This window comes from Vombatus ursinus, unplaced genomic scaffold (assembly GCF_900497805.2).
Source record: "Vombatus ursinus unplaced genomic scaffold, bare-nosed wombat genome assembly UNPS02014820.1, whole genome shotgun sequence".
NCBI lineage: Eukaryota > Metazoa > Chordata > Mammalia > Diprotodontia > Vombatidae > Vombatus > Vombatus ursinus.
The window spans coordinates 23,121,830-23,265,095 of record NW_020954598.1 but is presented as its reverse complement, the minus strand read 5'-3'; the positions used below and the strand labels follow the sequence as shown (position 1 = coordinate 23,265,095).

The 143,266-nt window shown below is 47.0% G+C and overlaps 1 protein-coding gene across 2 annotated transcripts; it reads left to right on the top strand.

Annotated features, from left to right (window-relative positions):
* The first annotated feature begins 39,138 nt into the window (after window positions 1–39,138).
* GNAI2 (G protein subunit alpha i2) lies at window positions 39,139–138,995 on the top strand. 2 transcript variants are annotated; one of them, XM_027836854.1, is made up of 9 exons: window positions 39,139–39,271; window positions 109,405–109,447; window positions 111,461–111,602; window positions 113,118–113,278; window positions 126,575–126,703; window positions 131,198–131,327; window positions 132,263–132,416; window positions 136,791–136,985; window positions 137,669–138,995. In XM_027836854.1, exons 1-8 carry the CDS (start codon window positions 39,154–39,156, stop codon window positions 136,979–136,981), a joined length of 1,068 nt encoding a protein of 355 aa, XP_027692655.1. In that variant the 5' UTR covers window positions 39,139–39,153; the 3' UTR covers window positions 136,982–136,985; window positions 137,669–138,995. The 2 variants fall into 2 exon arrangements, with proteins under 2 accessions (XP_027692655.1, XP_027692656.1); XM_027836855.1 differs by having other exon boundaries at window positions 137,666–138,995.
* Window positions 138,996–143,266: the final 4,271 nt, after the last annotated feature.

Below are 143,266 nucleotides of genomic sequence, written 5' to 3'. Positions count from 1 at the left end.
AGAGTACCGGTCCTGGATTCAGGAGGACCTGTGTTCAAATGCGGCCTCAGACACATAACACTTACTAGCTATGTGACCCTGGGCAAGTCACTTAACCTCATTGCCTAGCCAAAAAAAAAAAATTAAAAAAAAAAGAATTCATCATTTGGATATTTTAAGCTATACCAGACAAATCTCAATCCCTTTCTCACCTCATCTGTTTCCACCCTGATCTGGTTCTTCCATCCTCAGACAGACTGGTACTCCTCCCCAACTATTAGCAGATCACCATATTGCTGCTGGAGTTAGTGTGCATATCAAGTTGACTTTAGCTCTACTGCACGTAGCTCAGAATTCCCAAACTCATGTGATCTACCAGCCTCAGCCTTCCCAGGAGCAGAGTGTCCAGGCATTTGTCACCAGATCTGGCTGATACTATCTTCTTAGCCAGTTTTTCACTTTTCAAGTTTACCTTCTTCTAAAGCTTGTATCTTCAATGAGTTTCTTCTCCAGGATTTTGTTAGCCCTGGCAATCCTTTCTAGGCCTAGCTCAAGGGCCACATCCTACATGAAGTCTTTCTTGATTTGTTTAGTTGTTAGCATCTCCCCCCCAAATTACTTTGTATCTATCTTATATTTACTTATTATTATATTATTTTATTTACTTATCCATGAGCACATTGTATTCTTCCATGAGAATATGTTTCTCGAAGATAGGCACTGTATTACTCTTGTCTTTATATCTTATTTTTGTTTTGTTTTGTTTTGTTTTTGCAAGGTAATAGGGGTTAAGTGACTTGCCCAGAGTCACACAGCTAGTAAGTGTCAAGTGTTTGATCTGAGGCTAAATTTGAGCTCAGGTCCCCAACTTCAGGGCCAGTACTCTATCCACTGCGCCACCTAGCTGCCTCCTTCTTCTATTATTGAATGACAGGTGTTCACATCTGCAGAGCTACATTATTCATTCTCATAGGTTCAGGCTCCTTGCTCTTTGGGAAAGGCCTCATACCTATGGCATAACTTCAGGTGTTCACCGGGTCATTTTTCCTTTATTAATATCCTCATCTTCTACCTTCCCACCTTCTGACATAGGTTAGGATTCCCCTCTGCTTTGAGATCTGTTTCTTCTTTATCTCTGAAGCATTTCTCTCCTTTCAAGGGACACTTCAGTCTCCCTGATAATCTGGAAAGTGAAGAGGCATCCCTCCAGCCCCACCTTCTTCTCTAGTAGAGAGATCACCTTATATTTTAAACATATACTGGTGTTTCTTGGCACTGTCAGAAACACACACTTAAAAATAGAATCTGTAGCAAGTTTCTAGCCTCTATCCTAAAATAGGGATAACTATATCTTTCCCTCAAGGTTCTTGAAGAGTACTTTTGAGGGACTGGGGCTGTCTTTCTCCAATGCTATCAAGTCCATTTCAACGTGTTCATTTCCCCACCTCCTTGTTAGCTCTCAGTGACTCGAGTCCTAGTTCCACTTAAGTAATTAACAATCAATAGTTACCTTCTACAGTGAGATTTTTACTTCAAATACTTTGCAAGAACATTTTGTACTTTCCTGCCCGACTTCTCTTTATTTTCCAACTAATGAAAGAGGAATTTAAGTTTCCTATAACAGATCTACCCAAGGTCCAACAGACAGACAGACACACACACACACACACACACACACACCGGAAGTTGTTATCCATAGTACATTCTCAGGCTAAAGAAATGCCTTATGGGACATCAGTTCCTTGATGCCTTGGTTGACAGGTCAAGAGGAAGCTTTGGAATAAGGCTGAAGTTTAGGAGTGCCCTAGATCTCCTATTTGGAAAAGCCTTGGATGGGATTCCTTTCTGAGATTATTCATTCCTGTGGGGCCCCTGAGAAAACTATCGAGGTAAAGTAATGAGTTGACTTCTCTGTCTTGTGAGGGGAAACAAGAATAAAAACAATAACAATAATAACACATTTCTAGAACACCGTAAGGTTTACCAAGCTCATATCTGTCCTCTTTATTTCTCACCAATTCCCATATCTTTAACCGTCAATTCTATGCAGGGAACTCCAAAACCTCTGCCTCCATCCCCAACCTGTCCCCAGGGCCCCAATTCTCTATTTCTAATTGTCTACTGGGCTCATCTATCTAGATGTCCTCCTGACACCTCAAAACATCTTTCCTCTAAATTTGTTACTACTTCAAATCCCTCTGTTTCTATTCAAGTTACTACCATACTACTGGTCGAGCAGGCTTGAAATCTCAGTATCACCTTTGACTGTCCTCTCTTTCACTTCAGTCATCAAATCAGGCACCAAGTCTTTTTGTTTGTACTTCTGAAATATTTCTTACATACTTCCCCACTCATATTGCCACTACCTTTATCACTTCTTAACTAGATAGCTTCTCAAGGGGTCTCCCTGCCTCTAGTCCAGGGGTTCTTAATCTCTGTGTGATGGATCCCTTTTTCAGTCTAGTGATACCTATGGACCCCTTCCCAGAATAATGTTTTTAAATTAAAAAAAAAAATACACAGGAAGATAAAAGAAACCAATTATACTGAAATAAAGATGTAATTATTTCTCACCTGACTTCATGGATCACTTGAAATATTTGGACCCCAACAAAGAACCTCTGCTGTAGTCTCTCCCCTTTCCAGTCTATACTCCCGGACACTGTCTGAGTAATATTAGAAATCATTCCCACCCTCAACTCCATGACCTGGCATGAAATTCTTGCAGTGGCCATTGGGCGGCAGCCAAGAGACATCTATGAGGCTGTATCCAGGTTTCTGAGGGTTGAGACTGGTGAATTGAACAAGAACCCTGGGGCTTCTGAAAGGGAAGAAAAGGAAGGGAAGGGGGAACCTGGATGGGCCTTGAAGGCCTTGGTTCACGTCTCGCCTCACCCACTCTCTGTGTAACCTTGGACAAGATCCTTCCCTTCTCTGGTCCTCAGTGTCCATATATGTCAAAGGAGGAGGTTGGGTAATCTCCAAGCAATGTCTGGCTCTGACGGTCTGTGGTCCCTCCTAGACCACTCATCCCAACCTTATCCCTCCTACCTTTCTTCCTAAGGGGGCTGGCACAATGAAGAGGGAAGGTTCAAGGCTCTCTCCATTCCCCCATGTCCACCTCTAGACCGAAAAGACCTTGGAAATAAGGAGCCTGGATTTACCCAGGTCAATGGACCCATCTGGTTCCTCCTCCAGCAGAGGACAGAAGGCAGAGCTGGGCTTAGAGAGGGAGATAGTGTTGGCCATGGACTGGACTGCGTTAAAGCAGGCCATCTTCACCTTGGCCTTCCTCTTCAGGCCCAGGGAGGGATGAAGCTCTGTGAGAGAAGCCCAGGGCTGCCTGGATTCTAGGAGGATCTAGAAATCACAGGCTTTAGAACTGGAAGGGTTTTAGAGATCATGTAGCCTAGATGTGTCACTATAGATGTGGGGTGGGGGGGAGGGGAGAATTCTTTTTTTTTTGGCAAGGCACTGGGGTGAAGTGACTTGCCCAGGGTCACACATCTGGTAAGTCTGAGGCCACATTTGAACTCATGTTCTCCTGAATTCAGGGCCAGTGCTCTATGCACTGCACCATCTAGATGCCCCCAAGAAAGAATTCTTGAGAGGGGAAGGGACTTCCTCCAAATCATAGCACCTTTGAGAACTGGCAGCAGAGCCTACCTAGGCTCTCTCCATCCCAGCCAGTGATCATTCCAACTTAATCCCTAGGTCCTGGGGCTACCAAGCAAAAATTGAAATCTATTCCTTGCCCCCCAAAACTTATATTTTACTGGAATTCTACATTTCTCACTTTAATTCATTAACACATCAAGCTAGGTTAGGCCTGGGCCCAAACTACTGCTCAGGTTTTTTGGGAGGACCCAACTCCAGCCCCAGAGCCTCTACGATGTCAGAAACTTGGAGTTGTTATGGTGTTATGAAGGGGGAGGGTTGAGATCAAGACCCATTGGCCAGGACAAGGGTAAAAGTTTTTTATATCAGGTTACATTTTGAACCATCCTCTAGATCAGGAATTCTTAATCTGGGTCAGTGAACTTGTTTTTGATTTGTTTTTGTTTTTGTTTTTTAATGTTGGCAATTGTATTTCAGCATAATAGGTTTTCTTTGTAATCCTGTGTATTACATTTTATGAATTTAAAAATATGCTCTGAGAAGGGATCATAGGCTTCACCAGACACTGCCAAAGGGGTCCCTAACACACAAAAAGGTTAAGAACCCCTGTTCTGGATTCCGGCTTAGAGACATTTTAGTCTAGCCTCTTCCTTTCATAAATGAGACACTTGAGGTCTAAGGAGGGGGAAAGGATTTTCCAATTCAATTCAACAGCAATTTAGTGTTTGTTTTGTTATATGCAAAATATGGTGCTAGGAACCAATGATCCTAAGATAAGACAGACACAATACAAGTCTTTAAGGAGGCTGCAATCAGCCAGGGGAGATGAGCTGCTGCACACAAATATGCACAATGGGAAGCAGAATGCGAGGGGGACAAAGAGATCTGGACAAAAGCTATGGGGACCCATCAGTCATTAAGTGGTTCTTTTGTGTAAAGCACTTGGCTGAGCCCTGGGGATACAAAGACACACAAAGAAAATTCCTTTTCTCAAGGACCCTCTATTCTGATGGGAGAGGCAACACACATCCTACAAGTATATATGGAAATATAGGGGGAAAATGAATATAAAGCAATTTGGGTAGGGAGTGGCCTAGCTGCCTGGCGAATCACTTTTGGCTTCATGAAGAAGGTGGCTCTGCTGTGGATTCTTGAAGAAAACATGAAGCAGTATTTGTGTAACAGGAGCGGCACATAGACCAGTAGAGCTGTGAAGGAAGAAAGGAAGGAAGGGAGGGAGGGAAGGAGGGAGGAAGGAAGGAAGGAAAGGAGGGAGGGAGGAAGGAGGGAAGGAAGGAAGGGAGGGAGGAAGGAGGGAAGGAAGGAAGGGAGGGAGGAAGGAAGGGAGGGAGGAAGGAAGGGAGGGAGGAAAGGAGGGAGGGAGGAAGGGAGGGAGGGAGGGAGGAAGGAAACCAGCATTTATTAAGTACCTACTATGTGGCCAGGTCCTATGCTAAGCATTTTACAAATATTCCATTTGATCCTTACAACAATCCTGCAGTTATCATCTCCATTTTGCTGTTGAGAAAACTGAGGCAAGAAGAGGTTAAGTGACTTGCCCAGCGTCACACAGTTAGATGGATTTGAACTCAGGTCTTCCTGACTCCAAGGCAGTGCTGTATTCTATCCACTGTACCATTTAATTGCCCCCTAGGGGCAGGTAGAGGAGAGCAATGTGTATTAAGGCTGCAGAGGTTGTATGGGGCCATTCTGGGAAGATCTCTAAATGCTTAACAGAATTTTTCTTTAATCCTAGAGGTGATAGAGAGCCCCTGGAATTTGTTGAGTAGGGGCATGACATGGACAGGTCTATATTTTAGGAAAATCATGGCAGCTGGATAGAGGATGGACTGGAGAGGGGAAGAGATGAGGCAGGAAGACAACTAGAAGGCTGTTGGAGTTATCCAGGTGAGAATTGATGAGAATCAATTAGATAGAAGAGTTGGGGGGGTGGCCACATATAGGAAGGGGTCTGATATTAGAGATTTTGTGGAGATTAAATCACCAGGACTCAGTAACTGATGAGCTGTGGGGATGAGAAAGAAGGAAGAACAAGAGATGACTTGGAGGTTTCAAGCCTTGGTGGCGGGGAGGGTGGTGGTGGCATCCAACAGAAATCAGGAAGTGAAGTGGAGAAGCTGGTTTCAGGAGGAAGAGAAGTTCATTTTAGAGCACGTTGAATTTCAGTTACTTGGGGACATCCAGGTAGAGGTGTCCAGGAAGCATTTAGAAATGAAAGGCTATGTAGCTCGGTGTCTGGAGATAATAGATTTTGGAATTAATTTCATAGTGATGATATTTCAAGTTCTGAGAGTGAATGAAAGAGAAGAGTGCCAAGGATAGATCCTTGGGAAAGACCCACTCTTAGCAGACAGGAGGATAATGAATCAGGAAAGGCTACTTAGAGATCCCAAAATAAAAACTCCTAGGAACATTATAGCTAAATTCCAGAGCTCCCAGGTCAAGGAGAAAATATTGCAAGCAGTCAGAAAGAAAAAAAATGCAAATACTGTGGAGCCACAATCAAGATCACACAAGATTCGGCAGCTTCCACTGTAAAGAACCAGAGGGTTTGGAATGTGATGTTCTGGAAGGCATAGAGGCCCAGGAAAGAGTATCCAGTTGGAGGTGCTGGCAAACAGTGTCAAATGCTACAGAAAGGTCAAGGGGAATGAGGTCTTTGAAAAGAGTATGTGTTTAGGTCATTGGTGACCTCAGAGAGAGAGTTTCAATAGAGATCTAAAGCCAGATTACAGGTGGACTTGGGAAGAGAATAGTGGTACAGAAGTGGAGACAATGAGAATATTTAGCAGTGAAGGAGAGGAAGTCCCATGTTCATTCTTAAATCACTATAGGTGGTAAAAACAGGGCTGCCCACACCACTCAAGTTGAAACCATTTTGTTTTGAAGTATTAGTCTTCCCAAAATCTTCTTGCTGCCATCCATTTCTACACTGAGCACTATGCCTAGCCTCTCCTGATGATACAAGCATTGCCTATGGTCTTGCATTTGGATGCTTGTTTTTGATGAACATTCCCTCATTCATCGCAGAACACAGAATGTCAATCAGTCAATCAATAAGCATTTTAAAACCATCTACTGTGTGCTAGGAACTGTGCTAAGTATTGGGGATACAAAGAAAGATAAAAGATGATCCCTGATCTTAAGAAGCTTACAATCTAACGGAGAGACAACATGCAAATAACTATGTGCAAACAAGCTACAGACAAGATAAATTGGAGATAATCAACAGAGGTAAGTTACTAATGTGAAAGGGGTCAGGAAGGTCTTCTCACAGAAGGTTAAATGTTAGCTTGAGACAATGTCAGAGCCAGAAGGAATGACAGAAATGAATTTGAGTGTTGAGAGTCTGAGCAGCCATCCGATCCACACCATTTACCCCAAAGGATTTCCCACTATATATACCCGTAAGTATTCATCCAGCCTCTACCTGACAACCTCCAGTGAGAGAGAGTCCAATATCTCCTGAGGCAGCCCATTCCACTTTGGGATAGCTTTGGTTGTTGGCATCAAACCTAATTTTGCCTCTTTGTAACCTTCACCCATTATTGCTCCTGGTCCTGTCCTCTAAAGCCAAACAGAAGAGGTCTCATCCTTCTTTCCCATGGCAGATCTTCAGATATTTGAAAATAATTATATTTTCCCCATGTCTTCTCTTTCCCAAGCTAAACACCCCCTGTTCCTTCAGCTGATTCTCAAGGTCCTTCACTGTCTTGAGTATCTCAACACTCTCCAGCTTAGCAGAGCTCTTCATAATCTCTGGTGGCCAGCATTAAACATAATGCTATAGATGGGGCCTGACCAAGGCAAAACACAGCCAGATTGTCACTTCTTTATCCCTAGAAACTCAGCAGCCTCTCTTAATGGAGCCCAAGACTGCCTTCTCTTTTCTTGGTTGCCATATCATACTGTTGACTCATACTGAGTTTGCAGGCCACTAGACATTAGAGATGATGTAATCCAGCCCCTCTCATTTGTGTGTTAGAAACTTTTATTTTTATTTTATTTTTATTTTCATTTCCAAATTCTTTTCCTCTCCCCCTTCCCACCCATTCAGAAGGCAAGAAATACAATACTCATTATACATATGAAGTCATGCAAAACATATTTATGCATTGGCCATATCCCTCCCCCACCCGACTTGACCCTTCCTCCTCCAACTCACCAAGGTACCAAAGGTACCAAAGACATGAAGTAATATCAAAAAAATTTACAGCAATGTTCTCTTTACAGCCTCATGTCTCAAATATATAGGGAACTGAGTCAAATTTATATAAATAAGAGCCATTCCCCAATTAATAAATGTTCTAAAGATAAGAACAGGCAGTTTTCAGAAGAAATCAAAGCTATCTATAGTCATATGAAAAAAATGCTCTAAACCATTAGCAGGATACTCATAAGTCTAGCCCCACTGATTGGCACAGAAACTTTGACCTGCCCCATTTCTAACCTGCACAGGTTTTCCTTTTCTTTTTCCCCCCCAGATACTCTGCTTTTATTTTTTTTATTTTTATTATTTATTTGTTTTTAAAATTCTTTTCTTTTTAACTTGAGTTCCAAATTCTCTCCCTTCCTCCCATCTCTCCCCCACCCACTGAGAAGGCAAACAATATATCAATTACACATGTGAAGTCATGCAAAGCATATTTCTATATCACAAAAAAAAGAGAAAGAGAGAAAACTACACTTTAAATTGTACTCAGAGTTCACCAGTTCTCTCTCTGGAGGTGGATAGCATTTTTTCATCATACGTCGTCTGGAATTGTCTTGGACCATTGTATTGTTCAGACTAGTCAAGTTATTCATCACAGTTGATCATTGTGTAACACTGCTGTTACTGCGCACAGTGATCTCCCAGTTCTCACTTCACTTTGCATCAGTTCATATAGGTCTTGCCATGTGTTGTTTTTTTTGTGACCACCCCCCTCATCATTTCTTATAGCACAATAGTACTCCATCACAATCATATACAATAGTACTCCATTACAATCATATGCTACAACTTGTTCAGCCATTCCCCAATGGATAGGTTTCCCCTTAATTTCCAGTTCTTTGCCATCAAATAACACAAGAAAAATAAAGGGAAAAAAAATGCTTTCATCTGTACTCTCAGACCATCAGTTCTCTCTCTGGAGGTGAATACTAAGTCCTTTAGAATTGTGAATGATCATTGTATTCATCAGAATTACCAAGTCTTTCGCAATTGATTATCTTTACAATATTACTATTGCTGTGTATTGCTTATGTTCCTGGTCCTGTTCACTTCACTTTGCATCAATTCATATGAGTCTTCCTAGGTTTGTCTCAAACACAACCTTGATCATTTCTTATAGCATGATACTATTCCATACCATTCAAATACCACAGCTTGTTCAGTCATTCCCTAATTGAGGGGCATCCCCTCAGTTTCCAATTATTTGCCATCACACACACAAAAAAAATTGCTATAAATATTTTTGTACTAGGTCCTTTTCCTTTTTATTTACTCTCCTTGGAGTATAGCCCTAGTAATAGTATTATTCAGTCTTTGGGTATAGTTCCAATTGTTTTCCAGAGTAGTTGGACCAGTTCACAGCTCCACCAATTCCACCATTAGTGTAACTATTTTTTCACATCCCATCCAGCACTTGTCATTTTCCTTTTCTGTCATCTTAAGCAGTCTGATGTAACCTCCTCATTTTACAGAAGGGAAACTTGAGGCTTAGAGAAAATAAGTGACCACAAGGTAACATGGTTAGCACTGTTATATAGCATATAGTTTTTCTACTTCTCTACATTCATTTATGTCATTGTAGAAAGGGAACTGAATTTGGAACTAGAGGTTATGAGCTGGAGTGTGACTTCAACACTTAACTGCTAGGAAAGCCTGGGAAAGTCATTTCTCTTTGAACCTCAGTTTCCTCATCCATAAAATAGGAATAACATTATTTGTGATACCTAACTCTAGCTTGTTGTGGAGAATTTTGTAAAATATAAAGCTTTAGTAGGAATGGGTCCTATTATCACTATAAATCATCTATTTTTCTAATTAAATCCTTTCTTGGTGAGTTGAATTAATTTCACTTATTAGTAGTGATAATAATTCAGCATTTCACCTTTTTATACCATGTTAAGTTTACAAGAGTTTTCCTGCACCCCTAAGAGGTTGGCATAACACAGACCCTGGGGTCAATCTCTCAACACCCATTCACACTAACAGTTCAGGTCCCCAGAGTCTGGCTACTATTTTTCCCTTCTGGGCTCTAGGTGTAACCATGAGGGGTTGAAGTGTTTTATTTTCTTCTTTTTTAAAGACTGGGTCTCTCTATCTTGCCCAGGTTGGAAGTGCAAAGGATACTCGTAGGTCCAGTCACAATGATTGGCACAGAAACTTTGACCTGTTCCATTTCTGACCTGCACCGGTTTGCCCTTTCTTTTTCTTTTCTCCTACTCTGCTTTTATTTTTATTTTTTGGTGCGTTTTAAAATGTTATTACTTATTTATTTTTAACATTCTTTTCTTTTTAACTTGAATTCCCAATTCTCTCCCTTCCTCCCATCTTCCCCCACCCACTGAGAAGGCAAACAATATATCAATTACACATGTGAAGTCATGCAAAGCATATTTCCATATCACAAAAAAAAAGAGAAAGAGAGAAAACTACACTTTAATTTGTACTCAGAGTTCACCAGTCCTCTCTCTGGAGGTGGGTAGCATTTTTTCATCATAAGTCATCTGGAATTGTCTTGGACCATTGTATTGTTCAGAGTAGTCAAGTCATTCATCACAGTTGATCATTGTGTAACACTGCTGTTACTGCGCACAGTGATCTCCCAGTTCTCACTTCACTTTGCATCAGTTCATATAGGTCTTGCCATGTGTTGTCTTTTTTTTGTGACCACCCCCCTCATCATTTCTTATAGCACAATAGTACTCCATCACAATCATACACAATAGTACTCCATTACAATCATATGCTACAACTTGTTCAGCCATTCCGCAGTGGACAGGCATCCCTTCAATTTCCAATTCTTTGCCACCACGTAAAGCTACTATAAATATTTTTATATGTATAGATCCTTTTCCTTCTATCTCTTTGAGGCACAGACCTAGTAGTGATATTGCTGGGTCAAAGGGTATGCACGGTTTTATAGCCCTTTGGGCATCGTTCCAGATTGTTCTATAGAATGGTTGGACCGATTCACTATTCCACCAGCAGTTTGTTAATGTACCTATTTTCCTTCATCCCCTGTACCATTTATCATTTCTGATAAGTGCGAGGTGGTACCTTAAAGTTGTTTTAATTTGCCTTCTTCTAATCAATGATTTGGAGCATTTTTTTTTCATATGACTATATATAGCTTTGATTTCTTCTGAAAATTGCCTGTTCTTATCCTTTGACCATTTATTAATTGGGAAATGTCTCTTATTTTTATAAATTTGACTCAGTTTTCTATATATTTAAGAGATGAAGCTGTAAAGAGAAACTTGCTATAAAAATTTTTTTATATTACTTCATTGTCTATGGTAACTTTTAGCAAAATATAGTTTCCCTGATTATCTCTTTTAACTGGGTCTATTTTTGCTTTTGCATTGTCTAAGACTGTGATTGCTATTCCTGCTTTAGTTACTTCAGCTGAAGCATAAGAGATTTTTCTGCAGCCCTTCATTTTATCTCTGTGTGTGTCTTTCTGTTTCATGTCTTTTTTACACAATATATTGCTGGATTCTGGTTTCTAATCCATTCTGCTATCCACTTCCATTTCATGGGTTAGCAGAGCTCATGCCATTCACATTCACAGTTATGATTACTATGGTCGTTTTTCCAGCCTATTTGTTGACTTTGAATTTTATGTTAATGTTGGGCTCTGCTCACCTGGCGGTGGGGAGGCACCGTGCCAAACTTCAGGCTTTTTCGTGCTGTTGTTTTCAGAGCTACTTCTGGGGATCTGCAAGTTTTCGGTGCTTCCAAGGCAGCGTTAACCTGAGAGAGGTGTGGTCACTGTTCTCCTGGGTTGCAAGCTGGTCTTTACCCAAGAAAGGTCCTTGTTCCCTTGCAGCCACAAGTACTAGTGCTCCTCTTGACCCTGGAACGGTGACCAGGGCCCTTGCTCCCTTGTGACCAATCACAAGCTCTCTTCTCCACCCTGGAACTAAATACAAATTAATTCAAGAGGGGGAACTGGCAACTGGGTGAACTAACGGATAGAGGGCTAGACTTGGAGTCAGGAAGACCCAAATGTCAATCCTACCTCAGACACTTATTAGCTGTGTATTGTTGTTCTTTAGTCATTTTCAGCTGTGTCTTACTCTATGTGACCCTATTTGAGGTTTTCTTGGCAAGGATACTGGAGTGGTTTGCTGTTTCCTTCTCCATCTCATTTTACAGATGAGGAAACTGAGACAAACAGGATTAAGTGATTTGCCTGGGGTCACAGAGCTAGTAAGTGTCTGAGGCTGGATTTGAACTGAAGAAAATGCCCTCCTGACTCCAGGCACAGCACTCTATCCCACTGTACCACCTAGCTGTTCTTACTAGTACTACTAGTACTAGTACTATTACTACTACTACTACTAGTAGTACTAGTACTATTACTACTACTACTGATAATAATAATAATAATAACAACATCCCATTCCTATGATGCTTTAAGGCTTGAAAAGCACTTTTCCTCACAACAACCCTAGGAAATGTACAATACATGTATTATTGGTCCAGTTTTATAGGGGAAGGAATGGAGGTACAAAGAGGTTAAGTAACCAACCCAAGGTCACATTGCTATTCAGTGTTAGAGCAGGAGTTAAACCCCAGGCCTTCTGACTCTGAGGCCAAGGCTCTTCCCACTTCACACAGAGGCCTCCTCATCTGAAGCCTGTCTGGATTAGCCCTTAATCCCCTCTTGGATAATGGAGTCCAACCTGCCTTCCCTTCAGCATACCTTTGTTGGCATGTTATCAGTACAGACTATTCTGCAGGTTGCATCAGCTTAATTACCCCCTGTTTTTGATACTTCTTTAATTCCTGGAACCAGGGCATTAATAAAGGAGATTTAATGAGGCCAGTGGGGAGAACCTGACAAGCCCCCAAAACTTCACTCTTGTTTTGTTCTATATAAGGCTGGCACTCTAGAACAACACAAGCCCTTCTCCTGGCTTTTAGAGGACCCTGGGGGTCAATTATAACTGTTTGGGATGCCCCTGTGGGCTTTAGCCTGTGCTTAGTCACCACAACGTGCCCATGCTGGTACCATGGCCTGGTCATCAAGGAGTTGGTGTTCCCAGGTGCCCAAGCACATGGGCCATTTCCCTTTAAAGGTTCGAGTGAGTTTGCTAATGAAAGATGGAGTGCCATGCTGGGATTTTAGGGAGGTTAAGGCATCTCTCACACTCAAAATATTAATATAATAACATAGGAATATATGCTTTCTGACTTCTGACCTCATCACTCAACTGAAATGGCTCCCTCCAAAGTTACCAATGATCTCCTAAATGCCAAATCTGATGGGTTTTTTTTCTCCACCCTCATCCTTCCTGACCTTTCCATAGTCTTCAACATTGTTGACCAGCCTCTCTTCCCAGAAACTCTCTCCTCTCTGGGTTATGTTGACACTTGCTCTCCTTTGGTTCTTCTACCTGACTGTTCCTATTCAGTCCCTTTTACTTAATGTACCTCTTAACTCTGAGTGTATAACAAGACTCTATGCTGACTCTTTTTGTGGTGGTAAATCATTGGAAATTGAGGGGATGCCCATCAACTGGGGAATGGCTAAACAAGTTGTGGTATTTGAATGTAATGGAATACTATTGTGCTATAAGAAATGATGAGCAGGAGGATTTCAGAAAAACCTGGAATGCAAAGTGATGTGAACCAGGAGAACATTGTACACAGTATCAACAACGTTGTGCAATGATCAACTATGGTTGACTTAGCTCTTCTCAGCAATACAATGATCCGAGACAATTCCAAAAGACTCATGATGGAAAATGCTATCCACATCCAGAGAAAGAACTATGGAGTCTGAATGCAGATCAAACTATACTATTTTCACTTTATTTTTTTCATGGTTTTTTCCTTTTGTTCTGTTTCTTCTTTTACGACATGACTATTATGGAAATATGTCTTACATGATTGCACATACATAACCTTTATCACATTGCTTACCATCTCAGCGAGGGGGGAAGGTAGGGAAGGAGGGAGAAAATTTGGAACTCAAAATGTTATATACAAAATGACTGTTAAAATTGCATTTATATGTAATTGGGAAAAATATTATTTAAAAGAAAGAATGAAAAATGACTCTATGATGAACCACCTTTTCTTCTCTTGCTCTACTCTCAGAGTTTCCATCATCTGTCATCTTTATGCTGATGACTCCCAGATCTATATTTCCAGCCTTTGTGTATCTCTTGAGCTCCAATCCTGCACCATCAGCTACCTAATGGGTATTTAGAACTGGATATCCTTATAAATAAAGCTATGTATAAATAAGTATATGCCTATGGATATTCAAATACTGATCCATTTATATTCTTCAGCATGAGAAAGGCTAGCATTTTCAGTTTCAAAATACTAAGTAGCAAAACCATACTCAAACACATAATAAGAATGGGTACAGAACTATAAAGACCGGACATCTTGGAAAGTATTGCAGTCATTAAAGTTCTGTGGCCCTGCCACAGTTGGGGCATCCATCATTGCCAGTCAAGTGATGATGCCTTGACCTCTAGCCTGGCACTAAGGGAGGACTGTGGCTCTGTGGTCTTGGCCCAAGATTTTCATATTCCACTTTAATGCCTGGAGAATCATTTCTTCCTGAGGTTCACAGAACACATGCTTTTAGAATTTGCTCCCAAGCCTGTGCTAACAAATCCTTCAGCATCTCTGCCTCCTAAGCCTGACCCTATGCTGACAGATCTCCTAGGCATTCTCTAGCAAGCCTAAATCTCTGCTAACAGATCCTCCCCAATTCTCCTCTGAGTCTGACTTTGTGTGGACAGATTCTTCCAAACTCTCTCTTAAGCTTGAATCTTTGTTAACAGCTGCTTCAGCATTCTTCCCCAGGTCTTATATTATCCAGCAATTCTCAAAGCATGGTCCAGGGCTTCCCTAGGGGTCCCTGCAACCCTTTCAGGGGTCATGTGATCGTGAGATCAAAATAGTTTTCATAATAATTCTAAGATGTTTTCATTTCTATTATGGTAAACATTGATAGCTATAACTCACAGAAACAAAAGCTCTTTGTGGGAGGGGGGTTCCTTGATAATTTGTAAGAGTGTAAAGGGGTCCTACATCTAAAAAACTCAAGAACCACTGTGGCAACAGGTCCTCCAGAATTCTCTCCCAAACCTGACCCTGTGCTTACATTTGCTTCACAATTTTCCCCTAAGCCTGACTGTGCTGAAAGGTCCTCCACCCTTCTCCTCAAGCCCACACATATGTTCACAGATCTTCTTGCCCCCTCCAAGTCTGAACCTAAGCTAAAAGATTCTATAGCTTTCTCCCCCTCCAACAATGGAGTCTACATGGAACTGATAGCAGTACATGGTGCTGGTACCTTGGATGCAAGAAATATAGGTGCCTGACAGATAGCTTCTGTTGCTGGGCAACCTTGAACTGTAACAGCGGTTGCTAGGAGCATGGATGGAGAAGGCTCATTGACTGGGGAGTGCTTAGGAAACTGAGAAATAGTACCAATGAAGACTACTACTGTCCCTGTGTAGGCCCTGAGGACAGTGGGGTTGATTTAGTGAGTATCTGGCTCAAAACCATACTTCTTTCTCAAAACAATTCAGCCCAGTGGGACCTACAGGGTTCATATGAACTCAAAAAAAAATGGATCACCTTTGGCTTCTGGAAGGTACAAGGCATTCTCTGGAGTGTCCCTCACTGGTCTTCCATCTTGTCTCCCAGCAATACTTTTCTCCCCAAATTCCTCAGGGAGAGGAGGTAGGAAGATGTTTGTTTGCCATAGCCTAGGGGAATTGGGAGCAAGGAAGGTCAAAGAAGGTTGGGGTTAGATTATAGTGGGGGATGGGGAGTTTGCTACTAGGATTAAGGTAAAATTTTAGTTAGAGCTAGAGTTGGGATTGGGATTTTGGAACTAGGGTTAGAAGTCGGGTTAGGGTTGGGGTTAAGATTCAAGTTGGAATTAGGGTTCTGATTTCATAGTTGGTTTGGGGATAAGACTGGGTTTGGAGTTATGGTTTAAGTTGGAGTTAGTATTGCAGATGGATCCCAGATCATCACCCCTGCATACTGGCTACACTCTCTTCTCTTCCCTATCCTGATCCCTTAATGAATCATCTCAACTCTACACTATCCTCTACTCTCTAACCCCTTGCTTCTTGTCCTATCAATGATGACACCTAACCAAACCCCAGCCCTGGATTGCTTCCACCATTTGCCTCCTTCAGTCCTAGCTATATGATGCCCAGTGGAGTTAGATTAAAATCACAAAACCATACTGATTGAATCCACTACCAAGTTAAGTTATCTCTTCTCAACTAGGCCCTTGCTGCAGCAATCAAATCACTCTACTCCTCCCTAATCAACTTGCTATCCCACTCTCCACCACAGCTGTTCTAGACCTTCCTCCCCCTACTCAAGTCTCCCAGGGCGCCTGTTGCCCCATCCCCATCCACTCTTTGCTGAGGGCCTTGCATTATGCTTCCCTGAAAAAAAAAATGGAATCTATTGATTGAGAGCTCCCTTTTCTCCCCTCTTCCTCATCTCACATCCACTCAGACTTCTCCCAGTTACCCCTTCCTTCACATTTTTATCAAATGAAGAGATGACCCTTCTGCTCACTAAGACCAAACCATCTGTAGACAGTATACCCTTAATCTCATCCCCTCTCATCTTCAGCAGATTGTCTTTACTATCACTACTACCCTATCTCTAATCTTCAGTAACTCCCTATATACCGGATCCTCTATTATTGCCTACAAACACACTTCTCTCCAGCCATTCCTGCTAGCTCTTGTCTTGTCTCTATTCCCTTTCTTGGCTAAACAGCTGGAGAAAGCTGTCTACATTAAGTGTTTCTACTTCTCACTGTCTTTTTACCTTCCATAATATGGCTTCTCATTATTCAATTGAATTCGCCCTCTCCAGAGTTACCCATTAAATCGCTTGCCAGCTCTAATGCCTTTTTCTCAATGCTCATCCTTCTTTACCCCTCTGTGTCATTTAATACTGTTGATTACTTTTTCCTCCTGCATACTATCACCTTTACATTTTTGTAGCACTTACCTCTCCTAGTTCTCTTCCTATGTGACCACTTCTCAGTCTCCTTTGCTGGATCTTGCTCTATGTCATACCCACTAACCATTGACATCCCCTAAGGTTATATTATGGGACTGATTCTCTTCTCTCTATATACTTCTGTATACTATATATCTTCATTTGTTGATCTCATCAGTGCCATAGGTTCAATTATCATCTCCATATAAATGATTCTCATATTTATATATCCAACCATACTCTCTCTTGAGCTATAGTCCTTCATCACCAATTGTCTTTTGGACATTTCCAACTGGATTTCTTATAGGCATCTCAAAATCAACATATCTAAAACATATGGGATTAGTCTTTTTATTTTGCTATCATTTAGAAATATCTCCATCACCCCCATGCCCTGTGTTGCTTGGTTTAAGATTGATGGAAATTGTAATGATGAGATTGAAGATGCATAGGCATCCACTTCCACTTCTTGCATCAATGAATCAATTTTTCCTAAGCCTCTCCTATGTGCCCAGACAGTGAGAGTTTTAGCTCTGGGGTCTCAAGAAGCTCACAACCTAGTTGGGGAATTTAGCTTTGTTGCCTAGTCGATTCCTCTCCCCGTGACTGAGAACCTATGATTTTCTGATCCTGCTCCCCTTCATTAGAGGCTGGAGGAGAAAGAAAGGGACAATACCTCCTAAGTTGTGAAAGAGGTAACTATATTCCATTTAAGTAAAGGGAAGCATAGAGAGGACCGTAAAGCAAACTGGAGCAAGAGGAGGACATGTTGGAGCTGACTCTTGAAAGGAGAATTGGATTTCTGAACTGTTTTCAGGCAGCCATAAAAAAATCACCAATATTTTGCCCTGTCCCTCCCTCTCTCCCTCCTTTCCTTGTCTCCTTAGTCTCTTCTTCCTTCTTCTCAGCCTCCTTCCTTCCTTGCATTTTTCCTTCCTTTCTTCACATCATCTCTCTCCTTCCTTTCTTCTTTCCTTCCCTCCATTCTTCCATCCTTTCTCCCTCCCCCTTGCTTCCTTCCTTCCTTTCATCCTTCTCTCCTTCCCTTTCTTCCTTTCTTCCCTCCTTTCTTCCTTCCTTCTCTCTCTCCCTCATTCTTCAATCCTTTTCCCTCCTCTCTTCTATCCTTTCTTCCTTCCCATCCAAGATAGGGTCTGCAACCCCAAGCAGAAGACTGTGTCCTTAAAGTGAGGGTGACCTTTCTGCCTTCCACTACCAATACTCAGCTGTGTGTCTGGGGCTCCAGTCCAGGAGGAGGACTTCCCAGGACCTTCCTGGACCTTCCTGAGTGAGATCAGAGTTAGAAGAAGAGTCACAATATGATGGAATAAGGCCTAGACTGGATGTCAGGAGACCTAGGTTCAAATCCCAAAGCTGCTCCTTAACAACAAGTCAAAAATATGTAGAACTTTAGGGATTACATCAGAGTGGTACGGCCTTGGGCAAATCAATCCACCTCAGTTTCCTACTTTGTAAAATGAGGGGTTTGGACTTAAACGAACTCCAAGGTCCCGTCCTGCTCTAATTCCTCCGATGTTAAGGTATGTCCCTTGGAGTGGCTGAGTTGATTCCTCGTATGCAGATGCCCCCAGCTTTGGGCAGCCAGGCTTACCTCTAGCCCCACCCCCTCCCCTTCCTATAGCCTGTAGGATGCACATAGTCTGGGGCCCTGGAGCCTGGCTGGGAAAGGCTAAAAGGATTGCCTCTGTTTGCTCAGGATGATGTGAAGTTGAACAATGCTCTCTGAGGTCCCTTCCAGCTCTGATGTTCTGTGAATCTTATTATTCTAAGGACTCAGGTAATTTGTGTTTGCCAGTTAATCATCAGGCCCCAGGAGACCCCAAAGGCCTCTAGTCCCAGTCCTAAAGCCACAGGGAATAAAGTGTCTCCAGGCAGGGGAAGGCTCTGTCTGAAAGTCTGATTCTACAAATGGAAGCCATAGCTTTTCCCCAAACCCGTAAAGATCTGTTCACCAGCCCTTAGAGAAAGAGTATGGTTCATATTTAAAGAAAAAAATTTAAAAAGATGATCTCAAAGCATCTACTAAATTTTACCAACAAGAGAGGAGGATCAATGGTGAGGGTGAGGAAGGTCACACAAGAGCAGTTACTAGCATGACTGGGCAGACCGAGAACCCAAGTCTTCAGGCAATAAAGGAGTCTGCCCAAGTCATGCCCCTCTCAGCTTTGCCTCATTTGAAGCCCTCCCTGTTGTGATGAATGGTTTCTCTCCCTTTAGGGCAGGGGAAGGGTATAAAATGTAAACTCTTCTAGCCCATTCCCAACCTGTCTTTCCAGACTTATTGGGCAGTCTTCTCCCTCCTGCACTCTACGATCCAGTCTCTCTGCTCCCCGCACACTTCTTTTGGCGTAAGCTTGTCTCCCTTTTAGAATGGAGGTGGCAAATGGGCACAGTTTTATTCTTGGTCCTTGTACCCCTCAGGGCATGGCATGGGGCACATACTTAACAAAGATTTATTGCTGGTGTGAGTGAATGAGTGGGGGACAGGTCTGAGGTGGAGCTTAATCTGGCTGGAGAGCTACAGGTTTCTGAAGGTTCAGGTGCAGAAGACCCTCTGGTCCTCAAGGCAGGAGATGGGCTCAGACTGGAAAGGTAGGAAGAGGCAGGTTGTGAAGGGCCTTAAAAGCCAAGTATGTTTAATCCTGCGGGCAATAATATTCATAAGGACTGCCAGCCAAGAAGGAGGCCAGTAATAAACTCTCTGATCTCAGATGTCTACTTGTAAATACACAAAGGATGGGCAATAATCAAGGTGAACCAGTGCTCCTTGGGCAAGGTGGCAAATTTGGCCTTCTAGGTATGTTACTAAGACTAGGTGGGATGAGACTTAATGTCTGGAATGCAGCTCTGGATGAACATTTTATTCAAAAAGAACAGACTAGCTAAAAGGAGAAGTAGAATAATATTGCAAAATGTTAAAATGTGCCCGTGTGAGGAAATTCAGGAACCAGCGGCAGGAAGCATGGTGGATAGCACTTAGGTTAAGACCGACCAATGCACAAACCCAAGCAATGTTGTCTTTTTTTTTTTTTTAACTCTGCAGACCCTTACTTTTTTGCAGCCCATCACAGTGCTAGGCATTGGGGGCAGATAAAAAGTTTAGATAATAAGACAGTCTTTTCCCTCATGGAGCTCACACTCTAGTAAAATAAATAATACAGTTTAAAATTTTTATTTTTATTTTAAATTTAACACCAAATAAAATGGGCATTTCCATACACAGAACAGAAAAAAGAGGATTGCACATGAAACTGCAGATCCCTGAACAATATTATCATAAGAGATTACTATAGACCTCTTTGACAAGAAGATGAAAACAGAAAGCTAGACAGGCAGATACATAGAGATAGACAGATAGATAGATAGATAAAAAAATTTACTAATAGCTATTATTGCTAATCTCTGGATATATAAATATAAATGAAAAGTGTGCTATTACAGTTATGAAGAACTTCAATTATCTAGACTTGGTGTCTCCAAACTTTTTTGATTGCATACTCCCATTCATAGACATCTTTGAGGCATGTCCTCCAGCATGGGAGATACATATATATGTATATATGTGTGTGTGTGTGTGTGTGTATGCATGTATTGCTGCATAGATTAAGTCAATTATAAAACATGAAAATGGGAATATTAATATAATGAGATAAAAAGGAAATAAACAATATTTTTAAATATGGGGGCCTGGGCCCAGGGCTGGAGTGGGTGGAAGGAATGACCGCCTCTCTGTCTATTTGCCTGTCCAGAACAGCCAGCATTGGTTGCAGGGAGAGAAGAGAGTAGCAGAAACCATTATGAGCAGCAAATTAAGCCACTGAGCAGCTCTCCTTACTGCTAATATTTCTTCATGCACACTAATAGATCTTCTTAAACACCTCCTTTAGTATGCACATGTCACTTTGAAGACCATTGATCTCAATAGCCAAAAAAAAACAACACAACTTATCAATTTTTGACTTACTTTGTTGGCAATTACTTTTTTCAAAATATGGAAGAAATGAGGAAGAGAATTGCTATTCTGGACCTGATTCTGATCAACAAGGAAGAATTTCTTGCTGAAGAAGCAATGATGAGAAACGTTGGGAGGGAAGTGGCCATTTTGTCTCAGCATTTATGATAGAGTAGAAGAAAAGTCAAGCAGAATCTCACTGTGCCCCAAAGTTTGGGGGGAGCAGATTCCAAAGAATTCAGAGAAAGGATAAGAAGACAGCTCCAATGGTCTAAACTTCTACAGGAAAAGGGGATGGGAAGCCCACAACAATAATCAGTTGGTTCACTAACATTTTTTAAGTGCCAACTATATGCCAGACCTGGAATCAGGAAGATCTGAGTTCAAATCTGACCTCAGGTTTGAATTACTAGCTGTGTGACCCTGGGGAAGTCACTTAGCCATGTTTGCCTCGGTTTCCTCATCTGTAAAAATGAGCTGGAGAAGGAAATGGCAAACCACGTCAGTATCTCTGCCAAGAAAAGCCTAAATGGGGTCACAGAAAGTCAGACAAGACTGAAATGACTGAACAACAACAACATATGCCAGTCACGGTGCAAAGCACTGAGGATACAAAGAAAGGCAAAAAGCAAACAGTCCCTGCTCTCTAGGAACTCAGTCTAATGGGGGAAAAAATACACAAACAACCAAATGGACAGGATGAATTGGGAGTAGTCTCAGAGGGAAGGCATCAAGATTGAGGAGGACTAGGAAAGGCTTTTTGCAGAATGGGGGACTTTAGCATAGCAGCTACTTCAAGCAGGAAAGAGAGGTAATAAGAGATGTAAGGAAATAGAGATGAAGAAGGAGAGTGCTCCAGGCATGAGGGAGAGCCAATGCAAATGTCTGGAGTCAGGAAATGGAAGAAACAGCCAGGAAGCCAGTGTCACTGGATGACATGGTATCTGGAGGGGATGAAGGACAGATTCCAAAGGACTCAAAGAAAAGGTAAGAAAAACTCCAGTGTTCCAAATCTCTACAGGAGAAGTTGGCTCAAGAAGGAAAAGGTCACAGGAACAAAACCCAGAAGACAAAAGCAGAAACAGTTTTGATGAGGATAAAAAGAAGAAGCTGCCTAAGGAGAACGATTAACCAATCATTAACCAGTTCCAACTTTTTTTAAAGACGAGAATCAAACGCAGAATACAAAAGCATAGCACGGTGGTAAGAGCAACAGTGGGGAAGCCTAAACCTCAGAATGAGTTGAGTCTGGCCATGGAGAAGCAAAAAAAAAAAAAGCCTTATATCTCTTTTTGAGGCAAGAGGAAGATCAAAGAAGTCACCCAATTGCCCCTCCAGATGCCTAGAACAAATGAGAATGGACAATGAAAGGAAGGCAGAACGCCTTTGTTGTCCTTGAATTTTCTCTGTCAAGGAGGATGACCTTTGGATTTGGCAGTACAGAGTAAAAGTGAGGGACAAGGAGTTAGGTGAGGATCTGATAACAGAGCAAGCACCTTGCTCCCCTGAATGAACTCCATCCAGAGGAACTCTAGAGGAGCTGCTAGAGGTCGTCTTTGATTGATAGCTCCAGGAGATCTAGAAAGACGCTGAGGAAGTGGCGATCACAGACTTAGCATGGCTTAATTAAAAATAGGTCATGTCGGTCACACCAGGCTTATTTCTTTTTGTGATTGGGTTACTAGAGTGTATAGAGAGGGAATGCTATAGATTCTAGTTTATTTACCTTGGGAGGTAGTAAGTTCCCTCTCCTTTAAGCAAAAGCTAGTCGATCAATCACTGGTTATGTTGGAGAGAGGATTCTTTTGCAGACATGAATTGGAGTAGCTGCCTCTGAGGTCCCTTCCTACCCTCAGATTCTATGGTTCTATGGTTCTATGATTCCGTGACTGGAGTTGAGCAATGGTTTCCCATTTTTTTCTTTTCAAAAAGAGAAGTTGGTCTAATGACTTTGACTTCATTTCTGGAAAAATTTCTAGAATTTATTTATTTGTTATTTTTTTAATTTTATTTATTTATTTTTAGTTTTCAAGATTCACTTTCATAAGATTTCAGGTTCTAAATTTTCTGCACCACCCTCCTCTCCCCCCTCCCCAAGATGGCACAAAATCTGATATAGGCTATACATGTACAATCATATTAAACACATTTCCACATTAGTCATGTTGTAAAGAAGAATTAAAACCAAAGGGGAAAATCATAAGACAGAAGAAATAAAAAAAAGAGAGAGAGAGAGAGAGAGAATGAGAAAATAGTATGCTTCGTTCTACATTCAGACTCCATAGTTCTTTCTCCAGATACGAATAGCATTTTCCATCATGAGTCTTTTGGAATTGTCTTAGATCCTTGCATTGCTGAGAAGAGTTAAGTCTATCAAAGTTGGTCATCATACAATGTTACTGTTACTGTGTACAATGTTCTCCTGGTTCTGCTCACTTCACTCAGCATCAGTTATGCAAGTCTTTCCAGGTTTTTCTGAAATCTGCCTGTTCATCATTTCTTACAGAACAGTAGTATTCCATTACATAGAATTTATTTCAAAGGGGATGGTCTGTGAGCATCTACTAAGGGAAACCATGGGAATAGTTGGACAATGTAAAAGAATATTACTATAGCAGAAAAAAAGGATGTATATGAAGAATTCAGAGAAACATGAAAACACCTGCACGAAATGATGCAGAGTGAAGAAAGGAGAAACAAAACAAAATACACAAGTACAATAATGTAAATAAAGTCATCACTAAAAGGCAATAAAGCTTACATCAAAGATAACCTAAGACCTTTTTACTGTATGTCCCTTTAGTTAACAATTAAAAAACTACAAAAATGGAAAGTAATACATACTGATGGTAGCAATCAATTAATCACCGAGTGTTTGATAAGCCTTTTTTTGTGGCAGGAACTGAGCTAAGCTCTAGGAATACAAAATAAAAGCAAAAGCAAGTCCCTGCCCTCAAGGAGATAATGGCAGAGCCATTTTAAACTATTATTTTAAATGTTTTTAATTTAATTTTAAGTTTTAATTTATTCAATTAAATTTAGATTTTTTTTACTTTTTAATTTTAAGCTGTTAAAGCTTTCAACTGTACTAAGATTTTTGGGACACCTTGTATAAATTAGTACATAGACGATAAATAAAAAGTAAATGGGGGCAGCTAGGTGGCACAGTGGATAGAGCACCAGCCCTGGAGTCTGGAGGATCTGAGTTCAAATCCAGCCTCAGACACTTGACACTAGCTGTGTAACTCTGGGCAAGCCACTTAACCCATTGTCGAGTCCCCCCCCCCAAAAAAAAGTAAATGGAAGGGAATTTAAGAGGAGAAGGCACTAATGGCTAGTAGGGGGTGGGCCAGTGAGGGTGGGAATAGGAAAGGCCTCCTGGATGGCTTAAGGGAAAGCTAAAGTTTCTAAGAGTCAGGAAAGTACTTCTAATCAGGGCAAAGGTTTGCAGGTGGGAGATTTTGAGTGAGAAACAAATAGATCAGTAGTGCTGAATCACAGAATTCGTGAAGAATAGAATGTATATAAGAAGAATGGGGGGCAGTTAGGTGGTGCAGTAGATAGAGCACCAAGCCTGGATTCAGGAAGACCTGAGTTTAAATCCAGCCTCAGACACTTACTAGCTATGTGACCCTGGGCAAGTCACTTAAACTGGATGAGAAGGGTATGAAAGGGTCAGGTTGTGATGAGCTCTAAATGTCAAACAAGGGCCTTTATATTTGATCCTAGAGGATGGCACAGTCGATAGAGCATGGGGCTTGTAATCAGGAGGATTCATCTTCTTGAGTTCAATCCAGTCTCAGATACTTCCTGACTGTATTATCCTGGGCAAGTCATTTAACCCTGTTTGTCTCAGTTTCCTCCTCTGTAAAATGAGCTGGAAAAGGAAATGGCAAACCACTCCAGTACTTTGCCAAGAAGACCCCAAATGAGTCATGAAGAGTTGGACAAGACTGAAACTCTTAACAATAACAAAAGGGGTAATAGAGAGCTCCTGGAGTTTATTGATTAGGAGAGTATTGAGTACTCATATTATATGCTTTAGGAAAATCACTTTGGCAGCTGTGAGCAGGTTGGGATGGAATGGGGAGAGGCCTGAGGTGGGGAGATCAACTAGATCAGGAAAAGGCTTGAGTCAGGGAGAATAGTTAGAAGATTATTATTGCAAGAGAATTCCATGAGCTACTGCTCTAAATGCTCACTCCCAGTGCTGCCTGTGAAGTGTTACTGGATCTCTCTATGGGCCAAAATGGCAGAGCAAGTGAACAAGAATGTGAAATACAATGCCCTGGAGAAGATCTGGGAGCACCATCACAGCTGCCTCCTCTGAATTATCCTGCTCAACAAAACCCATGATTGAACCAAATTCCTGAAAGAGAATCCTGGAAAAGTGCAGAGAGAGCAAGATGGAGGTGATGCCTCTGAAAATGTGGAGCATGCTGGGCTGTCCACAGATGCCTGAGGACTACTCAAGACATATATTTTTGAAGAACTTCATCCAGATGACAAAGGCAAAGTAAAGAAACAGAAAGATGCTCTTACTACTACCACTGATAATGACTCTACTTGGTGGACCAAGTGGGTGACCCCAGCAGTCTCTGCACCTGTTATGACCTTCTACATATCTAGGCACATCTTTTTTAAAATCAGTGGAAGAAGAGAGTGACTTGAACCAAGAAATAAAGAAGCCCATTGTCACTGTCCACTCTGGCTGACAGAAACCAACTTCATTTGCAAAAAAGAATTTGTGTTCATTCTTTGCCCCCTCCCGGTAAGATGAAAAGTGATCTATCTCCTTCTGTATACTTTTCTATTGAGTGTGCCTTTTCATTCAAATTAGTTTTTAGGTTTCATTTATCTTTTTGATGCTTTATCACTACTTTATAAAACTGAAGCAGCTGCTATAATTATAATACAGCTCTTAAAAATTAGATCATTGTGGAAAAAGACAAGAGAAGAGGAGAGAAGGGGAGGAAAGGGAAGGCAAAGGAAAGGAAATGAAGGAGAAAAAGAAAAGAAAAGAAAGCTATTGCAATAGTCCATGTGGGAGGTAATGAAGGCCTGAACTGGGGTGGTAGCTGTGAGAGTCAAGAGAAGGGGATTGCTCTCATAAACGTTTTGCTTACCTGTTTTCAGACTGATTTTTTTTGGGGGGGGGAGTTGTTTGCATAGTTGTTAAAAAGTATCTGTTGGTCCTTTAAAAGACTTATGAACTCTAGTCAAAACAACAAACAACTGCAATTTCAGAAAACTCAAGATGAAACGTGCTCTCCATCTCCTGAAAGAGAGTTAATGGACTCAAAGTGCAGATTGAGACGTACATACACACACACACACACATATATATATATTTATATATATTTATATTTATATATGTATGTATACATACATATTTTATATACGGCCAATGTGGGAATTTGTTTTGCTTGACTATACATGTTTATAATAGGATGTTGGGTTGGTTTTTGTTTGTTTGGGTTTTTTTAAGCCTTCTCAGTTGGGGGGGAAAGGAAGGGGGAGAAGACAGATCTAAAATTAAAATTTAATTTAAAAAGTGAAAATATCTGTTAGGTTAAAACATATTTTTTTTTTAAAAAAAAGAAAGAAATGGAAGTAGTTATCACTAAGACCAGCATAGTTTCATCATACCAGTACTAGGAATGAATATTATAAATGTCCTTGAATGTCTCTATTATCTACTGTTTTCCCTTGTTTTTTTTTTTTTTTTGTCATAAAGGAGGGTTGTGGAGGAGGGCGGAGTTCAAAATAACTGGTGTAAAGACAAAGAAATCATCAAAAGGTATTTTTAACAAAAAAATTTCAGAGGTCATTTCATACTAGCCTCATTTGAGTAATTGGTAATAGCTGGAAAGTACAAATTTAGGCTTGATGTCAAGCCAAACTTCCTAATCATTAGAGCTACCCAAAGTGACCAGGCTGCTTCAGGAGGAGGTAGGTGCTTCTTCATGGGATATCTTCATGTAAAGTCTGGTTGCACTTGTCAGATAGATTTTAGAGAAGATCCTTTTTCAGAAAACATGTCCCCTGAGGTCCCTTCCAAATCTGATCAGGCTCAGTCCTGGGGGAGTTTAGCCCCTAGAGAGAGGGATCAGGCTGTTTTCTCAAACTCTCTGGCTCTGGCTCTTTTTGCCCCCACCCTGGAACCCTAGGGAAAATTTATTAAAGCTTAGGTTTGGCTCATGTCTATGGTCTCTCCCAAAGAAAACTGTTGTTTGTCCTTCATTTTTGAAGAGGACTAGTGACATCACAGGTGATGTCTTAACTCGTGTGTGTGAATTAGATTTAAGTGAGTCAGAGTTACACAAAGTCGTCAGCCTCTTTTCCAGAATCATCAAAGTCCAGTGGCAGGACAAAAGTCAAGATGGCCAGGGATGCAGTAGATGAGATGACCTGGACATCTCTGATGTCTGACCAAGCTCTAAGCACTCTATAGCAACTGCTTCAGCCACTTTCGTGGCCTTTGGAACAAATTGTTCTCATCCCATTCTGATGAGAGAAGTCTTCACATGCTTGGGATAGACACCCCCCTTACTCACCGACAGGTTTGAGGCCTGTCAGTTACCCTTAACCTGGTTTAGCTCATCTGCTGAGATGGTATTACTGGGGTGTGGCCACTGTGCATGCTACAGCTTCTTGGAGCCACGGGTGAGAGTTGAGAAACAGGTGGACACCAAAGGTGGGTGAGCAGCCCTGAAAAGACCTTAGCAAGCCCTCACATCAGAGGTGCTAGTACTCCCTGAAGGACTTGCCCCTGGACATATAGTGAGTCTCTGAATACCTAGGCCTAAACCTGCTTCAGAAGTTACTGTTTTTGAATTAGGTAGAGATAAGCAAACCAAGATAAGTAAATTACCACTAAAATTCATGCAATTTGAATTTTTTGGATCCCCAAGGGATGGGATCTACCAGTAATATTTATCAGTGACTTGAATGCAGGCATAGAAAGCACACTCATCGGAATTATAGATGACACACAGCATGGCTTCTTCAATAACAGATGATGCTAGATTAACTTTATCCCCCCCACCTTTTTGACAAGAATACTCAATTCGTCAATGAGGATAGTGTTGTAGACATTTATATTACCTGGGCTTTGGAATAGCATTTAATAAAGTTATCTCATGCTAGTCTTACAGGAAAGGTGGAGAGATGTGTACTAGAGGACAGAACAATTAGATGGACCTGGGCAATTGGGTGACCAGACTCAAAGAGCAGTCATTAATTGCTCAATGTCAACTTGGCAGGAGCTCTCCAGTGGAAAAGCCTCAAGGATCTGTGCTTAGCCCTGCATTATTTTACATGTTTATCAAGGTCTTGCATAAAAGCACAGATGGCACACTGAGCAAACCTGCAGATGACATGAATCTGGGAGAGACTGCTAACATTCTAGATGACAGGATTCAAAAAGATCTTGACAGGTTAGACTATCAAGCTAAATCTAATAAGATAAAATCAAATAGGGATAAATATAAAGTCTTACACTAGCATTTTAAAAAATCATCTTCACAAATGCAAGAGGAGGGAAGCATGGCTGTATATCAGGTCATTTGAAAAAGATTCTGGGGTTTTAATAGACCACAAGCATCACCAAAGTTGACAGTTTGACTTGACAGTCAGAAAAGAGAATTTAATGTCAACGGGAGTAATCAGAGGGAGTTCCCCTGATCTGCTAGACTGGGGCACTTCCCATAGAGCTGAGTTGTGGATATTCTTTAGCAAGGGACCAAAGTATAGGTCCCTACAGAAGGTGCCAGAGGGCATGTCAGGGGAACTCCTTTGCTTCCTAGCAAGTCTTGAACTGCGGTAGAAGAGTCATAGCTTCCAGGAATTAGAAAGTGATAGTTTCACCGACCTGGTTGGACCACATTTTGAGACCCTGAGTTTAGAGCTCTAAGAGGACTTAGATCAGGGGCTCTGAACCTTTTTTGGAGTCATGGACCCATTGGGAAGTCTGGCAAAGCCTATGGATACCTTCTCATAATAATGCTTTTAAATGCATAAGATAAAATATGTAGGAGTACAAACAAAACTAATTATATTAAGATACAACTATCAAAAAATTTTTTTAAAGTTCACAGATCCAGATTAAGAATCTTTGCCTTGGGGGAAGCTAGGTGGCAAAATGGATAGAGTACCAGCCCTGCAGTCAGGAGGACCTGAGTTCAAATCCAGCCTCAAACACTTGACAGTAACTAACGCGTGACCCCCGGACAGTCACTTAACCCCAATTGCCTGACACCTCCCCCCCCACAAAAAAATATTTAGGGCATTAAAAAAAAAGGAATCTTTGCCTTTCAGGTCATCTAATTCAACCCTCATTCATTTTACGGATGAGGAAAATGAGTCCTAGAGAGATGATATGCCCAAAATCACACAGGTAGTGAGACAGTAAGTGAGACTCAGGTCCTCTGACTGCAAATCCAGCATTTTCCCCATGCTATCATCCTACCTCCTCCATGTGGAACACTGGGTTCAGTTCTGAGTGATACAAATTAAGATTAAAATTGATAAAGACAGCAAGTAGCCAGAGGAAGAGAGCCAGGGCTGTGAGAGGCCTTGAGCTTGTGGCATGGGAAGAGCAATTCAAAGAGTGGTGCAGAGAGGACTGGAGGGTACAAGGTAGAGGGTCTGAAGGACTATCACATGGAAGCAGCTTAGACCCGTCTAGTCTGGCCCCAGACGGGCAGAATCAGAAGCAAAGAATGGAAATTGGAAAGAGGCAAATTGGTATTAATATAAGGGGAAAGGCGCTACACAATTCACAAAAGTGGAACGGACCCCAGTGAGGCAGCCTAGGTGGCTCGGTAGGGCAAGTGATGGACTTAGAGTCAAGAAATTGTTGTGCAGTTGTGCAGTTGTGTCTGCTCTTGATGACCCCACTTGGGGTTTTCTGGGCAAAGATACTGGAGTAGTTTGCCAAGTTCTTCTCTAGCTCATTTCACAGGTGAGAAAACTGAGGCAAACAGGGTGAGGTGACTTGCCGCCCAGAGTCATATAGCTAGTAAGTATCTGAGGCTGAATTCGAACTCATGTCTTCTTGACTCCAGTCCCAGTGCTCTATCTACTGAACCACCTAGCTGCCTGGAGTCAAGAAAACCAAAGTTCAAATCCCAACTCAGACATTTACTAGCTGTGTGACCCTGGGCAAGTCACTAAATTTTCTCAGCTTCAGTCTCCCCATCTATAAAATGGAGTTAACTTACCTCACAGTGTCGTTGTGATGATCAAATGGGATAACATATATAAATCCCTTTGTAAATCCTAAAGTGCTATTTAACTGCTAGTTCTCATTATTAGTGGGTTCCCCCTCTTTGGAGGCCTTCAAAACAAGGCTCGATGACTTCCTGTTGGGTACGCTATAACGGAGATTCCTTTTTGGGGTATTGGTGGGTCAATGAAGCCGGTCAGTGAAGTCCCAACTCTAAAATTCTGGGTTGTGACTATGGTAATGGGGGGAGGGGATGGCTGATATTGATGGTGACCAGTAGAGGGGAAGGGCAAAGAGCTGAAAGGAAGCCTGTAGAGAATTGTTTCCCCAGCTCCCCATACCTACCAGGGCCCCGGGCGTTCCTCACCTGGTCTGTCCCAACTCTACCTTCTGTCATAAATTCTGAAAATGCCTGCTTTAAAACCTCCTTCAGTTTTCTGTTGAAAAAATGTTTTGAATCAAAAGAAGCTCATTGTGAGTAATGGCAGCTTCCAAGGAGTCAGGACAATTTATACAAGACGTCAGTGTTGGGATCCTGCTGACAAGCACTAAATCAGCCCCCTAAAATCACGCTGCGCTGCTTCCAGAGCTTTTATATCCCTCCAAACTCCTGGGTTTCACAAGAGCTCAGCCAAAGAAATCCCAAAGGTAGGTCTGTCTCAGAGCTTTTACTTCTTCCTTCCGTCTCTCCCTCCCTTTAAACTTTCTTCTCCTTTTTTACTCTCCTTTCCTTCTCTCTTTCTCTCCTCCCTCTCCCTCCCCCGCCTTTCCTCTCCCCTCCTTCCCTCCCAATTTCTCTTCCTCTCTTTCTCTATTTCTGTCTCTCCTGTCTCCTCTCTCTCTCTCTCCCCCCTCCCTCTCTCCCTTCTTCCTCTCTCTTCCCCTCCCTCCCTCCCACTTTCTCTTCCCCTTCCTCTTTCTGTCTCTCTCTCTGTCACTCTCTCTCTCTCTTTCCCTCTCTGTCTCTCTCTGTTTCTCTCTCTCTCTCCTCCCCCACCTTCTCTCTCTCCTTCCCCTCTCTCCCTCTTTCTCTCTCTCTTCCGCTCTTTCTCTCTCCCCTCTCTCTCTCCATCTGTATCTTTGTCTGTCTGTCTACCTTTCTGTCTATCTCTGCCCTTCTTCCTTTCCTTGTTGATGGCTACTTGGTTGCCTTTTTTTTTTTTTGTAATAATAAGGTCCCAGAATTGGTATTTTCCCTTCCTTCACACAGCTTGAAAACTGATCTCTAGATACTTCCTTGCCTCCATTTCCCTTCTTCCCTCTCTGCCTCTTTCTCTTCCTTTTATCTCTTCTTTGTTCTAGACTTCCCTCCTTTCCTTTCTTCTCTCTCCCTGCTTTCTTCTCCCTCCATCCTTTCCTCTCTTCTCCCTTTTCTGCCTCTTTCCTTTATTGTTTCCCTTTCTCCCCTTCTCTCTCCTAAAGCCACTGGGAACCCTCCTGTGGGATTGCTTTAAATCACAACCTCTTGGGGTCTGGCCCATTGCCCCTTCTTTCTAAAAATGGGAGTCCCCGGATGAGCTGTTTTTCCTCTGGGCAGCTTCAGATCGAAAATAGTTCTCAGCATTCAGAATTTGCTGTGGGCCTTCTGACTCACTGCCTGCCTACTCACTGCTAAGCTTCTGGCAGCCAAGGGGGCTCACTCTGCCTTACCTGAAACACCACAGAGCTGCCAGGCCAGGGCCAGGACCAGGGCTGGGACCAGAGCCAGGAAGAGGGCCAGGCCAGGGCCAGGGCCTGACAGGAGTCCAGAGAGCTGGGGTGGGGGGGGGGCGGTTAACAGAGGCGGGAACCGGCACAGAACTCCTGTATCTGTTCTCTAGTCTCTTTTGTGGTTCCCCATTTGTAAACTTCCTGTCCAAATCTAAAAACAATTTATCCTTCCCTTGCCTGATGTTCAGTCCTACTCTAACACATGAAGTCAGAGCCCCTGAATTCCAGTTCCTGCCCTGCCGTTTACTCCTTGTGTGATCTTGGGTAAATCAATTCCTTCCCCTCATGGGTCCTCAGATTCCTCATCTGAAAGATGATAAAATGAGGCTTGACAATCCCTAAGTTTTCTTCCAGTTGTAAATCCTATGATTTGCTGGGGCGCTACATCTCCAATCCAAACACAACAAGTTTTCAAGAGTTCCACGAGCAATTCAGTTCAATACACATTGAAGGCATGGTCTCTAGAGATTACGAAAATCAAAATAAAACCCTCTTTTACTTCAAGGATTTTCTTCAGGGTATCCCAAAAGTTTTAGTGTAGTTTTAAGCTTTAATAATTTTAACTGGTGAGGATAGATTGTGAGGATAGACTGAGATAAGATTTGTAATGTGCTTAATGCAGTGCCTGGCACATAGTAGGTGCTATATAACTTCTACCTATTATTATTATTATTATTATCATAAACTAGCCTTAAGCTGCACTAAGACTTTTGGGACACCCTGTATTCTTTTCAGCTCTCTGACAGAAATACTCTATTATTTCCGGAGCTCTGGTCTATTTGCTATTTGATTTGGTAGAAAGAGTCCTGGAATTAAGTCAAATTAGGAGACTTGGGTTTGAATCCTGACTTTGACTGTTATTAACTTTGTAATATGGGGCAAATCACTTCCCTGAGCCTCAGTTTCCGCACATGCAAAATGAGGATAATACTACTTGCATTACTTCTCTCATTGGTAAGGAAAGGAAAGAACTGTGCAAACCCTAAGGTGCTGCTCTTATGACTGTTGTTGTTACTATCATTATTATTAAGCCCCCCACAAAATTCTGCTCTGATGCCTCATCTTGGCCCGGAGGTGATGCTGTGTGTTTGAAGGCCATGCCAATGAGCAAGCTCTGGCAGATTCTGCCATGTATGAGTACAGTCCTGACAACAGACTGTGTCAAACCTAGCTAAGCATGGAAGGACTCATTGCCATTGGTTGGCCACTTGGTGATGAATTCTCCAGCCATGGCAACCTGTGAAACAAAGTCAAATACAAAACCGTACCTCAGAGCTTTACAGCTCCGGGCTGCTTCTGCAAAAATGGCAGCAACATGGCAGGAAAGGGGCAAAGGAAGCTAAGACCCAAGATTTCAGAGAGTTTACAGAAACTGACTTAGCTGTTGGTACTCTAAATATCAGATCCTTCTCCGAGGATCAAAAAAAGAAGATAATTTCTAGAAAAACTGAATTGTATTCATTTTGACATTTTTGCTAGAAACAAAGCCAAAATATAGATGGAAGTATGAATAAATGGAAAAAAAAAACCTGATTTATTAAGCACTTTCCATGTTCCAGCAGGGACTGTGGTACTAAGGGCTGGGGATTGCTGTTCGTCCTTCATTCTCAAACGGGACTGGATACAAATACAAGCAAAAAAGATAGTCCCTACCTTCAAGGAACTTATATTCTAATTGGAGAAGAATACTTAAAAGGGAGCTAGAAAGGGAGGTGAGTTTTCTCTTGGCAAATGACGTGGCTTTGGGCAAGATAAGGCAAAAATTCATCTATAAAAGCCTAGAGTCCCAGACATGTAGTCCAAGTTCAGGTAGGAGGGAAATGAAAGTACAGGCACTATAGCTAAGAAATGGCCAGCAAGTAGCAGTTAAATAGAAGGGTAGCTCACGAGTTCTCTACTTAGAAGAAGTGGTTAAAGGAAATTACAAAGTTGGTTTTATTATATATCCAAAGGCAACAAGAAACATCATTCTATGGGACATTTGGTTATCTTGTATTGTGGTGCTCATAATAAGTATTTGCAAAATGGCTACCATGAAAATAATTGGTTATGTACTAACATCTATATTAGAAAATTGGGAAGTAGGGAATTTCTATGAAGAACTCAATAGAACCCTTCAAATTAAATCAAGATATACTTTGATATATGTTGATAAATACTTAGGGCAACTTTGATGCAAAAGTAGGCATAAATAAAGATCATGAAATACATGTTTGAAAATGTGGTTTATGAGTAAGGAATGAGAGAGGCCAAAAATTTGCAGACTACACAAAAGCCTCATGCCTATAAAGAGATTTACAAGGTTCTGAACATGATAAACATCAAATAACATCACAAAAAACGAAATTGATTATAGTTTAACAGACAGAAAATCGCTCTGACACAGGAGTCAATTCATTGTATAGTCAGACCACCAACTTGTTAGAGCAAAGATCAAAATTAATCTAAAGCTAAAAGAAAAACTAAAAACAAAAACAAAAATGTATAGCATGCCATCAAAACAATGTCAATTTGACCTACTTAAATAAGCCATTGCACATTGGAAATGGATGTAGGAAAGTACATTAGCACAGATAATGATCTGTGCTAGGACACTCAATTACCATAATGAGGAGACCAAAAGAGTTCCCCAACTACTTTAGTCAGTAGTTGACTTGTCAAAATGTCAATGGCAACACCGACTTAGAATGTAAAATGTTATAGAGAAAGATGATAGGTGACAATGAGTAATATCATCCCTTAAAAGAAGCAGTGGAAAGAAGAATCAGTTTAAAGAAAGTTTGGCAAAGTCACGCAGAAGGCATTTAAGGATGAAACTGGAAAAGTGACAACAAACACACTGGAAAAGATCTGAAAAGATATTAAAAACAAATTCCTTTTAACATTAAGAGCAGGGGAGTTGCAACATTTGGACTCAGTCCAGAATGTGCTTATAAAGAAAGTAGAAATAGTACTAAAAACAAAAAAAAACAAAGGTAAGAAAAGCAGCTGGACAAGACCAAATATAATTAGAGGAGGTCAATGCTGCAGGCAAGAGTTTCGAGAGCACTGACATCAATTAGTAAGATGTCTGAAGGAGAAGAAAATACCACAGTCATAGGAAAAAAATTCAGACCTTATCACTGCCAAAAAATCAAAAACAAAAATGAAAAAACAATGATCACCAGTCCATATGCCTACTTTCCCATCTTCTTACACACCACTTTGCTCCATGCATTTTATGCTCCACCTATACTGGTCTACTTTGTTGCTGTTCTTCGGTTGTTTCAGTTGTGTCTCACTCTGTGACCCCATTCGGGGTTTTCTTGGCAAAGGTACAGGAGTGGTTTACCATTTCCTTCTCTAGCTCATTTTACAAATGAGGAAATGGAGGCAAACAGGGTTAAGTGACTTGCTCAGGGAAGTGACAGTTGTTAGAAAGAAAGAAAGGAAGGAAGGAAGAAAAAAGAAAGAAAGAGAAAGGAAGGAAGGAAGAAAGAAAGTCAATAAAAGGTGCCTAGAAGCCAGACTATGATATACACTTGAATGGACAACCTATAGAGTTCATTCATGTGTGTGTGTCTTGGACACATACTGAAAGTGGAAAACAGGTTGGGCCCAGAAATCTACTGGAGGATAATACAGGCTAGATTGAGTACCTTTGAGGAATTATAGTGTTCCTTTAATGAGCCCAAGCTACTCTCTCACACAAAGGCCCATATTTTTAATTCCACCAATCTTCTGGTGTTATTACATAGTTTCGAGTCATAGAACATCACTGCAGTCTCTGAAGACTGAAACTGAAGCTCACTCAAAGGGGGATAGAGGGATGAGTGGGTGGGTGGGAGCAAAATGAAACCCATTATCTCTCCCCCCAAACACTCTCACTTTCCAAATGTCCCTATTAACTGACAAAGGTATCCTCTCTGTCACCCAGGCCTGGGACCCCCACCCATTCTCCCTATCCAATCCAGTGCCAGACCTTGTCATTTATATCTTCAAAGTCTGTCTCCTATCAGTCCCCTTCTGTCCACTCATCTAGCCACAGACTTGGCCAAGCCTTCATCATCTCTCCTCTGCAATACTGTAATAGTCTTCCACCTGGTCTCCCTCCCACACCAATCCATCCTCCACTCAGCTATTAAGATGGTTTTTCTAAATAGAAGGCCTGATGATGTCATCTGTCTGCTCAATGAGTTCCAGCTACTCCCTATTACTGATCTGTTATTGTTGTTCAGTTGTTTTCAGTTGTGTCTGACTCTTTGTGACCCCATTTAGGGTTTTCTTGGCTTTGCCATTTCCTTCTCCAGCTCATTTTTATAGATGAGGAAACCGAGACAAAGAGGGTTAAGTGACTTACCCAGGGTCACGAAGCAAGTAAGTGTCTGAGGCCAGATTTGAACTCAGAAAGATGAGTCTTCCTGCCTCCAGTTCTGGCACTCTATCCACTGTGCCACTTAGTTGCACCCTCTATTACTGACAGGATCAAATAAAATCCTCTATTTGGCCTTTAAAGACCTTTACAACCCAGCCCCTTCCTATCCTTCCAGTTTTCTTACACTTTACTCCCCTCCATGCACTCTGTAATCTAGCTACACCAGCCTGCAGGGCCTTCCCACCCTGGAACGTCCCTCCCTATGTTGGCCCTCTTCTCCCATTCCTGCAGCTTCAGTGGTATGGTGGATGGAGCTCCAGACCTGAAGTCAGAAGCCATAAGTTTGAGTCTGCCCTCAGACACTAGCTGCGTGACACTGGGCAAATCACTTAACCCCTCTCTGCCTCAATTTTCTCATCTGTAAAATGGAAATAATAATAGCACTTACCTCCCAGGGTTGTTGTGAGGATCAGAGATAATATTTGTAAAGTGCTTAGCACATATAATAGATATAATTTAATAAATGCTTATTTCTTTCCCCTACCAGGATCTCTGTTTTGGAGATGGGCCTAGGCCAGCCAGGCCTAATTCTCTTTCTAACTCAATAAATGCTTGTTCACTGACTGACATTACAAACAAGGCGTTACAAAGGAGAAACAGTAGAGAATGTGACAAAATGATATGGTCAGGCTGTGAGGAAAAACTGACCAGCAGCCTTTGTGCCTTATAGTATTTTTGTGCTGTTAGGAGAACTCTAGAAAGGCCCTTGGATCACTGGTGGTGATGGTTCCCTTGTGTTGAATTCTGGGGAGAACACGTCCCAGCGTCACTTAGGTATAGGCAAGCATGGATAGGTTGCAATCTGCATTATTGAAGGGAATTCCCATATCAGTGAGGTCACAAATCCACTTGAGTCTTTGAAATATAAAAAGCTATTATTATAATAATTATATCTGCCTTGGACACCTTCTACTTCCCCAATTGCTATCCCCTTTCCCCTTGCTCCCTTTGCTCAGATTGAGGCCTCAATCATCTTGAGTCTCATTGGAAGCCTTCCATGACCACTACTCTCTTCCTTATCTGAGCTCTAAGAGTCCCAAGACCGCCCGTGGCTCTTAACACTTCCATCTAAGCCCACGAACGCCCTTTTTGCCCTTCAGGGTCCAGCTCAAGTCACAGCTCCTCCAGAAAGCTTTCACTGATTCCCTCTGAGTTGAAAAATGTTCTTCCCTTCCTATTTTTCCTAGAGCTTTGTGGAACCCTTAGTAACTTGTAAATGCTACTGAGGGCATTTTTTTCATCCTTGTACTCTCAGCCTAGAGTTAAGGGTTTTACACAAAAAAGATGTTAATTTTTTTTTTTAATTATCCCTGGCCTCTCGTTTTGGTTCTTTGGGACCTTCCTCCTCAGATACCATTGTGAGCTCCATAGTTAGCTGAGGGCTCAGTCTCTGCTCCTCCTTACAGCTCTCCCAGGCAAGCATAATAAGAACATATACACACACACACACACACACACACACACACACACACACACACATACACACATATAAAATACATGCACATATACATATCACTTTATATATAAATATATCCATATTTATATATTTATATGTCACATTACATAAAAATACCCATATTCTTTCACTTTATATTTTGAAATCCTATTTATATATGAATATATCCATATTTATATTTATATATCACTTTATATATAAATATGTCCATATTTATATATAAATCCATCCATATTTATATAATTATATATAAATGTATCATTTTAAGGTCCACAAATCACTTTACATTGAATCCTCTCAACAACCCTGGGAGGTGGGTTACTATCTCCATTTTACAGCTGAGGAAACTGAGGCAGGCAGAGGTTAAGTGACTTGCCCAGACAGGGTCCCCACCCTCAAGGAGTTTACAATCTCAGATCTGGAAGGGGCTTTAAACACCAGGGCCTTTATTCTAACAGAGGGCATCTCTGCCCGAGGTCACCTTGGTAAGGGAAGCCAGGTGTCTTGGCTCCCAGTCCAGAGCTCTTTACCACATGGTATGACCTTAGGGAACCCAAGAAGTCACCCTTTCCTTCTTCCCTCACGCAACCCTGCTTCCTAACACGCGAGGCTATCTAGCCAGACACCCACACCTTAGTGGAAATGGATTTGTCAGGCTATTTCCTGAATGCTCTTGTGAATGGGGGGTGGGGGTGGGGGAAGGGTAGGAGCCCCGCTTTGAGAGGCGCTTTGGGGAGGGGAGCTACAGCAAGGAACCCTCTGCAGAAAACCGTGATCTGAAAGCATACTTTGGTCCGTTAAAGAACACTTTGGAATCAGGAAAAAGCTGGGTGGGCTGTGACACTGAACAGCCGTGGAACCACGTACTGACATTCATTTTCCTTCTAACCAGCTCTACCAACTTCTTAGGATGGCTGGGAGTGTCAAATGAGATGATTATAAAAAGTTTTGTACACCTAAAGCGACAGAAAATACTAGTTATTATTGTTATTATTATTATTATTATATTAAACCACGCCCTCAGCCCTAGGCTCAGTTAGTGGGGACTCCCCCCACCTACACTTCACAGCTAAGGATTAAATCCGCCCCAATCCCTGGCCCCGTGCTGCCGCCCCACCCGTTCTAGCCCCGCCCATGGACCCACCCCGCACCATTCCCCGCCTCTGATCCCGCCTCCCTTCCAATTGCCGTGGCTGATTTCGTCCTGGCCCGCCCTCAAGCCAATCCCCACCTGCGATCGTCCCTTCCGCTCCTTCCCCGCCTCCGATTTACCTCACTCATTCCTCAATCCAATCTCCGCCTCTTGTCCCGCGCTCTGGACCCGCCCCCAGGCCAATCCCCGCCTCCGGGCCAGCTCCCGCCCAGCCCCACCCCGCCCCGCCGTCGCGGCCGCTGCTGAGGAGCCGGCGCCGCCCGCAGTTGCTGGGAGCTCCCCACACGAGCGCGGTCCGCCGGGTCCGGGCAGAGCGCGCGGAGGCGGGACGGAACGGTACGGGGCCGGGCCGGGGCCAGGCTGGGCCGGGCCGGCGGGATGGGGTGCACCGTGAGCGCCGAGGACAAGGCGGCGGCCGAGCGCTCGAAGATGATCGACAAGAACCTGCGGGAGGACGGCGAGAAGGCGGCGCGGGAGGTGAAGCTGCTGCTCCTCGGTGAGGCTGCGGGCCTGATCCCCGGATGGGTCCTGGGCCCGCCCCCGGCGCCCCCCCACCCCGCCTCGTCCACGACCCCCTGCGCCCCGCGCCCGCCAGCCCCGCGCCCCCACATCCTCCAAGCTCCCCGAGGGCGGGCACGGTCCCCCGGCTCTGCTTAGCCCGCTGCCTAGCACGTAGTAGACGCTAATCAGTGTTTATTGATTGTCGGAGGTCTGCTCTCCCACTCCGTGGGGTCCCCAAGCCCACCTTGTCATCCCATGTACCCCACCTTGGAGCCCCTGAAACTCTTGGGTTCCCAAGCCAATGGTGACCCCATACTCTAGTCCCTCAAAACCTCCACCCCTTATTGCTTATTACCTCCCCCCAAAAACCTGCCAAACCCCGACCTGCCCTCATACCTGTGGTGCATCTCCTACCAGTATTCTCAACCCAAGTCCCCAAACCCTGGCGTCCAGCTCCACCCCCAAATCCTAGTATCCCTCCCTCATTTATACCCCAAACCTCCAGTATCCCACCATCTTTAGCCCAAACCGCGCTGAACCCCTATCTCTATCGGCAAACCCCTGGCATCCTTATCCACACTTAAACTCATTTCTGGCCCCAATCCTTATCTCCCTATTTACACCCCTAAACCCTAGTACCCCCAAGCCTTATAAGGCCCTCCGAAACGAGTGCTTTCCTTTCTGCAGTCTCAAACCTACTCTCCATCTCTACCTCCACCGCATCCCCATTCTCTCCTACTGTTCCCCAATTTCACTGTTACCTCTCTAAATTCCATTTTTACACTCCAGTTTTTCCCAAATCCCTGGCCTCCTCGTTAGACCTCCAGAACCCCTCCATCTCCAGTCCACTGCTCCTGAAGCCTTGTTACCCTGCTCAAGGCTCCCCAAAATGACCCTTATATCTTCAGACTTTTTTTTTGCCCTCCTTTGAGGGGGGAGAGAGGTCTTCTTCTTAAACTGCCCCCCCACCTCGTTAAGCCTGGGCACCTTGAAATCCTACCAGCCCCTTCTTCCTTCTCCAGACTCCTTCTGGCTTCCCTTTTGCCCCCTTAAGAGACGCCCCCCACCCTAGGCCACCTGGCCTTTGCCTATCCTCAGGTTTCACTTACCCCCCCATCACCAGGCTTTCCACGTCACACTGCACTCCCCCCAATACCATTCGCATCTAGCCTGGCCCACCCCCCCCCCACCCCCTAGTGTCTCCTGCTAGTGTTCAGCCTGCTGTCGGCCCGGTCTTTCCGCTATCTCCCCACCCAACCCCACCCCACCCCTGGGGCAGAGATGTAGAGCCGAGTGGCTGCCTCCTGGGCGCGAAGTGTGGGTGGATTTCCCAAGGGGGGGGTGGAGGGTGGAGGGAAAGCTGGGAGAATCAAAGGCTTTTTCCGACACCCCCCCTCCCCAGGTTACGGAAACGCCCTGGACTGGAGAGGAGGGCGGGGTGTGTGTGTGTTGAGGGGGGGAATAGAGAAGTTCCTCTTGGTGGTGGGGAGGGGGGAAGCTGCCGGGCCGCTGGGGGCTGGGGCTGCCTCCGCCTCTCGGGCCTCGTTCCGCTTACTTTGAGCTTTGGAGTTTCGAAGTGTCTCCCCCCCCCGCCCCTCCCTCTAAGCTGGGGGATGGGGGGGGCCGGGCCTCTTCCTGGCGCCCCAGGGTGCGTTCTCGTCCCTCTGCCACCCCCCAAGTGCCTGGGCCAGGGGGCGGAGGAGTTTGTTTGAATCCTTGGAAAAGGGGATTTCGACTTTTTTTTTTTTAATCTGCTTCCAGCCCCTGGGGAAAATGGTGGCGCAGGGGGAAGGGGAAGGGGGTGGGGAGGGACGGACATGTTGCTGTCCGGGAACTGGAGGCAGCTTCGACTTCCCCTTTTCACAGTCCGCGGGACAGGCGGGGTGACTGGGGAGAGAGCCCCGCGGGGCCCCGGGCGGCTGTGCGTCCTAGTGAATGCCCAGGGCTGGCGCAGGGTGGGTCCTATAAACGAGGCCCCACGGGGCTCCAGGGGGGCTCTGGAGCTGATGGGGAAGGCCAGTCTTTACCTTAGAGTTAAGAAAGTCTGGTGGTGCCGTGCTAGCTGGTACCGCTCCCCTCCCCCATCCTCACCCCATCCCCCAAAAAAAAGAAGCCCGGAGGGAGAAAAACAAAGCGGCTGGGCCGAGCCTAGGCCACTCCTCTGGGGTTTGCCTGAAGGGCCAGGAAAACAAACCCCTGGTGGGGTTGGACGAATTTGTGATCCTGGGGGACTGGCATCTGACTCTTGGGAACTGTGGAAAGGAAATAGCCCGAACCCAGGGAGGCCTAGGCCTTGGGCATTAGGAAACCCTCTGAGGATCCTGTGTGGGGCAAAATCGAGATGGGGTGGGGGATGGGGGAGGGATTCTCCACCTTGTATCTCTTGGTTTGTGTGGTGTTTTTTATCACTGATGAAATGTTCTGACGTGGAGAGGGGAGGAAATTGATGTACCCAGTACTGTGTGTGTGCTCTGGGGAAGGCTGAGGCCAGCTGTTTATGGGAGGGCAGGGCAGGGCACAGCACAGCACAGCTCTCTGAACAGTTAGAAGCTGCTTCCTGTGCCTGGTTGTGTTCCTGAGAGGTGGGTGGAAGCTCTGTGTGGGCTGGTCCCAAGCTGTGTAAGCCTTTCTCCACATTCACTTTGTCCTTCCCCTTGTCATGGGCTCACCTCAAGCCAAGTAGCAGGTGAATTATTGTCCACGTTTCAGCTTGAAGCTTTCCCTGGCAAGGAGTGCTGTTTTCTTCATAACGACTTCATTCCCCTTTGAGACCCCATTCTCCTTTACACCCTCAAATGGTATTGCCCTTGCCTGGCCTTCCTTTTTGAGAACGAGAGAGTGTAGGGACAGCAGGGTCTAGGGTTAGGAGGGGGAGAGGGGCACTGCCTGACTCGGAGATTCTGAGCCCACAATGCTGGACTGGGCTGCCTTCTGATCTGCCCCCTCTGAGATTTTTTAAGCAGGAATAAACTGGATTTTTTTTTCTTCTTCCTATTTTTTTTTAAATAGCAGCTGTTCAAGTGTAAATAGTGCTGAAGTCTTGAGATATCTTATTCCCCTAGTTTGAAGCCAGAAATGGCTTTGGGCTCCCCTTCAGATGGTTGTAAAATGAGACAGTTTTTCACAGGGGAAGATGGGAGAGCTGCAAGCTGGCGGCACCCATCCTCTTTTCTGGATGATGACTAATTAGAGGTGCTATTAGAGGTGGTAATTTAATTTCTGGGCACATGCATCAGTTTTGGGGTAATTACAGCCTTATGCTAACCTCCAGCAAAGCCATTCATTGGACTTGTGGGTTTAAGGATCGTGGCCATCACCTGTGACTCTCAGAGAGAATGACTGACCAGGGAGACTTTGGGAAGACTAGACTTTTTCAAGATGGCAACTAAATGAAAGAGAAGGGCTTGCAGAGCCCAGCTGTGCCTCCCACCCGCCTCTCAGTGCTGCTTTACCCTTGTCCTAACGTGCTGTCTTGTGTCTAGCAGGGTATGCTAGGGCAGAGAGGCATACTTTTATGGTTCTTGGGTTCTCAGAGTTTTCTGAGAGAGCAACAGCTTCCTGGCTGGCAGGAGGAAGCAAGCAGCAGAGAATGTGATAGCAGAGTGTGGGGCAGCGTGGGGAGGTCTTAGCAGCCAGTGTCTTTGAAAGCTGCTTGGCCCTCAGGTTTGGACGTGACCTCCAGGCTAGCAGAAACTTGAGCTGGATCTTGATGTCTCCAGAGTGTCATTTGTGGAGTTGGTTTTTAAGGTGGCTTTGATGGAAGGGATCTGCCTGTATGTCTATGTTGGCTCTCCAAAGGCTGAAGCGCCCTTACCCTACTGAAAGATTTTATTGTTGGAGGGCTGGGGCTGGGAATCTTACTCTGAGTTTCTCCTGACTGGTTTGGGGGGGGGGGGGGGGGGAAGCCCAGAGGAAGGAAAAGAGCAGAGCACAGAGCTCAACTATCCTCTGTCCTGGGAAGTCTTTCCCGCAGCTTTCTCCTTTATCCATTTCTGTGACCCTTATCCCTTTCTTTCCCTCTCTTCCTGGCAGTGCCAGCCGCTCTCTAGCCTATGTGTCTGCCATTGGGGTCCAGAGCACCCTCTCTGATGGATCCTCCTATGGGGGCATTTTTTTCAGGCACATTGGTAAGAACTATCATTCCTCTAGTGCTTTTAAAGTTTACAAAGCACTTTCCCTACAGCAACCCTGTGAGGTAGCTAGTGTAAGGATTATCAGCTCCGTTTTACTGATAAGGAAACTGAGTCTAAAGTCTGTGGTCACCCAGCTAGTAAATGTTATCTCTGGGATCAGAACTCAGGTCTGCCCTGAGGCTAGGGTATTTGCCACTATGCCTCACTTTCTTTCTCAGTGCTTAATAATAAGTGCTTTAATTCAGCAAATATTTATTAAGAATCTCCTATATGGTAGACACTCTACCAGGTGTTGGAGATGCTGTTCCCTGTCCTCAAGGTGCTCATAATCTACCCATGCTCTGGTCCTAGGTGTGTGGTGAAGTACCCTGTTTTACCGTGGAGGTCCCTGACGTTCACAGCTCACCAAAGTGAGTTCAGGACTCCTGACGTCAAGGCTAGTGCTCTTTGCAAAAGAGAAGGCAGCCTTCCCAGGGTTCTCAGCGTGTTCCCTTCTGTAAACATGTATTTTGTAAGGCCCTGTGCCCATTGCCTGGGAGAGAAAGATGAAATAGCACAGCCTTTGCTCTCAAGGGGCTTATAGTCTAATTTGGTGCAAGGCAAACACATGAGTAACTGGCACCAAGATGCTGGAGAGGAGTACACACACAAATGGGATCATGGAAGAGTCCTAGCCAAAATCCTTAAGGTTCCCCCCCCTTCCGAGCCTTGTTGAGCTAAAGCAGCCAGCCTTTAAGAAAGGGAAGTCTGGGGGCTCTGGGACAGGCCTGTACCTCCCCTTTGGAGAATTTGGATTTGTTGATTGGGGAAGGAGGATGATACCCTGGAGGGCCATGAGTAATCAGCTAGGTGGCTCAGTGGATAGAGCCCCAGGCCTTGAGTCTGGAAGACCTGAGTTCAAATGTGACCTCAGACACTCACTAGCTCTGTAACCCTGGTCAAGCCACTTAATCTCTGTCTGCCTCAGTTTCCTCATCTATAAAATGAGCTGGAGAAGGAAGTGGCAAACCACTCCAATATCTCTGTCAAGAAAACCCCAAATAGAGTCATGAAGACCCTATACCTCCTGGGGTTGTTGAGAGTATCAGACAAGATGTTTGTGAAGTGCACAGTGGTACATAGTAACAACTGTATAAATGTGAGCTATTATTATTAATTACAGTATCATAGATTTAGGTGAAATGAGATAATCTCTTAGCACAGTGCCTGGCAAGTAGAAGGCGCTTAATAAACACATGTTATCTCCCTCCCCTCCCTTAGAGGTGGAAGGGGACCTTAGGGAACACCTAGGTCTTCTCTCCCTTGTCTTTTTTTTTTTTTAACCAGATGAGAAAACTGAGGCCCACAGAAGGAAAGGAACTTGCCCAGAGTTGCATAGCTAGTGAGCATTCTAGCAGAGAGCCCCTTGGTTTTTTCCTCCCCTTAAGTCACTAGCAAAATTATTTTTGAAAACTCTAACCTTATTTCAGTGGAAATTACAGAGAGATCTGCCCACATCTGAACCTAGAAGTCAAGGGAAAGCCAGGCCCCTGGCGGCCAAGTGTGTGATGGGCAGGAAGCCCAGGTGTGCCCTTCAGGCAGAGCTGGACACTGGTGAGGCAGGAGGGCAGCAGGCACTTGATTTTATCATCCCATACTGGGACAGCCTCTTCTCTCTTCCTGGCTTCTCAGGCAAACCTTCGCCTGAGCTGATTGGAGTGGCTGTACCACAGGTCTAGCTGATAGCTGGAAGTCAGAAGGGGGCACATGTCCCCCAGGTATGGGAAAAGGAAAGGAAGCCACAGGTGGATCAGTCATTAGTATCCTCCCTCCCAGGAAGCCAGAAGTTACTGGGAGGACTCTCAGAGGAGTCTAGGAGAGATGGTCAGGGCAGGATGAAGTGGTGGCCAGGGAGTGAGGTGAGGTTTCCATAGTGCAATGGAAAGACCATTTGACTGGGAATGGGGAGATCTGGATTCTTCTGGTTCTGGGTTTGCTGTTACTCTGGCTTGGAGTAAACCCTCAGTTTCCTAATCTATAACATGAGGGAGATGGCTGGATGATCTGAAAGCTCTCTTCTGGCTGTGGGTAATCTATGCCCTAATAACTCTTCGATTTTGGGCATTCTGTGTTCTTTGTTCTAAGGTCTCTTCCAACCCTTGATACTGTGTGTGGCTGACTCTGTGATTATGTACTTCTGCTCCCTGGAAAATTATTATCAAAGTGATTGTTTTTCCCCATTCCCACCGAGTTCTCAAGCAGGACCATAGGAAGTAATCCTTTTCTTGGGTTCAAGGTCAGCCCTGAACCTCCCTAAGGGTGGGTATTGACTGGTCTAGGGCCCAGTATTGAAATATAGTATAACAAGGTTAGGGTTAATGTTTTGAATCAGGGATTGTACCATAACAATCACCCAGTGAGTGAAAATGGTGCTGGGGTGGGGGTGGGGCAGAAGTTAGAAGGGGGCATGTGTCCCCCCAGGGATGAGAAAGGGAAGGGACAGCCTTGGAAGGGTCAGCCACTCCAATTCTGCAAAAGCACAGGCCTGCTGCTGGGGAGTTCAGGGTGGAAGGATGGGAGGGAAGTTTTTACCCTTGCCTGGCATGCGCCAAACTGTAGTGTGTGTGTATGAGAGCCATCCACAGGCCAGTTCCCTGTCACTGGAATACCATGGAGGGCATTTGCTTCTTGTGATGCCCTTGTGCATTAAGGGCTTCAGTCTGGGTTTTACTGCTATGGGCTGCCCTGGATGGGGTGAATCACAGGTGGACTCCTCTCAGAACAGATGTGGGTGAAGTCTGTGCTGTGATAGGTGAGCCAAGCTTAATAGGAAGATCTCCTTGCACCTGCTTACTCAGGCTTGCCAATAGAGTGGCCCCCTCAGTAAGAAACACTTTCTTGGAGGTATCTGGGCCAGGCCCCTCTATCCCCATTGTATCCCCATTACACAGGTGGGGGAGGGGCAGATGCCCACTGTGAACCTCAAAGCACACTAGAAAGGGGAGTTCGAATCCTGCCTCCCATTTTCCAGGGGACAGGTACGCCCATCAAAATTGAGCTGTTATACTTAGGGTCACCCGGTGTGCTGGTACTAACTCAGATGAGGCAGCCCCTGAAACAGGCCCAGATGCCATCTGCATAGTTGTGCCCAGAGAGCAGTCCTCTCTTGTCTCACCATAAACTCAAGGGCACTGGCTTGGCCTCGGCATCCCTTTGTATTGGGCACATTTGAGATTTGTGTGACAATAATGGGCCCTCCTATAATCATGGCGGTTTATTATTGACGTGCATTGTGCCAGAGCAAGCTAAGCACTCTAATAGCTCTCTGAAGAATTAGCCAGGATGGGAAAGACATCTTTGTTCATTGTTGGCTCCATGGGTTTTTTTTTTTTAACTCTTTTAATTTTGTGAAGCTCTTTTGGCGAGCAGCCAGCCTCCAAAACAATAGGCTCAGTTGGGTGAAGTTGGTGTGCAGGGTCTGTAGCTAATAATGTTGCTTGAATAGAATGCCATTCCAGTGTCCATTTTTAGGAAGTGCCTGGTAGGCTGGCACGCATGAGTCTGGCTATCTCCTCACCTCGGTTTCTGCTGCTTTGCCTGTGGACTAACAAGTTTTCTCAAAGCCCACAGCTCCCACCTAAAATGACTGCAGGAGTCCAGGTCCATACTTGGTGTGGTTCCAATAGAGGGACAGAAATCTACTTGTGAAGGTCCAGGGAGAGCCCAGCTTCTTCATCAGTTCAAACGAATTGTGAGATTTACAGCTGGAAAGAGACCTAAAGACCATCTACCCCAATGCCCTCGTTTTAGAGCTGGAGCCCAAAGACATTAAGTCACTTGGCCAAGGTTACAATGAAAATAGCAGAATCTGAATTTGAACCAGGTACTCTAGCTCCAAAGTCAGTGCTCATTCAACCGCAGCAGTTGCTTTCTCAGGAATCCTTGCTCAAAGCCATCCTTAGGGCCCAGAAAATCCTGTCCAGCCCTTGCCCTGGCTTTCTCCTGGCTTGGGGGCTCAGGGCAGTGATTCCCAGAGACAGCTGCTGTGGGAGGAGATGGACTCAGGCTTCTGGTGCTAAGAGCCCAGAGGGTGTACACCATCCGTCTTGGTGTGGAGTTTAACCCTCCTCTATTTGGATGCCAAGTTTGTGGGAGAGGAGATCTGGGCTGGTTCGATTTGGAAAGTTGTTCTCTGGGTGTACATGGGTGTAGGAATCAAAAGTCCTAAAAACATAGGATTTAGAATGGGAACGAACGCACTTTGAACGCAGATCATCAGATTTCAAATCCAGTTCTTTGTCCACTCCATTTTGCTGCTGGTTTGATTTTGGTGGGAGACCGTCTGCAGGGCAAGAGACTCACTCCATCACTTACTAGTTGTATGACAGGGGGCAAGTAACTTAATCTCTGTGAGCTTCTGAGTATCCTCATTTGTAAATGGGGACGGTGTGAGAAAAGTGGCTCATAAACCTCAAAGCTCTGTAGAAATGTGAGTTCATCTCATCATCAGCCATTCCTAAGTAGTGCTCACTGTGTGTGGGGAGCCCTGTGCCAAATGTGTCTCTGGGTCAATCAGTGATAGAGTGCCATGGAGGGTGGTGATATGCCAGATTTAGGGTTATGTAGGTGGGGTGGGAGTTCATGGTCCCAGAAGCTGTGATCCTTGGGTCTGCCTCGGTCCTGCCCATTTTTCTGTCTCCCTTCCTGAGCACGATGGAGAGAGTGCTGGATTTGTTATCGGGAGGCCTGGATTAAAGTCTTGGCCCTGATACTGCCACAGTGACCTGGGCAAATCACTCAACTATTTTACAGACACTATCTAAAATGAGGAGCACCACTGGCCAACTCCCTCACTGGATCGTTGGGAAGACAGAATGAGATAATGTGGGAAGGGAGTCTCTTGGCCTGGATTTGGAGTTAGCCCTGGGGTTCAGATCCCAAGTGCTGTTTACAAGCCGGCTGACCATAAGTAAATTCCTTCCCTTCTTAAGGTTCCTCTTTGATAGAATGTAGGGATTGAGCATGGAGAATCTCAAAGGGCCCTTCGGGCTCAGAATCCTGTGGACATCCTACAAGCAAGCTCTGCTTTCTAGGCATCAGTGCCACTCTCTGGGGCTACTGACCCCTGGCACCATCCCCATCACTCTCCCCGTCTTGAATCAGCAGAAGGGGAGGGCGTGGGGTGGGGGGACACTGGGAAATAGGGGGGAAGGGAAGGTAACCAAAGATGTGATAGTCTGGAAGGATTATGGTTTCTGCAGCAGGACACACAGCCCTCCCCGCTTCTCTTTCCCTTTCTCCCCCATCTGCCTGGGATTGTTCTAGTCTTCCAGCTCCAGTCTTGTGGACTTCCTTTATCATCCCCTGTTCACCCAGTGCCCTGAGTTATTTTTAGATGAAGGCGGGAAAGGCCTTTGGGTCCCGAACATTTGGAGAGGAGGAGAGTTAGAAAAGCCCAGGCCTGGGCCTGAAAAGTGGCTCAGTTTCACAGCCTTCCTTCACTTTTCTCCAGGACCCTTCTCTGTGATTTCTCTGCTCAAGCTGAAGGGCTGATATTCCCAGAATCCCTTGTCAGGGCTAACTCAGCCCCACTGAGTATTGGGGGCTCCCCCTCCCCCAGGATTCAGTCAGCTTGTGGGAGAAAGGTGCTGCCCCCTCCCCCAAAGTATTCATCTGCCTTCATAGGATTTAGAGCTGGAAGGGACCTTGTAGTTCAACCACCACATTCCAGAGAGGAGGGAACCAAATGCCACCTAGAATGGGGAAGTGACTTGTCCGAGGTCACGCAGATGGTGGGGCCACAGTGTCAGGGATACAGTCCTCCTTTCTCTCTGCCCACTAGGGCCTCACTGCTTCTCTCTATCTTCCATGCAGCCCAAGTGATTTTCCTAAACCACATGTCTCACCATGTCGTTCCTCCTCGATAAACCTAGTAGGTAGGGACCCTAGTACGTAGAGAGCTGAACTGGGAGTCAGGAAGATAATGTTTCTGACATTATCTAACTGTGTGTCCTCTGGGCAGGTCCCTTAACTGCCACCTGCCTCAGTTTTCTCATCTGTAAAGTGAAGATAACAGTCACAGGATTGTTGTGCCAACTGAGGGGTGTGTGTGTATGTGTGTGTGTGTGTGTGTGTGTACCCATATATACATACACACATATATACAAAAACGTATATGTGCTTTGCAAACCTAAGAGGACCACACAAATGTTAGCTGTTATTATTACCTTGTCTTTATATCCTGGAGGCCTCTTAGGGTTCATCTGAGCAGGTGCTTTGGTGCTTCATAAATGTTTTTTAATTGATTGATTGAAGAAGGGAGTGGAGGGCCAGGGCTATGGCCCTCCGCATTGGCAAAGTGAATCCTTCTAGAAGAAAATTGAGTTGGCAGTGCCAGGCAGCTTCTGTGGAAGGGTGCCCATGCCCTCCAACTCTGCCTCTCCTACCTGAACCTACTGACAGGCAGTGCACACAGTAGGCACTTTTTGAATGTGTGTTGAATTGATTTACTTGACTTGACCCTGCCAAGTGGGGGGGGAGGAGGAGGAGGAGGGGGAGAAGGAGGAGGAATGGAGATGGGTACATGTAGCATCTTACTACATGTTTGTTGATGAAGCACAGGAAGTAGTGTATCTTCTGCCACTAGACTTAGAGTCTCAGACTTCCAGTCTAAGCTTGAAGAGACCTTCAATATAGAATGTCAGCCCGAAAGGGACTTTAGGATGACAGAGTTGGGAGAGTTAGAGATTTTAGCATGGTAGATTTAGAGCTGGAAGGGGCTGAGAGATCATCTTGTCCCATCTTCTTTACTTTACAGATGAGGAAACTGAGGCTCAGAAAGGTTGAGAGCCTTGCCCAGAGTCACACAGAGGTAGTAAGTGTCAATGCTGAGACTTGAACCCAGATCCTTTTACTCCAGACATGGCACTCTTTCCATTATACCACATTGCCTCATAGCCCAATCTCTCTTTGGAGGGCAAAGCTTGGGGTCACCCCATAAATTGGTGGTAGAGGAGGAGGTAGAGAACCCCGATCTTTTAACAGTGTCTGAAGAGGCATGGTGGCTTTTCTGCTTGCTCGGGCTCCCACCCCACTTCTGAAGGCAGCAAGGTGGCTCCAGGATAGAGTACTGGACCTGGAGTCAGAAAGACATGAGTTCAAATCCAACCTGACAGTTACTAGTGTTCATCTATTCACTCACTAGTGATGAGAACCCTGCTCATAGACACGTAATCATTCACTACTGCTTGCCTCAGTTTCCTCATCTGTTAAATGGGGATAATAATAATAGCACTTACCTCCCAAGGTCATTGTGAGGATCAAATGTGTTAATATCTGTAAAGCGCCTGGTACATAGTAGGTATTTCATAAATGTTAGTTGTTGTGATGGTGATAATGGTGATGATGATGATGATGATGATGGAGTTAAGATGAAGGGAAGAGCCAGGACCCTTCTGGAAGCTGTCCTTTGGCGCTGACCTCTGGATTTATCTGGCCCCTTGGGATCAGTACTTGACCCCTGAAATCCGTGGGCCTTGGAGTCGAGAGGCCGCTTTTCTCTCCCCTGGGTGGGGAGGGATTGTAGTAATGAAGATGCAAATGTAACCCTGGCTGGCTGTGCCTGCTAGTTTGCATTTCAATAACCTCAACCTGGTTGCTGGGGCCCTCTGCCTTTGGGGGAGGAGAAGAGCCTTAGGCTGTTGTTTGGTTGTGGAGGGGGGTACTTCTGACCCTACTGTGTGTTTTTCTTCTCTGTGGGTAGCTTTGGCTGGGGGAAGGGAGAGGAGTGTAAGTTGCTTAGCCCCTGGCGGGCTTCTGCTCCTTTCCTCTTTGTCCGCCTTTGCAGCCTGAGGCAGGAAAGAGAAGAAAGGGCTGAGCTGTCTTGAAACTGGAAGGCGGCTCCTTTTCACTGGGGAACTAGCTGGGGAGATGGGTCCCTGAGTTTGGGGATTTTGTCTTGTTTCGTCTTATATCCCCGGTAGGAACCAAAGGACCCTGCTCACAGAAGGTCCAGAATGGTGAATGTTTCTGCTCAGACCACAGCTTGTCCTCCTGATCCTGGGCTTCTGAGGGTCCCTGAGATCACAGCTGGGAGGGCCTGAATAATAGGGTAGTAGTAGAAAGAATACCGAATCTGGAGGCAGGAGAGGCCCTGGGGTTGACCCCTCTCCATCCTTTACCTCCTGACTAGTTGTGTGACCTGTAGTAAGTGATGTTGTCTCTGGGTTTCAGCTTCCTCATCTGTAAAATGAGGGTTTGTACTTTTCAGTGGTCTCTGGGGTCCCCTCCATCTCTTAACTTTCCAGGTTCTAAAAATAAAACAGTTCTCAAGGCCCTTAGAGAGGCCTAGTCTAGCCCCCTCAGGGTGAAACTGAGAGAAGGAAAGGGACTTACCCAGGGTGACACAGTGAGGTGAGGAGAAGAGTCTAGAAAAGGAGTTGGCAAACTCCCACTCCTGCTGAGTACAACCCAAGCTATCTCCCCGGCCTGGCACCTGTTGGGCCCCCCTCTCCACCCACCAAATTCCCAAGGCTTAGAGAGACTGGAAGAGACCCCACTGCCACACTTTATACTAGACAGCATGGCCACACTAGTCCCTCTCCAGCTCCTAATTCCACAAGTCTGGTGAGGCCCCCATATGTGCAAATAGGGTTCGGGCCTGGACCTGTACCACCAACCCAGGCTGCTTCTCAAACTCCTAGATAAATTATTGAAGTTTTAGCCTTACAGAGTAGGAAACTGAGGCCCAGAGAAGTTTTGGCTAAGGTCACAACAGGTAGTAACTCTCAAAGCAGATTGTAATTCCCTTTTTCCCATTATGCCCACAGGGCTCTAGTGTGGAAGAGACAGGGGTATGGTATATATGAGGTTAGGAGTTGTATAAGAAAGAAGACCCCGCCTGAGACACTGAACTGGAATGACAAGACTAGACAAGATCCCCCCATTTTCCTTCCTTATCCCCCCAAACCCGCAGAACTAAAAACAAGATCTCTTGAGAGAGCTTACTGTAATGTATGGACTTAGGAACTACTGGGCAGGACCAAGGCTCTGTGTAGTGTGGAGGCCCAGGGGGCTTCCTGGGAAGGGTGAGCCTTGAGAAGGGCCTTGAAGGATGGCCACCGGATAGTGATCTCACCTTCACAAGTCTCCTAGCATTTGACTTGACTCCTTTGTACTCTTTCTTGTATCAGGATTATTTATGGGTTTTTACTTCCCCTGTTGTCGGCTTTAGTGCTGGAAGGAGCCATAAAGATAATGTGGGAGGAGAGTGACGTGTCCAGAGTCATACAGGTTCTAGTAAGTGGCAGAGCCAGGGTTGAAACCCATGCCTCAGTGCCCTTTCTCCTGCATCGCGGGTGTCTCTTATGGCGGGATTCCTATGTCTGTGTAGGGTGTAGGCTGGATTAAACGACCACCCTTCATTATTTACTTCAGTTATTTACTGTCTATATGACCTTAATCAAGTTACTTACCCCTGGTGGGTCTCATTTTCTTTCTCTGTAAAATGAAGGATTTATTAGATGATCTCTAACACACTGTAACTTGGATCCTGTGGTCATAGATTGGAGGTTTAAGATGAGAATTGATAACGGCAGGCTGCCCATCTCTTCCCTAGAAATGGGGCCTGGGCCTGTGGGGCTATGGGCTGGGGGCTGGTGCCAGCTCTGGCATATTGGGTTCAGGATGCTGCTGCTTTGCTCACCAGGGAGAGCTGGGGATCCTTGGAAGAGGCTGGCCCTCAAGTGGGAGCCGCCCACCCTGTTATCTGGGGAAATGGTGCCATGGAAGCAGAATTACTGGCTGTAATGATGCCCTAAGTGGGCTATAAACATGCTGTGCCATTGCCAGCCTGATTTTTTTCCCAGTGATATTTGCCAATAAATTTGTCAAGGGCCATTTGTAAACTCAGAAGGCAACCCAGCTCCTTTTCTCTAGAGACCTTGGGCCCTGGAGTGGAGTGACTACTAGCTGGGCCAGAGAGATAGGGCCGGAGCAGGAGTGACCCTGCCCTAGGGGACCTGAGAGATTATTCACTCTAGCCCTAGTGATTTACAGATGAGGAAGCTGAGGGCCTAGGAGAGCAAGGAACTTCCCCAGGCTTATGTGGTTTTATCAGTAGAATCACGGGGTTTCAGGGGCCAAAGCCGGAGCTGGGAATCTGGAGGGGAAGTAACTTGGCTAAAGTTGGCAAAGGGCAGAACTGGGGGTTGAGACCTGGGTCCTCTTCCAGTGCAGTAAGATGCCTGTCTGGCATTTGAGTCCTGAAAGTGCGCCCAGACTATGTTAGGGAAAGATGGAAGGATCCTGGGCACTGGGGGCTGGGGTGGCATAGGGATGAGCCAGATTGGTACTAAACAGGAGTGCCTTGGTAGGTATGTTAATGGGTGAGGTGCCTATTGGGCTTGGGAAGGCCCTGGGTGTTCAACATGCCTATATTTAGGTCGCATTTTAGTTGCTGTGAAATATGTCTGGGAAGGACCTCCAGAATACCACTCGTCCTTCCCACTGACCCAGATGGGCAGAGTAGTCATAGGATGCATCCCGGCCTCAGTGCGTGGCCCCTGGAACAGCAAGTCTGACTCCTCGAATGGGTGCTGTCCCCTTAAACAGAAAGCCAGGCCTGGGCCCAGGCACCCCTCCCTCCTCCTCTCTCTCCCTGGGTAGCCAGCTCATTAGAACTTGAATGGGTCCAGGCTAGCAACAGGCATTGAGATGCTTGGCCAGAAAGAAGCCTTTCTTCCCCTCCCCCTTAATAGGGCTTTGTCTACAGGGAAGCCTCTTCACTGTCTGGCCTCCCTTTTCAGGGAGGGGAGGCTAAAGAAGGGGGGAAGACGGGCATGCCAGCCGTCTTTGTCTGCTTGGGCTTTGTGAGCAGGGGTGGGAAGATGTGCCTGGGGCTGCTGGGGCCCAGCCAGGATCCTTCCTGGACAAACAACAATAGCAATAATAATAATTCCCACGTCTGTAGATTTTAAGGTTTACAAAGTGCTTGCCTTCTAATAATCCTCTGAGGTTTGCAGTATTCCGATATTACCTGCATTTTAAAGATTAGGAAACTGAGACTCAGGAGAGAAGTGACTTGGTCAGGGACACACAATAAGTGTGTTCAGCAGGTCCAAGGAGTCCTTGGCCCCACTGCTTCACTTTGGACTTCTGGATCTTGGTCCCAGAGCTTCTCTTCTCCCCCTCCCCCCATCCCCAGGGCCACTCTCTGCATATTCCCCAGCTCGGCTGGACTTCAGCTGCTGCTCTTACTGGGAGGTTGATCCCAGCCCTGGTCCTTGGTCTCTGATTCAGTCTGAGTGATTCCCCATTCCCCCATGTTTCTATTGTGCTGAGAGCAGCAGGTCTCGCATGTAGGAGGAAGGGAACCATTCTGAGAAGCCTTCATGCAAGGACAGCAATAGCTGGAGCCTGACAAGTCCCAGGAGAGGTGGCCCTGGGATCAGTTTCTTTTTGAGGCCTCCTAGCAAGGGGGTGTAATCTGACCATGATTGAAGGCAAAATGTTTAAGAGGCTTTGTCAACCCCCCCCATCTTGGAGGGGGGCACTTAGTAAAGGATAATTTTCTTTCTTGGGCTAGAAATGAGACCTGGGTTCTGGTTCAGACCCTGCTATAACAGGTAAGTCCCCTTCTCTCTGGGCTTCAGGTTTCCCATCTGTAAGATGAGGGGGGCCCTGGGGAGGTTGTACTTTAATGATCTCTAAGCTCCTTTCTCCCTCCAGAATGTGCCTCTTAGCAGCTTCCATGGCTGAATGAGTCAGATTCTCCTCCTGTCGTCCTGTCTGGATGGATACAGGCCCCTCCCCTCCCCTTCTTTTCCTTTCCCTTCCCTCTCTTCCCCACCTCCCTATATACTGCACTCTTTTCATCCTCTGCCTTAGTTAAAGCTATGGCATTGTGGTGTAGTACAAAAAATACTGGGCTTGAGACTGGAGAAACCGGCTTTTGAAATACATCTCTGACTCTTAAAAATACTGGTTATTAATGTCTTTTGTTTTTATATTACCTTCATTTCTGAACATTTCTCCCCCGCCCCTCTTTTTTTGTAAAAAAGCAAAAAAACAAAAAAAAAAATGGAAAAAACCAGTTCAACAAAGCCAATCTCTCTGCATCATGAGTCTGACAGTATTTGTAATAATATTCCACACCCTCAGTTACCTGCCTCTGCACAGAAGAGGGGGAGGTCTGTGTTTCTAGGCCGCTCTCATTCCATGGCATTCAGCTTCATGGAGGGGGGTGAGAGTGGCAGTATACCCATTTCCACACTGTAGCCTTAAATGTGGTCTCTGGTTCTGCCCAGTTCACTGCATCAGTTCAGAGAAGCCCCCTTGAATGCTTCTGAATTCCTCCTGGCCCTACTTCTTAGGGTTCATGGCCTCTGGCTCTGGACAGCTGTGTGGCCATGGATGTCCTGAAGATGAGTGTAGTGATGCCCTGTGTGATCTGCCTCCCTGGGTTGTTAGGAAGCTCAACTATGGTAGTGAACATGCAGTACTTTGTAAGCCTTAAGGCACCATCTAAATGTCAGCCACTCCTAACTCCAGGCCTCTGCCAGGAAGCCTTCCCTGACTATAGTAGCCCACAGTGTCCTCTCTCTCCTCTGACTCTTGTATTTAATGCTTTATACTAGGTCAATTAAATATGCCATAATTGTTTCAGAATTTACATTTTGGCCTCCTGCCTTCCTTTCTGTATGGGCCCTGTGAAGACTCTGGTATCTCTGCCTTCTCTTCCAGCACAGGCCTGGGTGCACGTGGGATTAGTAAAGAATGCTGGAATCTTTATCCATAAACCATTAGAGCTGGAAAGGGCCTTAGAAATCATTTGGTTCAACCCCCTTGATTTATAGCAGAGGAAACTGAGGCCCAGAGGAGGTCACAGATTTGTAAAAAGGCATGCATCAGTCTAGATGTAGATACATGTAGATACACGTCTGCTGGTTCTCAGCCCCGTTGTCATCCTCCTCTTCCACATGCTTGGTGAGCTGATGAAGGTATCCTTAAATCCCCAGTTCATTTGCGTTAGTCGGGGGCAGAGATCACCCAGCTGTGGTCTGGCTCTCTCGTCTCCTGGTCAGCAGGAGCCTCGACAAACAGGGAGACGACAAAGACTCTCTTGTGGTGCCTGGCATTGGGCACGACTTTTGCCTTCCCCCTTTCTGAAGCCTTGAGAAGGCCTTCACTCAGTGTGGGCAGGTGGCTGGAGCTGCTCTGGGACACCCCTTTCCTGTGTGCCCGGGGAAGATGGGATCCTGTGGGGAGGGGTAATGGATGGCAAGTGAGTTGGCAGAAGGCAGCCAGAGGCCTCTAGCCACCTCGCCTGCTTGCTGCATCTGGGCCTTGGTCCCTCCCCCCTGCCCTGGCTGACTGAAGGCCAGCCCATGAAAACCCTGCTAACAGATGGGATCCCAGCAGCTCCTCCTCCCACCCCACGCTTCTCCAGGCCCAAGACCAGCAGAGTGTTTAGATTATTGGATGAGGCTCCAAAGCCCAAGCTGGCATGGACTGAATTGCTGAGAATGGCATTTGAGCTGGGCTTTCTTCATTGCAAGCTTCCCTGGACTGAGGCAGGAAGGGCACCTGGCTTCCTAGTTCTGTCTCTGGCACTGCCTCCCCGTGTGGGATCTCAAGTCACTTCCAGGCCATAGGCCTCTGTTTCCCCATCTGTAAAATCAGTCACTTGGCCTTCACCCAGATATTTTGAGTGTAATTCTGTATCCTGCCTTCATTGTCGGCTGAAGCTGAGGCCTGGATTCGTGATTCTTCTGTCCCCCATGACTTGCCTCCATTCCCACTTTCTGCCTGGTGCCCCCAGAGATCCTGAGGTATTGGGGGGTGGGAGCAGCCAGACCCTATTGGCACCGTAAGTTCTCTTTTCTGGCTCAGAAGTGTTCCTAGTGACTGGCACCAGCTTGAAGCCATGCTGCCATTGGCCCTGACCAACCTGCCCACCTGCCTGGAGCTCCTGAGCTCTGCTCTCTGGACGTTTCCCAGGAACCCTCACATTCCTCCTTCCTTCCTTCCGAGGTCACACAGCGTGGAGTTGCTTTGGCCTCCTGGGGGTAAGGCAGGCTAAGCTGGGAGGCCCCCTTGACTAAGCAGTCCATGCCCTGTTCCCTGCTCTTGGAACTGAGGGGAGAAGGATGGAGAGGGTGAGATCACCAGATAATTCTTAGAAGTATGGAGAGCCCAGGAATAATAATAGCTTGTGTTTATATATGAGTCAGGATTTTTATATGCATATGCAAATTTCTATTACTTTTTTAAGGTTTACAAAGGCCTATCCCCACAACAATTCTCTGAGATTATTTAAAAAAAGAAAAAATTTGCTGTCTGGACCTGTGATGGAGCTCCTGGTGTGGAATCTCTCTCCCTCCGTCAGTGGAGACTGTCTGTCTTAAGTTCGAGTGAGTGACCTTAATGGGCACGGAGAGGAGGTGTCAGAAGTAACTGATCTCTAAGCACATTAGACTGGCAAGGATGTCCCAGACATTTGATGCCATTGCTCACGTCTCCCTGGAGCCTCACTCACAGCAGCCCTGTGATACAGGCAGCCTAAGTATTTTGCTCCCATTGTACAGATGCATGAACTGAGCTCAGCTCTGAACAGGAGCTGAAGGGCCCCGGATCACATGGTGAATGAGCGGTTCTGCACCCGGCCTCCTGATTCCCAGTTCAGTGCGCACTCTCCTTTGTCACACCGTCTGTGGTGGATCCCCACTGAAAAGCTGTAGCAGAAGAAGAAGCCCACAAGGGGCAGACTGCTGGGAGCCAGGAGCTTCCTGGTTCCCCTTTAGGCTTAGCTGGGCCTGGCAGCTGCTTGGACATAACTGGGCCCAGGCCCTTTCCACAGGCACCCAGGGTCCAGGTAGGATTTTAGAAATGAGAGTGCTTAGCTCTACCATCTCATTTTTTCCGGTGAGGAAACTAAGGCTCAGATTAGAGGCAATGACTTGTCCAAGGTCACATAGGTATGAAACTGGGATTTGAACCCAGGTCTTCTGACTTCTCATCCACTGAGCTACCATGTACCATGCTCCCCTCTGAGGTTCTAGTGGCTTTGACTGAACCCTGGTCACCACGGTGATGACTGCTAGGACCTGTGGCTTCCTGGGACACACTTTCAGGGGCCAGAATATCCCCGGTGGCACCTCCCACTCTGCCCCCAGTTCCTGCTGCTACTTAGAATGCCCCTCACAGGAAGCAACCCAGTGTTCCTAAATTGTCTTCACTGCCCAGACGCCAGCCAGGCCTTTGGGACCTGCTTGCCCCAGTGTGGTGTTGCTCTGTCCTAAAGCTGGTCCCAACCCTTGCTGCAGGTGTGCAGGCTTGGGCTGCTTTTCATTGGGGCTCCTGGGCCCCCAGAGAGGTTTCCTTTTTCTTACTAAACTCTTGTGCTGTTGCTTCCGGGGCAGGGTTGGCCAGTGGTTTTGAACAACATAGTCTCAGCTTAGAGAGTGGGGCTGATGCTGAGAGACAGAGATGAGTGGGGAAAAAGTGTGCGTACCTTCCCTGACCTCCAGAAGTGAACAGGGCTGGGCATAATCATCATAATCACCATTTATTAAGCGCCTGCTGTGTTCTGCCAGGCACTGGGGATAGAGACAAATTACTTGTTGTTCCAAGTTATTCTGAGTAATCGCATCTCCCATTTCTCTATCACAATAAGATTTTTAGAACTTCATTTTTATTGATAGCTTTTGTTTTTACATTGCAGAATATATCCCTCCTCTACTTCCTCCAAGACTGTCCTTCTAACAGATTTTCACAAAAATAACAAATACGTTCAACAAACTTGAAAAAAATAAGTTCCAGAAAACAGATCAATCCATAAATAATGTCTGTTATACATGCAGTATTCCACACCCATAGGTCCCCACCTCTGAGAAGAAACAGAGGTGCCCTTCTCTGGGGTCAAGACGGGTCCTTGTAATTACCCAGTGTTTAACTGCATTTGTTTTGTCTTTCTTTCTGTTTACGTTATAGTCATTGTGTCTCGTTGTCCTGGGTCTGCATTCTTTGTATCCCTTGTTTCATCTGGCCTATTAATCATCCATTACGGGCACATACCAAAACCTCAGTTTGGTTAGTTACTCTCCACTCAGCAGACATCTACGTTTGTATTCAGTTCTTTGCTGCCATAAGAGGTACTGCTAGGAATAGTTCATTTTACAGAGCAGGAGACTGAGGCTTAGTGGCTGGCCATGCCCACACAGCTCATCAGCAGGAGAACTCATACTCAAGCTTAAGTTTCCTGACTCCAATCCGGATTTCTTTTCCACTGCCCCAAGAAGAGGAGCAGAAAAACGCGGACACTGATTCCAAACATTGCAGATCCAGGCCACTTGACGGATGCTGCCGTTGACCTGTGCTAGGCCTCATACCTAAGGGTGGCAGAAAAAAGCCTAAGAATCAGGGGCCTCCAGTTGTAGTTCTGTCCTTCATTCGCTGTGTGACCTTGGGCTGGTCTCTTCTTTCCCCTCTACCCACCCTTGGACCATCAGTTTCCCTCTTTCTAAGATTACAGATTTGGATTAGAGCAGATGTGTCAAATACAAGGCCAGATTGGGACCACAGGTCAATATGTGCCCGCAGGATCCTTATGTCTGATTTAGTGGGCCCTGTTCCTTTTTGGAGTTTGACCCCACTGCACCAGATTGTCCCTGATGTCTCTGTTCTAAGGGCCTTTGAAGCCCAGGGAGCCAGAGCCTGCTTTTAATGAGGAAATGAAATGACACCTAGCACTGTGGAGGGCTGTGAGCTCACACGTGATGGGTTCAGGAAGGGAAAATAAGGAAGGCGCTGGAGAGCGAAGGCACCCAAAAGGGGAAGAAAGAATGGGAAGGGGGGTGGGCCAGCCAGGATTTCAAGACTATTGTCCTCTAAGAGTCCACTCCTTCTCTGAGCCAGCCTCTTACCCTCCCACCAAGATCAAAGACACAAACCCTCCCGGACACTGTGTTCTGGGGAAGAGGAGAGACTGATCACTCCATAAGCCTTTATTCATTGGCTGCTACACTAGGGATTCAAAGACAAAGAGAAAAAGTTCCTGCCCTCAGGAACCCATCATTCTTTTGGGGGAAACACTGGGAATACGAGTGTGTGTTTTTATTAAATTTTTTGTAAGGAGGACATTAGCATTGGGGAGGATGGTTCAGAAAAGGATATATTTTGAAGATATCTCTTGAGCAAAATTTTGATGGAAATAAGTGATTTTAAGAGACAGAGATAAGGTGGGTACACTGCAAGCATTGGGGCTCATAGATGGGGGCTGGAGTATACTTTGTAAAGAACAACAAGGCCAGTTTGGCTAGACTATAGAGTCCAAGAAAGGAGAATAATGTATAGTAATGTGGGAAAGCTAGGTTGGGGCCAGGTTATTAAGAGCTTTAAAAGCTAAATTCAGTCATTTTCAGACTCTTCATGACCCCATTTGGAGTTTTCTTGGCAAAGATACTGGAGTGGTTTGCCATTTCCTTCTCCAACTTATTTTATAAATGAGGAAACTGAGGCAAACAGGGTTCTGTGACTTGCCCAGGGTCACACAGTTAGCTGCTAAAGTATCTGAGGCCAGATTTGAACTCAGGAAGATGAGTCTTCTTGATGCCAGGCACAGCACTTTATCCAGTGTGCCACCCAAGCTGCCCCTTTAAAAATTAAATAGAGCAACTTGTATTTGTGCCTAAAGGTAATAGGGAGCCATTGGAGTTTATTGAGGAGGGAAATGAGGAAGTCAGATCTGCACTTAAGGAAAATCACTTTAGTAGTAGTCCACAGAAATTGAAAGATCGTTGAAATCACAAAATGGGGCAGAGGAATAGGTTGTCTCTTTGCTGGGAAGGAGCCTACTAGACCCAGTCTAAGGCCACTCACCCACTCTGGCATGCATCCCTCTTGGTCATTTTTCTTCAAGTCAGTCCCCCAATATGAATTAACCTTTATTAATCATTTATCTTCTAGTCAATTCCATGTTTCTTAAACACCTACTCCCACACCAGGCTTTCTTGGCCCAGTGGAATGAAGAATTTGTTCTATTCCTGCCCGCAGTCTTGGCTGGGCAAAGCACATGGTAGAGGACTGATAACATTGGGTCCTGGCTTTCCAGACATCTGCCTCTGCTGCTCATTGAGCTTCTCCTTTCTCCATTTTGATTGTCCTGCTCTATTATTGGTCTCTCTCATATGAGCATAAGGTTTTAAGTTGGGGGGGGCCCTTCAAGGTGGTCTAGTCCAACCAACCTCCTCACTTTGGATATTTGGAAACTGACCTTCCCTTTGCTTCCTTCCCTGAATACTCCCTTTGCCTTTGATGTCATTGGGTTGAGAAGGAACCACACCAGCTTAATATACTCTGCAGTAGCTAATACCATAAAGCAGGCTGGCACCTTCAGGCTCCATAAATGCCCCGTATTGAGGGATTCTTCTGAAAATAAGGGGGGAAAACGAACAGGGGATAGCAGCCCAATCCTCTTTCTGTGACTGAAACCTTGATTTGGTGGGGGTGGCGGGGTGGGGATCCTACAGTCTAAGCCTCTGTGTGCCATCACTATCATACCTCCAGGCTTCTCAGAGCCCTATTTGGCGCAGTGGAAAGGAACCATCAGCCTCCCTAATTCCTCCTCTAGTGACCAGCTAGGTAGAGCAAGTCAACCAAGGTGGCCCTGTAGGCTGGAGTGAGTCACCACTCATTGTACTGGGCCCTGCTGGGTTCCCGCTCCACTGCCTCAGAGTAGGCCTCGGGCCTCTCAGGTTAGGCTTTCTCTCCCTGGCACTTGATTTTTGTCTCTGAGGATGTCGTAGCAACTGGAAACTCCCAGCTCTGGCTGCCCCATTTCTCCAAGGAGGCCTGATGGCTGCCTGCCCACCTGCCCCTCACAGGAAGTAAAGCCGCCAAGAGGAGGCTGGCTTGGAAACAGAGGAGATTGCTAGATGTGTATATAGTTCTGTTTAGGGGGTGGGGCTTTCAGATTCTAGAGGAGGGGGCACGTTCTGCCCTCTTCTGTTGGATAGAGAAGAACATTCCTTACCCTGAGCATTTGGAAGCCCCATTCTTTACCCCTTTTTCGGTCCAGCCATTTCTAGGGAAGAGGTCTAAGTTATAGAAAATGCTGAGATCCTGCCAGGAAGGGTCTGTGTTGGGTGCCCCTGCCCTAAAGGGAGCCACTGGGTCTCTCCTTCCTTATTCCTGTCCCCCAGAATGAGTGTTGTCAGTGACAGAGAGTGTTGCAAAGCCCCATAGGAATGGTCAGAGCCTGCCTCCACACCCAGCCCAAGGAAGATCTGGATAATTAATAATTCTAAAAATGATAGTAATATTAATAGCTCATATTTATAGAGCACCTTAAGTTTTGCTAAGCACTTTACAAATATCTCATTTTATCCTCACAGCAACCCTTGGGAGGTAGGTGCTATTATTATCTCCATTTTACAGATGAGGAAACTGAGGCAGATTGTGTGACTTGCCCAGGATCTTAGAGATGAGTGCCACTCGCTGCCTGTAGATCTCAGGCCTGATATCACCTAGCCTCAGGACCTTAGGCCAGTCATGTCACCTCTCTGGGCCTCAGTTTCCTCATCTGTATAATGAGGTAATACACCACTTGCTTCATAGAGTTGTATTGTTTGTACAACTGAAAACACTATACACACAAATGTGAGTAGTTGTTCCTGTTGTGTTGGGGCATTGGAGGATCCTAGTTTTTCTGCCAGGGCCCAGTTGGGGAGCTCCCTTCCAGGACAGTGTCTACTTCCTTTCGCTGTGAAGGAACCAGAGAAACAGACACAAACAAAACAATGTCAATTAATGGCCTTGAACTGAAGGCAGGAAGCTCCCCACCAACAGTTGTGTGGAACAATGCACGGGGCCCTCATCATCACTGTGATTTCTTGAGTATGAAGTGATGAATATTCGGAAATGGTGGCCCCATTTCCTTTGACAGGGTGCCAGAGAGTTATATTGGGAATTCATTAAGGCCCCTTGTCTGAGCAATGGAAAGGGCAACTTTAGGCCTTGGGCTTTCTGGGTTAAGGGCCTTGGGTTGAGCTGCCCAGCTTAGCCCCAGGCAAGCTGATTAGGGAGGCTGATTGCTTCCTTCCACTGGTCTCAGAGGGGCCCCGGGAAGCCTGAGGTGTGATGGGGGCAGCCAGAGGGCTTAGACCCTGGAGAGACCCCACCCCACCCCCATTCTCCCCATTAGCCTACAGACATTTCCTTTACAGGTAACTAAATTCAAACTAAAGAAGATGCAAGTAGGAGCAATCTTTAGAAATTAACTAGTCCAGGGACTTCATTTTACAGAGCTGGAAATTGAGGTCTAGAGAAAGGAAAAAAGGACTTACCTCAAGTCTACAAGTTCCTAGAAGAGCTTGAACTAAAGTAAGTCTTCTGACTAATTGGCCTATTTTCAGGTATCCTGTTCTCCCTCCCCAACCTACAGGTCCAGCCTTCCCTTCAGACTGGCCACTTATGCCCCAGCTTTGACAGATTTCTAATCTCAATCCCAGTCTCAAAAAGTCAGGGAAGGTTCCTGCTGAGAGAGACAGAGAAACAAACAAATGGGAAAATTTGACTGCAAAAGCCCCTCCTAGGTGAGCTCTGTAACCTGGGCCAACATCTCTGGGTGGAGCAGAGCCCTTGGCTGATTCTTGAGTCCTGGTTATAATTCTGTGAAGGATTCACCTTTGTTAGGTGAGGTGGGACCCTGGTACTTCCTGGGAGGTGGCTTCCTTCCTTGGAAATAATTGAGTAAGTGTAGGCTCCTGCCTACCCAATGCTGTGGTCAAATTTAGCTGCTGTCTCTCTGGGGGCATCATAAATGAAGGAGGCTTCAGTTTAAACAAGCAAATGATTGGGGTAGACAATAGAAATGGGGACTTGACCCGGAGAAATCTATTTGTTTATCAAGCTGTTCCCTTTCTAACAATTATCCAAAGTTCAGAAACAACTCGGGGAATGTCAGAAGTGGGACAGACCACGGCCTCTGAGACCATCAGAAATGAAAAGGACCTTGGAACATAAAACAAAGAATGTTACAGCTGGGAGAAATTTTTTTTAAAATAAAATTTTGGTGCTATCTTTTGTTTTGATTGCTTCTCAATTTCTCCCCCTGCTCGGGAGCTAGCCCATGTCACAAAGAATAGTTTTTAAAGAAAAAGGAAGAGAACCAAATATCATCAATACATCAGAATAGTCTGACAATAGATGCAGTAAATCTTCCCCACCCTTGAACTTCCCATTTCTACAAAGGAGGGAGGAGCCCTCTCCTGTGTCTTCTTTGGGGCCTGGCTTGTTCTCTGTTATTCTGCAATGTTCACTTGCGGTTGTTTTATGACTGTTCTTTCCATTTACATTGTAGTTGTACTACCACAAAAAGTGCTGCTATATTTTGGTGTATAATGTGGACTTTGTTCTTATCTGTGACCTCCTTGAAGTGTACAACTAATACTGGAATCTCTGGGTCAAAAGATATTTACATTTTAGTCACTTTATTTGCAAAATTAAAACTGCCTTCCAAGATGGTTGTACTGATCCACAACTTTACCAACAACCGTGGGGCACCACCACCATCTTCCCACATCCCCACCAACATTGGCTATTCCCATCTTTTGTCATCTTTGCTGGAGTCAGAGTGAAACTTCTGTCCTGTTTTGATGTGTCTTTCTCTTTATTATTAGTGATTTGGAGTATTCTTTCATATGCTTATTCATAGTTTGCATTTCTTCTTTTGAGATCTGGTCATATTATTTGACTGCTTATCTATTGGGGAATGACATGGTGGCTTATCTGCTAGTTGTCTTGGATACTAAATTCTTATCTGAGAAATTTGATACAAAGCTCTTTGTCCATTTGACCACTTCCCTTTTGAACCTAGATGCATTCATTTTGATTGTGCAGAAGCTTTTCCATTTCATAGAATCAAAATGAGCCATTTTATCTTCTGTACAGTTAACACTTCTATCCCTTGTTCAGTTTAGAATACATCTCTACTCATAGCTGTGGGAGGTTTGGGCTCTGATTCTCTTCTAATTGTTTTTAAGGTATAATGTTTCATAGTAAGGTCATGTATCCATTTTTAAGGTATTGTGGAGTATGATGCAAGATGTCGTCGAAGAACAATTTTTTTTAAATTAATTTATTTTTAGTTTTCAACACTCACTTCCATAAGATTTTGAGTTCTAAACTTTCTTCCCTCCCCCCTCCCCAAGATGGCATGCAATCTGATATAGACTCTACATATGCGTTCATATTAAACATTTTCACATTAGTCATGTTGTAAAGAAGAATTAGAACCAATGGGAGGAACCATGAGAAAGAAGAAACAAACCAAAAAAAGAAAAAGAAAAAAAAAAAGAGAGATCAAATAATGTGCTTCAATCTGCATTCAGACTCCATAGTTCTTTTTCTGAATGTGGACAGCATTTTTCATCATGAGTCCTTTGGAGTTGTCTTGGATGCTTGCATTGCTGAGAGGAGATGAGTCCCTCAAAATTAGTCATCACACAGTGTGGCTATTACTGTGTACAGTGTTCTGGTTCTGCTCACTTCACTCAGCATCATTTAATTTGAGTCTTTCCATGTTTTTCTGAAGTCTGCCTGCTCATCATTTCTTTTGGGACAATAGTATTCCATTACGTTCATATACCACAACTTGTTCAGCCATTCCTCAACTGATGGGCGTTCCCTCAATTTCCAATTCTTTGCCACCACTAAAAGAGCTGCTATAAATATTTTTGTACATGTGGGTCCTTTTATGATCTCTTTAGGATACAGACCTAGAAGTGGTATTGCTGGGTCAAAGGGTATGCACGTTTTTATAGCCCTTTGGGCATAGTTCCAAATTGCTCTCCAGAATGGTTGGATCAGTTTACAACTTCACCAACAATGTATTGGTGTTCCAATTTTCCCACATCTTCTCCAGCATTTATCATTTTCCTGTTTTGTCATATTAGCCAATCTGACAGATATGGTGTGGTACCTCAGAGTTATTTTGATTTACATTTCTCTAATCATTAGAGATTTAGAGCATTTTTTCATGTGACTATAGATAGCTTTAATTTCTTCATCTGAAAACCTGTTCATATCTTTTGACCATTTATCAATTGGGGAATGACTTGTATTCTTATAAATTTGACTGAGTTCTCTATATTTTAGAAATGAGGCCTGTATCAGAAACATTAGTTATAAAATTTGTTTCCTAGCTTTCTGCTTCCCTTCTAATTTTGGTTGCATTGGCTTTGTTTGTGCAAAAGCTTTTCAGTTTAATGTAATCGAACTCACCCATTTTGCATTTCATAATGTTCTCTATCTCTTGTTTGGTCTTAAATTCTCAAAGAGCAGTTTCTGTAAGACTGCTTTCCAGTCTCAGCTGGGAGAAACTTTAGCACATGGTAGATCTGAGCTGGAAGGACCCTCAGCAATCATCTCCCTTCCTCTCATTTTACCAAGGGGGAACCTGAGGCCCAGAGAGGAGAAGGGCCTTTCCCAGAAGCACACGGCTGGGTAGTGGTAGAGACTTGAAAAAAATCTAGATTTCCTGAGCCTCAGGCCAAGGCTGCCATTGCACCATGGTCATTGCTAGCTTCAGCAGAAGTCCTCTGAGACACCTGATGTCTGACCTCAGCCTTGGGGGCCCCTGGTACCTGGTACTTAGTAAGTCCTTGCTGGTGAATGAGTGCCAGGGGTAAGAGTTCCTTCTCCATCCCCACCCTCTCAACCAGATGTTGGTTTCTCAAGGTACTGGGCACTATTTGTTCTGATTTCAAAGTCTTCTCCCTTCTGGGACTGGGGTCAGAGGTCAGCTGTAATGGGGAAGGTCCTTAGTAGCAGCTACTGTCACCTCCAGTGTCTGTGACAGCTTTGGGGCTGGGAAATGATTTGGGGTCCATAGGGGTGGGGACCTGCCTAGGAGTCTCACAGTATCTGTGACTGAGGATCTTTAATGAATCTATATAGATATATATATCTATATATAGATATATAGATATATATATAAAATTTTGTTTTCAACACTCACTTCTATAAGATTTTGAGTTCTAAATTTTCTCCCCCTCCCCCCTCACCCCTCCCCAAAATGGTACGCAGTCTGATATAGGCTATACATGTACAATCATATTAAACGTATTTCCACATTAGTCATGTTGTAGAACAAAAGGTAAAAGCCACGAGAAAGAAGAAACATTAAAAAAAAGAGAGAAAATAGCATGCTTCACTTTGCATTCCAGACTCCATAGTTCTTTCTCTGATGTGGATAGGATTTGCCGTCATGAGTCTTTTGGAATTGTGTTAGTTCATTGCATTGCTGAGAACAGCTAAGTCTATCAACATTAGTCATCTTGCAGTGTGGCTGTTATTGTGTACAATGTTCTCCTGGTTCTGTTCACTTCACTCAGCATCAGTTAATGTAAGTCTTTCCAGGTTTTTCTGAAGTCAGCCTGCTCGTCATTTCTTATAGCACAATAGTATTCCTTTATATTCATATACCACAGCTTGTTCAGCCATTCTTCAATTGATGGGTATCGTGTCAATTTCCAATTCTTTGCCACCACAAAAAGAGCTGCTATAAATATTTTTGTACATGTGGGTCCTTTTCCCGTTTGTATGATCTCTTTGGATATAGCCCTAGAGGTGCTATTGCTGGGTCAAAGGGTATGCACATTTTGATAACCCTTTGGGCATAGTTCCAAATTGCTCTCCAGAATGGTTGGTTGTGGCTGAGGATCTTAACCCACACTGGAGCTCTTGGGCTGTGCTCCCAATGAGTCTGTGACTGGGCCCTCTCCTTCCTCTTCCCGCTTCCTATCTCCCCCCACCTCCAATAGATAGTGAGTTCCATGACTGTGAATAGTTCCCATATTGGTTTGAGGTTCCTCAGTAAGAGCAGTTGGGGATGTCCTGAAGGCAGGGCAATGCTTGGTGGATTGATGTTATTCTGTGTCTGTCAGTTTTAAGCATGAAATAAAAGCCCAAAATAAAGAGGTGGATGAAATACTGTGTCTGGAGTGAGGAAGACCTGAGTTCAGATTTGACCTCAGACACATACTAGCTATGTGACCCTGAGTAAGTCACTTCACCCTCACCTGTAAAATGAACTGGAGAGGGAAATAGCAAACCACTCCAGTATCTTTGCCAAGAAAACCCCAAATGGGGTCACAAATTGTTGAACGTGACTGAAACAACTCAACAACAGCAAAAAGAGCCCAAATGGGAGCGTTTTCTCAGCCAGCACCACAGCATCTCCACCTGCCATGGAGGCTTCAAGGATGACTTGGTGGGTGCCCCTGGCCCATCTTTAAATTGTTATCGGGGTCCTGGAAACCAAGACAGCCAGAATATCTAGATGTGGAAGGGACCTTAGAAACCATGTAGCCCAAACCCCTTTTACACATGAGGAAACAACCATCCGGGATGGGGCAGGACTGTGTTTCAGGTCCAGTCTTCTGACTCTAACTACTGTCCTTTCCACTGATGTCAGCCTGCCTCAGGGGGCACCACGCATGGCTGCCAGCCTAGGCCCATGTGCTAGGCCCACGTGCTAGGCCCACACACCAGGGGCAAGAAGATTCTTTCTGTGCCACAGAGATGCTTGTGAAACGAAGTGAGAGGCTCAGAGAGCTTCCCCCTCGCCAGGGAAAGGCATCCATCCGTTAGGACTTGCAGTGTTTTAATGATAATCGCTTCCCATCCATAGTGAGGGCCTTAAGGTTTACAGAAGGTTTTCTGCACTATTGCCATCTGCACTAGGCCTGCCCCCAGGGGACTAAAAAGTACTTGAAGCTTTACTTTAATAGCTTAAAACTATACTGAGACTTTGGGAATCGCCATAGATATAATATCCCCATTTTACAGATGAGGAAACTCAGGCACAGATGAAGTGATTCTTGTCTGTAGTCATCCAGCAAGTAAATGTCAAGTCAGGTCTCTGATCTTCTCAAGCCAAGTAGAGTAAGGTCTACAGTGTCTTCAGGACAGAGTGGTGACAGATGGAGCTGAACCAGCTGAGCCAAGGTTAGTGAGGAAGCAAGCCAGCCCCCTGGCCTGGTATGGAGAACCAAATGTGGGCCCTGGGTAGAGTTTGGCTTCACAGTGGCTCTCACCTCCTTCTTAAGCTGTCTGAGGGCAGAGACTATTTAATAATGAGAGCAATAATACCTTGTTCCATTGCTTTTTAAAGTTTGCAAAGTGCTTTGCATGTGTTACTTCATTTTCTGTCTCTATCTCTGGCACCCACCATAGCACCTACATAGTAGGTATTCAATAAGTGCTTACTGAATGACTCATTCATAGAATTTCAGAAGTGCTGAGACCTTAGGGAACCTCTCTGCTAGTACAGGAATCCCCTCTGGAGCTTCTGTTCAGATCCTACCCCCATCAGCCACCACCACCACCTCCACATCCACTGAACTGCCATGTCTTTGAAAGTCCCAGAGAAATAGGTTAGATCAGGAGTTGGGCACGTGGGCAGCAGTGGGTTTTGGTCAGTCGGATAGTTTAGTTCATTAACTACATGCATAGGCATTACCAGGCTGGGAGGCCCAGGGGATTGAGGATGGAGTCTGGGCCTTCTCCACCTGTTGCCCTCTCGGACTGAGCCTAGGGCCCTGCACATTGCCAACAGCAGGAAACATTTGCTGAGTTGAATTGTTCTGTGAATCTGAGAAGAGAGTCCCTTGACTGAGAGTTGGTGGTTTTTCCAGGCCCCTCTTAAGGCTTCCTGTCCCCATTCCTTTTTCTGCCCTTCCCCGGAAGCAGCTGACGGCAGCTTCTGAGATCCTTTCTAGACAATAACTCCCCCTCTTCCACCTCCCCATTTTCAGTTCCTTCCCACCCTTTCTGGTGAGCTGGGGAGGGAGATGAAAGATTTCAGCAATGCCAAGGGAAGGCAGAAGATCTTAACAGATTCTCTTGGATTCTGGGCCACTGGCCCAGGGCCCAGCCTGTCCGAAAGACAGCCCATATTGCCAAAGAGCTCTCATTTCCCCGGGGCCATTTAGCTCCTGAAATTCCCCATCTCCTTCCCTCACAACCAATTCCTTAAGTGCCAATTTCTACCTAAAAAAACCAGAGCTATGGATTTGTTGTGGTTGGTTTTTCTTTTTTTTCTTTTCCCCTGTGGCTTAAGTGCCTGAGGTTGAACAATGGCCACTGCAAAGATCTTATCACAAGGCAGCATGGGAATCATAATATGACCGAGCTAGGAGGGATTTTGTAAATCGTTTAGGCCAGCCTTCTCTTTTTAGAGATGGGGAAACTGAGGCTGGGGGTGGGGTGTGTGTGAAGAGATTGGCCTGAGACCATACAGCTCATTAATTAGGCAGAGTCAAGGTTTGAGTGAGTGAATGAGTAAATGGACTCCCAGTCCAGGGTTCTTTTCTACCTCTTCATATCTGGCTCCTGCCAGTGCTCCTGAGCACCCACAGAGGGCCAAACAGCACCTGCTTGGGTGGGAAACTTACACCAGAATTGAGCTCCTCTTAGGTTCCCTCCAGGCTCCATCTCTCCTCCCCTGCCCCATGCACCTTTCCCAAGCTTTCCCACTGCCCAAGCTCTGCTGCTTCATCTCAAGAAAACAATGCCCCTGGGCAGTGATTCCTGCCTGGCTTATGCTTGTTGGAGCTGAGAGCCATATGGCATCTGTTTGGAGAGCCCTGGTTATCAGGTTCCTGTGACAGCTGACTTGGAAGGGCCTGAACTGCCACTATACCAGGGACGGGCCTGACACAGTCATTGCTGTCCAGCTCACTGCTCAGGGTTCTCTTTGCCCAGCTGTGGGCTTTCACCAGGACCTAGAGAGGCTGATCAGAAAAGCTGCCCAGGCACCTGGCCTGCTGGTACACTGTACCTCCTTCTCATCCAGCTGTCTTGTTCTCTTGTCTACATACTTTCAGCCCTTGGGTCTCCAGATTAAGCACCAGTGTAGGAGGCACCACCCAGAGACTACGACCTCTTCTGCCTTTCTGGTGTCCATGGGAAGATTCATGAGAGAGAAGTGGTAACTTCTGGAGTTATTAGCAACATCTACTGTCTGATCAACTGTTCTACCTCCATTGGGATAGCGCTAATGAAGCCAGCACTGTGGATGGGCTGCTGGCTTTTGGAGGGGGAGAGGCAAACAGAGGCCATTCAGTCCTAAGGGCAGAGGCAGACTAGCCAGCTGTGTGCTGCTAACAATCACTGGCCTGCCAGATTCCTCTGTCTCTCCTTCTTATGTCTCTAGTCTCCTCCATGGAACTTAGAGAAAGAATTCTGGGTCATAGTTCTATGCTCTGATGAGATCCTATGGAAGCTGATACTATCCACATGGATGCAGCCAGTCCAATGGCATTGCTGTAGTGTGGGCCTGGTGGGGTCATTACTAACTTAGAGGGATCACTTCCTCAAAACTGCCCTGTAGTTGCAGGATGATGGTGGTCCCCAAGGGGCACAAGAGAGGGCTGTGCAGTTAGGGAAGGGTAAGGAGTGTCTGAGCCATCCCCAGTCACCCGACTCTAGTGTCTGCCCCCTTCCTCACCATCACTTTAAATCCTGCCCTTCCTTCACGACTCAGCCTATGTCTTGTCCTGACTGCTTACGGCCGCATAAATTGGTATAGCGAAGCTTCTTCCAAAAGTCACAAAGACCTGTCCACCCAGCCTTAAAAAAGTGGGATGGAGTATAGTCATTTCAAAAAGAATATCAGAGTGTGTATTAAGGCCTGTAAGCTGGTTTTCTTTTCTTTATTTTATTGATTTGCCTCCTCTTGGGAAGAGGAGCGTAACTTGGAGCAAGGCAGAGATGAGAGACAGAATGATGAAGGGAAAAGAGGTCTGCATTGGGGACCAAGGACCTGGGTTCAAATCACAACTTCTTGCCTAGCCGTGTCACCTTGATAAAGGCACTTAAGTGCTCCCTAGACCTTAGCTTCCCTATCTGGAAAATGGATGAGATGACCTTTAAGGTCCGGCATAAGTCTGATCCTATGATCGGCACTGGGAGGAGACCTGGAATCCTGATGCGGAGAATGCTCTTGCCTAAGGCAGATGCTTGGCTCCTCTGTTCTGCTCAGGGCCCTCTATTCTGTGATGAGTATGTGATCTCCCTCCAGTGCATTGTGGGTAGGAAGTGGGGTATAGCTATCTCAGTGTACCATGATGGGCCTGCATAGAGCCCAACCTTGTGCAGGTGCTATGGTCCCGAATCTCTTGAGAGGTGCCTTAGAGAGAACACTGGGCTTCAGGTTGGGAGATGGAAGTTTGAGGCCCAGCTGTGGCACTGAGTAGTGTGGGGCTGTGGGCAAGACATCTGTCCTCCCAAGGCCTCAGTTTCCTCATCTGCGAAAGGAGGGAGGAAGTTGAGACCAGCCAATCTAAGGTCTTCCCAGCTTAGAGCATATGATTCTAATTTATGGAGCTTGCAGGAGAAGGAGCAGGGGAGCAGGCTCAGTTTGGCAGAGGAGAGGTAGCTGAGGAGCTGCGTTTATGTCCTCTTGAAGTCACCCTGCCAGTTCTGGAAATGCAATTAGAAATGCAGTCTCTTGATTCCCATCCCTCTGTGTCACCATGCCCATGTTCCTCTGGAAAAGGCCGGAATTCCTGCTCGGTTGGGGAGAGGCATTCCTGCTCCAGGGAGGCCATCTGATCCCAGGGGCCCCAGTGAAGGAGTAGGGGGGCTTGTGGGTGAAGAGGCTACAGGGGGAGGAATTGACTGATGGCCAGAACTTTGCTTACTGGCACTAGTGGTTTGGGGCACATTGGGACAGCATGAGGGCAGGAACAGCCCTGGGTCAGACCACAGCTGGAGCAACGGGGTCAGCTCTGACTGCCATGTTCCAAGAAGGACAGACCCTTGGGCAAATCCCTTCCTGTCTCTGGGCTTCAGATCCTTCATCTGGAAAACAGAGATTTGGAGTAGATGGCTTCCAAGGTCCCTTTCTGCTCTAAGTTTCTGATTCTAAACTAGATCATGTCCCGATGATGGGCAGTAGAGGAAAAAGACTAGAAACCAAAACCTATTATTTGGGGGGAGCCACCTGCCAGTCATCTTCAAGTATTCGAAGGCTTGTCAGGTAGAGGAAGGATTAGCTTTGTTCTCTTCGGGCCCAGAGGGTCGAACTTAAAGCAGTGGATGAATGGAATTCACCAAAGAGGCAGATTTCAGCTCAGTGAGAGGAAAAGCTTGTTAACAATTACAGCTCTCTGGATGGTCTGAGGCTGAGTGAAGTGAGCAGAACCAAGAGAACGCTGTACACAATAACAGCCACGTTGTGTGATGACTAATATTGATAAACTTAACCCTTCCCAGCAATACAAGGATCTAAGACATCTCCAAAGGCCTCGTGACAGAAAATGCTATCCACATCCAAAGAAAGAACTATGGAGTTTGAATGTAGATCGAAGCATACTATTTGCTGTTTTTTTTCTCTTCTGTTGAGTTTTGTTTCCCCTTTGTGGTGGTTCCTCCTATTGGTACTAATTCTTACTTACAACATCACTAATGTGAAAATATGTTTAATAGGAATGTTTATGTATAGCCTATATCAGATTGTGCGCCGTCTTGGGGAGGGTGATAGGGAGGAAGGGGGGAAAATTTTAAACTCAAAAGCATATGGAAGTGATTGGTGATAAATCAAAATAAATTAATAAAAATTTTTTTTAAAAAGAAAGAAAAAAAATAGTTACAGCTCTCCAAAAGTGGAATGGGCTGCCTCCAGAGGCAGTAAGCCCCCATCATGGGAGGCTTTTGCTTGGAGTCTGGAAAACCCCATATTAGGGATGTTGTGAAAGGATTATTGCTCAGGTATTGGATGGGATCAGTGTTCCCTGATACCCCTTCAAATACTGGCATTGTTTGAATCGTTGCTGAGGGATTGCAGAGCCCCCTCAAGGCAGGTCAGAGACATGAAGGGAGAATGAGGATGGTGAAGGAGAGAGGACGCCATGTTATGTGAGGATCAGGCAAAGGCAAGTTGTTAAGTCTCTCTGGGCCTCAGTTTCCTCAGCTGTAAAATGATGTAGTTGAGCTAGATGAACTAATTAAGCTACCCTTTGGCTCTAAGTCCTTTGACTCTATGTGTCCTGGACCTGGAGACGTTGAGCTTGAAGGAGATAAGTCCTTGATGGTAAATGGTGGAAAGGGAATGATTGCTGTATACTGTTCTCTGAAGGGCTGTGGTGGGGAAGGGATCAGAGGGCAAAGAGACAGCTTGGACTGGTAAAAAGAGAGCTGGACTTTGACATCAGGAAGGCCTGGATTCACATTTGTCTTCTGACACTAGCTGCGTGACCCAGCAGGTCACTGGACCCCTCAGGGCGCCCCAGGAGTTCTCTGCCAAGTCAGAGATGGGCCAGGGGTCTGTCACATGAGAATTTACTGATTACTCTCAGCGTTTAAGCCAGTGTGGACCTGATGGTGCTGAAATAGCATCGAGTTCGGTTTGCTTCCTGGCTCTGCTACTCCCTAGCTGAGTGACCCTTGGCAAAGCCCTGCCTCGTTCTGTTCCTCTGTTTGAACATCTTTGAAATGATCTCTGAGAGTCCCCAAGCTCTGACATTCTGTAATTGGCATCAGGGTATAGAACCTTTGTGTTGGGCAATCATGGGTAGGGGAGGTTGCTTTTATAAAACTAGGGCCAACTGGCAGGCAAGGTCTAACCCTCTCTTCCCCCTTTCCCCAGCCTGGTCAGATAAGTATGGAGGGCTGGAAAGGGAGCCAGCTTCTCCATTTCTCAGATCTATGCTACAGCCTAAGCCCTTGTCCAGTTATAAAAGCCTTCTGGAGGCCCGTTGCTTTTGGAACCTTTGAGAACAGAAGCCCCTGGGCCTCCATCTTGTCTTGGCATCCCAGGTTTCTTCAGCCCTGACCATAGCTGGGAAGCTCATGGGGAGCTGGGCTGCCAGGTGGGTTCTGAGTCACATTGGAAGCTCAAAGCCTTCCGGTTGGTGACCCTTTTCTTCCCTAGTGCAGGAGATGAGCCTTGGCAGAGGCTTGGGGAGGAGGGGGAGGGAGGTCAGAGATCACCAGTACTTCTGGAAGCCCTCCATGGGGTTGAATGTAGGGAAGAGATGGCTGACTCTATCCCAACGTTAGTGTCCAGAGCACTGGGCCCCGTGGAGGGGCTGGGATGATACTTCTCCCTCTGGACTAAAGAGGAGCAGCCTTGTCGTGGGATTGCTTTTCATATAAACCCTCGCTTGTCCCCGCTTTGCATTGCTTCTAACCAGCCTCTCCTTGATTCTTCCGCCCATGATCTTTCTTTCCTGTCCCTTGCTACCCTTCACTGTATGGTACCTGTTATGAGGTTCTTGAGACTGAGCTGAGGGAAGGAAAGTCCTGCCCTCAGTATGTGGATGGGGTCTGGATAGCCATCAGGGGTGACAGCAATAATTCCTAACTCTGGGAGTCAGGGGTTCTAGGGTTCACTGGGTTCTAGGCCCAGCTTCGCTACTGACTCATTCTTCCTTCATTTATTCCTTCTTTCCTTCCTTCCTTCAACAAAATATTTGTTGACGTCAGATGCTAGGGGAGAGCCAAATTTTAGTTAAGACATTGCCCCTGCCCTTCTAGAAAAGGCTAGGAGAGAGCTTGGGCATGGGCATATGAATGTACAGTAATACATGAGGGCATCAGAGATGGCAGCCACTGGTTTGAGAGGGAATGGCATTGCTACCATCTGAGCAAGTGGCATCTTGCAGGTGAACAAGGGTCGGGAGGACACACCTGACACAGGACCCAAGCACAGCCTCCTGGGTTTAGAAGCACAGTGTGTTTAAGTGGTGGCAGAGAGCAATCCAGTTTGGATTAGCATCAAGTTCATGAAAGAAGGATGAGAAAACCCTGTACAAATGCCAGGCAGTGGGATCAGGGTAGCCATTGAAAGGCTTTGCTCCTGGGGAGCTGCTTTTTTCCTTCTTCACCTGTCCTGAGGGGGACCTTCCCCACAAGTCCCTTTGTCCAAGGTCTGTGGGAGGGTGGAGAGGATGGGTAAATTAAGGCTCCAGCAGGAAGGGGCTTTTCTCTGCTAAGAGGTTGTGATGTCAGTGGGTAAAATTAGCACCATTGCCTTCTCCCCTCCCACCTGGAGGAAGGAAAGTAAGGACCTTGGGGATGGGGGCAGGGGTTCTACCTCCATCTGCATTGGCTCTGGTCAGAAATAGCTTTTGTTCTGGGCTAGAAGTTTCCCCATCCTGAGAAGCAGTCTCTGTGGCCCAGCCAGCGAGAAGCCACCTGGTGGATTTCCTTTCCATTGTCCTGCCCCTCAGTGGGGCCCATCTCTACTCAAAGACTGGCATCTCTGTATGGGAGCTTGGGGAATAAGGAGGGGTCATTTCCTTGTTGGGAATTTCCTCAGCTGGGGAAGTGGGGTGTGGCTCTGTGGGAGATGGGGTATGTTGCCAGAGTTTCACTGTCCCATCTCTGTGCCTTGTTGGTTATTCCCAGGCTGGGAGCCCAGAGAGAGCTGGTACCATGCCTCGAGGGATTCCTATTCTTGTTCCCCTTCCCTTGCCAACCTGGAGATTTGTCAGTGGAGTCGGAATGACCACTTGTTGGGGGTCAGAGGATTTAGGGAAGCAGTATCCAGGGCTCTGAGCTTGAAACCTGCCTGAGATATGTTCATTAGCTGTGTGTCCTTGAGTAAAGTCACAGGAAAACTTCCATGAGTCCCAGTTTCTTCATCATTAGGAAAGTGCTTTGCAAACCATCACACAAATGCAAATTATGATTATATAGAGATCATATCTAGAACAGGATTTCTTAATCATTTTGGTATCAAGGACCCCTTCAGCAGTGTCTGGTGAAGCCTCTGGGCACCTTCTCAGACTCCTATTTTTAAATGCATAAACTAAATCTATAGGATTACAAACGAAACCCATTATATTGAAATACTTTAAATGCTTTAAAAAAACAAGCTTGAAGACTCTAGGTTAAAGGCCTCTAATTTGAGTGCATCTCCTCATTTTTAAAGCTTAAGGAGGTGACTTGTTGGAGGTCAGACAGTCAGGAGGGGCCAAGCCCAGGCCTTCTAGCACCCAGCCACTATGACTAGATTGCCTTTCAGCCCCGAAATCCTTCTTAGCCAGTGAATCCTTCAAGAATCCTTGATTTCATCATTGTTATCCCCTCCATTGGCACAGATCACAGCTCCTCCGCATCTTAGGTGACGGTGAGTTGCTGTGGCCATATTATTTACTACCTAAGGCCCAACTCTCTGGTGGTAAGCTCCTTTATGAAAGTGGTCCTTTAGTGACAGACACACACATCCATCTCCGTTGAGAGGCAGGATGGTGCTGTGGATAGAGCATTGGACTTGGAGTCTGATTGACCTGGGTTCAGATCCCATCACTTAAAATCACTTAGTCACATAGAACCTGTGAGACCTTGAGCATGTCAGCTGACCTCAGTGAACCTCAGTTTCCTCATCTGTAAAATGAGCAACATGATGCTTGCAGAATGCTACCGTATGGCATAGATTCTGCAAGCATTATGTTGCTCATTTTACAGATGAGGAAACTGAGGTTCATTGAGGTCAGATGACTTGGTTTCCAAACGTGAAAGCACTCCACAGATGTCTGCAGTGGTTGTCATTTACGATCACAAGGCCAGTCCTTAAACTCATTCCACTTAGTAGGAAGGCCTGGCTGAGTTTGCACAGCAGTGGCAGAGCCTTCAGCAGCTCAGGGTCCCTTCAGTCACCATGATGAGTCAGTCCAAATCAGAGGGCGATGAAGGGGAGGGAATCAGGGCTGAGAGTCCGTTTGCATCAGAGGGGGATGGGGAGAGAATCAAGGCTGCAGTAGTGGAAGGAGGGAGGGACCAACAGAAGTCAGCCCTGCTTTCCATTTGCTTCCCCTGGCCTTAAGAAATGCATTTAATGTAGTTTGTCATGTGCTTTTCCCTTCCTCTTCACCCAAAGCTGGGCTCACATGGTTTGCATGCTGCAGATGAGACCACTGAGGTCAGCCAGTAGTTCAGGGATCCCTCAGGGATCCTGGGCAGATGCCAGGGATTGAGTGACGCATAGCAAAAAGTATCTGAAGGGAGGGAAGAAAGTGATCGGGCACGAGCTGTGCTCAGAACTGCTCACGTTATCATGGGACGCGGAGGCAGAGGTGCCTGCTGGGATGGTGGCCCTGCTGATGCTCTTTGGTTATTCAGGAACCTTCCTAGAGAATTGAATGATCTAAGCTAGGCATGCAGCTCAGTGCCAGGCTGCTGAGGGTGATTCCCTGGTGTGGGACCATCTCCTAGCCACTCAGGGGAACATTGGGTGATAGTGCTGTCATCTTTAGGTTGGTGGAGCTTCTGGTCCAAGCCTCTTACTTACCTTTCGGTGAGGAAACAGGTCTCCAGAGGGGAGTCACGCAACTAGTCAACAGCAGATGTGTGCCCACCCTCCTTTTCTGCCAGTAGCAATTTGAAATGAGTTGTTAGTGAATCTCATGCCTTTCTCTTCTAAGGGCTGTATTCTGGGCCTGGTAGTAGTCCTAGCTCTTTGTACGTGGTAGGTGGTACAAGGATTATTATCCATGTTTCACAGAAGAGAAAACTGAGGCCAACTGAGTCTCACACACCCACCTAGTAAGTGTCAGCATAAGGACTCATACTCCAGAATGTAAGAATCTTTCCAGCATGGCACCACTGCTTCTCCTTAGCAGTCTCCTGCATGCAATCAAGCCAGTCTTTGAATCTGGGGTATGTTTCTGGAAGCCTGCCCCCAGAACAGATCCTGCAGCTGACAGACGTGATCCTATACTGTCTAATCATCCTGGATATGTCATTCTTGGTAGGAACCTTAGCGATAAGGGAAGTTGTAGGGGGACTCCAGGAGGCTCCAGCCACTTCATAGGCATATGATCTTCATTAGTGTCAATTGAGACTCGAGCCCTTGTCTTCCTTTCTCTATACCTCAGTTTTCTCACCTATAAAATGAAGTTGGTCCCTCTCACTTTTTTTTTTTGGACATCTGATTTCATAGGAATTTGGGGTGGCACTTCCTCTGACCATGCAGGTTATTTATTACCTATTTTGCCATGTGGATTTTGTAGAGTGGCCTGGGGCAGGCACCGAGAGTTGCCTTATTCAAATCTGAGAAGTGACTTATCCAACCAATATTTGTAAAAGGCAGGACTTGAACCCAGGACTTCCCAACTCTGAGGCAAACTGTCTATCCACTGTGCCATCCTGCCCCTAATGACCCTACCAGCTCTAAATTTATGATCTTTCAACTAGATGACTCTTGAGATCCCTTCCAACTAATCAGTCAATCAAAAAGTATTTATTAAACCCTTACTATGTTCTAGGCACTATGCTAAGCTCTGGGTATACAAAGAAAAAACAGAAACAGGCCTTGCCCTCAAGGAGCTTATATTCTACTGGAGGAGAGAGCACATCCATGAATAGTTGTCTACAAAGTAGATGGAAGGCAACTGTAGAGGGGAAGGGATTGTTCAAGCCCTTTGTTTTTGAGAAAATGGTGACCTTGAGGGGGAGGAACTTGCCCTCAGTTGCATGCTGTGCTTGGCAGCTGGTGCTCTGACTTGCCGGAGCCTGGGTTCCACTCCATTAGACCGCCAGCTCAGGACAGAGCAAGTTTGTCCCTTTGACAGATGGACGGCTTCTGGCCTTTGCCAGTCTTGAGTGTGTTTCTGGGGAGAGGAGCTGGTCCGTGGAGAGGGACTGGCTTGATGCCTCCTCTGTATCTCCATCCCAAGTATTTCATAGGAAGGAAATGTTGGACAGAAGCTGTCCCAGGCTCACTCATTTTTGTGCTCAGGCATAAAGGATTTTGTGCCCTGGCTTGGAGGGAGCCTGTAGCCTTTGAGTCTCTGAACCCTGCTTTTCTGACTGCTGGCAGATGAGAGTCCCTTTCCTCCCCCCCGTGTTGGGCCAGTTGGACAGGACCCACCCAAGCTGCTGGGTCATGGAATCTTAGAGCTAGAAAAGATCCCAGAGTCCATCTAATCTGGAGCCCTTTTAACAACCTGCCCAACAAGTGTCACCCAGTCTTTGCTTGAAGGCCTTCAGTAAGGGATCCCCCACACGCGGCCCACTCTATCTTTGGATACCTCTACGTATTAGGAAGCTTTCCCTTAGATCAAGCTAAAATTCACTTTCTTATAACCTCTACCCCCTGGGGCCACACAGAACAAATTAAATCCCTCTTCCACCAGACAGACTCAAATACCTGAAGACCGCAGAAGGCCAGAGGGATAGGGCCCAGAATACATGATACCTGTGCTGGGATTTCTATTTTCTTGATATCTGCATGCTGATGCCCAATATTCCAAGAGTCTTTCGCTTTCTCATTCATTATGCTTAATTTGGTCATTATAATTGCCCTGTGTTCCCATTTTGTAGATGAGACCCAGAGAGGGGAAAGGACTTGGCCTAAGTTTGCCCAGTAAGTTAATAGCAGAGACACAACTCCAACCTGGCTCTCCTGACTCCAGGTTCAGGGCTTTACCCATACTGTATTACCTTTGGTTGCTTAATAGAGCTTGACCCTTTTATTCAGGCCGGCATTTGGTGGGCTGAGCCCACTTGTGCCTCAGCCTCCTTTTTCTCCAGTGACCTTGGTGAGTCATCTCACCTCCTTCATCACTGAGTAAGGAAGAGGAGTGTTGAGTGATGTTGAGGTGCTCAAGTTAAGGAGCATTCAGTAAATAGGCCAGGGGGCATTTTGAGCCATGTGGGGAGGAGGGGTGGCTATACCCAGGAAGGCTGGATAAGAAAACTGCACAAAATGAGAGGGGAGGGGGAAGGGGCAAGGGGCAGGCTGTCTCCAGAAGCAATAGGGGTACCATTAGTTTAAAAAAGCCTTGGACTAGCTATATGACCTTTGGGCAAATCACTTAACTTTTCTGGGGTAAGAGGAAGACAATAATCCTTGCTCTTGCCTGCCTTATCAGGTTGTTGTGATGGAGCAAATGTGATAATGGAGATGAAATTTCTGGATACACCATAATCCTTTGCCTTGGCTTTCCCAGGGCCCTCTGGACAAATGTGGTTCTTGCCGCTTTGGGGCTTAGGTCAGAATGAAGAAAATGGACCACATTAGCCCAATCCAGAGAAGAGTTGAAATTAAATGAGGTTGGTAAGCTGGTGACCAGGCTTCATTCTGTGGGAATGGGAAGTGATTCTGTGATGGCGTCTTGGGGACATGAGCTGAAAGTCACTTTCTATCAAGCAAAGTTGGTGTACTGAGCCATGCATGAGTGGCTTTCCCCTGGGATCTGAGGAACATTAAATGGGTCTATGTGCCTCCCAGTTTCCCTAGCTTCCCAACACTCAAAGACAGCCTGACTCTGATCTATGTAGGAACTAGTCTTGACTGTAGAGGACTGATGGTGTGAAACATACTTCCATTCTCTTGGCAGAGAGATAGTGGACTATAGGTGCAGAATGAGGCTACACACCTTGTCAGACCTGGCCAGTGGATTGGCTTGTTTGGCTTAACTGTATTCTTTGTTAAAGTTTTGAGTTCCAAATTCTATTCCTCCCTCTCCTCTCCCCTCCCTGAGATGGTAAGCAATCAGATATAGGTTATACATGTGCAATTTTGTAAAACATTTCCATATTAGTCATTTTGTACAGAAGACTGAAATAAAAAAAATGAAAGAAAGAAAGTGAAAAATAGCATGCTTCAGTCTGTATTCAACCAATTTCACTTTTTTCTCTGGAGGTAGATAATATGTTTCATCATTCGTTCTTTGGGATTGTCTTGAACCACTACATTGCTGAAAATAGCTAAGTCATTCACAGTTCTTTATCGAACAATATTGCTGTTACTGTGTATAATGTTCTCCTGGTTCTGCTCACTTCACTATGCATCAGTTCATGTAAGTCTTTCCAGATTTTTCTGAAATCGTCCTTCTTGTCATTTCTTATAGCCCAATGATATTCCATTACAATCATATACCACAGCTTGTTCAGGCATTCCCCAATTGATGGGCATCTCTTTGATTTCCAATTCTTAGCCACCACAAAGAAGAGCTGCTATAAATATTTTTGTACAAATAGGTCCTTTCCCCCCCTTTTTTTGGATGTCTTTGGGATCTAGCTATGGTATTGCTGGATCATAGGTTATGCACAGTTTTATAGCACTTTGGGTGTAGTTCCAGATTGCTCTCCAGAATGGTTGAATCAGTTCACAACTCAACCAACAGTACATTAATGTCCCAGTTTTCCCACATCCCCTCTAACATCCAACATTTTCCTTTTTTGTTATATTAGACACTTTGATAGGTGTGAGTTGTTTTAATTTGCTTTTCTTTGATCAATAGTGATATAGAACATTTTTCATATGACTATAGATAGCTTTGATTTCTTCCTCTGAAAAGTACCTGTTCATATCCTTTGACCGTGTATTAATTAGAGAATGACTTGTATTTTTATAAATTTGACTCAGTTCTCTAAATATTTGAGAAATGAGGCCTTTATCAGAGCTCCTTGTTGCAAGGATTTGTTTCCCAGTTTTTTGCTTTTCTTATAATGTTGGTTGCATTGGCTTTGTTTGTGCAAAACCTTTTAAATTTTGCATAGTAAAAATTATCTATTTCACATTTTGTAATGCTCTCTATATCTTCTTTGGTCCTAAATTCTTCCTTTATCCATAAATCTACTAGGTAAACTATTCCATGCTCTCTTAATTTGCTTATGATATCACTCTTTATGTGTAAATCACGTACTCATTTTGACCTTATCTTGGTATACAGTATGAGATGTTGGTCTGTACCTAGTTTCTGCCATGCTGTTTTCCAGTTTTCTCAGCAGTTTTTGTCAAATAATGAGTTTTTGTGCTAAAAGCTTGGATCTTTGGGTTCATCATATACTAGATTACTCTGGTCATTTACTATGATATAGTTTGTACCTAATCTATTCTGCTGATCTACCACTCAATTTCTTAGCCAGTACTAGATTGTTTTGATAATTACCACTTTATAATACGGTTTGAGATCTGGTATAGCTAGACGACCTTCTCTCACATTTTTTTCGTTGATTTCCTTGATATCCTTGAGCTTTTGTTCTTCCAGATGAATTTTGTTATTATTTTTTCTAGCTCTGTAAGATAATTTTTGATAGTTTGATTGGTATGGCACTGAATAAATTGATTAATTTAGGTAGATTTGTTATTTTTATTATATTGGCCCAGCCTACCTTTGAGCAATTGTTTAGATCTAATTTTATTTGTGTGAAAAGTGTTTTTTATAGGTGTGTTCATATAGTTCCTGGGTTTGTCTTGGCAGGTAGTAAGTATTTTATATTATCTATGATTATTTTAAATGGAATTTCTCTTTCTTTCTCTTGCTGCTGGACTTTGTTGGTAGTATATAGAAGTGCTGATGATTTAGGAGGATTTATTTTGTATCCTGCAACTTTGCTGAAGTTGTTAATAATTTCAAATAGTTTTTTAGTTGATTCTCAAGGATTTCCTAAGTATAACATCCTATCATCTGCAAAGAGTAATTGTTTTGTTTCCTCATTGCCTATTCTAATTCCTTTAATTTCTTTTTTCTTCTCTTATTGCTGTAGCTAACATTTCTAGTACAATATTAATAATAGAGGTGATAATAAGCATCCTAGCTTCACCCCGATTGTATTGGGAAGGATTCTAACTTCTTCCCATTACAGATAATGCTTGCTGATGGTTTTCAATAAATATTACTTACCATTTTAAGGTAAACTCCTTTTGTTCCCATGCTCTCTAGTATTTTTAATAGGAATGGGTGCTCTGTTTTGTCAAAGGCTTTTTCTCCGTCTATTGAGATAATTATTTGATTTTTGTTGGTTTTGTAATTGATATGATCAATTATGCTGGTAGTTTTCCTAATACTGAACTGTTATACATCTCACCTGGTCATAGTGTATGATCCTTGTGATATATTGCTGTAATCTCTTTGCTAGTATTTGATTTAAAAATTTTGCATCAATATTCATTAAAGAAATTGGTCTATAATTTTCTTTCTCTGTTTTGGCTCTTCCTGGTTAGGGTATCAGCATCATTTTTGTGTCATAAAAGGAATTCGGTAGGACTCCTTCGCCTGTTTTTCCAAATAGTATTGGGATTAATTGTTTTTTAAATGTCTGGTAGAATTGGCTTGTGAATCCGTGTAGTCCTAGGGACTTTTTCGTAGGAAGTTCATTGATGGCTTGTTCAATTTCTAAGATTGGGTTATTTAAGTATTTTATTTCTTCTTCTGTTAACCTGGGTAATCTATATTTTTGTAGATATTCATCCATTTCATTTAGATTGTCAAATTTATTGGCATGTAATCGGGCTAAATAGCTCCTAACAATTGTCTCAATTTCTTCTTTATTTTTTTTTTTCATAAAGCCAGCTTCTAGTTTTATTTATTAGTTCAATGGTTTTCTTACTTTCATTTTTATTAATCTCTCCTTTAATTTTCAGGATTTCCAATTTGGTATTTAATTGGGGATTTTTAATTTGTTGTTTTTGTGGTTTTTTAGTTGCATGCTCAATTCACTGATCTGCTTTTTCTCTATTTTATTGATATAAGCAATTAGAGATATAAATTTTCCTCTAAGTACCACTTTGGCTGTATCCCATAAATTTTGGTATGTTGTGTCATTGTTGTCATTTTCTTTAATGAAATTATTGATTGTTTCTATGATTTGTTCTTTGACTCACTTGGTTTTTAGGATTAGATTGTTTAATTTCCAGTTAATTTTTAATCTCTCCATTGTCCATTATTGAATATAGTGTTTACTGCATTATTATCTGAAAAGGACGCATTTACTATTTCTGCTTTTCTGCATTTGGTTGTGAGGTTTTTATATACTAATACATGGTCAGTTTTTGTGTAGATACCATGTACTGCTGAGGACAAAGGTATATTTCTTTCTATTCCCATTCAGTTTTCTCCAGAGATCTACCATATCTAAGCTTTCCAGAATTTTATTCACCTCTTAACTTCTTTCTTGTTTATTTTTTGATTCTCATTTATTTTTGGGTTAGATTTATCTAGTTCTGAGAGGGGAAGATTGAGGTCCCCACTAGTATAGTTTTATTATCTATTTTCTCCTGTAAACGTCTTCAAAAATTTAGATGCTATACCATTTGGTGCATGTATGTTTAGTATTGATATGATTTCATTGTTTTGGGTACTTTTCAGCAAGACGTAGTTTACTTCCTTATCTCTTTTAATTAGATCTATTTTTGTTTTTGCTTTGTCTGAGATCATAATTGCTACCCCTGCTTTCCTTGCTTCAGCTAAAGCTATAATAGATTCTACTCCAGCCCCTTACGTTTACCCTATGTGTATCTTTCTGCTTCAGATGTGTTTCTTGTAAAGAACACATTGTAGGATTCTGGCTTTTGATCCATTCTTCTATCTGCTTCTCTTTTATGAGTGAGTTCATCCCATTCACACTTAAAGTTACTATAACTAACTGTGTATTTCCCTCTATGCTATTTTTTGCTTGCTTGTCTCAAGAGAGGGATCTTTACAAACATCATTGAAACTTTTAAAAATGTCATTTTCCACAGTATCTGGCATCTGCTGGGCCTGTTTTTCTCACTACCTTGATCCTAGTAGGGAGTGTCTCTCTAAATGCTTCTTCCTCATCCTGGTCTCCCTTTCATGGGCCAAAGGCTCAGGAATCGACAAGAGATCCAGGTTTAGAATCGAAGAGTCTGGGCTGCCAGGAGGAATGCATATTGTTGAACCTGTCACAACGAAAACTAGTGGAGCCCATAGGAATGTGGCTTTCTTCACCAATCTCAGCTGACTCCTCTGTCTAGGATAGATGAGCTAGAGAGAGGCCTGTGAATGAGAGTAGAGATAGACTTGCATCCTAGGCATTAGAGGACAGTGAATCTTTTATCCTACCAAGTGCTAAGGAACAGGGCCAGGGAGAGGCTAGAGAGGAAAGTTAGGACAAAGGCAACAGCTTGTCAGACTTCAGGTATGGCAGCATGTTGGCGAGGCAGCCAGGTGGTGCAGTGGATGGAGCTCTAGCCTTGGAGTCAGGAGGACCTGAGTTCAAATCCAACCTCAGACACTTGACACTTTCTAGCTGGGTGACCCCTAGGCAAGTCACTTAACCCCATTGCCTAGCAAAAAACAAAACAAAAAGCATGTTGGGGAGCCGTTTCAAAGGTTTACAGTAACCACTATTTGGGCAGAAGCTTGACGGTCCACAAGCACAAAAGAATTGGGGTCGTTTTGGTCCGAGAGCACGCTAGGGTAGCTCCTGGAGTGCAGGACACAGGCAGGCCCAGTGTTGAGGAGGCACCTCAGAGCCCAGCTGTCACTAGGGAAAAAGTGCCTAGATATTGGGGTTCAGAGATGACTAAGAGAAAGGCGCAGGTCTGACAAGGAAAATTAACTTTTCAGCCAAGACCGAGACTATGGACAACCCGACTGGGTCCTCCACCCAGGCCTCCTCTCTTGTACCCAGTGACCTTCATGTGCCCAGCAAGAAGGCTGCCCCACAGCTGGAGGAGTGGGCGGGGTGGGACAGGCAGGATCCTTGCTCCTGACCTGGCTCTCCCAGCAGTGGGTAATCTAGTTCCTGTTTGTTTACCTACAGTAGACACTTTTAGCTTACCATGTGGGTAAAATATAGATTTAACTTTTCCTCAAAGTCAGGTTTATTTAAAACAGAAGTGCATCCTATTATTGGTGTTATATTTCTGGGTGTGTGTTTGGGGGGGGTGTGTGGGTGTGTGTTTTCAAAGAGATCACATTTTAAGAGGCTGCCAGTAGTCAGCCAGTATTACAGTATATCAGTCCAAACTAATTGCTTCTGAGTTCAGGTTTTTAAGGAAGGGTGCTGATCTCAGTTTCCTTATCTGTAAAATGGGAATAATAATGCATGTAATATCTACCTCACAGAGCTGTTGTGGGGAAAGCACAAATTTTAAAATACTATGTAAATATAATTTGTTATTAGATCTTAAGGAGGGGAAGAATGTGGGGTGATTTTTTTAAAATCTTAGTTTCTAACTGGAATGAGGCTCTTCAATTAAAAAAAAACCACCTTTTTGTCTTATTTATTTTTTTATAAGCATTTGTTTTCTTTCCCTTCCATATCCCCTTTACCTGTTAACATTTTTTTTTTTAAGAAAGAGAGAGTTCTCATACAAAATACACATAGTTACACAAAATAAATTCCCATACTGGCCAGTTCCAAAAATGTGTTATCCTATTTGACATTTTTTATCCTTCACTTCTCTCTCAGAAGGTGGGCAGTGTCTTCATCTTTGGTCCTCTGTAATTGTGACTTATCATCACATTGATCAGAGTTCTGAAGTCTTTCAGAGTTGTTTTTCTTCATAATATTGCCATTATATAAATCATTCTCTGGGTTCTTCTTGCTTCACTCTTCATCATTTCAAATAAGTCTTCTGAGTTTCCTCTAAAACTGTCCATTTCATCATTTTCTGATGTCACAATAATATCCCATTACATTTATGTGCTATAATTTTTAAAAATTGCCATTTTTGGGGCAGCTAGGTGGTACAGTGGATAGAGCACTGGCCCTGGAGTCAGGAGGACCTGAGTTCAAATCCGGCAGCAGACACTTGACACTTACTAGCTGTGTGTCCCTGGGCAAGTCACTTAACCCCATTGCCTAACCCCCCCCCCCCCCCCCAAATTGCCATTATCCAATAGGTGGCCATTCTCTTAGTTTCCAATTTTCAAAAAACAAGTGCCTACCATGCTGGGATTCAAAGTTACAAAGCTGAAAAAGGATCTGATTCCTGTCTTCAAGGAAACTTATGTGCACACAAAGCAGTTTGGTCCAAGGGAGGGAGAGTAGAATGTGGGCCCACTTGAAAGACCGTGTTCAGAGGCTGGCATCATTTTCCACTCTGGGTATCTGGGGCATCTTCATGGAGCCTGAGGAGCCACTCAAGGTATGGGAGATGGCCTCTCTTTGGAGTGGAGGGCAGGAAGAGACCAACCAGGAAGTAAGTAGCCTTTTGAAAGAGACCCCTTCTGGGATGATGGGGGTGGGAAGGGACCAGAGGCTGAAGATGGCCAGCCTCACTGGAGTCTCTTGAGACCAGAGCAGTGCCAAGAAATGCAGCTGTCCTGCTGAACCGTGGAGCCTGGGATCTAACCTTTCCCTTCTAAGCCAGACTTTGAGACGACCATATGGAATAATCATCATCATCATCATGGACATTTCTATAATTCTTTAAAGTGTTCCTCTTTGCATACAGGATTTCACTTGAGCCTCACACAAGTCTTGTGAGGTAGGTAGGTTCTATGGGTATTAGCCCCATTTTAGAGATAAAGAAACTGAGACTCAGGTTAAGTGTTAGGTGCTCAGGGTCACACATACTCCTAGTTAGCGTCTGAGGCAGGCTTGACCTCCCTGACTCCCAAGTCTAAGGCCCTGTCTCCTCCTTGACAACATCCCGCTTCCCTTCCTTTCACTACCTGGGCCAGGCCTTTCATGTGGTGGGGAGAACACTGGATTTGGAGTTGGATTCTAATCCTGTCTGTGCTCCTTATTTTCTGTATTCCTGGACAAGAGGTCCTTGGGTGTGGCCTTTTGACTGAGTCCAAATCTTACAGAACAGATCCTTTTAGTAAGAGGATCTGTTCTGTGAAATTTGGATTCATTTAAACGGCCACACTTGAGGACCTGCAGGGCTACATGTGGCCTCCAGGTCACGGGTTCCCCACTCCTGGACAAGACCCTTACCCATGTTGGAGCTCATCTCCTTCTTCACCTGTAAAGTGGGGGAGTGGGGGGAGAAGCAGTGACCTAGATGACATTTAAGGCCCCTTTTGGCTCTAAATCTGTCATCCCACGATCCTATGGTAATGTCCCCTTTGTTTTGTTTTGTTGTTTCTCCAGTGAGGTAACTCTTTCCCCTAAGGCACATGGTTGTGGACCAAGTGGCCAGGCTTCTAGGCACAGCATTCCTTAAACATTCCCTTATTTCCTGAAGAGGTGGGCGCAACGGTGTGTTATGTTGCTAGTGCAGCCTTTGTGTCTCCATCTCCCGTACTCTTGTCCTGGACGGTGGGATTTAAAATTTTGAGAACTTCTCCAAATGACCTTGTTCCTCTTCTGGTGACTCCATTCCTGGCTCTCCCCGGACAGCTTCCGGACTAGCCAAGGTTTTTCGTCTTGAGAAATGTTTTCTTGTGGCTTTGCTGGCCCAGGCAGGGCAGGACTGGTGGCTGGTTAGCAGCATTTTCCTTCCTGGAAGCGGGTCGTTAAAATAATTTGTCTCAAACAGTGGTTTTGAGCCAGCTGTCCGGACAGTGAGAAAACGGGCCTTCTCATCGGGCAGCCCTGAGGCTTCTCCTCCTTGGCAAGCATTGGGTTCACAGACTCATCCTCTTACCTCTGGGCTTACCATTTGACTGTCAGGCAGCAGTTTCTGTTCATCCCAGAAGCTCAGGGGCCACACCTGCTGGGGCTCCACCATCCATAGCCAGTTGTTTCTAAGTGTCCTGGCCCCCCTTGCTCCACAAGGTCATGAGCTTGACAGCTGTTCGTTCTCCACATTAAGGGGCTTTGGGTTTTCTGTACCACTGAGGCCTCTGCTAAGCCAGCGAGCTAGCATGAAAAAGTAAAATGAGGAGGACTTCACTCTGAAGCCAGAGCACCTGGGTTCAAATCCCAGTTCTCTGCTGCTGAGACAGTTATTTCCTCCCTCTGGGCCTCACTTTTTCTCATCTGTAAAATGGAGGGATTGAAGTAGGGTCTCTCCAAAGTTCCCCTCAGATCTAAATTCTGGAACACAAATAATGGAGGTCAGAAGTAGATTTAAAAATAAAGGTGATATCCCTGACCTGCCTCAAGGCAGAGGGAGGGGCAAGGGAAAGAGGAATGGTTGAAGGAGAGGCACGGTTTCCTTACTTTGAAACCTCAGTGAGAGTGGCTCCCCTGCCTGGGAAAGCCTGGCAAAGCCTGGCTTCTGCCCCTTGTCCTGGTCCTTCCTTCTCTCCCTTCCCATGGCCAGAGGCTCTCTGAATAGGATAGGCCATTCCCAAACTCTGTGACTTAGGACAAGTTTCCTCAATCTCTTAGCAGAAAAAGGCTGAGGCTCCTTTGTGGGAGAAGAAAGACAGTAAAGCAGTTCGGCAGCGTGGCAACAATATAGAGGGACTGCAGAGGCCCTGGCCTGGCCCCAGCCCCACCAGCTTCCTTCAGGACTCTGTGAGAGTGGCTGTGTAGGAGCCCCATTTCACAGATGAGGAAACTTAAGGCCCAGAGAAGTGAATGGACTGGCCCACAGTCATATAACTGGTAAATATCAGACTTGGGGCTTGTGCCCAGAGCCTCCTAGCTCTTAAGTACTTTCCATTCTACCCGCACGGTCTTCAAGCCAAACCAAGGGGAAAGATGATTCCTCTTTAGGTTTTGCTTGGCTTCTTAGGCTTCTGAGGTTCCTTCCAACTCTTGGATTGTCTGATTCTGAGGCTACGTAATAGGCCAACTCACTGTGCCCTCCTCAGCCCTGAGGGGAATCAGAGGTGATAATTAGTACCAATGAGCTAGTGTGAGTAGCCTCAAAGTCAAGGAGGCCTGCCCTCTAGGGCCTGCTCATCAACTTCCCAGCAGCCCTGTCCCCTGGTTCTTCAGCTCTGTCCTTGTTCTCTCTGAAGAGGCTGAGGCTAAGCAGAGTAGAATGGTAACTATGGGGTTAACTTATCCTGTCACTGGAGGGAGGCAGGTAGAGAGCAAGAGTGGGGACCAGATGCAGTAATGAAGAGCTGCCTTGTGGTAATTACCGCTCCCAGAGCCAGGCTCAGCAGATGCTCCTGTTTTTACAGCTCTCGAGAAACCATCACCTCTGGCTAATGGGCTTTGCTAGAGCTAGGAAGAGGTGGCAGCTTGCAGTTGGGAAGGCCTGGAAGCAGCCTAGCACTTCAGGGGCCCCAGGGAGTGTTGTTTAGGACTCCTGTTCTTCGTGGGAAGTGTCCATCTGTCACAGTCTCTCCCCCAGCCTTTTCTCCTCACCCCCAGGATTGCTGGCTGCTGAGTTTCAAGACCTTGGTTAGGAATGGAGGAACCTGACAGTTACTGGGACACAACCTACCTGAGTGGTCCCTGTCCAAGCATCTCCTTTTCTTCCCTAGGAAGGAAGGAAAGCAGGTAGTAGTGGAGGAATGCTCTTTAGATCCAGGGTTCTCCTAGCAAAAGCAGTGGGGGTGGGGTGGGGTGGGCGGAGCTGAGAATGCCCGGGAGGCTGTCAGAGGCTGTGCATGGCTGGCCTCACTGAATCTCAGGAAGCCAGCTTGCTTGGAGGGCTACCTTGAGTTGCAGAGGAGAGAGTATTGGACTTGGAGTCAAGAGACCCTAACTGTGACCCTAGGCAAGTCCTTTCAACTCTCTGAGCCTTGGTTTCCTGCCTCTGTAGAATTGGGAGGGGGTGGGGGAGTGATTTTAGATCATCTCCAAGCTCAAATCCTATGATGCCGTGCAATCCTATTAGGAAGCTTAATAACCTTCTGTGTTGTATCTATAACAGCTTTCACTTGACTAGAAGGTTGAATTAACCAGAGCATCCCTGTGATCCCAGGATTATAGATTTAGAGTTGGACAGAATCTTAGAGACCATCTAATCAAGTCCGTCCCCTCATTTTGCAGATGAGGAAGCTGAGGCCCGGGGAGGTTGTAACTTATCCTGGGTCGCACAGGCGGAACCAGAATTGGAACTCAGGTCCTCTGATTCAAAATTCAGTGCTGCTTCTACACTCTGCAGGAGCCTGTGGCCTTCCAATTGGCTCAGGCAGTGGAATGGGGAGGCCTGATGGGGTTCCTCAACCTAACTCTTTGCAGCTGTCCGCTGAGTCAAAGCTCTTTGCCCTGGGAAGGGGCTGACTTTGGCCTGCTGTGTTCTGCTACCTGGGCCCTTGCAGCCAGATCTTGGTAGTTCCAATTGACCTTGTAGACCTGCCCTTCCCTGCCCTTGCTCAGAAAGGACCTAGAGGGAAGTTGTCGCTGCTGGCCCGGTCTTTGTGTATCTGCCCGGAGCCACAGCACAGTATGACTGATTTCCCTGGGTGGGGAAAGAGGCAGTTCAGCTTCAGTATAACTTGCTTTTCTCCTGCCCAGCTGAACCAGGAGTGGGTGCCTGGGCTGAGGCCTCAGGGACTTACACAACAGGACTGAGAAATCCGGATGCAGAGCACCCTTCCCCTTGGAATTCAGGGACCCATAGAACATTAAGGTATGGCTCTGTAGTACTCAGGGTCAGGGAAGCCAGGATCCCACACAGATAAGAGCATAATCCTTATTGGAGAGACCCCATCAGTGGCAAAGATTTCTCATTCTGGAATGACTAGCCTTTTGCTTAATTTCAGTTCAAGGAATGTTTACTAAGTACTGCCTTCATGCAAGGTCCTGGGAATGAAAAAAGGAATGGGGAACAGAACATTCAGAGAGTTTACAATCAGTGAGGCCCGTAGACCAGAGGCAGTCTGGTATGGACTGCCAGGGTAGAAAGCAGCATGCTCTGTTGCACCCTGCGTAATGTCCATCAAAGCACTAAACCTCACTGGGCCTTTCCTGTAAATGATCAGATGATCTCTAAAGTCTGTGCTCTTCTCATCTGTAAGAACACAGAAACAGTGATACAGGGAAGAGGGAGGTGAGTAAGGCTGAGAGAGTTCAGGTCCTGCCGAAGGCGGCTTTAGAGTCAGGCCTTCGTTTTCTCTCCTGTCGTAGAGAAAGGTACTTAGAGACAGACCTTATTTGCTCACAACCCTGGAAGCAAATTCCTCCTTCCTTGGTGAGTCCTCTTCTGGTGTCCATATTTCTCATCACTCTCCTGGGTCCTCTTAGCTGCCTTCTGGTCTGATGTTGGTTTTCTGGCCTGTCAGTATCAAGGCAGGAGGAGCAGGAGCAGTCTGCAAGGCTGTTACCAGCTCATTTTACAACCCGCAGCTCAGGGTTTGCCTGCCTGTAGATCATGCTGCCTCTGGCAGGGTTCCATGTGCTCTTGGCATTGGACCTAACCTGTACCCAGTTGCCTTCTGCCCAAGTTATCCCTACATCTTGAGAAAGGGGCCTCAGCCACAATTCATTTTCCCAGGTTGGTTGGCTTATTCCTGCCCCAGTTTCAGGGCCTGTGGCAGTCTGGCCCTCAGAGCCCAGCCTTACCTCGAATTATGTCTCGGCATTCAGCACAGTGAACTGAACTGCCCAGCTTAGAGCCAAGAGGACCCCAGCTGGTGAGAAATGGGGTTTCTGGTCCCATCTAACAGAGCCTTATGCTGGCATGCCTCAGTTACCCCATCTATGAATTGGAGGTCATTATACCTGCTCCATATTTCATAAGAACGCCAGGAAGGGAAAAGTCTTTGAGCTCATCACTCTGTACCTGGCAACCTCTTGGAGGCCTCTCTGTTCCTTTCTCTGGGTTATGGGCCCAGCCTTCTTGAGAATTCTGGCTGTGAGAGTTTCTTCCTGCCTTTGAAAAAAATGTGTTCCAAGCTATAATGAAGAGAAAGCTAATTATGTACTGGCCTTTCCATTCTGAGGGGTTGGGGAAAGTATGTATCTTTCTTGAGAGAAGAGATGAGAAAAAAGAAATCACTGCTCGTGTTTCACTTTGCCCCTCTGTTGAACAGCTAAGCAAAAGCAGGTTCATTGATTGATTGGAGCTTGGCCATTAATTACTTCCTACTCAACCACCCCACACCCCATTAAAAAGAGCGCTAGAGAGAGGGGTCTGGATGGGGTCTGGGCAGCCAGGTACACTTCCTTAGACCTTGTACACTTTGAACAAATGACTCATTCCAGAAGCCAGTCCCAGAGCAAATGGGAGGAGTGAATTGATCCTGAGCCCTTCTCCCCACCTTCCCTTGAGCTGTGGCAGGGTCCCAAGGGTTATTAATGCAGCAGAGCTTGGCCATTGGCAATTCTTGGGGGTAAGAACATGGAAGAGATTGACCTGCCCCCTGAAATTGCTGAATGTGCATGAGCTGATACACTTCAGATTTCTCTAGCCATTCACCAGGAAATTCCTCAGCAGCCAGCCTGGCAGCCTCCTCTTTCCAACCTTGTTCCTTTGGCTTAGCACCTTTTAACATTTCTCTCTGGGAGATATTTGATGCATCTGCCAGTGCCAACATTATTTACTATCTCTGTGACCCCGGGTCAAATCATTTAAGCTCCTTGAGCCTCAGTTTTCTTATCTGGAAAATAGGGTAAATAAAACTTGTACCACCTCACTCATAAGGATATAGTGAGGAAGTGCTTTGTAAACCCTAAAAGCACTCTGGAAATGTGAGTTGATATTATTAATGTTCCTGATTAAAACCAACCGGACTGCAGCATAGTGTTCTTAGGATTGGAAAATGCTCAGTGGGGGGCCATGGTGTGGGTCTCAGAGGAGGGCTTTGCCTAGGTTTTGCCAGCGTCATCAGCAGTAGCCAGAGAGCGTCTGCTGTGGTGACTTGCCTTATGCTAGAGCTTAGGTGGATGACAACCTAACAGATGGCATCTGACTTCCTCAATGGTACCCCATGCTCTGAGAATCTAGTCCTTCTTTCTAGGCCTGGGCCCATATGGATACCTTCCTTCCTCCTTCATTCTTTTTTTTTTCTTTTTTTTTTTTAGACAGTTGGGGTTAAGTGACTTGCCCAGGGTCACACAGCTAGTAAGTGTCAAGTGTTTGGTCTGAGGCCAGATTTGAACTCAGGTGGTCCTGACTTCAGGGCCGGTGCTCTATCTACTGCGCCACCTAACTGCCCCCCTTCCTCCTTCATTCTTCAAGAAGAAGAGTTCTCTTCTCTTGTTTTGAAAGCCTCCCCTTTCCCATAGAGAATGATAATAAAAATAGCTCCATTTTCTCCTTTGAATATTTCCAAAGCACTTTGCTTGCCACAGCCACTACAACCCTAGCAGAGCGGTCTCCCAAAGCCCCAAAGCAAGCCTTCAGAGTTCCTTCTACAGCCCTGGGCCTAGCTGCTCTGCAGTGCATTGTCCTGCAGAGGCTTCTCTCCTTAGGTGCAGTGCCCAAGAATTGCCACTGCAAATGGAGGCAATTACCCATCTCAGGCTTTAGTCATTCAGGGCTGGTGCCAGGTGCCTGCCCTCGGCCTGGGTCCATGAGTGAGGATGTGCTATAGCTTTTGAAGAACACCAGCTTGGGGAGTGGGGAGATAGTTGGCACAGGAGCCCATCTCCCTTTGGTGGTAGACTGAGAATGGAAGGACACATAGCCCAACTGGCATCTATAATTAAAGAGAATATACCAGATCTGGCAGATGTTAACTGCAAGTTCTGTGGCAGGGAGACAGAGGCAGACACCAATCTGCTTCATCTGTGCATGAAGAGCCAGGGGGAGGGGAGGAAGAAGAAGAGGAGGAGGAAGTGTCAGTGGTGGTGGTGGTGGTGGTGGTGGTGGTGGTGGTGGCAGCGGCGGCGGCACTGAGAGAACTGTAGGATTTAGAGCCAGAAAGGACCTTTAGAGATTATCAAGTCATTGTACAGAGGAGGAAACTGAGGCCCAGAGATGTTGAGTGACTTGCCGATAGTCACACAGGAAAACACAGCTTGAAAGAGAGGCCTCATCTTAGGCGCATAACTCCCCACTATGGCCTCCAGATAGTCTTACCAAATCCTTCTAGGTAGAAGTGATATTTCTCTGCCCAAACTCCCATGTCTTGCTACGTGTACGCTTCAGCATTTCTAATGTTCCTTACAACACTCTGCCTGGTGCTATGGTTACATGTATCTCTGTCTATGCCTTCTACTAGCCCGGAAGCTCCCTGAGGATAGTGACCCGGCCTTATTCATCTCTGTCTTCCCCTCAGCCTCAGCTCAGGGCCTTTTGCCCAGTGGGCACCCAGGGAACTTGTGGTGAATGAATACATTCCTCAGTCCTAAAAACAGAGGCCTGTCCTTAGGAGAAGGGAGGAGAGAGAAAATCCTGCACATCCTCCCAATCCTCCTTCAGGTCACCCTGGTAGAGGGGCGCATTCATTGCCCATGAGAGACAAAGGGTACCTGGCAGCGTTGGGCCTCCCTGCGTGAGTCAGCTGTAGGTGGGTGATGTGGGGAGGGCTGGCTTTAAAGAGGCAGTAAAGGGATCTCTGCCAATCCTAGAGAACTGTACCCACCCATGCCAGAGTGCCAGGCCCCAAGCCATCACTGTGAGTGTGGCAGTTGCCCCATTGGCCTGGCTCCCTTCAGGAATAAAGCCAAGTATGAATGGATCACTGGACCAGGGGTTGGGAGGCCTGGGTTCTGATTCCATTTTTGCTACTATGTGACTTTGAGCCAGGTCCCTTCCCTTCTCTGGGCCTCAGTTTCCTCATCTCACACTCTGTTATTCCTAAGGTTTGGTTAGAAGGCACTTGAGTGCATTTCTGTGTCTCTTATTCCCCATCTTTCTCCTCTCTGTCTCTCCACTACTAGTACCGCCACCAAATCCCTCCTCTTTTCCATGAATCCACAGTGACAGTGGTCTTTACTCTTCCTGGATAAGAACAGCTCTGAGCCCCTCCCTCCTCCATCCCTGCTTAGCCTTTCTGGAAACTGTGCTGTCCACAAGAATGTGGCCTGCCTCGTGGTTTGGCCATGTGGCAGGCTCATCTCTCCCAGGCCCTGGGCTGGAGGCCAGCATTAGGCATGATGCTGAGATTTAATGGGGTAGGGATAGAGCGAGTGACCCCTGCTGCCTCTCACCAGGGAACTGGATAAACAAGGAGAGGGGTCTGGGGCTAGAAAGCCACTGGAAATACCAGTTTGCTGCACGTCCTCAGGGCTAATGGGAAGTTTGACTTCTTCAGAGATCCTTGGCCAGTGTCTGGGCAGGCCCAGGGTCAGCCTCACTTGAGGCAGCTCACTCCTCCTGCCACCTGATCTTGGGGGCCTGTGGATTCTCTCACAGCTGCCTCCTTGGTTCCCCCTTCCTTTTTGGAGGCTTGGATTCTCAGGTGCATCTGGGTGGGGAGAAGGGGAGAGCCCTCACCTTGGCCTCTCACCCCCTGGAGCCTGCTTGGGGGCAAGCCAGTGGGAATGGTGGCTGTGCCAAGTACATGTCTTTCCTCCACAGATTTGTAAAATCTCGGAGCATCTAGCCCCAGATTGGGCTTGGGCAATTTCCCAGTAATTATCATCTGTCTTCTGCTTGAAGATATCTGTGCAGTGAGTTATCTCCCCATCTTGCCTGGAGCTGGAGCATCTATTCCACTTTGGGATGGCTCTTACGGTTAGGAAGATTTTCCTTAGAGTAAGCCAAAATCTGCCTGTCTATAACTGCCCCCTTCTTCTGCCCCTCCCCCCAGTTGCTTATAACTTTGCCCTCTGGGGCCAAGCTGAGTAAGGCAGATCCCACTTCCTGCTTCAAGTGCTTGAAGATAATAATTGTGTCTCTCCCACCCAAGTCCTCTCTTCTCCAGGCTAAAGAGGCCTAGTTCCTTGCTAAAGAATGACTGGACTTAACAAAGTCTTGTGTTCCCTTCCACACACACCAATAACTAGAACAACCACAGAACCTCCCCCTGATTCCCAGAAAGCCAAATTAGCTAGCATTTAAAGGGCCACTGTTTGGCCCCAAGGGTTTCAGTAGTCGTAAACCACTCCCCACCTACTCCTGTGTCCCCACGTGGGGGCCACGTGGCAATTCCTGAGGCCAGCCCCCCAGAGAATGTAGGATGGGAGGGTGAGTCAGGCCTGGGCAGTCACGGCTCTGGAGAAGCTGGGCCCAGTATAAGAAGGAGCCAGGATGAGGCCCAGGGTGGGGGCAGGCAGAGTCATGGCCATTTCCGTACCTTGATAACAACCAGTGCCAGATTATCCAATGGTTCCAGTAGGCGTCTCTTCTGGGGGCTTCCTCATCCCGGGAGCCCTTAGGTTGGCTTCCTCCCTGTGGGGTTGAGTTAGGCAGGGGCATCTTCCACAGTACTCTGAAGACCAGGACTAGGGGAAGGGCAGAAGGGAATGTCTAACTTCTTTGATCCCCATGAATCACTTCTGCAACTTTTAAAATATAAATTAAAATGTTAAAGAAAAACCCAACAACTTGTAAATGAAACCGTCCAACAGCAAGTTTTTTTCATACCTCCCTTCAAAAAAAAGCATTATAATCTTTAATCAGATATTTTTGGTACGGTGCCAGAGTTGTTAAACATCGCCGATGATGAGGAAAGGTCCCCAAAGTTTTAGCTCATCACTGAACACTCACTCCAGTCCCCAGACCTGCCATATGGTTGGCTCTCTGGGCTGGTCTTTAACTTTGAATAGGGAGATGCCTGGGCTGGTCTGTCCAGAGCTGCCTCGCCTAGAGCTTGAGCAATTCCTACCTAAGGTGGGAGAAGTGTGGACCCTTAAAGTTGAAAGAGACTTATGAGGTTTGAGTCCAACTGGTGACTGAATAATAATAAATCATATTTCTGTAACAATTTACAGTTTACAACAGCCAGATGTGGTAGGTATTGCAGTGAGAGATTAGGGTCAGAGAGGTTCAGTGATTTCCCCAGGGTCACACAGCTAATAAACAGCTGAGCTAGGCTCCCAGGCCTTCTTCTTTGAGCCAAAGCCTCATTTAACTTATTTGGATCTCAGTTTCCCCATTTGTATAATGAGATGGATTAGGATTGGATGCCCTCCAAGGTCCCAGCTCTGTATCTTGGGATTCTGTACTGTCTCTCTTAAAACAGGAAACTCTTCTACAATTCAGCTTCCATTTGAACACTTTTAAATGACAGGGATGTCATTACTTGCCAACTCATGTTTTCCCCTTTTAGAAACAGCTCTATTGATTAGGAAGTCCTTCCTACATTAAGCCAAAATCTGCTTCCCTCTTTCTTCTCATCCTGAAAAGCTCCTGGCCCCTCTCTCTGGGGCTGTACAGGTCAAGTCTGCCCCTTTAGCCCCTTAAGATACCGGAGGCAGCAGTCATGGCCCCTGTGAGTCGTCTTTGAGGTAAACATCCTCAGTTCTTAGCAGTTCCTCACATGATGTGGTTTCAAGTCTCTGTTGACCAAATGACCTCAAAGTTCTTTCCAGCTTAAGAAGTCTCTGATCTGTGTACGTGATCTCCCCAGCTTGTCTTATCAACATTCACCACCCTGCCAACACACGCGCAAGCGTACACACACACACACACACACACACACACACACACACAGATTCTGGATCCTCCCTGTATCCCTGGCAGGGCCTGGCTTCGTCAGCTCCATGGCCCTCTCCAGTACATTTTTCCCTACTGCCTTTTTTTTTACTTCAACAAAATGAATACTTGTGTTTTGACGACAGGTTAATTTTAGCATAATCCTTGGCTTTTCTCCTCCTGCCTCCCCCTCTAACGTCTCTTCCTCAAGGCATGTGACTCAGCAGCCCTATCATTAAGCATTTGGAGTCCATTTTTCTGCAAGAGGGAAGGCTGGGTGTAAACAGGGGGTTGCCATTGCTGTCTGACCTCAGTCAGAGAGCCCATGTCTGTGATTTAGGCCTGATGGGAGCTCTAGGCTGCCAGTAAGCACCCTGTGCCTGTTCCCAGTATTGTCTTGGGAACTAGGTATGTTAGGAACAGATCAGTATACTCACTGGCTCCCAAGAAGAGGTTCTGGGTACTTGAGGAATCCAGGAGCTTGAGGTTGAATCTTTGTTCTGTTCTGTACAAGCTAGGCATTTGTCTTAACCTCTCAGGGTCTCAGTTTTCCTCCTCCAAAAAATGAGAGGTTTGTGTGCTAGATGTGGCCAAGATGTCTTCCTGCCGTCACTCCTACAAACCCTATGGGCGTTATCCTGTGCCCCGCTTCTGGTCTAGCCAGCCTTGTGTCCTGTCATTCTCGTCCCACATACCCCTGTGCAATTGCCTGGCCCTGTTTGGGAGGCAGGCGTCTGCCAAGTGCATCTTCCCTATTTCATCTCCCAGGCTTGAGGCCTCTGCCAGCTCTTGAGGCAGAAGCTTTGAGAAAGGACAAGGGAATTTGCCCACTTGTGTAGCGTCTCTTAAGTCCATCTATCCCTTCCTGCCAGTTTGGGTTGTCACTTCTCATTCCCACTCTCCTGGGACCACTGTCGTAGCCTTTCCATAAGGGTTCCTCCTTTCATTTGTCCTGATACCCCCACCCTCACCCCATCCTTCCTACCCCTGCCAAAGTCTTCTTCCTTAGGCGTATATGGATCTGATTTTGTCCCACCTACTCAAAACTGCTCATTGGCTCCTTGTCATCTACCGAGAGACAAAGTCCTCTACCTGGCATTCATGGCGTTCCATAGTCATGTGAGAGCCTTGCACCCCTTTGCCGACTGGATTCTTACCCAGTCCTCTAAAGCCTGTCATACCTGCCACCTCCTCTAGCAATCTTCTCCTGGTCCCATAACTTTATAAAAGCACTTTGTTTGGACCTCTCCCTGTTGCACTTCTTGTGAATGAATGAGAGTTACTGGTGTTTGTATCTTGTAGAGATGGTCCTTTATCATCTGAGTTTTCTAGTTAGAGGCAGCTAAGTGGAGCAGTAGAGCACTGAGCCTGGAGTCAGGAAGACCTGAGTTCAAATGTGACCTCAGCTGTGCAACCCTGGGCAAATCAATTAACCAGTCTGCCTCAGTTTCCTCAACTGTAAAATGGGAATAATAGCACCTACCTCCCAGGGTTATTGTGAAGATCAAATGAGATAATATTTGTAAAGCACTTAGCACAGTGCGTAGCATGTAGTAGGTGCTTAATACATTTTTCCCCCCTTTCCATTCCTTATTTTCCTCCAGTGCCTAGCATTGGGCTCTGCACACAAAAAGTGTTTTATAAATGTGGGCCTGAATCGTTCTCCTGAGTGATGGCCAGCCCTTTGCCCAGGCCATCACTGCTCTGATCCTGGGTGTCCCAGAGCATCCCCCTCTGAGCTAGACTTTAGAACGTGGTGGTTTGAATCTGTCTCACCACCACCACCACGGAAGAATTGCATGTTGGGTGCCCGTCAGCATACATGTGGCTACATGTAGTGGTACCCACCTGGGAGAGATTCATTAAGCCTGATTATCACCACTATGCTCTTTGCCACAGGCCTGGGGGAACAGAGACTGTCCCTAGTTCCCTGGGTGTGCTCCCCAGCCCCAGCAGCTGTCGCTGGGCCTGAGGAGCTGGTAATGAGGATCAGATGAGGCAGCAAGGACCATTGATGTTCACAAAGCCTTTACCGACAGCAGCTCCTTCATCAATAAGCTGTCCCTATCCTCTGCAGGCATTTTTTTCAGTTTATGAAGCACTTTCCCCTCTGTTACAGTGGTGCGGTAGAGTCTCGGTAGCCAGGCTTTAATCATATCTCTACTGAGTACTGGTTGTATCATATTGGGGACCTCATTTAACCTCAGGTGAGCAGTTTCCTCCGTGGTGTCATGAAAAGAGAATTGGATTTGGAGTCAGGACCTAGATTTGAATCCCAGCTCTGGCACCTGTTAGCTCTGTGACCTTGGAAAACTGACCAGCTTACTATTTCTTATACATGGCACTCTATTTCCTTTGTCTGTGACATGCCTGGGGGATGAACAGATCACTGGACTGGGAGTCAGGACCCAGGAGGCTCCCAGTTTTGCCACTGACTGGGGGGTGGGAGTGAAGGATCTGTTGGGAATGAATTGGATGTGAAAACCCAAGGCATCCATTTAAATGTATATGCTAAAGATGCCAATTGAGGACTTTGTTGTTCTCATTCTGTCCAGTGGGTCTGTTGTTCAGTATTCCAGCTGGAGGCTGGGATAACTGTTTCCTGAGGATCTGTATGACCTGGGGCAGTATCCCCACTGCTTGGACCCACAGGCAGGGCAGGAAGAGGACAGGAAGGGTGGGGCAGAAAGTACTGTGTACCTTGGCTAAGTCTGGGCCTGCGGCTGGAGCAAGCCAAGCCAGGAGGTCACCGTGGGGTCTTCATTTCCCAGTCTCTGTAAGGAGGGAGGCAGCTGGGTGGCTCACTGGGTGTTTGGGTGACAGTGTGGGTTTATTGTGCTTCTAGGATAAAATTGAAGGAGAAGCAAAGCGTGGTTGAATTGATAGATTGAAAGGCGTTGTCTCTGTCAAGGATGGGTTGAAGTGAGGTTGGATTAAAGGGAGTTCTGTCTGCGAGGTTGGGGTGAAGGCAGTTATGTCAGGTGAATAGGGTTGAGGGCAGTCCTAGTGTAAGGGATTCTCCTTGGAACCCAGGGCAAGATTTTGGGGTGGTATTTGACTGTAAGGCTAAGCTGCTTTATATCCAGGCAGCCACTGTGCCCTGCATGAGTAACCCCACCCTACCTTCCTTGCATGGCTCAAAGCTTGTGGGAAAAAGAGAAGCCTGGGGCAGCTTGCAGTTTAGCAGATATTTGTTAGGTTGCAGCTATGTTTAGGGCCCTAGGCTCAGTGCTGGAGAAATGGAATCACCCCGGCCTGAACTGCCCAAGCAGAAGCTGCTAAGCTAGCCCCAGACAAAACCAGCTGTGAGAACATCAGAGGCTCACTTTCACTGAGTGAGTGGGATAAGATCACAGCATCACACACTTAAAGCTGGAAGGTCCCCTGAGGCCACCAATCCAGCCCTCCCAGTGGAGGAAAGGGAGCCCTGGTTCAGTGACTAGTCCAAGGTCACACAGACAGTTAACAAAGCTAATCATCCAGTCTTTGGACTCCAAATCCATTGTTTCCTCTCACATTCATGGAAGTATGTGGCTGCTGCATGGGCCCTCAGGGAAGAGTTTTTCAGCTGGCAGAGATGGAGAAATACTTTCTGAGCCCCGAGAGAGCAACCTGCACACATGCAGGGCAGGACTAGAGTGGTAAACCAGAGTGGGCTATGGAAGGCAAGAGTATGAAATAAGGTTGTAGCAGCCAGATTGTGGAAGGCCTCGAATGCTAGGCTAAGGAGTTTGTTTTATCAGTTGGGCAACAGGGAGCCACTGAAGGTTTTTGAGCAAGAGAATGGCCATCAAGTCAACGAACATTTATTAAGCACCTACTAAGGACCCTTTGTTCAGCTCTGGAGGTGATGAAAAATAACATAGTCTCTGCCGTCAAGGAGTGTAACAGAAGGGGATCCACCCACAAGGATGATACAAGAAATGATATCGCAGAGGCAAGGTAAAGGCAGCGAGGGCAGAGTGGATAGAAAGCTAGGCTCTCTAACTGGTGCAGGTCAGGAAGACCTGAGTTCAGATCCAGCCTCTAACATTTACTAGTTGTGTGAGCAAATCACTTAACCTCTGTTGCCTCAGTTTCTTCATCTATTAAATGGGGTTAATAATAGCTCCTACCTCCCAGGGTTGTCATGAGGGTCAAATGAGACAATATTTGTAAAACACTTAGCACGGTGCCTGGCACCTAGTAGGTACTACGTAAATGTTAAGTAGCAGCCTCAGCAGGAGAAATTTGAAGAGGGAAATGATCACTCTTCCTGCTGGGGGGAAAGCTTTTGTGGAGGAGGTGATATCTGAACTGAAGGAAAGAATGGATTTCAACAACTGGGGAGGGGAGAGGGGAGGTGTGAGCCAAGGCAGGGAGGCAAGCAAGGTCATGGTTGGACCTGTGAGTTAGGAAGCTCATTTGTACATCTCCATGAAGGAGAGAATGGAAGCCATTTCGTGTCTATTACAATAGTCCTGGGGACAAGCTACTCCCACCTTCTTGTACATTACTCTGGAGATAAGACTCGAGGGGACTTAGGCAGAAGGAGAGCACTTCCAGGTGTCTGAAGGGCTGTACGTGGCTGGGAATTCTGGTCATTATTAAGCCCTTCACTCCCTTTGAGAAGTCATTGAGACGTGATAAGCCAGTACTCCCTGAGCGCAGCTCCAGCCTCTTGCATCCCCAGTGGTGACTTCTGAAGGGCCTCTTTGGACAGAAGGCAGGTTCTAGAGGCGCTGAGGCCATCAAGTGCCAGGCAGCTTGTGGTCAGTGCCTCAAGAGCCATGCAGACAGCGCGGCTGGGGCTCTGAGAAGGGGAGCTCCCACCTGGTGTGGCAGGGAGTGAGTGGGCTGCTGGGCTAGAGGCTCATCCGTCGAGGCCTGGAAGGGTCCTCAGAAGCCATGGAAGCCAACTCCCTCTCCTTACAGATGACAAAAGGGACCAGACGAGGCTTCGTGGGGGAGGGGGCTTTTGATCTGGCGTTGAAGGATGGGATAGTATACATGTTCACTCCCCTCTGGCCAGCCTTTGGACAGACTTGTAAGGTCAGGCTGCAGGGTGGGCAAGAGGTGGTTGGGGGTGACAGCAGCAGTCGTGGCACCAGAGTCACACTAGGCCTCCCCCCCTACTCCAGGGCCCACCAGGCTCCACAGAGAGTGTTATCAGATTACAAGAGGCAAGGCTGCTGTTCCTGGAATAAAGGGGAAGCCCAATGGAAAGGGAAAAGCAGTGAGGTAGAGGGCTGAGAGGCACCTGGGTTCAGATCCTGGCTCTACCACCTCCCACCTGTCACTTAGTCCCTGGGCCTCAGTTTACTCATTGGTTAAGTGAGGGGTTTAGACTAGAAGATCCACAAGGTCCCTTCCAGCCCTAAATGACACAGTCTGAATGCTCCCAGTTCCATCTCTGTCTGCTGGACTTCTTCAGTCCTCCACCCCACCCCACCCCACCACTGCTTCAAGATACAATTATCTAGGCAGTGCCACTTGTGAAAAGCTCTGGTTTCTTGTCTTCCCGGCAGCTGTCCCTGCCCTCCACCCTGGGGCAGCCACAAAATCTTAGAATTTAGCATTGGAAGGACTGCAGAGCTCACCCACCATAGCCACCTCATAATACCAAGCAGGAAACTGAAGCAGAGGGGAGAAGGCTGGGCCCAGAGACCCATGGGGCATAAGCAACAGAACCAGGATTCAAAGCAGGTCTCCCGACTCCAGATTAAGTGCGTTTTCCACAGTATCCACTCCTGGGCTTACTTCCTCCAAGCCCCCAGTTGGCCACTCCTCAGGATTAATTGGGATTACCAGTGCCCAGGAACGGATTTGGGGTTTCTGAGAAAGGAAGAGGAAAAGAGGAAATGACAGGAGGCTTGTGGCTCTCCCCTCTCCCCAACCTTCCTACTGAGTCAGATGGGAAACCAGAAGACCCTGGCTGGTTGGGAGCGAGGGGCCTCAGCACTTAGCAAGCATTTTGTTTGCAAATGTTTTACAAGCGTTTTGCTGCATCATTCGTGAGTGAGGCTCTGGTTGCTGAGGACGGCATGAGTTTGACTGTTTATAAACTGGCTAGGAGCTCTCCCTCAGGAGTCTTATCCCCAGCCCCCACTGCACCTGGCAGGGGTATTCAGGCTTACTGCTGCCCACAGGGCCACTCGTGCCTGAGCCCAGATCTCTAGCTTGGCCAGGGCTAGTCTGCCAATCCCACTCAGGGGCCCAGCTTGCTCAGATTCTGTTTGAGGCCACCAAAGAGAAGTGCACATACTGTAGTGAGAAAACAGGATTTGAAATCTGAAGACCTAAGTTTAAATGTCAGCTCTACACTTCATACCTGTGTGACCATGTTTAAGTCATTTAACCTATCTGAGCCTCAGTTTCCCTGTCTGTAAAATAGGGATAACCATACTTGTGCTAACTACCTATTGCGTAGAAAGTGTTGTTATGAAACTTGTTATGAGTACAGGTAAATCAGAATTATCGGTCCGTTGGGCTGCTGACTTCCTGTGAGAAGTGGGAATAGGCAGGTCCCAGAGGAGGGGCAAGGTCTCTCAGTTCCAGAATGAGGGAATTTTGCTTGGAGGCAAGAAGATCGACTCATGCTGCCCTGTCCTGCTAGCTGAACAACATAGCGTAAGTGGAATGGGAGATGCCTCTTTGATCTCTTTTCTGTGCTCTGTGCTTTGTGCTTGTGGCAGATCCCAGGGGGCACCGTGGCTCCCTGCTGTCAGCCTTTGGAAAGACTGATCTGTAATTGCACCAGGCCTGAGGAGATGTTTGACGTGCAGGGGGTGGGGCAAGGGGCTCCTCTGGCTCCAGGGGCCCCTCCGGCTCAGAGAGCAAAATCTCTGATGGTCTCCACGCTGGTTAGAAATAGGGAAGGGATGGTGGGCAGAAGGCCTGAAATGTGGAATGATCTCCGAGCTTTGCCATCCTAGAGCCAGCTAGGCACTGCCTGCACCCCAAAGGGGTCTGAGCACCCAGATGAATAGAATGACCATTCTACCTTCTGCCTGGCCAGGGCCTAGGAGAGCCTTTTCTGTGGTAGCAGGTGGGAGAAGCCAGTCTCCTTCAAAGCTTTGAGATGGGCAGAAGCTGTTGGCACCAGCCCTAATGGCAGATATTACTTACTCCGTGGGGGAAGAGTAGAGAGGTGGGAGGAGTAGATGAGAGGCTCTAGATTTTCTATCCCTTAGTTTCCTCATCTATAGAATTGTCCATATACAGCCTACCTCCCAGGAATGTGAGGAAAACATTTCCTAAACCTTGTAGTGCTAGAGAAACAAGACATTATTATTTTTACTGTAGGGGAGCTTGAATTCCCCACAGGCCTGAGACCCACAGGAAACCAAGCCTCTTTGCTGGAGCTCAGAGAGAGGGTAGGGGCGGCCCAAGGCCCAAGACCACGGATGGGGCCTGAGTCCTACAGATGCCTTCCCTAGCTAGGCAGGAGACAGAAGCTGTGAGAGGGCCACACAGCCCTCCCGAAGGCAGGACACTGGATTTGAGGAATAAACAATGCAGGTTGTTACAGCTGGGAGTGACCTCCTAGCACAGAAGAGAGGCTGCCCTCATTGGCAGTCTGGGGAAGCCTCCGTACCCCTTCTAAGAATTGTGTTTTAGATGTGTAAAATAAAGCCCAGAAAATCACAAAGCATCAAAGTCCCAACTGCATGTACCTCAGGTCAAGAAGCCCCTGTCGTAGAATGTCAGGCTTCCGGAAAGGACTCAGCTTGTGCATATGAAATTCATACTACCCCAGACCCCAATATTTAAAATCAGTAGACTGAAAGAGCCTTGCATTTGGGATCAGAGGATCTGGGTTCAAATCCTGGCTTCATTCCTTATGTGACCCTTAGGGAAGTCACTTGGCTTTTCTGGGGCTTAATTGGCCTGTCTGTAAAGTAGAGGAGTCAGACTAGATGACCCTGAGATCCCTTCCACAGCCCCGGAAATCAGATCCCAGGATTGTTCCCTTCTCGTCCTCCCTCACCTGGCCAGCGGAGTGACGTGTGACTGCTCACACACCCACAAGCTTCGTGTGCCTGGCCATCAGGCCAGGCTCTCCCACTGCACCAGTCCTCGGAATAACAGGAACACAAGAGTTCCTCCTGTGGGTCTAGGAAGCTCAGAGCTCTCTGGAGGTCCCAGGGAGGGCGGGAGGGAGTTGCCTCTGTTGTTCCAGTTTTGAGTACAAAGGAAGGGGAGGCTCGTCCAAGGCCACCCAGGAAGAGTGACAGCCAAGCTGGGGATGCTCTGCCTGCTGACTGGTGGAGTGAGGCCTAGGCTGGGGAGACAGGGGCTCCTGGAAGGGAGCTGAGAGACTGGGGGAAGGACCACGGATGGGGCCATTCTCCCAGGGAGCCTCAGAGGCTGCAAGCCTGTCCCCACCCTCTGTGACTAGGGGAAATGGGGCCGGAAGCCAGGCAAGCCTGGCCACACCTCAGCTCCAAGTTCCTGCCATTGTGCTCAGGGAAGTTGGGGGGCAGAGCACTCCAGGTCTGGGCGTGGGCCCCTGCCGAGGGAGTGGGATGCCTCCACTGGGTGCTGCAGCCCTGCGTCCCTGGGTCATTGTCCCAGCCAAGCTTCACTGGGTGCCTCTGATCCCACCTTGTCTGTACCTTCACCAAGGCCTGTTGTGTGCAGGACACTGGGCTGAGGAGAAGCTCTGACATAGAAGCAGAGATTGAATGCTACAGTGCACCGTTAGAAGCCATTTTACAGATGAGGAAGTTGAGGCATAGACATGCATAACTGTAATACAAAGCAAAATGTGATGAGGATCAGGAAAGCAGTTTAGACAGGGGAAGTGGGGAGCCTAAAAGAGACAGTCTGACCTGGTGGAAAGAGCATCACATCCCTCTCCTGCTTCCTACTACCTACCAGAACTGGGGCAGGTCTCCTTCCAGCTGTCTGTATTTCCCTTTCCTGCCCCGTAAAAGTTGAAGGGATTGGACTACATTATCTCCAAGGTCCCTGCAGCTCTAATTCCTATGGCTCAGGTGCAGGGTGGCCCAGAAGACCCAGGGCAGTTACAGGGCACTAGTAGCAGCCCTCTGGGCTGGGGGATGTTCAGGGAAGGCTTTCTGGAGGAGGCGTCAAGATCGGGCCTCAAAGGGCAAGAAAGATTTAGCGTGGAGATTTGGTGGGCTAATCAGATGGAAGGAAGAAACAATGTTGAAAGTGCAGAGTGACAAAACAGTTTGGATACTGTGGAGATTCAGGGTTTTGTATGTCGTTCTTTTCTGTTCTTTGTAGAGGTAAATGTGTTGGAATGTGGCAAGTTTGTCATAATAAGGGGAATTTTTTTTCTTTTTAAGGAAAGCATGAGATGTGTTAAGGGAGTGAGGAGTGTTCCAGTTTAGGTAGAGTGTACTTTAAGACATCTAGTTGCTGTACTTTCACCCAGGGTGGGTGGCCCCTCCACTAATGCAGGTTGCAGCTCTTCTTGTGGTTATGTGATGGGCCAGCTCCCTGGAGATGATTCTCACTACACTTAGCAAAAGTGTTCTGGGAACAAGAGACGGCCCATGGCCAGACCCATCCCACACTGCTTCAGGCTTGGGAGGACATGATAGCAGGACCGTCTTAGCCTTCCCATGCCTGCCTGCTGGGAGACCTCTTCTAAGGAAGACCATACTCTTAGATCCTAAAGCACAGAATGATGATAGTAACAAGTCCCATTTCCATCATCACACTTGGTCATATCCAAAGGGCTGTCCCTTTGCTGAGCCAGGGGGCACGAAAGGGAGAGGAAGGCTGGGGCATGTGCCAAGGGTGGGTCAGTAGCATACTTGGGTAAGCAAGTCTGGGGACACTTGCTTTTACCCCAGAGGCCTCAGTATCCCTTGGTAAGGGAAAAAAACTCCTTGGAAAAGCCCCCTCCAAGCATATCCCTTGTAGCTGTGCCAATGCTGGCTGGTCCCTCCATCTATGTTGTGTGGATCCCAAGTGGCAGTAGGCCTGGCTGTGCCTGATCACCAACCTCTCCTCCTTTCTTTCCAGGTGCTGGAGAGTCCGGGAAGAGCACAATTGTAAAACAAATGAAGTAAGTGTTGGTTCTTGGTTGACTAAAGGGTGATGTGGCACATGTATGCTGGTTAGTGGAGGCACTTGGATGGGCAGAGGGGAATATATGTGTCTGGAGAGCTGTGGGGGAGCAGAGGGGGATATGCAAACGTGGACTGTGTGTACGGGAGGTAAGAATGAGGTGGATGATGGCAGCTCCATGTTGGAACCTAGCCATCGGCCCCAGGCCTCCTTTGCTTCTTGTAACCCAAGAGTAGCAGCCTTCCCTCTGTGTGTAGGAGGGGAAGGAACAGACTTCAGAAGTGACCCGGCCAGGCCCACCCCACTGCAGGCCACGACTGCTCAGATCATAAGCTTGCAGATCCTGGTTTAGCCAGGAGTGGACCAAGCTGCGGACTAGAGACAGGTTTTGGTCCTGACTCTTGCTAACTTGGGCACGTTCTATCCCCATGGACCTCAGTTTCCCCTTATGTAAAATGAATGCTTGTTAGATAAGTGATTAGATAAAATAAGAGATTTGGATGAAATGGTCCTCTGCAGTTGAGACAGTCTGTGTTCTGAAGTCTCTTCATTTGGCCCGCCATGCTATGTCCCCTGGGCCGTTCCTTCCACATCCAACATTCTAGGCTTAGTATCTGGTTACTTAGAGCTAAGATCTCTGATCTTGAGGAACAATGCCATCCCTGCTTAAATGTGGGCCTTCTGGTCTGTCCCTCAGGCTGGGACCCCTGGACTGGAACTTGCCCTTATAGAAATATCTTCTCAAGATTTCCTCATGTTCCACCCCTAAAATCTATGGAGGTCTCAGGCCTTAGCTCTGGAAGGGAGAGGAGGAAGCTGAGACCCAGTGTGGGGCAGTGACTTGTCCAGGGTCACACAGCCAGCTTTTATTAGAGCGAGGGCCAGAGCCCACACTTACTGACTGCCAGGCAAAAGCTCTTTGGAGAGCATCACGACCTCATACAAGTCCTCTGTTGGGACTCCCCGGGGCCTGATCTGACCCTACCAGTTGCTCCTATGGCCCAAGTCCCTGGAGTAACTGCCACAACATGCAGCGGGGCAGAAGGATGGACCCCCAGGAGAGGGGTGCCTGACCATCTGTCTGTCCTTTTTCTTTAGCCCCAAGCCAAAGGCAGAGTGCCTTCTACCCAGATCTTTCACTGAGCAGTAGCAGGCAGAAGCTAGGTTCATAAAGCACAAACCTAGGAAAACTGGTCTGGTCTAACCCCCTCATTTTACAGTTGAAGAAACTGAGGCCCAGGGGGGCATAACTTGCCCAAAGTTATAGAGTTAGTAAGTAATAGAGCTGGCATTTGAGCCTAAGGGGTCTTTTAAGGAGAAATTCTACAATGCCTATCAGAGAAGATTTCAGAGAAAGACTGGGCAGGAACTCAGGGCTGGTGGCTACCCAGCAGCTATCATGTCTTTATTGCCAGCTTCACCCCTTCTCTGCCCTCCACCTCACTTGTAATCTTGGGGGCCCAATGTCTCCAGCAGAGTACTTGGAGAGGCCATAGGGAATCATAGCCTGACCCAAGGATGCAAGGGCCGAGGGCAGCTCCCTTTGTGCTCGTTTCACCTTGAGATTTGTGGGTGTCCTCCACTTCTCTCAGGAAACTGAGGCCTGAGGCCACTTTCCTCTTTTTCTTCCCTGTGTCTTGTTAATTGGAGGTAACAGCACCTGCAGGACCTAACTCACCAGGTGACTGTGACGCTCAGGTGGAATAATATCTACAAAAGTATTTTGTAGGCCTTAAAGTACTGTGGAAATAGCCACTCTTATTGTCTTCTCTCTAGTCATCATTTGTATGGCTTGACACCTGTCCTAGCCTAGTGGCCGTCAGTGGCAGCCCCAAGAGTGAGCTGCCCTAGCAAGGAAGTAGCTGGGCCTTCTTCTGGAGTGGGCCTAGAACCCCCAGAGCAGGCCAGTGAGGGCAGCAGCTGTCCTAGCACAAGGATGTGTGGGTCAGGATTGGGCGGGGGCACGTCCATCCAGGAGGGTAGGAATCTGACTTTTTCCCTCCCCCCGCAGGATCATTCACGAGGACGGTTACTCAGAGGAGGAGTGCCGGCAGTACAAGGCTGTGGTCTACAGCAACACCATCCAGTCCATCATGGCCATTATCAAAGCTATGGGCAACCTGCAGATCGACTTCGGAGATCCTTCTAGAGCGGTACGTCCTGCTGTCCTGTCTTTTCCCCCGGGGCTGGGTGCCAGCCAGCTACACCAGGATTTCAGTGCTGGAAAGGCCCTTAGGAAATAGCCTGGCAGAACTGCGAGAGACCTTACTTAAAACAGAATGCCTGAGCTAGGTGGGACCATGGAACGTGGAATGTCTTGAGTTGGAAGGGACTTTAGAACTTAGAACATCAGAGCTGAGAGACACTCAAAGCACAGGATGCTGGGCCACAAAACTCAACCCTTTCTGGTTCCTTGGGGAGCGTCTGTTCCAGCCAGTAGGTTAGATGACAGTATCAGTGCTGGAGGGCACCTCCGAGGGCAATGGCTCCAATGAAACCTGAACAAAACGCCTCTCTAACATGCCCAATGCGCATGAGGCCCTTCTTGAGACCCTTCAGGGAGGATGGGCCCACCAACCCTCAGTCGGGGGAGGCCACAATTGCTGGTGGCTGGATTCAGTATTTGTTGCTCTCTGCAGCTGGGCTGGGGTAGGGACGGGGCCTATGATATCACCGCTGTCCAGAGCTCTCCCTTCCTCCCACGCTCCATAGGCTCAGAGAGTTGCCTGAGACAACGAGAGCTTGGGAAGTGACTTGGGCCAGGGTCCTAAAGTGAGTGTGTGCAAAGGCTCAGTCTTGAACATGGGTCTTTCTGGCACCCAGGCCAGCTCTCTCCCAGCCGTGACACCATGCTACCTCTCCTCTTAAGGATAAGATAGTGAAATCTGAGATTCTGTGGGAGTAACTGGGGATGTTTAGCCTAGAGAAACATAGACTGGGTGGGTGGGGGGTGGGGCAGTGCTAGCTAGCTGTTTGCAGGTATTTGAAGGGCTGTCATGTATGTGGAAGAGAGGTAAGACTCCTTCTGCTCGGCCCCAGAGGGCAGAATGTGGAGCTGTGGGTGGGGATGGTGGAGAAGGCAGATTCTGATTCAGTAGGAAAAGGGAATCCCTGATGAGGAGAGCTAGCCGACCACAGATGGAGGCTGCCATCACCATGGCCCGGGAGCGTCCCATACCTGGGAGTTTCCAAGCAGATTCATCACTGGGTGAGCTTCTGGAGGAATTTCAGATAGAGATTGAACTGAATGACCAGAGTTCCCTACCGACTTGGAAAGTCTGTGATTCTAAGTCCCTTGCTGTACAAATAGAGAAACTGAGGTGCAGAGAAATCAAGGGACTTTGTCAAAGTCACCTGCCAGGTCACTAGCAGCATGGCATGAATAATAAAAACAGCTCCCATTGACATAGTGCCTTCTCCACAGCACCGTTGTGAGGTAGGCAAATAACTATGTTATGAGCTCCATTTTATAGATAGGGAAACTGAGGTCCATAGAGGGGAAGTCACCAACAGGTCTTGCTCCAAGCTCTTGTTTTTCAATGAGTCCCTGCCTGAGTCTCCCAGCTCTCCACTGAGAGACAGAAGAAAGATCTGAGGTGGGGCCCTGGTGCCCCCTGACCCTGCCAGAAGGAAACTTCCCTGACCCTGGTGCTCTGTAATGCCCCCAGGATGATGCCCGCCAGCTGTTTGCCCTGTCCTGTACTGCAGAAGAGCAGGGAATCATGCCGGACGACCTGGCCAGTGTGATCCGGAGGCTGTGGTCAGATGATGGTGTGCAGGCCTGTTTTGGCCGCTCCCGGGAGTACCAGCTCAATGACTCAGCTGCCTAGTGAGTACCTCGCAGGCTTCTGGGGAGGGACAGGCCTGGGGCTTGGCCCCTGCGAGACTCTTGGAATCACCTGTAAACCTATCCCAGATTGCATCTCAGGCCTGGTGGGTGGGGTAGAGAAGGAACATCCAGGGCTCATGAGAGGGTGGAATCTTTGAGCTTGAATTCTCAAGGACTCAGACAGACAGACACACACACGCACACGCACACATACATGCACAGACCCTCTCATCCCTGGGAGGAAAGGTATGTGACAGAAAGGAGGGCCCAGGTAGGCCAACTTCCCTATATCTCCCCTCAGTCATTCACATTTCCTGGGGTCCTGCTGCATGGAGGGTCTTGAACCACACGGTATGAGAGACCAGTGGCTAAAAACCCCTAATTAAGCTCATGGAACCCAAATAAAATCTAGTGAAGGGATAAGACAGACACAGAAAACTATCACATGGGGCCGTTTGTCAGTACTGTAAAAAAGGGACAAGTGAGGCTCCGAGATTTCATAGACTGGTGACAATGTAAAATCCCATTTCCATCTCAGTTCAGAGTTTACTGAGCATTTTCCCCATGACACCACTGTGAGGGCACCTTGTTTAGGTCCTTGGATCCATATTTATGGATTAAGAAGCTCCCACCAAGACAAGTAAAGTGACTTGCCCTAGGTCACACAGCTGGGATGTGTCAGGGGGGTACCTGAACCCAGGTCTATCCTGACCCCAAATCTGTAACACAGCCCCTAGAGGAAGTGGCAGTCCCTTCCATTTGGAGGCCTGGGTTAGCGTATTAAGGAAATTATCAGCCCAAGAACCCCTATAGAGTCAGGGGTAGACCCCGACCTCCTAGCCCTCAACACATAGCCCTGTGACTCCTCCAGCCCAGCCAAAGAAAGGCCCATCTCTTGGGTAATTTTTAGGGCCCTAGTGTTGGTCTGGGAGGGCAGACGCCTGGTTTCCAGTCGTCCAAATGAAGCCTGAGAAAGATGAATGAGAAACTCCCACCTCCCTTCTGAAGAGGGCCTAATACAAGAAGGGAATAAGCATTTATTTAGTGCCTACAGCGTGCCCAACACTGTGCTGAGCGATTTTTTCAAGTATTGTCTCATTTCATCAGGGAGACGAGGCAGTTTCTTAAAAGCACAATCTTAGGTCCCTGAGAGCTGCAAGAACACACGCAGCCTGTTGTGATATGAATAGAGCCAGAAATGGGAGGATGAAGGAAGCAGGAACAAACCTCTTCTAGGGTATTTCAGAGTTTACAGAACTTTTTTTTTTTTTGGTGAGGCAGTTGGGGTTAAGTGACTTGCCCAGGGTCACACAGCTAGTAAGTATCAAATGTCTGAGGCTGGATTTGAACCCAGGTCCCCCTGACTCCAAGGCTAGAGCTTTATCCACTGCGCCACCTAGCTGCCCCTACAGAGCACTTTTCTTCAAATCACTTGATAAGCCAGGCTGGGCCTTTCCCCATTGTTGTCCTCGTTTTCCAGATAAATGGAGAGTTGAGGAAACTGAGGCTCACACTGTGAAACTGGGCTTGGGGTCACACAGCTGACTTGGATTTGAATCCTGGTGCTGGAGATAGAATTCAGCCCCTGGTCTGTGCCCTGCCTTTTACTGGGAAGCCCCCCTGGGCCTGACCTCCCTGCCAAGAGGCAAGACATGTGCTCACTCATTCAATGGCTCTATTTGGGCTCCTGCTCCCTCTGGGAACTCACCCAGCAGCTCCCTGGACACGCTTGGCGGGAACTCAGAAGCAAGTCCCAAACTCAAGGCCTGACATACACACAAAGCTATTTGGCTTTTGACGGAGGGCCTGACCCCAGCAGATCAGAGGGATTGGAGACAGAGACAAACCCCATGGTTTTTTAGGGGATATGAGCCTGGGGGGGGCAAGTTGACCTCAAATTCTTCAGAAGTATAGATTGTACAAAATGGACCTTGCCAAAGCTGGCTGCCAACCTGGCACTGGGGGAGAGGTACCTGAGAGCTCAGGACCAGACTCCTGAAGGGTGGAGAAGAAGCCAGCATCGGAACAGGGAGGGGATGGGACTTCTCCCTTAACCACTAGGTAGAAGCCCAGTTGCTACCATGAGAAAGGAGGAAACAAGCATTTATTAAGCACCTGCTATGTGCCTGGCACTGTGCTGAGCATTTTACAAATATCTGATTTGAGCCTTACAAAAACCCTGTGACACAAGTGCTAATATTAACCCCATTTTATAGTAGAGGAAACTGAGGCAGGCAAAGGTGTAGTGACTTGCCCAGGGTCACAAAGCTTCTAAATGTCTGAGGTCGAATTTGAACTTGGTTTTTCCTGACTCCAGGCCCAGTGCTCTGTGTACTGAGATGCCCCTGGCTTCCAGTCATACAAATAAATGGAAAGCTAGGCCTGCCCCTCTTAAACATATGCTCAGTGCCCTCCAGAAACTGACATAAAGCTTGGACAGACAAAACTACTTGGGCTGCCCCAAAATGAAACTTCTTCCTGTCCTGCCAGCAGGCCCTGGCAAAGTTGCCTTCAAGCCCTCGAGAAGCTCCCTTTCTGGCCCCTGCTCTGACTAATGGGATTCTGTGCTGCAGAACTGACCCAGACCGTCCAGGTCCTCTGGGCCAGGGTGCCTCACCTTTTTGGTGTCAAGGACCCCTCCCAGAATGCTTTCGCATGCATAAAATAAAGTGTTCAGCATCACAAAGGAAATCAATTCTACCGAAATAGAATTCTTAACATTTTTAAAAGGACAGGTTCATAAATTCCAGGTTAAGAAACCCTGCCGTATCTCATCTGACCCTCTCGATTGACAGATAAGGGGACTGAAGCCCTGAGAGAGAGTCACGTAGGCCAGGGCACCCTCCTGATCTGGCCTCCTTGGCCCCCTCTGCTCTTCCTCCGTCCCATCAGCTTTAGCTCTTGGCCTTGCCATCAGCTAAAGAATTAGCTAATAGGGCTTAAACCCTTCCACAGATATTTGCATTTTAATTGGAAATTCTGGAAGACTTAGGGCCCCACAGGAATGGAGATAGACTCTAGAATGACCGGCTGACCACCGAGATTTGTGGGAGGGAGTCTCCCCTGCCCCTCCTGTGGTGGATCAGATCACTCCTTGCCGGGGCCCTTTCTGGAAGCAGACTGGGACAGCTTTGGGGTCATGACCCTGCTCACTGATCTTTTTTGGATCTTCCTGGAGGCATGTATTTCTAGTAGTTACATGCTCTCCTGGCCATTAAATAGGGAGCCACTCCTTGCAAAAGGGTTTAGGGTCTCTTCAGGCTGTTGATGATGTTTGGATTTCAGGGACGGAGTGAGTAACTGAATCCCACACCGAGCTAGCCTTTCTCCATCTGCCTGCTGATCTGAGAAGTCTGTTTTCTCCCCCTCCCAGTAAAGGTCAGAACCCTTTCTCAGACCTACCCAGGCATTTGTGTTCAGATCCTTCAGGCCCACACCCCACCCTCTCCCTCACTGAAGGCCCCTTCCACTAGCTAAATGTTTGACTTTGCCAAACCCGCTGTTCAGCGAGCATGTATTGGGTCCCCACTGTGGGTAAAGGTAGGCCTATACTGAGAAGGGGAGTAAAGTCTCAATAACATGTGACCCCTGCCTTCAGGAAACTTATGTCCTGGCATCAATAAGGATTCCATTTCTCCAGTGTTTAATGTTGGCCAAAGCCCTTCCTTACAGCCACCCTGAGATACAGGTGGAAGTATCTCCTGTTTGAAGAAACAACCTCAAGGGGGTTTAGTGACTTTTCAAGGTCACACAGCCAGGAAGGATCAGACTTGAGATCTGAACCCAGCTCCCCTAACTCTGCCCGGGACTTCCTACCATGCTGTTCTCCCCAACCCAGCTAAACATGGGGACAGTCAGAGTTGGAAGGGACCCTCATGCAGACCCCTTCCTTTTGCAAAGGAGGTCACTGGGGCCCAGAAGGAGGAAGAGATTTGCCCACACTGAGTCAGGGACTAGAACCCGAGCTCCTGATGCCTGGACCAGATCTCTTCCCAGCACCTTGCTATAGCATCAAATGCTCACACTGTCACATGTTCCCGGTGTTTGGAATGGGGGCTGCTTAGCTTCCTGTTGGAGGAGAGTTTATTGGCCCTTCCCAGCCTCACCAGGCCCCCTGCCAAGCCTACGCCCAACCCTAACCTCTTGGGCTGCTTGGACCCAGTGTGAAACAAACAGTCATCCCCAAGGAACTGAGATTATTTTGTAGACACATAGTAATCAGCAAAGGAACATTCCCCCCCGCTGGGGAGGAGGGTGATCAGAGTCTCTGGGAACCCTCAGAATGGGGTCTAACGGGAGGCGGGCATTGAGAATCTGGGGAGCATTGGCCCGTCTCTCAGGGCTGGACCTCCCCTTAGCCCCTGCCTTTGGCCCCATGCCAGCTTCTTCTTACCCCCATCTTTGTCTTTGGGAGCTGAGGAGTCTAGCCACAGCCAGTGGTTTGGAAATTCTAGCTCTTACCTGGATGTAGCATCTGGATAGAAAATGGACAAGACACAAGAGTTGTCCCTCACTTACATCTGGGAAGATTATGTCCACACCAGGTTGCCCTGGAGTCCAGGTCATTGAGATCCTGCACTGCAAGCCCAGAACATGGAGAGCCTTGAATGTCAGATTAAAGTATCTGGGCTTAACCCAGTGCCTAGCATGGAGCTTTAGTCTTAGACACTTGGAAAAGGTTTATTGACTTAAAATGAGCTTGTCTTCTAGGCTGTGGGAAGGCACAGAGTTGAGTATCCAGGCTGAAATGGGACTTGGAGACCACCTCGTCCACTTGGGTTACCGAGACCGAAGACAACGGGGCTAGGATTGGGTCAGGTCCACGCTGCAGTTAGTGGTGAGATTAGGGCCGGAAGGTGCGTCTTCCACTGCAGGAGGCATTGGTAGCATTGGGGCAGCCTGTGCAGGCTTAGAAGGAGCAGCCCGCAGCCATGCCCGTGTGCTGGGCCTCGGGGCAACGGGGTCATGGATTCAGAGAGGAAGGGCCTTAGAACCAGTTACACAGGAGGTCTAAAGAGGGGAGATTTGAACCCGGGGCCTCCAGCTCCAGAACTCTTTCTACTGCACCCTTCTGCCTCAGACCAAGCTCTTGAGAATTCTCTTGTGCTTATTCTCCTTCACAAAAGATTGAATAATTGACTCGTTTCTGTGAAGGGAGAAACCCTTTCTTCCCCCCAGCCACCATCTCTCCACCCTAGAGCAGAGTGCCAAAGGGAGTCCTGGTTACCATTCTCTCTTCCATGCGCCATGTCGGGACACTGGGACACTCGTGCCTGCTGGTTTTCAGAGAGCTCCCTCCCCTGGGGAGGGGTCTGAAGGGTACAATGCCTTCAGGTGGCTGCACTTTTCAACTTTTTTGTGTCATGAACCCCTTGGGCGGTCTGGGGAAGCCTAGTGACCCCTTCTCAGAATCCATTTTAAATGCTTAAAATAAATAGAATGACAAAAGAAAGCAATCATATTGACACACAGTTAGCAAGATATTAAAAACAAAGCAAAGCAATAGTTCATGGCTCCCAGTGTAAGAAGCCCTGCTCTAAGAGGACCCTCTCATGTTCTTCCCAGAGGAAGCTGGGGGAAGCCAGCTCCTCTCTTCCTGAGCTTCAGTGAGCCAGACGTTCCTGAAAATCTCACATGCTGGGCGACCTCCCCAAGCAGACCCTTCATGCACCAGGAGCCAGCCCCCTTCTAAAGCCTCTCTTACAAGGGACACCAAATATGGTCTAGTTAGATCTGAAGCAGGTCATCACCAGCATGCTGTGTGACCCTGGCCATTTTCCTGATATCTCTGAGCCTTCTCAACGTGCCTGCATCTCCACCTGTGAGAGACAGATCATGAAGATGAGCCCTGCCTAGTTCTTGTTTCCCAACAGAAAAGGCTTGGAAAGGGAGAGAAAAAGAGGTGCTGTATTAATGTAGGAGCCTGAAATGTCGGGACTAGGATTTGAGCCTAGCCAATTTTTCTCACTCTGCAACTACTACCCTTCCCAGTTAAGCCACATGAACTTTCTGTGTGGTGAGCATAGGGCAAGTGACTCAGTTTCCTCTTCCATGCAGTTTGTCTGGAGTGTCCTGTGCTGTGTGTTGGGCCCTGTCCTGCTCTCTGCTTGGAGGAGTTGTCCCTCTGTGTGGCATTACCCTGTTTCCAGTTAGGGTTCCAGGCAGCTGGTCCAATCCAACAGGCCTCCCCTGTGGTGGAGTCTTGAAGGGGTGGCTTCTCAGCTCTGCTTATGAATGGACCTGGCCTCCCTCGGGTCAGTGGCAGTATTTGAAAGTCTCTGTTTTTTACCCTAATCCCGCTCAAGAGCCAAGTAGTGCTGGGAAATAGTTAATAGTTAAGTCAGTAAGTCAGAAGTCAGAGTGGGCTCTGAGACTTTCAATCCTGTGCCCAGCTGCTCTGCTGAGCTTTCTGGCCTGTGGAGGGCCCCACCCCCTCAGCCTGCAGTCCTGGAACACCGTCAGTACAGGAAGGGCCCATGGAGCATTCGCTCTAACCTTCTCTGCCACCATTTTCCAAGGGAGGATGCCGAAGTCCTCGAGGGGCAAGGACCTTGCCCATTGTCACACCAGCTCTGTGCAGAGTTGGTCTCCTGACTATCATTCTCAGCAGTCTGTAGCAGGCTTGAATGTAGGAGCTGGCAGTGGATGGTCACCTCAGGGTGAACGGAACTGTTAAGGCACTATGACGCTGGATGGAGCTGAGGAGAGTTTGGGAAGGGCGTGGTCCCAAGGCAGTACTGTGTGGGAATGCTGAGATCCCCAGATGGTTAGCACAGATAGCACTAGAAGCAATTTGGGCCAGTGGTGGAATTTGGACTCTCCCTGCTACTGGCTGCCTCAGGAAACAGCTCCCTACCATGGCTGGCTGTCCCTGCATGGGAATTCCTGACCCCTGCGCCCCCAGCCTCTGCCTCATGGGCCTGAGTTTCCCCGTGTGGAACATCATTGTGCCTTGACATCTTATTGAGGCGGAGAAGTTTGTGGTCTGCTCTGGTCCATGGACTCTACGGTCAAGAAATCAGTATCATTGTGGAGGGAGGGGGAGAGTTTTTCCAAAGACTTCCCAAGGCCTTGTCTCTAGCACAAGGCATTCTTGGCTCACTAGGCCACCTGTCTCTGAGTAGGCCTTTCAGAGGTCAGTGCCCCCTGACTGGGCAACCATGGGGACTGTTTACAGTCAACAGAGGGGCTAGGGAGAGAGTGTTGTGTGTAGAAAGAATGCGTAGGCCAGGGGTCTAGGTTTCAGTCTTGGTTCTTCTGCTTGTGACCTGGGTGACTTTGAATAAGTCACTTTTTTTTTTATTAATTTATTTTGATTTATCAACAATCACTTCCATATGCTTTTGAGTTTAAAATTTTTCTCCCACTTCCTCCCCAAGACAGCACACAATCTGAAATAGGTTACACATATACATTCCTATTAAACATATTTTCACATCAGTGACGTTGTAAGTAAAAATTAAAATCAATAGGAGGAGCCACCAGAAAGAGGAAACAAAACTCAACAGAAGAGAAAAAAATAGCAATTCAAATTCCATAGTTCTTTCTTTAGATGTGGATAGCATTTTCTATCATGAGGCCTTTGGAGATGTCTTAGATCCTTGTATTGCCAGGAAGGGTTAAGTTTATCAATATCAGTCATCACACAACATGGCTGTTACTGTGTACAATGTTCTCCTGGTTCTGCTCACTTCACTCAGCATCAAACCATACAAGTTCTTCCAGGTTTTTCTGAAGTCTGCCTGTTCACCATTTCTTATATAGCACAATAGTATTCCATTACATTCATATACCACAACTACATTCCCCAATTGATGGGTATCCTCTCAATTTCCAATTCTTTGCCACCACAAAAAGAGCTGCTATGAATGTTTTTGTACATGTGGATCCTTTTCCCATTTGTATGATCTCTTTGGGATATAGCCCTAGAAGTGCTATTGCTGGGCCAAAGGGTGTGCACATTTTGATAGCCCTTTGGGCATAGTTCCAAATTGCTCTCCAAAATGATTGGGTCATTTCACAACTCCACCAACAATGCATTAGTTGAACACGTCACTTTATTGTTTTATTATTAATAACAATAATGATAATAGGTGGCATTTATATTGTACTTTGAGGTCTGCAAAGTGCTTTACAAATATTATCTCATTTGATTATCACAACAGCCCTGTGAGGTGGGTGCTGTTATTATCCCCATTTACAGATGAGGAGAGTGAATGAGGTATAGGGAGATTGTGTGACTTGCCCAAAGTCCCAAAGCTAGTTAGTGACTGAGGCAGGATCTAAATTCCAGTCTTCTTTATCTCCTGTGCCACCTGTATCCCTCAGTTTGCCTTTCCCTTTCACCATCTAAAATGAGAAGATCTAACTGGATGATCTCTATGGTTCTAAAGTCATGATTCTCTGATTTGCAGAGGTGCCGTTTGCAGGGAACCTCCTTAGAGAAAGAGGCGAGAGGATGAATGAGGTCTTCCTTGGCTCACCCTCTCACTCTTTCACCTCATCTCCTCAGTGTGAATGTGTGGTCCTGGTCACCCTTGGCCCAGGGAGGCCCATTGTGATGGTCATATGGAAGACTTTGTCCCCAGGAAAGGGATCCTGGGAGCTTGGGAGAGGGGCCTACTTGGAGACCCTGAACCCAAACCACACAGCTGGTTCTTCCCTCTTCTTCCCTCATTAGCTACCAGGAGGCACAAAAAAGAACATATTCCAAGCTCAAGAGAAAACTAAGAGCCTCAGTTTCCCCTTCCAAGAATGAGATAATTAGACTAAATGGCCTTTAAGATCCCTTTCTGTTTTAAATCCTCTCATTGTAATGACTTAGAATCTGGAGAACCAGTGGTGGCGGCAGTCAGTAAGCATGATGGGAGGTGGTGATGACCCAGCCTTGACAGAAGGCTGTTGATCATAGGCTAGCTGAGGGAACTTACTGAAGATAGTGGGACCTCTCTTCCTCCACATCAGAGGACCTCCTGGGCTAGCTGAGGGAAGAAGGGGATGCCTTGGGGTGCAAGGTTCATCAAAAGCTGGGGCTTGGGGTCAGAAGACCTGAGTTTGAATTCTGTCCCTGCTGCTTTCTTATCCGAGTCACTAAATTTTTCTAGGCCTTGGTGTCCTAACTGATAACAGCTGGCTGACCCCTAAGGCTCCTTTTAGCTCTGAAGCCTCTGCTGATCCATAAATTAGGGTCAATACCACTTGGGACCACTCACCTCCCAGGGCTTGTGCAGAAGGTAACCTCTTTATAAACCCAAAAGTTTTAGCTCATCCTGAGCCCTGGGCTCCTGGGTTTGACAACTCCATCCTGCGGCCCTTCTTTCTCATGCTGGTGCTAAGGAGGAGGCTGAAGCCCAGTCTTTGCTTGTTCCTTCTTCCCATCTGTCCTAAGTGCTGGCGTCAGCCCCAGGGGCCCTCCTTCTTGGCTCCACATCCCCTGTCCTGGTTGTAACAGAAGTTCTGAACAACCCTTCCTCTTCCTCTAGGCCTGGCCTCTAGCATGGACAACATCCCTGTCCTTGTCATGGGAAGGCGGGGGTGACAGCCAAGCTGCGGGTTTCTGGACACACCAAGCCCAGTCCCTTGTCCCTTTCTCCCGACCTCCAGCCCCCCTAGCCCACCACTAACACAGCTCTCAGCCAAGGCTTATAGCATCCCTTGCATAAAGTCATTCCTTCCCCCCTCCCCAATTCCAGTGGGAAAGCTGAGCTAATGAGCCACTGCTGGGGACAGAAGTGGAGAGCTGATGGGCTTGGATGTGGGGCTCCTGTCATAAGCTTTCAGGGGATGGGAGGAACTTTAGAGAACCTCTGCTGTGGCTCCCAAGGAGAGAAGAAGAAGGGCCAGGATGAGAGAAGCAAGGAGAGAAGGGATGTGAGTTAGCAGGAGGGTGCAAGAGGGAGAAGCTTGCCCCCACCCCTCTTCCTGCCTTTCTTTGTGAAGCAGCAGGAGGGAGGCCACTGAACTCCCTCCTACATTTATCTTAAAGCCTGTGCACATCACCACCGAGCCAGGCCAAGCTTAGCTTTGTCATTAAATCCCCAGGTCATCATCTGGGGCTCAGGACAGTGTGGGTGGGCCTAGCACAAATAGTCTCTAGGCTGGGGTTGTGTCGTGCTCCAGCCCCTCCTCCCCTCGAGCCAGGCTGGCCAAGGCTCAGCAGTGGAGGGGAGGGCCCAGCCTGCAGGGGCTGTCGGTACATTCTGCCCTTCTGTATTCTCTAGAGATCTAGAGGGCATGAAGTCCATCCCCCAGATTCCAAGCAGCTGTGCCAGGTTAGGCCCACAGGCCAGAGGAGAGTCCTAGGGGGTTAGAGCAGTAAGGAGTGGACCCTGGTGGCCATCCAGTCCCACCTCCTCAGAGAAGCTCAGTAACTGGCAAAGGGTCCCACAACAGTTAGGTCAACACAGGGGGAACTTGTCCAGGTCCTCTGACTCCAAACCCAGTGTTCCTTCCACTGCACTTAGAGAGGGTGACAGGTCTCCTCCCACCTACTCTCCTCAGCCATCCTAGCATTCTGTGCCCTAGCAAAGGCCAGGGAGGGACTTCCTCTTCCCTGGAGGAAGTCTTTGTGAAGGCCAGATATAATTCTATCTTTGCCTTCATAATAGTTCACGTTTCTGGAACACTTTTCTCACAATTTGGAGCATGGTGATCCCTATTTTACAGATGAGGAAACTGAGACCTTGAGAAGGGAAATGGATTGCCAGGGTCACACAGTTAGTAAATAGAAGAGCCAGGATTTGAACCCATTTCTTCCATTTCCAAGTCTTCTTTTTTTGTCCATGCTCTGATGCCTCTTTTTTCCTTCAGGGAGTAGGGGTGGGTCGTGTACTGCCCTACCTTTCATATTTAGGTGGTGATCACCTGCATAATAGAGCAGTGCGCGCACACACACGCACACACACACAGCCGTTCATGGCATTCACAGTACCCTGTGCCTGTAGTTCTAAGGAAGGCTGCTTCTTTCTGTCTTCATATCACACTGCTGCTGAGCACATGAGGACACCCATGTTTCCAAAAGCGGCAAAAGGTAGCCTGGGATATTCAGTTGTCACAGAGGCTTCCCAGAAGGACAAGTAGACTGGGACGTTCAGTTCAGTAGTGAAAAATGCTCCAGGTTTGGAATCATTGGGTCTGGGTGGGAGACCTGATGCTATCACTGACTAGCTGTGTTAACCCAATGCAAGTCATTTTGTCTCTGAACCTTATCTTCACAAACAAGGACAGTTTGTAAACTTCAGAGCACAGGAAATGAGAGCCCATGTCAATAACAATAAGTGTGCTCTCGCTTGTGCGCGCACACACACGCACACGGCAGGCTGGGGGGTATTAGGGAGTGGGCCTAAACCCTAAACCATCTATGCCCCATCTCTACAGGACAAGTGACCAGGAGTTATGCCCAAAGAGATTCCTTTGGGCCACATGAGCAGGGTGAGGTCAGGGACATTTGGTGGAATAACAGACCCTATCATATTAGAGCCTGAATCAGAACTGCCTTACCTGTTAGTATATGGTGGGTGGGCCAGCCTCCTAGGCCTCTTGACCGAGCTGCTAGTGTTTCTGACCCAGAGGGCTCTCGGAATTCATTGGATTTAGAGCTGGAAAGGAGCCTTTGACATGATCACATCCAACCCACCTATTTTACAGATTGGGAAAGTGAGGCTGAGGGAGAGGAAAGGACTTGCTCAAGGTGACACAGTGAATGGCAGGGCCCGGACTGGCCTCCAGATGTCCTGACTCTTTGTCCAGAGCACTTTGCCCTGTAGTGCTATCTTACTAGCCTTTTGTCCTTTGTTTGGCTCCCTGCCCCCACTCCAGGCATCTGCACACAGTAGGGACTGGCAAAGGCTGATTGCCAGCCTGGTTGGAACATCAAGTGCTCCAGCCAGGCTTGCTTCCTGCACAGCCTCCACCCAGCAGCTGTTGCCTGTAAGGTGTTTTGCCGCTAATGAGAGAGGAGCTTTGTTAATTATCGGGTAAAAGGGAGCTGAGGCCCTAGGGAACAGGTGTCGGCACCACCTCCTCCCGTGAGGCCCCCAGCTCCTCGGCTGTGATGGGGCTGTCAGTTCCCTGGGAAGGCCAGCATGCATCGGCCCACCCTGCTGTTGGAAGAAGGTGGGGCTGGGGTGGGGAGAGATTCTGTGTCTGGGAAACTCTGAGCTGCTAATTGCCAGATTACAGCCTGGAGAATTCCCTGATTAGCCCAGCTAATGGCTCAGAGGCAGCCTGTTTGTTCTAACCCAATTATATGCTAGAGATGACATGGCAGAGACCTAGCTGAAGCCTGGCTTCCCTCAAAGCAGAAGGACTACCTGGCTCCCGTCCTCTTTGGCCCATGCGTGCCATCCTTGGCTGAGTCTCTACGATTGGCCCTCCCCCAAAGAGAGACTAGGAAAGTAGAACAAATTCATGAGAGGTAGGACGAGATAGGAGAAAGAATGCTGGGCCTGAAGTCAGAAGAGCAGGGTTGAGTTTCAATTCTTACACTTCCTAAGCTGTGACAAATCACTATCCCTCTCTGAGCCAGAATGTCCCCCTCTGTAAAATGAGGATAATTGTACTCAAGCTGCCTCCTTCACCAGGTTGTGGTGAGGGAAGTGCTTGGTCAGCCCTAAAGCACTGTAGAAAAGCAAGCTACTGTTCTTACTTAAGGTGCAGCATATTGCTGATAAAAGGCTGGGCTTGGAATCTGGAGGACTTGAATTCAAGTCCTGCTTCTGACAGACTAGCTGTGTGACCTTCAGTACCCCAAGCAGCTCTGGGACTGTCCGTAACAGATGAGCTGCCCATTTGCATCTGCTGAAGGAGTTTTCAATATAACAACCACAGATCCAGATTAAAAAAAAAAAAGTTCCTCTTTCAGCAAACATTTCCCCAGCACTTGGGCAGGTCGAGTCAACTCCTTTGGATCTCATTTTCCTCAGCTTAAAATGGTGGGCGTAGGAGGACTGGTGGTAATGGCCCCTGCCCCATCTCCCTCTCAGGGCATGGCCAGGATCCAGGAAGATCATCGATGTGAATGGGCTTTGAAAACCATGCTCAGGCTTTTCAAGTGAGGGGTGATGTTAGTTGTTTGGAGCAAAAACCAGAGGATTTTGATAGGTGAGGCTGGTGACCCACAATACAGTGTATTTGGTGAGGGGAAGGAGGGGCTCTGGGTTTGGGTGAATACATGTATAGGGCCTGAGCATACAGGGAGCAAATAGGTAGGTTGAATGCTGGGTTTCTCTTGTGTTTCTGGACAGGCCTCCCCAGGTCCTTCCTTCCTAACCCCGTCCCTCTTTTCGCCCCACCCAGCTATCTAAATGACCTGGAAAGGATATCTCGGTCAGACTACATCCCCACCCAGCAGGATGTGCTGAGAACCCGAGTGAAGACCACTGGCATTGTGGAGACTCATTTCACCTTCAAGGATCTGCACTTCAAGTAAGTTGGTAAAACCAGGGAAGGACAAAGCACAAAAGAAAGCTTTCAACCGATATCTTTGATATGAAAAATGTTAACTAAAATCTTAGCAGCAGACCTTTTGTGTAGTACTGGGGCATCTCAGTCTGAGTATACTGAAGGGCCAGAAGTAGAATCACAGGGATACAGATGGAGTGCACACAGGGACCCAGGAGGCCATCAAGTCCATTTTACAGATGGGGAGAGGGAAGCCCAGAGAGGTTGAGTGATTGCCAAGGTCGCACAGATAGTCAGTGGCAGAACCAGAATGTGACCCTAGGCTCTTAGACTTCTGATCCTGCCTAGCCTCTGGCCCCACCTCCGGCCTGCCAGGCTTCAAACCTTCACTGGGTTCTGTGATCCCCACCCTTCCCCCTTTGTCAGGGCAGGTGAGTGAGAGAGAGGTGGTTGTCTCCACTGGGTGAGTGTTGCTCAGCACAGAGGAAGATGAAATGACCCACCTCAGAAAGCTGAATGGCCCTAGTCCAGGACAGTCAACATTTATTAAGCACCTACTGCATTCAGAGCACAAGGTAGGGGCTGACAAGAAACAAAACTTCGTAAAAGAGAGAAACCATGTGGTAAAGTAGATAAGGGTTGTCCTCAGAGCCAGAGCGACCTAGGTTCAAATCCCACTTTTTTTGTTTGTTTGTTTTTGTTAAGCAATGGGGTTAAGTGACCTGCCCAGGGTCACACAGCTAGTAAGTGTTATGTGTCTGAGGCCGGATTTGAATTCAGGTCCTCCTGACTCCAGGTCCAGTGCTCTATCCACTGTGCCACCTAGCTGCCCTCAAATCCCACTTCTGACGTGTACTGGCCTAGTGGGCTGTCACCAGTGTGCAAGGGTAGAGGGAATTTCCTCACCTAAGCTCTATACACTAATAAAATCACAGGTCTAGGCCCAAATGAAACATGGCAAGCACTTCCCTAGCTCTTTAAGGTTTGCCGAGCACTATGTGTACATCATCTCCTAGGTCCTCTCAGTAATCCTATGAGGCTGGTAGTATTATCATCCCCATTTTACAGATGAAGAAATAGAGGCTGAGACAAGTGGTTACCCAAGGTCACACACCTAGTGTCTTAGGCAAGATTCCTGGCTCCAAAGCCAGCACTTTACTACCTCCAGATAAGACAAAGTCCCTGCCCTCATGGTGCTTATAATCTGGGAGGATGATAAACAGCAAGATCGCTATATAAGTGTGTGTAGAGAAGGGTGCCAACAAAGAGCTTGTCATCTGAGGTCCTGGTCTTTGGGGAGCAGAGGGATCTTGTCTTCTGAGAGGAGCTAGCTTTGGAATCAGGCTTTCAAAAAGGGTGGGTAGGGATTCCACAGTGAATGAGGAATGGGCACAATCTGATAAAGGCCTGCAGGTGTAGGGCACTCTCGTGGTGCCTTTTCCATCCTGTGCCAAACATTTCCCACATGTCTCAAGGCCCTTGATGAGGAAGACATGGGATTACATTGGCCAAACTCTTTTTTCTAGATGGAGTTTGCTCACAGATGTCCAAAGGAGAGCTAGGGGCTGTTCTTTGTTAGGTAGCCCTGGAGAAGTAGCATAGAATCAGGGCTTAGCTCTAGAAGAGACTTTAGATGTTATCAAGTCCATCCTTCCCTCGTCTTACAGGTGGGGAAACTGAGCCACAGAGTGAGAAAGGTGGTTGTTGCTCAGAGTCACAAGGTAGTGAGCAGCCGTGACAGGATTCAGACCACGTCCTGAGAGAAAGGGCACCCCCCATTTTCCAGAGTTCTGTCCCCAGCCCTCCGGAGAAGGCGACCTGGCCAAATCCCCCACTCCGGGGGTCGTGCTCCCGAGGCTTTCTCAAGTCCCAGATCTGGCAGAGAGTCACAACATCAGCAGCAGCTCCGGCCAGCATGCACTTGCTGTGTGACTGGGCAATGCCCTCTCCATCCCTGGGCCTCAGTTTCCACATCTGCATATGGAGGGAATTGGATTAAATGATCTCTCAGGGCCCTCCCAGCTCCACCAGGGTTCTCCCTCTATTTTTTCCCCTGAAGAAGAGAGAGTATTTTCCAAACTCTCATCACCTCCAAAACTCACTATGGGGGCATCTTCGTAACTGCTAAAAATCTTCTGAGGGAACACCACACAGAAAGCTATAATAGGTCAGGCAGAAAAGTATATGCTCCATTCAGCCCTCTCTGAGCCTGCCTCAGCGGGCAGGGGGTGGAAGGAGTCAGTGGTTAAGGGGAAGAGGGGTGGGGTGTTTGCCCTTATGGAGGCCAGGAGAACTGGGCCTGCCAGGAGTGGGGACCAGTATCAGCAAGGACTGAGGAGCTGTCCTCTGACCCCTCAAACAAAGCTATCTGGGACTCAGTTTCCCATCACTTCCTCTATTGAGGCTGGTAATTAGAGAACAGTACAATGCTCAGTAGAGAATCCCATGATATCAGAGGTGGGAGAGACTTTAAAGATCTGTCATCCAGCTTTTCCCTCCATTTTACAGATGAGGAAATTAAGGCCCTCAGAGGGGAGAGGAACTTGCCCATTCCCACATAGTAAGTCACTGGCCGAGGCAGGACCGGAACCCCTGCGCTCAAGGGAAAGGGACATGGTCCTAGGTACTGGCAAGTTGGAGGGTGAGCTGGGCACAGCTGTGTGCTGGGGCCCTGCTGGCCAGGGAGAAGGGGCAAGGCCCGGCCTGGGAGGACTCATAACAGCACATTACAGTGTACTGAGCATGAAGTAGATAATATGACCATGATGGATTGCTCCCGTTTTGCAGACGAGGAGTAGAGAGTAAAGGGAGGAATAAGACTTGGGGCCTGGAATCCTGACTTAAATCCTGGCTCACATCCTTGCTGGTGGTGTGGCCTCGAGAGCTTCAGTTTTGCATCTGTAAAATGGGGTTGATCAGGGGCAGCTAGGTGGCGCAGTGGATAGAGCACCAGTCCTGAAGTCAGGAGGACCTGAGTTCAAATCCGGCCTCAGCCAAACACTTGACACTTACTAGCTGTGTGACCCTGGGCAAGTCACTTAACCCCAATTGCCTAAAAAAAAAAAATAAGTAAATAAATAAAATGGGGATGATCACCCTTAGACCACCTCCCTCCAAGGTCTGCTCAGGGGTTTTGCAAGCCTGAAAGTGCTAAAAATCTCAAAAGGAGTCAGCACCACTGTCGTCATCCTTAATAAGCTCCCAGGCAGATTCCCCCTGGCCAGACAGAAAGGGAAATCTTCATACCACGGGGGCAGTTCCACTCCCAGTATCACATGTCCCCTGCTTCTCTGTGGGCTGGCAGCTGTGAGAAGCTGTGGCCTGCCTTAGCTGTCCCCCAGGACGAATGCTAGGGAGGTCATGCGGCTGAAACCCAGGGGTGGCCCTGAGAGCGCTGTCACGGTGAAGGGGAGGGAGCCACAAGACCAGTCAGCAGGAGAGGCCAGGGCTGCCTCAGGCACTAACTCATCCAGCTTAGAGCCAGTAGGGATCCAAGAATGGGGCGGGGGTGGAGGGGGAGAGACTGAAGATCAAGTAGTCCAGCGCCCTCGTTTGGTGATGGCCAGAGAGAGGAAGGGGCTTGGCCAGAACTCACCACCTAGGACCAGGGACCTTTCCACGTGTAGACCTGGGAGAGCTCATTCATTGCAGGCCTCAGACCACTTTGCCCCATACGAGCACTCAGAACGAAGCTTAACTCCCCGTGCTCAGACCCATAGCCCTCTTAGGCCTGGGGCAGCCGAGAGGGAGTGGGAAAGCGGCAGACTTGGGATGTGCTCTGCCCAGTCCCAAAGTAGAGGCTGGAATTCCATCCTCATCTGCCCCTGGGATCGGAAGGTGCTAACTGAGCATAATTAATCCCACTTAGATACCCCTTTATAACTTAGAGAGGACTGAGCAGTTTGGGCCTGGCCTCAGTGTCCCCCTTTAGCAGAGGCCAGCTAGTGACCACGGCATGTCATTGACCTTTCCTGGGCCTTCTGTAAAAGGGGGGTAATAAAAGGAGCCTCAAAGGGCTGTTGTCACACACACACACACACACACACACCCAGCACCCATATATTACAAAGAAGGGCACGCAATAAGGCTCGGTGGACAGAACTTAGCCTGGGCAGGGGGATGACAGGTTCTGACACGGCTGTCAGTGCCCATGACATTCCACTGGTTCTCTTGGCCCCAGAAGACAGCACTAGTGAGAAAGATTGGGTCTCCAGGTAAGGAAAACTTCCTAGCATTGAAACCCGTCCGACAGGAGGCCAGGCTGCCTGGGATTTCCTCGGCACCTCATCCCTGGCTACATTGGGTGGAGGCTGCCTCACTACTTGCTGCGGGCCCAGGACGGTCAGACTAGATGCCGTCTGAGATTCTGAAAGAGACTTGCCAAAGGTCACAGGACCAAGCAGGGTAGGAGCCAGAAAGGAATCTCGTTTCCTTCCAGTGCCAAAGTTGGGGCTGGGGGAAGCGAGGCAGCTCCACCAGCACAAGCCACAGGCTGACCGGAATCCTCGGTGTTTGCAGGATGTTTGATGTGGGCGGGCAGAGATCTGAGCGAAAGAAGTGGATTCACTGTTTTGAGGGCGTGACGGCCATCATCTTCTGTGTGGCCCTGAGCGCCTATGACCTGGTCCTGGCTGAAGATGAGGAGATGGTAAGGTGCCACCCCTTCCCTCCACCACCACCCCAGTGCTCCCCACGAAGGCTTCAGGCACATGGGATTGACCCCCCTCATACACACCAATGCTTTGTGGGAGGTGGTGAGGTAAAGGGGAGGGGGAGGGGGAGGGTCATTGGAAAGGAAGGAGTAAGAAGTCAGGCCTTGGAGACCAGGACGGGGGAAACAAAGCATCCCTTCCTTCTGCCCTAAGGAACCCTCAGTCTCTAGATGAAACTTTCTCACTGACAGCAGAAAAGTCTAATTACAGAAGGAGTTGTGGGGGGATAGGTTAGAAAATATGGTGGGAAAGTTGCCTGGGGGATATGGATGGCCGTTGGGCTGGGACATAGGAAGAGGAAGGAGGCCTTGCAGCTACAGCATTGCTGCTCTGCCTTGGATCGGGCCAAGATTTTATCCCCGCAGGCCTCTTCTCTCCTCCCCCTCTCCAAAAGGCTGAGTGGATTTCTCTAGTAACAAAGGGGCCTCAGTTTCCCACTTATACCCGCTGCTGTCTCCCTGCTCCTTCATCAGCCCCAGTGGCTTCCAGAAAGGGCTCAGCTGGCAAACTAGCAAACAAATCCAGCACTAGGAGTGGTGGGCAGCAGTGGCAGTGCCCAAACTCCATTTACTGAGCTCTGGTTTCCCTCCATCGCTGACCCTTCAGCCCACTGCCCACCTGTGGCTGGGGCTGTGCCCAGAAGGGGACCTCTTCTGGCCCATGGCAGGTGGGATGAGGTGGGCTCTAGTGTGGTACATCTCACTGCCTCCATATTCTGCCTCCTACGCTTTGGGGCTAGGAAGAGCAGTTCCTGTGTACCACTCTCTCCCACCCTGGAGCCTGAGGCCCAGGACACGGTCCCAAATTCTGGGGACTCCCTGCTTCTTCCTGCCCCTCCGCTGACCTTCTTTCTTTGTTCTGCCTCCCCTAGAATCGAATGCACGAGAGCATGAAGCTTTTTGATAGCATTTGTAACAACAAGTGGTTCACAGACACCTCCATCATCCTTTTCCTCAATAAGAAGGACCTGTTTGAAGAGAAGATCACTCACAGCCCCCTCACCATCTGCTTTCCTGAGTATTCAGGTAGGAGACCTGGCTAGAGAAAGGGAGGAGGAGCATTGCCGTCTGCTTCCCCAGGTGCCGAGCAGGCTGGGGAGACCTCTCCATCTGCTTCGCTGAATCCCTGGAGGGAGCGGGGAGAGGCACGCGGGCCAGGTTTCACAGCTCCCGAGGTGACCCTCCCACGGTGCACAGGGAGGACACTCTGTTCTGTAGCCTCTCCATCCAGGGCCAGCTTCCTTTTTCCCTGGACAGGGGAACACTAGGGAGGGGTCGGGCTGAAGGCAAGTCAGTGAGACCCCCACTGGACACCACTGGGCCAGAGAAGGTAGAGAGAGGATTGTCCAGTGATCCAAGGGGGACCCCTGCTGGAAGAGAGGAGAATGACAGCTAGCCCTAAGCCAAGCTCCCCTCACTCCTCCTGCCATAGAAACTGTCCCAGAGGGCAGGGATGGGGTCCTCTGATGGAGGACCCACTATCCTGGGGAGAACCAGCCAGGCTCCTACCAGTGACTAGAAGAGCAGAGAAGGCCGAGGTGGGGAGGATGGTGATGGGAAGACTGAACTGTGTGCCAGCTTCCCCTCTCATGCTTGCTGGCCCCCAACCTTGCTGGCAGCAGCTTTCTCACCTGTAAAATGAGGGCGCTAGACTGGATGGCCTCTGGATATCCTCTGGCCCCCAAACCTGTGATCCCTCTTGGCCCCCATTTGTCCTCCTTTTGTAAACACACCTGGGAAAAAACCAGACCCTGGGAAGGAAGGGGCCTTGGCCTGGTGCTCGCCTCCTGCTCTCATCTTCCTTCTGCCCTTCCTTGGCCACCTCCCCAAGTGGCATGGCCACATTTGTCTCTGTACCAGTGTTCCCTCCTTCAGACTGTTGGGCCTGGCCCTGATGCCTTTTCTAGGGTTTTACCGGCCACAGGACAGAAAGATACAGATGAATCACCCCGAAATCTTGTCCTGAGACTCAGCTTCCTGGGGCCGTGGCCCTGGCCTCAGCTGGCTCAGATTGCTCTACCATAACGTAGCATCAGAATTAGAGCTGGAAAGGACTTTGATGACCATCAAGCCCACCTCTAACCCCTTTCCTGAGGAGGAAACTGAGGCTGAGAGAGTTTAAAGGACTTACTCAGGGTCCTACAGCTAGTAAATGTCTGAGGCAGGATTTGAACTCAGATCCTGACTCCCAAGTCTGGCTTTGTACCCACTGTAATACCTGGCTGCCTATTCATTTAGGAGAAAAGCCAATCGGCTTCTCCCTGGCTAAGGCAGGCACAACGAGGTATATATTACAGGGGGAGCTTCTCAGCTCAGTACCCATGTGACCTCAGTGATAACGTCCTTGGGCCTCAGCTTCCTCCTTTGTACAATGAGGGGACCACTGCTCGGCACACAACATGGCACCTAGCAGAGACAGTGTTGGATGGCCTTGAATCCTGTCTGCTGGGGGACCCTGGTCAGTGCAGTTAGCCCGAGGACCTTTTACCTCATCGACAGAGTTGGCACAGTAATAACAACAGCTCTCTGAGGGGTTGTCGTGAGATGATGTATGTGACGTGCTCTGCAAATGTTAAAGCATCCTCTCTTCTGTTTGCAAAGTTGCGTGTACCAAACTCCATGCATCGTTCCAAATAGAAATGAAGAACAGAGGGAGTGAGGGCTTGCATTCAGCAGTCCTTAAGATCCTCTCTGGAAAACACCAGGATGCTGTGGTTGTACAAACATCACACTGGCAGCTCCTCCTGAACTTGAATTCTCTTTCCACCATCTTGTACTTGGGAAGTTAAGTGGCTGGACTCTGTGCATGGTCCGGACCCTCTGTCCTCACCTGCCCCTCCTGGCTTCCTTCAGTCCCACCTTATGGCAGAGGCCTGTCCTGGGGCCTGTCCCACTTCCCTTCTCCCCTCCCTCACAGACCTCTGACACTACCAGGCATTTTAACTATAGAAATGTTCTTTGCCTGTCGTCTCCCCTGTTAGAATGGGAGCTCCTTGAGGGCAAGCACCATGTTTCTGCCTTTCTTTGTATCCCAGGCATAGGGCCTGGCATAGAGTGTGGCTTACTGTGAGCATAGAATACATCTTTGACTGACTTCACAGCATCTTGTTCGTCCGTCCCCTTCCCTCCCCTCACAGGACTCAAGCTCTCAGGCCTCCATCTCTCCTCCACCTGGACTATCATAATAACTTTGTTTGGCCTACTTGGATCTGGTTTTTCTCATGTCCAGTCCATTTTCCACACAGCTCAAATGAATATTTCTAAATTACCAGTGTGGCCATGTCATTCCCCTTCCCAAGAATCCTCTGCGGCTCCCTGCTGCCCCAAGGGCCGAACACGAGCTCTCCGACCTGACGTCGAAGCCCTTTCACTCTGGTTCCCACATAGCCTTCCATACTTACTTCCTGTTCCTCTCCTTCCAGGGCTATACCTTCTAGGTAACCCGGTCTTCCACCCTCTCCTGACATCTCCAGCTTCCAAGCCTTTGCATAGACTGTCCCCACTCTTGGAGTGCCCTCCTATCTGCTGCCTCTTAGAATCCCTAGCATCCTTCAAGGTCCAGCCCAGTTCCAGCCCAAGGTCCAGCCCTCTTACTTTGTCTTACTCAGACTTTTGCTTGATTTTCCCCAGCTCATTAGTACTCTCTCCCTCTTGAAATTACTTTGAGGCAGCTAGGTAGATTGAGTGCTGGACCCAGAATCAGGAAGACCTGAGTTCAAATCCTGCCTCAGACACTTACTAACTCTGTGACTCTGGGCAAGTCACTTAACCTCCCCCGGCCTCAATTTCTGCATCTGTAAAATGGGGACAATAACAGCACCTTCCTCACCAGGCTATCGTGAACATCAAATGAGGTAATATATATAAAGTGCCTTGTGAACTAAAGCTCTATATAAATGCTCCCTGTTATCATCATCATCACTGCATACATATCATTTCCCCATCTTCCACCTCCAGGAGCATGTAATTCCTTGACAAGAGGAGCCATTTTTCATTTTCACTTTTGTACCCCAGGGCCTTGCACTCTTCAGGCATTTACTAATGCTTGTTGAATTGATTGAATTGAGGTGCAGTCGGCTCTACAGGTGACATCTCCATTCCACAGATGGAGAAAGTGAGCTGAGAAAAGCCGTGAGTCCTTGGCAGAGGTCACATAGCCAGTAAGTTTCAGAGGCTGGATGTAGACCAGGCTGTCTCCTGGCTCCAAGTCTGGTGCTTGTTCCAGTGGATTATGGTGCCAAGGACATGACCCAAGGACCCTGCCCTAGAGAAAGCCTTCCAAGTTGTGATCAGACCGTGAAGGACTATTCTCTGGACATGGCCTTTCAGCAGGTCAGAATTGGCCTCCCTGGAATTTTATCTAGCCCACATCTCTTTGTCTGGGCCACTTTGGTAAATGCTCTGTGGAAACCCTAGAAACGGAGGCAGAAAAGGAAATAAAATTCATCTCTTAGAATTGGGAGTTTGATTTTTGGACCCCAAGTATAAAATTGCATTTATCCCCACCCATTAAAACCCCTTTGTGATTGGTCACCACTTCCTCTCCTAGATGTCCATTCACTCACCATCCCTTTAGGAGCTAACACATTCCCAGATTGCATCAAGGATCCACATACTTAGTTGACAAATTCTGCTCCTCCGCCTTTTTTGATCATGAGGGCAGCCTCTGCCCCACTCTCATTCTGTAACACGTCTCATATTCTCCGTGATCTTTCCAAGCTCACTGGCGGAGATTCAGTCATCATGTCTGCCCGTCCTCTCAGTATCCAGAGGTAGCGATTTTCTGGACCAGACGACTTAGGCTCCCAAAGAGTCTTTAGACACTCTGATCTCCCACTTTTGTTCATTCTTTCTCTGTCCAGAGATGACTTTCCTAGGTAGAGAAAACAGTAGCAATGTAAGCATCCTCTTTGGCATTCGTCTGCATCGTCCCATCCAGCCTGAGCAGCGGCCCTGTTCTTTCTGTGAGCCTTCTCTTTTCCCCGGTATAACTAGAACGTTGTTCTCTTTGTCTGTCTTCTCCGGCCTTGTTTTTGTACTCATCCCTTACCTACGCTTGCTTACACATTCAGCACAAGTCCTTTTAAGTGGGCAGGGGCGTTCCCTCTGTATCCACATCAGATTCTTTAGACAATTCCCCTTTTTCCTTATCAGAGTTATTTTTCCCTGTTTATTCTCTCTACCATGGGTGAGGCCAGAGGTATCCTCTGAGTTGTCTCTGGCCCTTGGTCCTGGTGAACTGGAGACAGAGCTTAGCCTCCGAGAGCTAAAGAGGCAGCGGGGCTTGGACTGGATCTGGAAAGTAACAGTCCTGGGAGTCACAGAGCTGGTAGCAAGGGTGGCCAGCGGCCGCCCCCGTGGCCCTTTTCTTCACCACACGATATCCCCATCTCTCCCCAGGGGCAAACAAGTATGATGAGGCTGCCAGTTACATCCAGAGCAAATTCGAGGACCTGAACAAGAGGAAGGACACCAAGGAAATCTACACGCACTTCACATGCGCCACCGACACCAAGAACGTGCAGTTCGTGTTTGACGCCGTCACCGACGTCATCATCAAAAACAACCTGAAGGACTGCGGCCTCTTCTGAGCAGGTGGCCGAGGGCTGGCGGGCGGGAGGCGAGAACCAGGGAGGGAAGAGACAGGACGGGACAGAATGGGGGAAGCATGGAGCGCACACTGCGAGGATGACTGCGGCTGCCATTCCGGGGGAGGCAGGGCCCTGACCTCAGGAAGTCTTCTGTCTAAAGAGGAGGGGGGACAAGCTAGGGGCAAGGGCTGTCTCACACACAGACATACACGTTTGGAGGCAGTTTTAAAAGTGCAAGGCATTTTGAGTAAGGCAGGAAGGCTGACTAGAATTGAAGTCCAGACTGGGCCCTCCCTCCACTGGGGGGCCCTAGCAACAGGGGGCTGGCTGTAGACACAACTAGAGGAGGGGCTGCTGGCTGCCTTCTCACCACCCCCAGGCCCTCAGAAAACCTGGTAACCAGGCAACTGCAGACTGGTTTCTAAGCCCGCAGCCAGGGCCTTGATGGATGGGAAGGGTCATTGTTCTGAGGGCTGAGACGGCCAGAAGGAAGGAGATGCTGAGACAGAGAAGTCTGCAGTGAGAACCTCCCGCTTGGGGGCAGGGGGCGGCATGGGGAGGCATGGAGCATCCAGGAGACAGTGACCCAGCCTGAAGGCCGAGGAGAGCAGGGCAGAACCACCTGGACCATGGCTGTGTGGCCCCACCCCCCAGGGCTCCAGTGATCTCTCTCTCTCCTCCCAGCAGGACCGCTCAAGCTGCTCAGTCTCTGAGCAGGAGGAAGATGCAGACAGGACCAAGGAAGGAAGGATGCACCATCATAGCGACTTCAACTTCTCTCCCCAGTCTCCTCCCTTCTCCCTCTGTTTCCATGTTTTGGTTTCTCCCCCACCTAACAAAGAGACTTTGATGAAGAGTGGAAGGCAAGAGGCCCCTGAGGTTTGGATCTGAGCCTGCCCGGCCCAGCCCAGCAGCTGTGAGGAACCTCCTGCCTCCCTAACCCTGCCCCCTCCCCAGCCCTCCCACTGCAGCAGTCCCTTCATCAGCTCCACCCTGGGCTGCATCCTGGTTTCTCTTCTATTTTATTCTGTGTTGGGGGGCGGGGGGTGTCGGTCTTTCTGAAACTTGGGTTTGTGGTAAAGGAAACCCTGTATTTCTCTGGCCAATACTGTTGGCACCTCTGCCTTGCCAGGATCCCCCCCCCCAGCCCATCCCCTGGCCCATGTTTACGGCCCCCTGGGCCCTGCATTCGCAGGAAGTCCCTCGACAGCTGTGCCCCTTCCCTCCCAGGCTGGCCCAGCCCCCTCAGGGCCACGGGGAGCCCTTCCAGGATAAAGCACAAAGCCACCCTGAACAGGAGGTGACACCGATGACAACATTCCTTAGCCCAGAAGTCCCAAAGCTCCTTTCTGTTTTTCTTGGGCCTTTTGTGTGTGTGTTTTTTTTAAATATAAAACAAAACTTTAGGGACCTTTTTAGAGAAGACTATTTAAAACTGTCCTGTACTAAATGGCTGAGTCGTCCTGATCTGTGCTGGATCACCTCCTCCAGGGGAGCCCGTGCCTTGGCTGTCTGTCTGTTTACATCTGTCTATCTCATTGCTTGCTCTGGCCCTGGGGGCCGTTGGGGAGGGCTTCGCCTGTGTTCCGTACCCACCGATGATGGGACGGCAGCCTCTCCAGCCACCCAAAGCCTCATCTCCCTCCCCCTCTTCCTTTTCTTCTCCATTCCAGTTCCACCCCCCATCCCCCCAACAAAGGTTTCCAAAGGGCTAAGTCTTGAGTCAACTGCCAACGTCACCAGGGGCTTCTCCTCATCTCCCACTCCCACCAGCCCTGCCTCCGTCCCTCTTCGGCAGCTCTCCCGATAGCTCTATTAACTGTAGCTCCTTAGCTCTAACGATAGGAAGGGCCACTGCCATGAGGGCTCCCATCTTCATCCCTCATCCCAACCCCCTGAACCCTGCCCCAGGCCCCAGAGTCAACAGCATCGGATGCCTCCTCGCTTTTTTCACACGTTTTATCAAATTGTTCACCTGGTTTGAAATAATAAAATGTAGAAAGAAAAAATCCCACCTGCTCCAAGCCTTCCTCCTTTGTCTTCCCTGATGTGGCTGGGGGGGGTCTCCAGGCTCTAGCCTCTGACTTGAGTTCCCCGGACTCCTCTGCACCGGCCTGGGGCACTGGGAGGGCATCCTGTCCTGGGACAGTGAGGGGCGCTGGTCCACGCCCGTTCTGGACAGGCACTGGTGGTGTGCAGTGGGAAGTTGGCCTCTGGGCCAGAGCATTCCCAGCCATATTCCTCCCCATGCATTCATACACACTTCCCTCCAACAGTTCATTTACAGCTGAGGGGGTGAGAGGCAATGGAGCAGGGAGGGAATCCAAACAGTGTGCTGGAATCAGGTGATGGGTCGGCAGCATGCCACGCCGCCACTCAGCTGTTGGTTTCACCCTGTTCCCATCGCCTGGTAAGGACTCCCGGGAGGGAGTGGAGTGTTGGGGGGTTGCCTGGGCACAAAGCCCAAACTGGGATTTGGTTGCTACTTCTCTGCCTCACTTTCCCCTATTGGTATAATAAATATATAGGAGAGTTCACTCCTTCCTTAAGTAGCCTGTTTCATGTTCAGACAATTCTTTATTTTAGTCAAAATCTGCCCACTTCATTGGGCTTAATTCTGCCCCTAAAGGCCACAAAATACATCTAAGAATCTAGATGCCCCCTTCCAACTCTCAAATCCTGTAATTCTTAGTGCATCTGGCTATTGTCTTAGCTCTGGGGCTGCCATATCACACTCCTTGCCCGTGCTGAGCATGAAGACACCTAACTACACATCTTCCGGAACAACTGTTGTCCAGCCATACTTGTACTTGTGAAATTCTTTGAACCCAAATATAAGACTTTACATGTATCACTATTAAATTTAATCTTACTATATTTAACAGTGTCCTAGCACATTGAGATACTTTGGGGACTAGATTCTTATCCAATGTGATAGCTATCCCTAATAGTTTTGTATCATTGAAAAATTTGATAAACATTCCATCTATACCCTTATACTTTTTTTTTTTTTTGCTTAGGCAATCTGGGTTAAGTGACTTGCCCAGGGTCACATAGCTAGTAATGGGCAAGTGTCTGAGACCAGATTTGAACTCAGGTGCTCCTGACTCCAAGGCTGGAGCTTTATTCACTGTGCCACCTAGCTGCCCCATACCCTTAAAGAACCAAAGTTAAGGACTGATCTCTTGGGCACTCCAGTAGCAATCTCCTTCCAAGTGGATAGCAAACTACTAATGATGATTCTTTGAGTCTGACCATTCAACTAATTATGAATCCACTTGTCTAGCCTAAATCTTCATTCTTCTACTACAAAAATAATATAAGAAGCTTTACTAAGAATCTGTGTAATCAGCATCTAGCAATTCAAAAAAAAGCTCATTAGTCTGGTGTGCCTTGTTATTGAAGCCATCCTGGTTCTTTGCAGCCAACACTTTTCTAGATACTCACCATACTTTCTTGAATGTTCTAGACAAAGTCAAGCCCACTGGTCTACAAGTTGGAAACTCCATTCTCTTCCCATTTTTTTGGAAAATTGGGATATTTGCAGTTTGAAGGTAATTAAGATGATTGAAGGGCATGGGGTCTGTGACATCAAGATCAGTTGAAGGAATCAGTATTGTTTAGACAGGAGAAAAGAAAACTCAGTAAAGGAACCTCGGTCCTCATGTAGATGGAAGTCACAAAGAAGCAAATTTAGGCTCGATGTCGGGAAAGGCTTCCTAGCAATGAGAGGGAACTATCCAAAAATGGAATGGGCTGCCTTGGGAGGGAATGGGCTCTTCCTTGTTGTATGGCTTTTAGCAGAGATTGGAGGATCTCTTGTGAAGCATGTTGTAGGTTGGAGTCCTTTTTCCATGTAGGTTGTCCCACAGAGTCAGACTACCGAGGTCCCTTCCAACTCTCAAATTCTGCGATCCCATGAACACCTTGGCTGTTCTCTGTGATGTCTCAGAAGTCATTGGTGATGAGGGCCTTGGCAACCATATCCACCAGTTCTTTCAGTATCCAGGGATGTCTTTTGCTGAGCCTCTGACTTGAACCCATCAAGGGCTTTAAATCTCCCTACTTATCTTGAGTATCAGTTCCTTTTTGGCCACACGGTCAGGCCTTTCCAGTCCAAAGACTTCTCCTTAATGGGAAGAGAGATGGGAAAGAGAAAAGCAAAGTAGTTCTGCCTCTTCTCCATCACCAGTTATCATCCCATCTACCCTCAAGCAGTGATCCTTTTCTTCCTTTGATCTTCCTCTTTAACCAAAAATAGCTTTTTTATATTAAATTTTGTTTCAATCAACGAAAACCTGCCTTTTGTCCCTCCCACCTCCCCTTCCATTGCCAAGATAGCTTTATTTTTTTAAGTTATTTTTCTTTTTTACTTTTGTTATTTTTTTAATTAAAATGTTTTCAACCAAAAAAATCTGCCTTCTCTCTCCCAGCTCCTCCCTCCCCCAATTGAGAAAGAAAACAAAAGCCCTGTTACAAACGTGTATAGACAAGCAAAACTAATTCCCATGTCTCCATCTGCCCTCTGAATCCATCACTTCTTTGTCCGGAGGTGGGTCACTGATTTCATCATGAATCCTTTGGAATCATGGTTTGTTCTTTACCAGCCTCCAATCACTCTGAGCTTTGGGAATCATACAAGATTAGAACTGAATAACAACAGCTGGTATTTCTGTAGTGTTTTAAGGTTTACAAAGCCCCTTACATATGTCCAGTTCATTTGGACAAGCATTTATCAAGTTCCCCGAGGAAGGGGAGGGGAGAACAAGGGAGAGGTGGGGAGGTGAGGAAGGGGAGGGAACAAGCAATTTATCAAGTGCCCCTGCCATGTGCAAGGCATTGTGTAACCTTAGCAACAGGTACACAGCTAAGCACTATGAAATCCATACAGATAGAGACTATGATGCCATTGGCATAAAGTCTTAGAGTTGTTTGGGGCACAAAGAAGTGCCACAGGGTCACACAACTGGTCTGAGGCAAAAGCAAGACTTGAATCCAAGCCTTCCTAGCCTATCCACTACCCTAGGTTCCCTTTCCATATGTAACATCTAACCAATATAAAATTGTAGGGGTGTCGAGGTGGCACGTTGGATAGAGCACCAGCCCTGGACTCAGGAGGACTTGAGTTCAAATATGACCTCAGACACAACACTTACTAGCTATGTGACCCTGGGCAAGTCACTTAACCCCAACTGCCTTGCAAAAAAAAATAAAATTGGGCACAAGAAGCAAAATAAAAACATATAAAACATATGACCAGAAAAGGAAGGGTAGCAAGAGTGAAGGACAGAGCACTAGGCCTAGAGTCAGGAAGGATTGAGTTCAAATCCAGCCTTGGATATTTACTAGCTATGTGACTCAGGGCTAGTCACTTAACCTATGTCACTTTCCTTCTCTGTAAAACTGGACAGCAGTAATAGCACCTACTTCCCTGGGTTGTGAAGATAAAATGAAAAGTGCTTTGCAAACCTTAAAACATTGATAGGTCTGCCTGCCTCAAGTCTCTCCCTACTCCAATCTACCCTCTATTCAGCCACCAAACTGATTTTCCTAAAGTGCAGGTCCAAAAACATGCCCCAGTGGTGACCGCGTAATTGCCTCCAAATCCTCTGTCGCTCAAAGTCCTTAATAGCCTGACCACCTCCTACATTTTCAGTCTTCATACTCTTCAATCCAATGACACCAGCCTCCTCTGGGCATTTTCTCTAGCTGTCCCCCATGCCTGGAATTCTCTCCCTCCTTCCTCATATCTACCTGCTGGCTTCCTGGGCTTCCTTCAAATCCCAACTAAAATCCCACCTTTTATAAGAAGCCTTTCCCAATCCCTCTTAGTTTTCGTGCCCTCCCTCTGTTGATAATTTCCTATATGTCTTATATATGACTTGCTTGTAAATATTTGTTTGCTTGTGGTTTTCACCCATTAGATTGTAAGCTCTGGATCTCGACTGAAAGTACACAGCTATTGTTCTGATTTGGGGTAAATGGTTATATTCATAATGAGGACCTAGAAGTCAATATTGGCATGACTGAATTTAGAATGTGAACAAATAGTTCTAGCACTGAGAGAGGATGGAACCTGTTCATTGATTTTTGCTGACTCTAGTCTGGAAAAGTTAGAATGTAAAAATCAACTTGGTTCTTTTTAGGAACTGGAAACTCGGTACCTTGCATTTTAGTTTAATAGAAACTAATGGGGGCAACTAGGTGGCGCAGTGGACAGAGCACTAGCCCTGAAGTCAAGAGGACCTGAGTTCAAATCAACTTCAAACCTCAGCCTCGAACCAA

Bases quoted from the DNA above. Each gene is read 5' to 3' on its own strand.
- GNAI2 (XM_027836854.1), top strand. From the start codon at position 39,154: ATGGGGTGCACCGTGAGCGCCGAGGACAAGGCGGCGGCCGAGCGCTCG. The intron at 126,704-131,197 runs GTAAGTTGGTAA...CGGTGTTTGCAG, and splicing joins TTCAAGGATCTGCACTTCAA to GATGTTTGATGTGGGCGGGC. The intron at 131,328-132,262 runs GTAAGGTGCCAC...TGCCTCCCCTAG, and splicing joins TGGCTGAAGATGAGGAGATG to AATCGAATGCACGAGAGCAT.